The following is a 144,179-nucleotide window of genomic DNA, read 5'->3' on the forward strand; positions in this document are numbered from 1 at the left end:
TTTTAGGTGGTCAAATGCCTTGCCTGTAAAGCTGCATTTTATGGCAATATGGGCTGTCAGGTGGCTACCTGAATGCGCAGGATGCGTCTGCCAAGCGAACTTGGTAACCCTCCTCCGAGAGGAATAATCAGCGCAGCACAGAGATGCTGTGGTGCTGGGTGGAGGTGTTTGTTGTGTTTACCGTTTTTGTTTTTGTTCTGCGTTGTTCAAGTGTGAAGTGGATTTACACTGTGATTTGTCCATTCCATGGTTTCCATCTAGTTTAAGCATAATGTGAAATGTTTACATCGCGATATCTACCTCAGATATTTATGAAGCAATAAGATTTCTAAAAAAACGTTTTTTATTACATTTTGACAAGCACACAAGTCTCATTTATATGCAACCGTTCCTTCACGAGAACACATAACAAGTTGTGGAAATTGGGGAGCTGGGTGGCAGGGACATACCCTTACAGGATGGATAAAATAGCAGAATGGATGGCCTGGTGCCCATGGGCCTGCAGATCGTGACAATCTTGGCTAATGTGTGCAGGACCATCTGCTTCAACCAATGTCCACTCTGACAGGAAGTCTTCCTTGTTAATCTCACATATATTGTGCAGTACACAGCAGGCAAACACAACATCTGGGACTAAGGTGGTAGAGATATCCAGATGCTTGGACAGGCACCACCAGCAGCCATTTACACGGCAAAACGCGTTTTCCACCACTATCCTTGCAGAATTAAGGGCCTTGTTACATCTTAGCTGATCCAGATACAGTACTCAGTGCTGTGTGAACCCCTTCATCAGCCAGGTTCATAGGGGATATGCCAGATCACCCAGAAGATGCGCAGGAACCTCCACTCCATTAACATCCTTGGACACCTACAGGCACAACAATGCAGAATGTCATTAATTCATACATCTGAACATTGACACAATAAGTATTCATAAGATTGACACACGGAGCTTTGTAGGGTGAACACTCACGTCACGTGGGAATACGTATCCGCCCTGGTCCTCTGCCTTTCTATATAGAGGAGAGTTGGCAAGCACTCGGGCATCATGGGTACTGCTCGGCCAACAAACACATCTGAGAAGCTGCAACATGAATGGAAAGCACAGTGAAGTTATAAACATTGAGATGTGATGTGATAAAGACCAATAAGGGATTAGCTCACCAGAATCTGTGGTCGACCACCGCTTGCAGAACCACCGAATGCCACCCTTTGCAATTGTAGTAGGCTACAGCTTGCACGCTGGGGGAAATAATGGGAATATATGATCTATCAATGGCACCAACACACATTGCGTATCCCCTTTGCGCAAAGCTGTCATTGGTCTCCTGGAAACGTGTTCCCATTGGTAGGGAGATGAGACGTTTACCTAGGAACTTCCTCAAGGCGGCCATCACCTCCTGCACCACCATGCACACGGTGCTGATGCCTATTCCAAAGATGGTACTGATGGATCGATACACACAAGGGGTGCCATACCAGCACAGGGCCACAGCTGATCGAAATCCTGGCTCCATGGTCACTGCGCCTGGTCTATGCGACTTCAGGTGAGGTTCTAAGTGTTCCAGCACGAAGTGAAAGGTGCCACGCGACATACGAAAGCATTTCCTCCATTCATCATCATCAAATTTGGTGAGGTCATTACTCCAGAACTCAGCGCCCTGGGATCTGTTCAACCACCAGAGAGACCCATGTGTCACCATGACTGAGAAGCAGCATTCGCCTTCGTCTGTGAACAATGGTGGGCGAAAACTCCGGGCAGAAACAATGTCAAACTGGCACTGGGCTGGTGCTGTTAAGGTTACTGAATGCTTACGATAGTTTTTGACAATTCACATCTCAATCAGCTGTGTTTGGGTGGGAAACCAATTTATGAATGGGCTGCCTTTCGGCAGCTCATTTACTCGATCGGTATCAGTTAGCGCTACTGTGTTAAAAATATCAAGGAAGGCCTCACAGATTTTGGGGCCTGGGACCCTGTTGGGAAGAATTGATCATTGATCCCTGTCTGGAAGATTTGCTAGCCTAAAGACTTGTATTTTCTCTCCCAATCTGTTCTCTGGAAGCCTGTGGGTAAGTCAAACCTCTACTGGTTGCATTTTCATCGAGCTTTATAGCTATCCTATAAACACAAACTTCTCCATGTCCGCCGCAAGAGCGGGGATCTCTCAGTGGCCACCTGCTTCAATTCCCCATCCCATTCTCTTGCTGCCAGCCTGTTCATGGTCTTGTAGTGGCTGAGAATGGTGGTGCTCCTAAAATGAAGCACCTCCACACAGCATGAGCTGAACCAGTAACTGACTTTACGTGAACCTCTCGATTGCTTTTAGGGGACAACCTCATTCCTCTCTGGGGTGCGCTGGTCTAGGGGAGTGATGTCAGTGTGTTGCGGAGTCGCTGCCTACCCAGCGACGTGCAAACAGGATGTGGCGACATCTCCCAGGCAACGTGTGTTGCCAAACGCATGCTTCTCCTGAGAAGGGAAGGGGGGCCTGCGCCATCTTCTACCAACTGACTGGGACAGTGATTCGGCCCGCCTTACCACGTGGTCGCTCGGCATGCTATGAAAAACCTCATCTCTTATCACATCCAATTAACACCTTTTGTTGGGCTGGATTAGTCCCCTAGCCAGAATTCTGATCCTTTCTGAGATTTCCTGCTTCTGTCTTACTCTATTTATTCTTTGAAGAAGGGCTCAGCCTGAATGCTGGAAAGAATAGCTGAGTTCCTTCAGCATGTCAGTGTGTTTTTAACTATAATCACAGCGTCTGCAGACTTCTGTGTTTCACTCATCATTATTTGTGTTACAAAGAACTGATGTTGGCGCTGGTGAGGGGAACCACCTGATGGCATCCTCATTACTACCTGGAGCTACCACTTGGTGTCACCCTATCCAACAACTGGGAGCTACAACCCTGCGACAGTGCCCATAGAATTAGAGGACTGAAAGAGTAGATCTGTGTGGAAAGAAGAACCTTAGCTGCTTCTCGGCCTTTTGTGTAAGACTTTATTTGCAATAAATGATCGACAAGAAAGAACCCCGTTCCAAGTCTCTTTCAGCCCTTCGTATCATGTCCATACATTTCCATCATTGAACATTTTACATGTGTTCTTTGTTTGCACCCTTGTCACCTTGTCGCTCCTCCTCCTCTGTTTTATGTGGGGCTTTCCCTTCGTCTCAGATCATCAATGCATAGTGGACTGCAGTCCTTCCCCATCACCTACTCGCATCGGTTGAAATAAGCCTCAGTGCATCGCTCAGCATGTCCCCCTTCAGCCTGGAATGTGTCAGTCAGCAGCGATCCCTCACTGACATCTTGGGGTGTTAAAAGACGCCAAAAGTTTCGGGCAGACCAAAGACGGAAATGATGGTTTTTCCAGCTGTTCTGGATGTCAGCCTGTGGGTGTATCTCCAGGAAAAGCCCATCGATCAGAGAGACCTCTGTGATTCTGCTGCTGGGGATGAGCATGAAAAGTCAAGTTGATTGGCATCTGATTGTACAAGGGCAACCCATGGAAAGAGCAAAACCCGCAGACACACAACTGGACATAAGGCAATCCATATGCAGGACAAGGATTTCATCCATAAAAATAGATCAGTAAGTCTTGTTTTGTCCCAGTGAGAGCCTCGGATGGTGAGTGGAATCAGTTCCTCTGGTGGTTAAACCTTCTCACGACCCCTGCAGAGAAGCTGTTCCTCATCCTGGTGCTGTTGGCTCTGATCCTCCTTTCTCTTCCCTGAAAGGAGCAGCTGAGAGATGCTGTGGGCAGGGTCAAAGGGCGTCTCCAGGATTTGGCATGTCCTCTTCAGACAAGGATCCTGCTAGATCACACTGATGGGGAAGAGGGAGACTCCAGTGATCCTCTCTGTTGCTCTGATGGTCCTGTGGATTGACTCCAATCCATTACTCTGCAAGGACCCTCTCATCCAGTTTACTTTGTACTAGCGTGAAGTGTTTCAAGGTCCCTCAGCCTGACGGAGATTGCCTATTCTATCGCTTCTGCTGATTCCAAGCGACCTTAGGCCCTCCGTCCTGTTGGGTCAGTCTGATTTAATGTTTCTCATTTTTGGTTTGATTTTTTAGGAGCTCTAAATGGGAATATTTGATTATTCTTCTCAGAGCTGCTCGCAAAGAGTGACTGCTGTAAGGGGCCATCCTGTCTTATTCCTTCATAGGAGATATAATATTGTACTTTCTCGAGTTCCGACCTCTATATTGATTTATAAAACTTTCATCTGACAAATTCTAACTCATCCAGCCCTCTTACAGTATGGGAGGACAGTCAGTATGGGGAAAATTTAACCCACCAATTGCCAGAATTTGCTTTGCTACAGATGCTTCTGTCTCTCTGCAAATTTGCTCCTCCAATTTTCCCTTCCTATCACATTAATGTGGTCATCCCGTTTCTATTCCTTGTCTCCAACCACAAATCCTCAGCAGTGGAGCCCACTAATTTATCCTGACTGAGGAAAGCTGGGATATTTTCCTTGACTTGCAATGTAACCAACCCTCATTCTTCCCTCCTCCCCACTGAAACAATCGAACCCAAAACAATCAGCTGCCAGTCCTGCTCCTCTTGGTAGGACCCAGAACTGACCTCCCTGTCCTGCTCACCTTGGAGGGACCCAGAACATTAAGCTCCCTGTTCTGCTCCTCTTGGTGGGATCCAGAACATTGACCTCCCTGTCCTCCCCACTTGGAGGGACCCGGAACATTGACCTGCCGGTCCTGCCCCTCTTGGAGGGTCCCAGAACATTGAGTTGCCTGTCCTGCCCCTCTTGTAGGGACCCAGAACATTGTGTGGGTGTGTTTGTGGAAGAGTGTGTATGTGTGTGTGTGTGTGTGTGTGTGTGCGTGTGTGTGTGCGTGTGTGTGTATGTGTATGTCTGTGTGTGTGTGTGGGTGTGTGCATGTGGGGGTTTTGTTTACAGTGAAAAAGTATATACAGAATATATACAGAAGAGTGAACAACTATATACAAATATATCATCAACGAAGAAATATATACAGAAATATATACAGTGCGTGGGTGCCAGTGGGTAGGTGTGTGTGTGGGCGTGTGTAAGAAGGGGTGTGAAGGATGGTGTGTGTGTGTGTGTGTGAGGGTGTGGGAGTGTCTGTCGGTATTTAGGTGTGTGTGGTGTGTGTGTATGTGTGAGAGTGTGTGTTTGAGTGTGTGCATGTATGCAGGGGTTTTGTTTACAGTGAAAATGTATATACAGAATATATACAATATATACAGAAGAGTGAACAAATATATACAAATATATCTATGAACAAATATATACAGAACATTTGTACAAAACACAACATCAACGTCAAATGGAAGGAACTCGACAAAATTATCTCACTTATCGAATACGTCCCTTATATAAAAGCACATCTTCCAATTTGCCCCGAATTAGTTGGGGTTGTATGTGGGTGTGGGGGTATGTGTGTGGAGTTGTGTGGGATTGGGGTGTGTGTTTGGGGGCTGCATGTTGGGGTATTGGGGTGTTGGAGGGAATGTGTGAGAGGATGTGTGTGGGGTATATGTGCGTGGTTGCCTCTAGGTGTGTATTTGTGTGGGTGTTTGAAAGAAGGGATGTGAGGGAGGGAATGTGTGTGTGTTTGTGTGAGGGTGTGGGAGTGTCTGTCGGTATTTGGGTGTGTGTGTGTACGTGTGTGTACATGTGTGTATGGGAGAGTGTGTGTGTGTGCATATATGCGGGGCTTTTGTTTACAGTGAAAAAGTATATACAGAATATATACAATATATACAGAATATATACAGAACAGTGAAAAAATATATACAAATATATCATCAACGAATAAATATATACAGAACATTTGTACAAAACACAACATCGACATCAAATGGAAGGAGCTCGACAAAATTATCTGACTTATGGAATACGTGCCTGATATAAAACTCATCATCCAATTTGCCACAAAATAGTTCGGGCTGTGTGTGTGTGTGTTGGGGTGTGTGTGTGGAGTTGTGTAGGATTGGGGTGTGTGCTTGGGGGATGCATGTTGGGGTATTGGGGTGTTGGAGGGAATGTGTGAGGGGATGTGTGTGGTGTGTGTGGGTGGGATTGTGTGGTGGATGTGTGTGGGGTATATGTGCGTGGGTGCTTGGTGGGTATGTGTGTGGGCGTGTGTTTGGGGTGTGAGGGAGGGTGTGTTTTTGTGTGTGTGTGTGTGTGTGTGTGTGTGTGCGTCTGTATGTTTGTGGGTTTGTGTGGGAATGTGTGTGGGTGTGTGTGGTAGTGTGTGTAGGCGTGTTTGTGTGGGAGCGTGTGTGTGTGTGCACGCTTGTGGGGATTTTGTTTACAGTGAAAAGGTATATACAGAATATATACAATATATACAGAAGAGCGAACAAACATGTACAAATATATCACCTATGAACAAATATATACAGAACATTGGTACAAAGCACAACATCGACATCAAATGGAAGGAACTCGACAAAATTATCTCACTGATAGAACATGTCGCTGATATAAAAGCCCATCTTCCAATTTGTGGCAAAATAGTTGGGGGGATCTTTCCTGAATGATTTTCAGAACCTTTCATTCTAAAACCCAACTTCCAGACATATATTATATTCATCCAGGAACAAAGTCTACTTTTAATTCGAGAATCCGGCTCGGAGACGGATTAAGGGGAGAGGGAGGAAATAGATTCTATTGGAGTGTGGATGTGTGTGTGAGGGCAGGGGGTCAGTATGGGAGGTGACTGTGTGTGGATGAGTGCTTGGGGGTGTGTGTGGGGTGTGTGTGTGTGGGAAGTGGGTGTGTGGGGTGTGTGTGTAAGTGGGAGTGTGGGGGTTATGTGTGGGAAGTGTAAGTATAAGTATGTGTGTGGGGGGTGTGTGTATGTTGTATTTGAGGATGAGTGTAGTGGGTTGTGTAGTGGTGTCTGAGTGTGTGGGTGAGAATGTGTGTGGGACGGGTGGTGTGGAGGGGTGTGTGTAGTGGGGTGTGTGTGTGGGTGTGTGTATTAAAGGTGTATGTGGGTTATGTGTGGTGTGAGTTTGTGAGGGGCATGTGTTTGTGGGGTTTGGGTGTGTGTGGAGTGGGGTGAGTGGGGGGTGGGTGTGTGTATGGTATGTTAGTGTGGGGTGTGTGTGAGGGATGGGTGTGTGTAAGTGGGTGTGTTGGTTTGTGTGTGGGGGCGGGCCTGTGTGTGGGTATGTATGAGGGATGTGTATGGGGGTGGGCATGTGTGTGGGTAGGTATGAGGGATGTGTGTGGGGCTTATGTGTATTGTGTGTGTGAGGGGTGTGTGTCTGTGAGGGGTGTGTGTTAGTGCGTGATTGTGCATGGGGGGGTGAGTGTGTGTGTCAGTGTCTGTGTGGGGCACCAACGTATTAGGGCATGGCAGGCATTACGTGCGCCCCCACACCGCTTGTCAGCGCTGCTTCCCTCCCCATCCTTGTCAATGACGATGTCATCTCGCCCCCCTTGACACATCAGCGACGGCACCAATCCCCCCATCCTCAATCAGCGATGACACCAACCCCCCCTCCCTCCATCAGCGATGACACCAACCCCCCTCTCTCCATCAGCGACGGCACTAACCCCCCCATCCTCAATCAGCGATGACACTAACCCCCCCTCCCTCCATAAGCGATGACACCAACCCCCCTCCCTCCATAAGCGATGACACGAACCCCCCTCCCTCCATCAGCGATGACACCAACCCCCCTCTCTCCATCAGCGACGGCACTAACCCCCCCATCCTCAATCAGCGATGACACTAACCCCCCCTCCCTCCATAAGCGATGACACCAACCCCCCTCCCTCCATAAGCGATGACACGAACCCCCCTCCCACCATAAGCGATGACACCAACCCCCCCTCACTCCATCAGCAACGGCTCCAAACCCCCTTCGTGCATCAGCGATGGCATCAACCCCCCCTCCCCCTGGGTCAGCGACTGCACCAACACCCTCACTTCCCCCATGGGCGCTATTTTGGCTTTTGTGCATGGGATTGTGTGTTGGGGCGGTTTGTGCTTGTGTAGTGTTTGTGAGTGGGGTTGTGTGTGTGGGGTGTTTGCATATAGAGGGTGTGTGTGTGGGTTTGGGATATTGGTTTGTGTGGGGTTTGCATATGGAGGGTTGGTGTGTGTGTGGGATGTATGTGGAGGGAATATGTGTATGTCTGTGTGAGCACATGAGTGTGGGGGAATAAGTGTGGGGTGGTGTGGGTGGGTGGATTTGCGGGTTTGTGTGTGTGGGGGTTGTATGAGGGAGTGTGTGTGTGTGTGGGTGTGTTTATGGGGTGTGTGTGTGTAGGGGTATGTGGGTCAGGATGTGTGTGTAGGGCCATGTGAGTGGGAGTGCATGCGTGAGGGACTTGTGTGGGAAGGTGTTTGTGCTGGGTCGCATTAGCGGGTGTGCATGGTGGGATTTTTCTGGCAATGTTTGTGTCAAGGGTGTCTGTGTGGAGAAATAAGTGTGGCAGTGTATGTGAGGGAAGGAGTGTGTAGGGGCATGATTGGGAGTGTGTTGTGAGTGAGGGTGTGTGTGGGGGGTGTGTGCTGGGGTGAGAATGTGGGGGTTGCAAGTGTGGGGGGGGTGCGAGTGTGTGGATGTGAGTGCAGGGGTATGAGTGCGGTGGTGCATATTTGGAGGAGCATCCATGTGCTGGGTGTGTATGTGGGGCTATGTGTGTTGGAGGTTTATCTGTCTAGGGGTTGTATCGGGTGAGTGTGAGTGTGCATGTATGTGTGGTGTGTGTGGCTGGGTGATGATTTTGTGTGAGTTGTGTGTGGGAGGTGGTCATGTTAGAAGGTGTGTGTGAGGGGTGTATGTGGGCGGTTTTTCTGGGTTGTGTGTCGGGGTATATGTGTAGGTGAGCAGTGTGTGGGGGGGGGGACTGTGGGTGCATTGGGTGTTGTTTGTAGAGTGTGTGTGTTGAAGGTGTGTGTGAGTGTGGGAGGGTGTGTGTATATCTGTCAGAGGTTGTGTGTGGGGGAGTATGTGTATGGGGGATGTGTGTGTGTGTGTGTGTGTGTGTGTGTGTGTGTGTGTTGTGTGTGTGTGTGCAGAGTGTATGTGTGGGAGTTTGTGAGTGTGATGGTGTGTTCCTGGATGTGTATGTGTGTGTGGGGTTTGCATGTAGGAGGTGTGTGATTGTGGAGGGTGTGAGTCGGGGCTTGTATATGTGAAGTGATTGTTTGGGGTGTATGTATTGGGGGTTGAGTGTAGGGTGTGTGTATGGGAGGAGTATGATTGTGGGGGGATGCGTTGGGGTATGTGTCTGGAGTGTGTATGGGTGTTGCAGTTTTTTTGGGGGGGTGGTTTAAGTCTTTTTTTATTGTTTGTTGAAGGTTTTTGTTTGTTAATTGTGAAAGATTGGGTGCCATTGTGTAAGTTGTAATAAGTAATTTAAGTTTTGCAATTGTTAATGTTAAGGGTTTAAATCACCCAATAAATAGGAAACGTGTTATAGATTATATTAAGAAGCTAAAAGTAGATATTGTATTTTTGCAAGGAACTCATTTGACCGAAAAAGAACATTTGAAGTTGAAGAGAGATTGGGTAGGACATGTAATTTCGTCTTCATTAAACTCGAAAACTAGAGGGGTGGCGATATTAGTTAATAAAAAAATATCCGTTGCTGTGGATTCTTTTTTTGCTAATGCTGGAAGAGTACTGATAGTTAACTGCAAGATTTTGTTCTGAAAGTTGGACTTTAATGAATGTTTATGCACCAAATGAAGATGATCAGACATTTATTTCAGGGACATTTTAAAATTTGAATCAGGCAGAAGGGAATGTGTTAGTCAGAGGAGATTTTAACTGTTGTTTGGATTCCTTGTTGGACAAATTCTCCAAAAGTTGTTAAAAGAACTAAAATGGTAAAAAGACAGCTTAAGATGATGAAGGATTTAAATTTAGTGGAAATTTGGAGGAAATTAAACCCAACTGAGAAAGATTATTCACTTTGTTCATCTCGGCTAAATTCTTTCTCGAGATAAATGTATTTTTGATTTCTGCGCATTTACAAGGAAGATTTAATTTTGCAGAATATAAAAGTAGGTTATTCTCATATCATTCGTTATTATTGGTTCAATGCTTAGGATCTGAATTAACTGAGACAGTTTATCGATGGAGGTTTAATGAAAAGTTATTCAAAAGACCAGATTTCACTAAGTATATGAGAGATCAAATTATTTTTTATTTACAAATGAAAGAAAATTCAGTTCAAAGTCAATTTATTTTGTGGGATGCTTTAAAAGCATATTTGAGGGGACAAATTATTAGCTATCCAACTAAGATAGAAAAACAGTATTTATTCAAAAGTTTAAATTTAGAAAAGGAAATCGAAGGCTTGGATTAAAAAATTACAAAAAAATTGTACAGACGATGATAAGCTAAAATTATCTAAATTGAAATTACGTAATAATAACATACAAACATATAAATAAGAGAAAATGATTTTGCAGTCTAAACAATGTTATTATCAATTGGGAGAAAGAGTGCATAAGGTTTTGGCATGGCCACTTAAAACTGAGCAAGTATCAAGGACAATTAATGCTATTAGGAAGAATGGAGAAATTATATAAACGAGATATTACTGATGAATTTTAAAAAATTATGAAAATTACTAAATTTAGATGGTCAAATAAAATTAAATATCTAGGAGTAGTTGTAAATAAAAATGATCATGAATTATTTATTTTTTATTATGTCCCTTTATTAAATAAGGTTAAAATTGATTTAGATAAGTGGAAAGATTTACCATTGACCTTAATGGGAAGAGTGAATTGCAGAAAGATGAACATTTATCCTTGAGTCTAATACTTTTATCAATCTATTCCTTGCATAGTTGGGTTATTCTTATGGAAAGGTAAATTATCGAGGGTTTCTTTCCAAAAATTGACTTGGCATTATGAATTGGGTGGTTTGCAATTACATTGTTTTTATAAGTATTATGAGGTGACACCGATGAAGTTTATTAATTGGTTATTTGATATTGAACAATCTCCTAGATTGGCAAAGATAGAGATGGGTCAGATCTTGGAAAATATTAATCATTTGATTTATAAATGGAATTCTTTATTGTTACAAGAATTTAAATTATCCATTTTTTGACATATAATGAACAATTGGTACAATCGCAATTTAATTCTAGATTCTCTCTGAATAGTTTTGATAAGATCACCATTATGTCAGCATAAATTAATTCCCTTTTCATGATAGAATCCTTACTTAAAAGATTGGGAAATTACAGGAAGAGTGAATGTTATAGATTGTTTTGAAGCAGGGAGGTTTTGTTCATTTAAAAGGTTGCAGGAAAGATAAGGTATTGCATCAGATTCTTTGTTTATTACCAACTTTGAGATTTTTTAAAGAGGAATTATGGTAAGGAAATAAATTTATCAGGTCAAAAGAAATTTGAATTTTTAATTGCAGATAAATGTGAAAAAGGCTTTATTTCTGATATGTATAGGTTGTTGCAGGAGAAATTGGTAAAGGAGAAATGAGAAAAGAGTTAAATATTGTTTTCACATGGGAGGAATGGTCAAAAATGTGTGTTGACAGTGTTACCAAGTGAATTAATGTGAGGTATAAAGTATGGTCAATTTGAATTTTTTGCGTCATTTATATTTAACCTCTGAGAAATTGAAGAGATATGGATTCAGTTTAACAGATTTATGTTTTAGATGTAAAAAGCAAAAAGTTACTTTTGTACATTCAGTTTGGTTGTGCAAGAAAATTAAGCATTTTTGGGAGGGAATTATAAAATTTTTGAGGGATTTGTTTAAAAGGGATATTCGATGGATCCAAAAATGTGTTTGTTGGGTTATGTTAATGTTCCATTTGTTGATTCAAAAATGCCTAAACCATATTTGGCTTTTTTAAGATTAGGGTTAGCAGAAGCGAGAAAATGTATAGCTGTCGAATGGAAGAATATAAACTTGCAAAGATGGCAAAATGGATTGAAGTCTTGTCTATATTTAGAAAAATTAACATATAATTTAAGAAGTAATTACTCATTTTTATTGATATGTGGGGTTTATACTTGAAACACATGGCTCTAGAAATTAAATCAATGTTGAAAGGTTGGCACACCAATCTGGGAATATTTGATACATTTCTCTAAGGTTTTGTGGGGGGGTGGTGTTTTTTTTTTCTTTATCTTGGTTATTTTTTTTATTTTTTTGGTATTTATTGTATTAGTAACGGGGAGAGGATACAGTTTATAGTTATTTTATATGTATTTGATTTAATTTATGTAATTTGAAAATATTCAATAAAGTTTTTCAAAGAATAAGTGTGGACGAGTGTGTGTGGGGGGCGTATGTGTGTCGGGGGTTGCGTGTGGGGGTGTGTGGGAGGAGCCGCTGCTGATCCCTGAGTCCTTCCCACTGCCGCTGCTGATCCCCGACCCCTCCCCACTGCTGCCTGACACCGTCGATTCCTCCAGACGCTCGAGATTCCAGCCATCTTCTCTGAGGCGACAGGGTGTCATGGTTGGCTTATTGGTTAGGGCAATGCCTTTACATGGCCAGTGGTCAGGACTGGACCTCAGTTTGAATTCTGCGCTGTCTGTCATAATTTTTTCATCTTCGTTGCTATCAAGTGGATTCTGTGACCAATCTTGCCTTTGAAAGTTCTTCTGCATTCAGGACAGGTTGTTCCAGATGGCAGATCAGGCTTGGGTTGGTATGGCCTCTCCTCTCATCTTCTATTTCTGCACATCTGCTGGCTTCGGTGGTTGTTGTTCCCTCTCAGATGATGGTTTGCCAGACCTGCCTATCCATGGTTCATCCGCCCTTTGACAGGTCTTGTTTTTCATCCTGCAGGGTGTCTAGCCACCCTCCTCACCAGGCAAGCCCGGTGGGGGAGCCGGTTTAGTCGCCGACCACTCGACCATGCAACAGGTCGTACTGGGTTACATGGTACCAGTAGCACTCAGGCGAGTGACCTGACACGGATCCTTGTTTACTCTTCACCATGCAAAAAGGTTCCCACGTACTCTTGTTGAAGATGACTGTGGTCATATGCCTTTGTTGAAGAGTCTCAGGATCCGTACGTACTTTTCAGTTCATCTAATACTAGAAGGGGCGTCCCATAGTAGTTTCCTTCATGCAGAGTTAAAGGCATTGGTGTAGGTGATGAATGACGTGTACAAAGGTTGGATCTGTTCACTACATTTTCCTTGGAGTTGTCGAATTTTTAGGTGTTGGCACAAATCTTGCTTGAACTTTGTTGAGATCCTCCAGGACTGGATGTAGAAATACCTGAACATGTTGATTGTCTTTCCAAGTGTCGCTGCCTTATTGACTGTTGGTCCTGCTTCCAGCTCGACTTCCAGCACAAGTTGTTGTCCTCCCTTCTGCGCTTCACGAATCTACAAGCAAAGGAAACAAAAGTCATTTAAGGGAAGAGATGAATAGAGAGTTGAGGAAGATCACGCAAAGACGACCAATGGTTTTTAGCTCAAAATCATCTTCACGTTTTCCTCTAGATTCAGAGACAATAGAAACCCTTTAATTCCATCTCCCTCTATCCTTCCCCTCTCCTTCTCCCTCCCCTTGCCCTCAATCTCTCCCTATATACCTCCCCCTTCCTTGACAACACTCCCTCCCTCTCCTCTTCACCTCACCCTGCCTATATCCCTCCCCCTTCCTAAACAACCTTCCCTCTCTCTCTCTATCCCCTCTTCCTCTCCTTCTCTTACCCTCACCCTCTCCCTATATCCCACCGACAACTCACCCTCTCTCTCCTTCCCCTCTCCCTCTCCTTCCCCTCTCCTTCCCCTCTCCCTCTCCTTCCCCTCTCCCTCTCCTTCCCCTCTCCCTCTCCTTCCCCTCTCCCTCTCCTTCCCCTCTCCCTCTCCTTCCCCTCTCCCTCTCCTTCCCCTCTCCCTCTCCTTCCCCTCTCCCTCTCCTTCCCCTCACCCTCTCCCTATATCCCTACGCCTTCCTCGACAACTCTCCCTCCCTCTTCATTCTTCCTCTCCTTCCCCTATCCATCTACTTTTCCCCTCACCCTCCTCCTCTATCCCTTCCCCTTCTTCGACAATTCTCCCTCCCTCTCCATTCCTCTCCCTCTCCTTCCCCTCTCCTCTGCCCCTCACCATCTCCCTATATCCCTACCCCTTCCTTTACAATTCACTCCTTATCCATTCCTCTCCTTTCCCAGTCTCCCTGCTCACACAGTCCCTATATACCTCCGCTTTCCTCAAAAACTCTTCCTCCCTCTCTCTTCTTCCCCTCCCAATATTCCTCCCACTTCTTCGACAAATCTCCCTCCCTCTCCATCAATCCTTCTCCTTCCCGTCACCCTCTATCACTCCCCCTTTCTCGACAACTCTCCCTCCCACTCCTTCCCCACTCCCTCTCTTTCTCCACTTCCCCTCACACTCTACATATTTCCCTCCCCCTTCCTTGACAACTCTCCCTCCCTCTCCTTACCTCTCCCTCTCCTATCCCTCTCCCTTACATTCTCCATTTCCCCTCACCCTCTCCCTCTATTCCTCCACTTTCCTCAATAATTCTCCCTCCCTGCTCTTTCCTCTCCCTCCTCTTCCTCTCCTACCCCTCTCCATTTCACTCTCTCCCTCTATCCTTTACCATTCCACGACATTACTCCTTCCCTCTACTTCCCCCTCACAATCTTGCTATAACCCTACAACTTCCTCGACAATTATACCTCCTCCCCTTCTCTTCCCCTCACCCTCTCACTATATCCCTCCCCTTTCTCGACAACTTTACCTCCCTCTCCTTCCCCTCTTCCCCTCACAATCGCCCTATAACCCTCCACCTTCCTCGACAACTATCCCTCATCCTCCTTCCCCGCTCCCTCTTCCCCTGACCCTCCCTTTATCACTCCCCCTTCCTCGACAACTCTCCCTCCCTCTGCTTTCCTCTTCATCTCCTTCCCCTCTCCCTCTCCACCCACTCCTTCTATCCCTCCCCCTTCCTCAACAACTCTCCCTTTCTTTTCCCTCTCATTCTCCTCTTTCCATCACCCTCTCCCTACATCCCATCCCCTTCCTTGACAATCCTCCCTCCCTCTCCCTCCTCTGATCCTCACCCTCTCCATCTTTCCCTCCCCCTTCCTCAACAACTCTCCCTCCCTCTCATTTACTCTCCCTCTCCTTCCCCTTTCTGCTCATTCTACTCTTCCCCTAACCCTCCTCCTATATCCCTCCCCCTTCCTCGCCAACTCTCCCTATCTATCCCCTCTCCCTCTCCTTCTCTACTTCCCCTGACCCTCTCCCTCTAACACTCCACCTTCCTCGACAACTCTCCTTCCCTCTTATTCCCCTCTCCCTCTCCTTCTCCCCTTCCACTCACCTTGTCCCTCTATCCCTCTGCCATCCTCAACAACTCTCCCTCCCTCTCCTTCTCCTCCACTCCTCACCCTCTCCCTCTTTCCCTCCCCATTCTCAACAAGTTTCCCTACCTCCTTTACTCCCCCTTGCCTTCACCTCTCCCTTTCGCCATCACACTCTCCCTCTATCCCTCCCCTTCCTCAACCACTCTCCCTCCCTCTCCTTTCCCTCGCCTTCCCCTCTCCCTTTCGCCATCACCTCTCCCTCTAACCCACCCCTTCTTCGACAACTCTCCCTCCCTCTCCCTTCTCCTTTTCTCACCCTCTCCCTTTTTCCCTTTTCTTCCTCAACTCCCCCTTCCAATCCTTTCCTCTCCCTCTCTGCTCGTTCTCCACATCCCCATCAGCCTCTCCCTCTATCCCTCCCCCTTCCTCAACAACTCACCCTCACTCTCCTTTCCTCTTCTCCTCTCTGCTCATTCTCCTCTTCCCCAACCATTTCCCTATATCCCTCCCACTTCCTCGACAACTCCCCCTCCCACTCCTTCCATCTCCCTCTCTTTCCTTCTCCTTCCCCTCACTCTCTCCCTATATCCCTCCCCCTTCCTCGACAATCCTCCCTCCATCTCCTTCATTCTTCCTCTCCTTCCCCTATCCATCTCCTCTTCCTCACACGCTCTCCCCCTATCCCTTCCCTTCTTTGACAACTCTCCCACCCTCTCCCACTCCTCTTCCCCTCTCCCTTCCCCTCCATCCCTCATCTTTCTTCGACTACACTCCCTCTCCCTCCGGCTCTCCTTACCCTCTCTTCTGCCCCTCACCCTCTTCCTATGTCCCTCACCCTTCCTTTACATCTCCCTCCATAACCCTCTCCTTCCCCACTCCCTCTCCCTCCTCACACACTCCATATATCCCACTGCCTTCCTCAAAAACTCTCCCTTCCCCTCCCAATATCCCTCCCCTTCATCGCCCTCTGCATTACTCTCCCTCTCCTTCCCCTCTCCCTCTCCTTCCCCTTTCCCACTCCTCCTCTTCCACCACTCACACTCTGTCCCTCCTTTTCTCTCAAAAACTCTCCCTCTCCTTTATCTCGCTCTCCTTCCCCTCTGCCTTCCTCAACATCTCTCCCTCCCTCTCCTCTTCCCCTCCCAATATCCCTCCTACTTACGCATCAACTCTCCCTCCCACACCTTCCGTCTCCGTCTCCTTCCCTCTCTTACCTCTCCCTATCTTTCCCTTCACCCTCTATCACTCCCCCTTTCTCAAAAACTCTCCCCCTCCTTCCCCTCACCTGTCCTTCTCCTTAACCTCTATTCCTCCCCCGTCATTGACAATCCTCCCTCCAACTCCTTCCTCACTCCCTCTCTTTCTCCTCTTCCCCACACCCTCACTATATCCCTCCTCTTTCCTCGACAATACTCCCTCCCTATACTTTCCACTCCCTCTCTTCTTCCCCTCACCCTCTCATTATATCCCTCCCCTTTCCTCGACAATACTCCCTCCCTCTCCTTTCCATTCTCTCTATTCTTCCCAACACCCTCTTCCTATATCCGTCCCCTTCCTCGACAACTATCCCTCACCCTCCCTCTCTTTCCCTCACAATCTCCAGATAACCCTCTGCCTTCCTCGACAACTACCCTCATCTTCCCCTCTCCCACTTCCACTCACCCTCCCTTTATCACTCCCCCTTGCTGAACAACCTCCCTCTGCATTCCTCTACCTCTCCTTCCCCTCTCCCACTCCTCCTCTTCCCCTCACACTCTCTCTCTCCCATTTCCTCGACATCTCCCTCCCTCTCCTTTACTCACCCTCTCCCCTTCACCTTCTATTACTCCCCCTTCTTTGACAACACTCCTCTTCTTCTCCTTCCACTCTCCCTCGCCTCTTCCCCTCACCCTCTCCCTATATCGCTCCCTCGACAACTCTCCCTCCCTCTCCTTTATTCGTCCTCTCCTTCCCCTATCCTTCTCCTCTTCCTCACACCCTCTCCCCCTATCCCTTCCCTTCTTTGACAACTCTCTCAGCCTCTCCCATTCCTCTTCCCCTCACCCTCCCCCTCCATCCCTCAGCCTTCTTCGACAACTCTCCCTCTCTCTCCGTTCCTCTGCCTCTTTCCCCACTCTTCTGCCCCTCACCCTCTTCCTATGTCCCTCCCTCTTCCTTTACAACTCCCTCCCAATATCCCTCCCTTCATCGACAACTCTCCCTCCCTCTGCATTCCTCTCCCTCTCCTTTGCCTCTCCCACTCCTCCTATTCCACCCCTCAAACTCTGTCCCTCCTTTTTACTCAAAAACTCTCCCTCTCCTTTACTCTCGCTCTCCTTCCCCTCTGCCTTCCTCAACAACTCTCCCTCCCTCTCCTCTTCCCCGCCCAATATCCCTCCCACCTCTGCTTCAACTCTCCCTCCCACTCCTTCTGTCTCCCTCTCCTTCCCTCTTCCTTACCTCTCCCTATCTTTCCCTTCACCCTCTATCACTCCCCCTTTCTCAACAACTCTCCCCCCTCCTTCTCCTTACCTCTCCTTCTCCTTAACTTATATTCCTCCCCCTTCCTCGACAACCCTCCCTCCCACTCCTTCCCCACTCCCTCTTTCTCCTCTTCCCTTCACTCTCTCACTATATCCTTCCCCTTTCTTCAACAATACTCCCTCTCTCTCCTTTCCACTCCCTCTCCTCTTCCACTCACCCTCTCATTATATCCTTCCTCTTTCCTCGACAATACTCCCTCCCTCTCCTTTCCACTCGCTCTTCTGTTCCCCACACCCTCTTCTTATCTCCGTCCCCCTTCCTTGACAACTTTCCCTACCTCTCTCCTTTTCCCCTCACAATCTCCCTATAACCATCCAACCTCCTCGACAACTATCCCTCCCTCTACCACTTCTTCCACACTCACTCTCCTCTTCCCCTCACCCTCACACTCTCAATCCCTCCCCCTCCTTAACAACTCTCCCTCACTCTCCCTCTCCTTTCCATCTCATTCTCCTCTTCCCCTCACCCTCCCCATACCACTACCCCTTCTTCAACAAACTCCCTCTTCTTTCCTCTACCTCTCCTTCCCCTCTCCCACTCCTCCTCTTCCCCTCACTCCTTCCCTCCCATTTCCTCGACAACTCTCCCTCCCTCTGCTTTACTCACCACCTCCCCTTCACCCTCTATTGCTCCCCCTTCCTTGAAATCTCTCCCTCCCTCTCCTTCATTCTTCATCTCCTTCCCCTATCCATCTCCTCTTCCTCACACCCTCTCCCCTATCCCTTCCCTTCTTTGACAACTCTCCCACCCTCTCCCACTCCTCTTCCCCTCACCATCCCCCTGCATCCCTCAGCTTTCTTCGACAACTCTCCCTCTCTCTCCGTTCCTCTAGCTCACCTTCCCTTCTCTTCTGCCCCTCACCCTCTTCCTATGTCCCTCACCCTTCCTTTACATCTCCCTCCATATCCCTCTCCTTCCCCACAACCTCTCCCTCCTCACACACTCCCTATATCCCTCTGCCTTCCTCAAAAACTCTCCATCCCCCTCCCAATATCCCTCCCCTTCATCGACAACACTCCCTCCCTCTGCATTCCTCTCCCTCTCCCTCTCTCCCTCTCCTTCCCCTCTCCCACTCCTCCTCCTCCACCCCTCACACTCTGTCCCTCCCTTTTTCTCAAAAACACTATCCTTTATCTCGCTCTCCTTCCCCTCTGCCTTCCTCAACAACTGTCCCTCCCTCACCTCTTCCCCTCCCAATATCCCTCCCACTTCCACGTCAACTCTCCCTCTCACTCCTTCCGTCTCCCTCTCCTTCCCTCTCCCCTACCTCTCCCTATCTTTCCCTTCACCCTCTATCACTTCCCCTTTCTCAAAAACTCTTCCCCTCCTTCCCCTCACCTCTCCTTCTCCTTAACCTCTATTCCTCCCCCTTCATCGACAATCCTCCCTCCCACTCCTTCCCCACTCCCTCTCTTTCTCCTCTTCCCCTCACCCTCTCACTATATCCCTCCTCTTTCCTCAACAATACTCCCTCCCTATCCTTTCCACTCCCTCTCCTCTTCCCCTCACCCTCTCACTATATCCCTCCCCTTTCCTCGACAATACTCCCTCCCTCTTCTTCCATTCCCTCTCCTCTTCCCAGCATCCTCTTCCTATATCCCTCCCCCTTCCTCGACAACTTTCCCTCCCCCTCCCTTCCCCTCACAATCTCCAGATAACCCTCCGCCTTCTTCGACAACTACCCTCATCCTCCTTCCCCTCTCCCTCTTCCACTCACCCTCCCTTTATCACTCCCCCTTCCTGAAAAACCTCCCTCTGCTTCCCTCTACCTCTTCTTCCCCTCTCCCATTCCTCCTCTTCCCCTCACACTCTGTCCCTCCCATTTCCTCGACAACTCCTTCCCTCTCCTTAACTCACCCTCTCACCTTCAATTACTCCCCCTTCTTCGACAACTCTCCTCTTCTTCTCCTTACCCTCTAATCGCCTCTTCCCCTCACCCTCTCCCTATATGCTCCCCCTTCCTCAACAACCACCCTCTGCTTTCCTCCATCTCCTTCGCCTGCCCACTCCTCCTCTTCCCCTCACCCTCTCCATCCCTCCCCTTCCTTAACAACTCTCCCTCACTCTCCCTCTCCTTTCCATGTCATTCTCCTCTTCCCCTCACCCTCCCTTTATCAGTACCCCTTCTTCAACAACCTCCCTCTTCTTTCCTCTACCTCTCCTTCCCCTCTCCCACTCCTCCTCTTCCCCTCACACTCCTTCCCTTCCATTTCCTCGACAATTCTCCCTCCCTCTCCTTTACTCACCCCCTCCCCTTCACCCTCTATTGCTCTCCCTTCCTCGACAACTCTCCCTCCCTCTCCCTCCTCCACTCCTCACCCTCCTCCTCTTTCCCTCCCCTTCAACAACTCTCAATACCTCTCCTTTCCTCTCTCTCTCCTTCCCCACTCTGCTTGTTCTCCTCTTCCCCAACCCTCTCCCAATACCCCTCCACTTCCTCATCAACACTCCCTCCCTCTTGCTCTCTTTCTCCACTTCCCCTCACCATCTCCCTCAATCCCTCCCCATTCCTCAACAACTCTCCCACACTCCCCTTTCCTCTCACATTCCTTATTTTTCCTTCCCTCTCCCTCTCTCCCTCTATCCCACACCATTCCATGACATCACTCCTTCCCTCTCCTTCCCCTCACAATCTTCCTATAACCCTCCGTCTTCCTCGTCAACTATCCCTCCCTATCCCTCACCTTCCCCATTCACTCTCCTCTTCCACTCACCCTCTCTCTCCCCCTCTCCCTTCCACAACACTCCCTCCCTCTACCTCTCTTTTCCCTCTTCCTCTCTTTATCCCATCACTCCATATGACCCACCCCCTTCCTCGACAACTCTCCCTCCCTCTCCCTCCTCTGCTCCTCCCCTCTCTCTTTCCCCGCCATTTCCTCAACCACTCGCCCTCCCTTTCCTTTCCTCTCTCTCTCCAACCCCTCTCTGCTCATTCTCCTCTAACCCCTAACCCTCTCCCGATATCCCTCCCACGTCCTCGAACACTCTCCCTCCCTCTGCTTCCCCTCTCCTTTGCCTCTTCCGCTTACCCCCTTCCTATATCCGTCCCCTTCCACAACTCTCCCTGCCTCTCCTTTCCTCTCTCTCCATCACTTCTTCCTTGACTTCTTTTCTTCTCCTCACCCTCTCCCTCTATGCCTCCCTCTTCCTCAACAACGCTCCTCTCCTTTCCCTCTCCCTCTCATTTTCCTCTTCCCCTCACCCTCTCCCTATATCCCGCCCCTTCCAAAACATCTCTCCATCCCTCTGCCTCTCCTTCTCCTCTCCTCCTCACCCTCTTTCCTACCCCATTCCTCAATAACTCTCCCTACCTCATTTCCTCTCCCTCTCCTACCCCTCTCCCTCTCCCAATCCCCCTCCCACTTCCTCAACAAGTCTCCCTACCTCCTTTCCTCTCCTTCCCCTCTCCTTATCCTTCCCCTCACCCTCTATTCCCTCCCCCTATCTTGATAGCTCTCCCTCCACCACACCCTATCCCTCCTCACACACTCCCTATAGCCCTCTTCCTTCCTCAACAACTCTCCCTCCCCCTCCCAATATCCCTCCCCTTCATCGACAACTCTCCCTCCGTCTGCATTCCTCTCCTTCTCCTCTCCCACTCCTCCTCCTCCACCCCTCACACTGTCCCTCCGTTTTTCTCAAAAACTCTCCCTCTTTTATCTAACTCTCCTTCCCCTCTGCCTTCCTCTTCAACTCTCCCTCACCTTCCCCAATCAGTCTCCTCTTCCACTCACGCTCTCTCTCCCTCACCATTTGATAACTCCTCTCCCTCCCTCTCCCTCTCCTTTCCCTCTCACTCTCCTCTTCCCATCACTCCGTATATCTCACCCCATTCCTCGACAACTCTCCCTCCATCTCCCTCCTCTGCTTCTCCCCCACTCTCTTTCCCTCCCCTTCCTCAACCACTCTCCCTCCTCTGCTTCTCCCCCTCTCCCTTTCCCTCCCATTTCCTCAACCACTCGCCCTCCCTCTCCTTTCCTCTCTCACTCCTTACCCTCTCTGCTCATTCTTCTCTTTCCCTAACCCTCTCCCTATATCCCTCCCACTCCTTCCCACTCCCTCTCCCTCCCCTCTCCTTATCCTTCCCCTCACACTCTATCCATGGCCCTTTCTTGACAGCTCTCCCTCCCTCTCCTTCCCACCCCCTCCCCCTGACCTTCTCCTTTTCCCCTCACTCACTCCCTCTATTCCTCCCCCCTTCCTCAACAATTTTCCCTCCCTCCTCTTTCCTCTCCCTCTCCTCTTCCTCTCCTTCCCCTCTCCCTCTCACCCTATATTCCTCACCCTTCCACAACATCACTCCTTCCCTCTCCTTCACCTTCCCCTCAAAATCTTCCTATAACCCTCCACCTTCCTCGACCACTGTCCCTCCCTTTCCTCTCCTCTTCCCCTCACACTCTCACTATAACCCTACTATTTCCTCGACAACTCTCCCACCTTCTCCTTTCCTCTCCCTCTCCTCTTCCCCTCATCCTCTCACTATATCCTTCCTGGACAACCCTCCCTCCCTCTCCTTTCCTCTCCCTTTCCTCCCTCTCCACCTCACCCTCTCGCTATATCCTGCCCTCTTCCTCGACATCTCTCCCTCCCACTCCTCCACTTGTCCTCTGCTCCTCACCCGCTCCCTCTTTTCCTCCCCATTCATCAACAACCTACCTTTCCTCTCCCTCTCCATCCCCTTCCTCTCCCATTCACTCTCTCCCTCTATACCTCCCCCTTCCTCAACAACTCTCCCTCCCTCTCATTCTCCTCTTCCCATCACCCTCTCCCCATATCCCACCTCCTTCCTCGACAACTCTCCCTCCCACTCCCTCAACTTCCCCTCTGCTCTTCACCCTCTCCCTCTTTCCCTCTGCATTCCTCAACAACGCTCCCTACCTTTCCTCTCCCTCCCACTCCCTTTCCCTCCTCTGCCCCTAACCCTTCCTCACTCCCCTTCCTTTACAACTCTCCCTTCCTATCCTTTCCTCTCCCTCTCCTTACACACTCCCTCTCCTTCTCCTCACACTCTTCCAACATCCCTCCCTCTTCCTCAACATTTCTCCCTCCCTCTCCTTCCCCTCACAATCTCGCTATAACCCTCCACCTACCTCGACAACTATTGCTCATCCTCCTTCCCCTCTCCCTCTTCCACTCACCCTCTCCCTTTATCACTTCCCATTCCTCAACAACTCTCCCTCCCTCGCCTATCATCTCCCTCTCCTTTCCTTCTCCCACTCCTCCACCTCTTCCATTCACACTCTGTCCCTCTCTCAACAACTCTCCCTGCCTATCCACTTCCTCTCCTTCTCCTCTCCCTCACATCTTCCACTCACCCTATATCCGTCCCCCTTCCACAACAACTCTCCCTCCCTCTCCTTTCCTCTCTCTCCAACTCTTCTTCCTCTACTTCTCCTTTTCTCCTCACTCTCTCCCTCTATCCCTCCCCTTCCTCAACAACTCTCCCTCTCCTTTCCTTTACCTCAACTTCCCCTATCTCTCTCCTTCTCCTCTTCCCCTCACCTTCTCCATATATCCCCCCTTCATCAACATCCTCCCTCTCCCTCACCTTCTCCTCTTCCTCACCTCCTGCTCTCTCCCTTTACCCTCACCATTCCACGACATCACTCCTTCCGTCTTCTTCCCCTTCCTCTCACAATCTTCCTATAACCCTCCGCCTTCCTCGACAACTATCCCTCCCTCACCCTCGCCTTCCCCACACACTCTCCTCTTCCCATCACTCTCGGATCATCACACCCCCTTCCTTGACAACTCTCCCTCCCTGTCCCTCCTCTGCTCATCCCACTCTCCCTCTTTCCCTGCCTCTTCCTCAACAACTCTCCCTCCATCTCCTTTCTTCTCACTCTTTCTCATCTTCCCTAATTTTCCTCTTCCCCTAACCCTCTCCCTACATCCCTCCCACTTCAACAACTTTCTCTGCCTCTCCTTCCATCTCCCTCCCCTCACCATATCCTTCCCCTCACCCTCTACCCCTCCTCCTTCCTAGACAACTCTCCCTCCCTCTCCATCCCCACTCCCTCTCCTTCCCCTCACACTCTCCTTCTCCAGACCCTCTATCCCTCCCCCTTCCTTGACAACTCTCCCTCCCTCTCCCTCTCTATCCTCTCTCCCTCTCCTTCTCCACTTCCCCTCAACATCTCCCTCTATCCCACCTCCTTCCTCAACAACTCTCCCTCACTCCCCTTTCCTCTCCCTTTCATTCTCCTCTTCCTCCCCTCTCCCTCTCTCCCACTATCCCTGAACATTCCATTACATCACTCCTTCTGTCTCCTTCCCCTTCCCCTCACAATCTTCTTATAACCCTCCGCCTTCAGCGACAACTATCCCCCCCTCCCTCTCCCTCCCCTCTCACTCTCCTCTTCCACTCACCCTCTCCCTTCCTCCCCCTTCCTTAACAACTCTCCATCCCTCTTCCTCCTCTGCTCGTCCCTCTCTCCCTCTTTAACTCCAGTTCCTCAACAACTCTCCCTCCCTCTCCTTTCCACTCTCTCTCCTTCCCCTCTCCGCTCATTCTCCTCTTCCCCTAACCCTCTCCCTATATCCCTCCCACTTCCTCAACAACTCTCCCTCCCACTCCTTCCATCTCCCTCTCCTTCCCTCTCCCTCTCCTCTTCCCCTCATCCGCTCATACCCCGCTCCCTTCCTGGACAACTCTCCCACCCTCTCCCTCCCCTCTCACTCTCCTCTTCCACTCACCCTCTCCCTTCCTCCCCCTTCCTTAACAACTCTCCATCCCTCTCCCTCCTCTGCTCGTCCCTCTCTCCCTCTTTAACTCCAGTTCCTCAACAACTCTCCCTCCCTCTCCTTTCCACTCTCTCTCCTTCCCCTCTCCACTCATTCTCCTCTTCCCCTTACCCTCTCCCTATATCCCTCCCACTTCCTCAACAACTCTCCCTCCCACTCCTTCCATCTCCCTCTCCTTCCCTCTCCATCTCCTCTTCCCCTCATCCTCTCATACCCCTCCCCCTTCCTCGACAACTCTCCCACCCTCTCCCTCTCCTCTTCCCCTCTCCCAATATCCCTCCCAATTCCTCAAAAACTCCCTCTCCTTCCGTCTCCCTCTCCCACCATCCGTCCCAATTCCTCGACAACTCCCTCTCTTTCCATCTCCCTCTCCTGCCCTCTCCCTCCCCTCTCCCTATCCTTCCCCTCACCTTCTATCCCTCCCCCTCCTGGACAACCTTCTCTCCTTCCCCTATCCTTCTCCTTCCCCTCACCCTGTCCTTCTCCTCACCATCTATCCCTCCCCTTCCTTGAATACTCTCCCTCCCACTCCTTCCCCACTCCCTCTCTTTCTCTTCTTCCCCTCACCATCTCCCTATTTCCTTCCCTCTTCCTTGACAACTCTCCCCCTCCCCTTTCCTCTCCCTCTCCTTCTCCTCTTCCCCTCTCCATATATTCCTCCCTCTCCATATATTCCTCCCCTTCCTCGACAACTGTCCCTCCTTCTCCCTCTCCTTCCCCTCACCCTCTATTCCTCCCCTTCCTTGACAATGCTCCCTCCATCTCCTTACCCTTTCCCACTATCCCTCCCCCTTCCTCGACAACTCTCCCTTCCTATCCTTCGCTCTCTCTCTCCTCTTCACCTCCCCCTTCCCTGAATGAGGTGCTGGATTTTGGTGGGGTCAAATACAAGAGGAAATTATACAATACACCTTTTCTAGCATTGATGGAGAGAAGGATTTGGAGCTGAACGTTCATTGCTCCCTGAAAGACACAACGTGGTGGAGAGGATGGTAAAGAAGCATCCAGCCTGCTGGACGTCGAGATTTGTGGCACTGATTGTAAAAGTTGGTGAGTCAAGTCAATTTCGTGTCGGCTGCATTTGGAACATTATGTAGTGTTCCTGTCCCTGAATTCACGGAAGGATGGCGAAGCATTGTTGAGGATTCAGAAGACGTTACCAGGAAGTTGCTGAGATTGAAGAGGTTTGGATTGAATTGTTTTTGCTGAGGGAAGAATATAAGAATGCAAGCAATATCTTTGGATGACTGTCGACATGCATGCTCGAGTGGTGGCTTCAGATAATGGTTTTATGGATGAAAAGATGGGAAATACTGTATTCCTTGAGGATTCAGTGTTGGACTCATTGATTTTTTAAATCTAGATTTGGAAGTAGACGCAACAATATCGAAATTTGCATCAAAGAGTGCGGGTTTTTCCAAAATGGATGAAAGCCTGTTCGTGCTGCTTGAGGGATCAGTAAGTCCTGAGTCACAAAGGGGAAAAGAGTAAATTATGATCAAAAGAAAAGATGTTTCTACTCTGAGGTTCAAAATTTGAATTCACTGCCTGTGAACCAACCTTCAGGAATAAATTTGATAAATATATAATGAGGGAAATATTGACATGAACAGAATGTAGAATTAATGGCTATCCATGTACAGAGCTGGTATGTCCACCCTATTGGTGCCTCTCTTAATCTTGTGGACCTCTACCACGTGTCCTCTAATCCTTCTACACTCCAGCTCTGCGAACCTTGCCTCATAAGAATTGTTTCCCAATCCAGGCAGCATCCTGGTAAATCTCCTCCGTCCCCTCTCCATAGCTTCCACATCCTTCCTATAATGAGGTGACCAGAACTGAACATAATATTCAAAGTGAGTCATACCAAAGATTTGTAGAGTTGCAACATGGCCTCTCTACTCCTGAATTCAAACCCCCTATGAAGGAATCTCAGCATACCATAAGCCTTCTTAACTCTCCTATCAAACTGTGTGGCAACCTTGAGAGATGTGTAGATTTGGAACCCAAGGTTCCTCTGTTCATCCACACTCTTAAATAACCGACCATTGAGTCTGGACTCAGCCTTCTGGTTTGTTCTTCCAAAATGCATCAACTCTCACTTATCCGGATTGAAATCCATCTACCACTTTTCTGCCTAACTCTGCATCCCACCTTCATCATTTTGCAACCTTCAACAGCCTTCATCTCCATCCACAACTCCTCCAATCCAACCTCCGTGTCATCCGCAAACTTACTGACCTATCCATCCGCCTCTTCATCCAAGTCACTTATGAAAATCACAAAGAGCAGGGGTCCCAGAACAGATCCCTGCAGCACTCCACTAGTCACCAACCTCCAGGCAGAATACTTTCTTTCCACTACGATTCTCTGCTTTCTTCTGACATGACAGCTTTTATTTCATGCAGGTAATTTTTCACTCATCCCACGACTCATGATTTTCTGAAGGAGTCTCTTGTGGTCGACATTGTCAGATGCCTTGCTAAAATCCACGTAGACCACATCTATCACCCTACCCTCATTAATTTCTTTTGTAAACTCCTCCAAACACTTCGTTAGATTTGTGAGGCCCATGTTTGCCTTCACAAAGACATGCTGACTATCCTTGAGTAGTGTGTATTTCTCCAGATATTCATAGATCCCATCCTTAAGAATCTCTTCCATTAGTTTACTCACCAATAATGTCAGACTAACCCTAATTCTCAGGATTCTCCCTATTACATTTTTTAAACAAGGGGACTACATTTACCATTCTCCAATCCACCCGAGTTGCGCTGCCGTCAATCTCTCTCCTTGCCCACGTGAGTCGTGCTGCTGTCTCACCCGCCACACATCTGAGTCACACTGCTGCCTCTCCAACCCACCCACCATACTCAATGACCTCGACCTGGTCAGTGAGAGTGAGGCCGTCATAGATAGGAGCTATAGCCAGGTGGTCTCAACAGGGCCACAGGAGGAGGATCAGTGGGTTACAGTTAGGTGGGGGAAAAGGGAAGAGACAGATACAGGAGGGGGCCCCTGTGACTGAAGCACTCAACAATTGGTACTCCTCCTTGAGGAGCATTCAGGCTGGGGAAGGAATCAGTGCTGTGTCTCTGGCACAAGGTCAGCATCTGTTGCCCAAAAGGGTAGGGAAAGGAAGAGGAGGGTAATAGTTATAGGGAATTCGATGGTCAGGAGGACAGATCGGGGATTCTGTGGATACGATTAAGGAAACAGATTGGTAGTTTGCCTCCCTGCTGCCAGGGTCTGGGATGTAACTTTTCATGTCATTTCAGAACAAGTTGGATAGCTGCATGGATGTGAAGGTATTGGAGAGCTACAGACAGGGAGCCGGTAAGTGGGTCGAGAGGAGCTCACTTAAATCGGTGTGGACTAGAGGGGCCGAGATGTCCTGTATCCGGACTGTAATTCTCCAAGCCAAGATTTATCTTGCAATCAACATTATCTGGTCATTCTTGCATTGCTTTTAGGGACCAGTTATGTGTGTAAAATAGCAATGTTTCTCAACTACATCAACGACTCTGCTTCATCAATCCAGAAATAAAATATTTCCGAAATCGCAGTTGTGAGAAGTGACAGGTAAAAGTAAACCTTCGAGATCTTCCTCTTGGACATTTGACCGTTCCAATTTCATCTTCTTTTCTGATGCCTCCTGACGCAAACGCTGGAATCTCTGTTCAATGATAGCTAAAAGGAACACAAGGTTCTGTTACACATACATTTAAAAGTGTCTTCAAAGATTTACCACAAGGTTCCGGTATTTTCAGCTCAACAAACACAGGAGAACTGTGGGTTTAGTAATATTTAAAGCAATGCAGAACAGAAGATGACAAGGGAAAAGTAGGGGCAAAAAGGTGAGCAAGGAATGAAACAAGTTTGGAGGGAATCAGCATGAAATAGCAGATGAGTGATATGAAGAACAGTGAAAAGGAAGGGACATTTGCAAAAGGAAATGGAGAGAGAAAGAGAGGGACAGTTGTGCAACTCTTTGTTGAAAACATGTTGACTTCAAGGCCTTTTCCTCATCGAGAGGAGCAGGTGAAGTGGGGGGACCTGGGGCCGGGGAGGAGCAGGAACAACAAAGAATACTCTGGTGAATAGAGAAGACACTGAGAGCAACCGTGCTCACCAGAACGGCATCCAGCCCTTCGGGTGCTCAGATGCATGGATCTTCAGTGCCGTCGCAGCACAGCACGAGAAATCCCCTCACATTGGGGGTCTTTGAGCCATCACAGCCCTAAACACTTCCTTGGCTGCATGTTTGCCAGATGTTCACACTTGGCAAATTCCCGCTGCTTAACCCTCTACCATTTCCACATACCCTCTATTTCTATTAATAACTGATCAACAAGACAAACGCACTCTTCAGAAAAAATAGAATTTCTGAGATTTAGGAAAGAAAACAAAAATGTAGAAAAATAAAGGAGCTGATAAAGCATCTGGAAAAAAGAAAAGCAACATTAACATTTCGGTGCAACTTGTGACTTCACTGTACTGCTGGAATATTTTAACATTTGTTTCCCATTTCCAGTCTTCTTTCTATGATTGGAAGTTGTCTGGTTTCCAATCAATCAATCTCCTCTTCAGTTGATGAGCCACGAACAAGTCTGGCATGACTGGAGCCTGGCTGCTTAATTAAATTAATGGCAGAGCATCACTTTCAACGAATTCACTGGAAGAATTCCCATTTGCTGCCATTTTAATTTCCAATTCTCCAAATATGGTTCTTAATTCAGTACCACTAATGCAACAATTTTATAAGGCCCAACACTTCTAAGATGCATCACTCGAGCAGAAATTTCATTCAATAAACACACATTTTGCAATACTATTGCGATTCTGGCATACGAGTCTGAATCACTGACCACAATTCAGTAGAGAAAGTTCTATGGAACTTGCTTAAAAACTGCATTTTATTCAAACATTTATTTAAGTGTGCACAATTCTTTAGTAAATGGTCATTCCATTTATTTTAGAGTTTTCAGAGCTGTTTATGAAATGATAGCATATTTATGACGTGCTAGGTAAAGATGATTCAACATCTGAAATCCAATCAATTGCAAGAAATAGTTCAGAATGGTTCAAAGAGGTAGATGGGTCCCCACTGGTAATTTGCAGATATTGAAAATGTCTAATTTACCAGCTGGAAGCATCACTTGTATTCGTTGGAATTACAGAACCACTTTTTGATCTAAGCAGCAAATGTTGAAATGGTACCTGTGGTCTTTCGAAGCTGGAGTACATTTGGAACAACGTCATTGCTCAAGGACAGCAGGCACTTTGCTGCCTCCTGTAACTTTTCGACAGCATCTTCATGTTCAGAAATTTCTCCCTGAAGGACCTGTGATTTCAAAATGACACAATGACTCATTCACAATAAAATTAATATTTATTTCTGTATATCTTAGATTCGCCGATGCCTTGGTTAATTTCGATATTGTCTTGGTGTCAAGGAGATAAACAGCCTGTGAAGACGATTCTATAAATGATCATAAATACCAACAACTCTCTGGCCTGCTTTGGGGTGAGGAGGCGAACATTTTCAAGGACCCAATAACCACAGGATATTGGGATTTTCTCAAACAACCAGATCAAACTTTCTATTGACCATTACTTATTAATGCTTTGAGGTATTTAATATGCCTGATGTTTGAGCATTTTCTGATGCTGTTGAGCTCATCATCTTTATCTTGTCTACATCTCTTGACCAGCCCTGAAGTCCCCTTGCAAACAATCAAGGTCACAAGAAAATGTGTAAAAATGTTCTGATGCAGTAATTGAAGCTTAGATTTGCATCAGTATTGGTAAAATAATGCTGAAGAACTCATTTGGCTTTTCACTACTAATGGACATAGATTTGGCTGCAAAGGGTTATTCTGCATTATAATTTTTCTGCCCGTCTACTTTTACTCCGGATGACCCCTCTCCCCAATCCATCATCCTTCAAAGGTAAATATGTGTTCTCCCTCAGCAATCCAACCCGTTTGCAACTCCTATCCCCACGAGCACTTAATGGCCCACAGCTTTTCTCCATGACCATCAATCCCAGGCCATTTACTGCAATAAATAGTCCGACTTTTCTCTGACTGCATGAGGAGAAATGCCCTCCACCTCAATAAAGCAAAATGGGAACTAGTGGTTTGTCTTTCTGATGCAAATTCCAATACCTCAAACATCAACTCCAGTGAACATGATGCCATTAGTTTCGTCAATGATGGAAAAGGATAGGTCTGGGACTCGGCTTGAGATTCTAAATTGGAGAAAGGCCAATTTTGAGGAAATGAGAAAGGATTGAGAAGGTGTTGACCTGGAAAAGTATGTGCGGTGTCAGTGGAAGACCTACAAAGGTGAAATTTGGAGAGTACAGACTTTGCATATTCCTGTCAAGATTAGCAGGCTCAGAAATCTGGTTTGGAAGAAGAGAGGTCTGCAGCAGGTATAGACATCACAGAGCAAATGAGGTGCTTGAAGAGTATAGAAAATGCAAAAAAAAAACCTCAAGAAAGAAACCAGTAAGGCTATCTGGATGATAATGCGGTAAATTGGATCAGCAAGTTTGCAGGTGACACTAGGATAGGAGATGTTGTGGACAGCAAAGAAGGTTTTCAAAGCTTGCACAGGGATCTGAACCAGCTGGAAACATGGGCTGAAAAATGGAAGATAGAATTTAATGCAGATGAGTGTGAGGTGTGGCATTTTGGAAGGACAAGCCAAGAAAGGACATACATGGTAACCAGTAGGGCACTGAGGAGAACGACAGAACAGAGGGATCTGGGAATACAGATACCTCATTCTCTGAAAGTGGTATCACATGTGGATAGGGTTGAAAAGAGAACTTTTGGCACATTGACCTTGATCAATCAAAGTATAAAGTAGAATTGACATTGGTGAGACCCAATTTGGATTATTGTGTGCAGTTTTGATCACCTAACTGCAGGAAGGATGGCATTTGTGCAGAGATTGACTTGGATGGGGCCTGGACTTCAGGAGCAGAGTTGTAGGAAAAGGTTAAACAGGTTATGATTTTATTCCCTGGATTCTAGAATGAGGGAAGATTTAAGAGAGATATTTAAAGCGATGTGGGGGACAGAGTAAATATAGGTCGGCTTGTTCCACTGAGAGCAGGTGAAGTACAAACCAGAGGACATGGGATAAGGGTGAAGGGGATTAATGTAGGGGTAAGGTGAGGGAGAACGTCTTCACACAGAGTGAAGAGGTGGGAGAGTGGAACAAGCTGTCAGCTGAAGTGGTGACTGTGGGCTCAATTTTAAATTTGAAAAGAATTTGGACGTACATGGTTGGGAGAGGTATGGAGGGCTATGGACTGGGTGTCGGAGGGGCTCGGCAGAAAAAGGGTTCGGAACAGACTAGAAGGACCAAAGGGGCCTGTGTCTGTTCTGTAATATTGTAAGTTTCTATGGTTCGAATACTTTGGAATAAATCAATCTCTGCAACCTTGCAAACAAATCTTCCCTCCAAATGTGCTCTAAATCACCACTTTCCTCCCACCTCCCTTCACCTGTTCCTGAAACCCCCATCTCTGGAGTTATCGTCTCTGTCCTTGATGATCCCATTAATGATTTGCTGACTTTCTTTGCTCTGCTGTTATAATCTTGGAGGTCGTCCAAAATTCTGCCACCATATCCTTAGTCACCAGGCCCCCATTAAACATGGCTACAGGCAACATAAGGTCTGAGGAAACCCATACTGAAAATAGACACACAATGAGAGCAGAACTGTTTGGCTTCTTTGTTACAGTTTCCAATCTCGCCCTCACCATCTGGAAGCAAATTGGCTGTTGGATCTTCATCAGGCTCCCATTAAAACCTGATCAAGGTGGAATGGATGGAGCCCAACTTCCTATTTCAGGTGCCAAACTTACAAACCTCCCATGTGGCCTTAACCACTGTTATTGGATGTGCACATTAACATTATTTCAAAGCATTCATCTTTCTACACGTAAATTAGAATAAGCAACATTATACAGTGATTTGTGAAATAACAACTTTAATTTACCATGATATTTTCAAGTTCTTGCTGCAAGATTTCTGGATTAGAGATGGCCTCCACCTGAACCATTCTTCTCTCTGTTTCTTCACATTCGAGCCACAAACGCAGCTCAACTGCCTTCTCTTGCCATTGTTTAAATAATTTTGTGCCAAGACGGGATCCAAGTCCAATGCACTAGAGAGTGAAAGAAATGAATGAGTATGTGGATTTTTAAAATGTACGATTTTGTGAGGCTATCAAATATCGAGTGTCCAATCGATCCAAAATGGGTCAAGCGATACATTACTTGTCCATTACTTATGCCAACTATCATTTTTTTGTTTCCTGCAACAAGTTTTTTGAGGGTCACAGACAAAAAGGCAATGTTCACTCCTCACCAAAGGTGGAATGCCTGTTACCCTGCCATACTGTTCCATGTTCTTGTTATGTCAATAAATCAAAATTACTATTTTGAGTTTGCTTTAAAATAAACTGATGGTCAGGAATATATCAGAAGCATTGAAAACCTTCACAACTTTAGAGTGTCAGTGAAGATTTGACAGAATTTCTTTGGGCTCGGATTGTTCCAGCCGAACTCTCTGCATTTCTGTTATGCCATTCAAGCTTCACCCTTGGGTTTAGGACATACTGAGCCAGTGAGGTGACCTTGGTGGATTGGACACATTGCACCTTGTTCAGTGACAAATGCACGTGGGAGGGCAGTCTGGAAAATCTTCACCAGTTACGATCTCTTCGACATTTGATTTTATTAAAAGGAAATAAGATCACAACTTATTTTCTGCAATGGTCTCTGTCCAACTCGAGTCAGTTCTGCCACCAAGAGAGCTCCACAATACTGGAAAGATTTGATCATTGTTCCTGTTCTTCATGGGTATTATTAATCACAGCCGCAAACATTTTCCAGAGCCACTCTTATAAGACTAAAACTTACACAAGTTGCTCAGTCTATCAAAATGCTCTCAAGTTACTGATCTTCAGTAAAATTGGAGTTTAAATGCTATTAGCCTAAAAAAAATGGAGATATGTCATACTTCTGATCGAAGTGTGTTGAAGCGAGCATCGGCGCTTTCAACCGTCTCCTCCACACGTTGGCTTATGTCATCAGGATCAATTTGGATCTTGTAGCTTTCAATTGCATTCCTGATTTCAAAGTGAAAGGCAGCATCGAAGACACTTTTCCAAGATCGTCTGAGGTGTCTTAGATCCCCTTTGTGAAATTGAAGATCTTTGAAGAGGAATTGTTGCTTCTTCAGTTTGAATGTCAAAGACTTGGAGTCAAATTCCCCAGCTTTAATCTTTGTTAGTTCCTTCTCGAAATGAATCATGAATGTTTCAAATTCATCGTGATCTGTTCAAAGGAATATAATGGTCAAATATTTAAAAGTTTTCAAGCATTCAAAATGGTCAAAAAATACCAGATTATATAGACTTTGACACATTGACAGGATCCTGTAATAATTACAAGTTGGGGTTATTCCAAACCACATGTAGCTTTCTGTTGTCTTACTTAGAATTCTTTTCAACTCTCAGGAAATAGTATTTTATAGTAATCTGGAAAATAAATGAATACTTTCTCTCACCTTTTCGGAACTTCTGCAATTCTATATGCAGATCCTCAATCACATTTAATTGAGAATCTGCACTTGATAAAGCAGATTCGTACTCCTCCATCAAGACATTCAAGTTCTCCTGCAGTACAACTTCCTCGTCTTGCAAAGGGTCCTGGACATTTTGTTCCAGGAAAGTCTGAGCTGCCTCTGTGGCCAAAACCAACTCTTGCTCTTTCTGGGACAACTTTTGGCGATGTTCCTAGAAAAGAAACAATCCTAGGTTCATTTTTATTGCTCCAAGTTGTGTTGGGGGAGGTAAGGATTCTATTTATTGAATTTGCAATTGAAATAAAATATTCAGGTTTCCCAATTTATTAAAAATCAGTGCACCAAAACACCCTTAAATACACACAGGAAACGTATTTCAAGTCTAGAAACCTAAATGGTTTTATCCTTTCGGAGGTTTAATCAACTACCTTGATCTACAATTATTTGCTTGTGTCAAAGGATGAATGCTGCTGAGATGGAATAGAATATATTCCATATTAAATTTGACTGACAAGAAAATAAATCCTCTCCTACAGTATTTGTACACAGTCCCTTCCCCATCAAACAGACTTGCTTTTATTTAAACTTAAGCACATTAAACTTTTGTCATCTGAATGATCTCATCCTTATCTTTCCATTCAGGGATTTAATATTCTTTCATGATGTAAAAGAGAACACGTGAAATCTAGAAGTGACTGTGATCTAGTCAGGAGAATGTGAACTATTTTGTAACTGTCACGGAGCGGTGTTGTCTTCTGCCCTTCCTACAGGTCCTGGGGGTGGCACTTTTCTGATTGTATTTTTTATAGCATCAACCCTTCCTTCTCTTTGCTGTGGGTGGGTCTGCATTGATAGGGATTTCATTTGTGTCCTCGTGGCTTCGAAGACTCTGGCTGTGTCAGAGTCTTTGGCCAGTTTCAAGCTATCCTTCCCTATAAGAGACTTTTGCACTTCAGGATGGGCCTATTAGTGGATCAGCTAATTTTTCATCTATATCCTTCCATCTGCATTTTGCAGCATTAGTTTTTAGTGTAGTAAGGAAGTTAGTAACAGTCTCATCAGTCTCTTACACAAAACCTTGAAATTCATTGCATTCAAGTCTAGGATTAGAGCTGAGTTCACGGAGAGAAACACACTCTGCAAATATCTGCTCTGGATCATTTTTCTCCACTCCGTAAGCTCTCAGCTATTATATAAGTCACGGCCTCGCTCCCCTGTCCAGACATGTATATGACTAACCTTCTCCTCTGCTGTTACATTTATAAAATAGCTTTTGAATGCTAAATTGCACTTCTGCTCAAACATTTTCTACGATTCAACAATATCTTCAGCCTCCCCGTCCATCACTGGGTGAACTACTGTTGCACCAGTCATTCATTTTCAGGTATACCTTTTCTCTTCTTCCCCTTCACATTTCAGTGACTTCCAATCAATCTACGAGTTACGACAGTGAGAAGGGTGTATTCCTAGGAAGTTACAAAAGTGTTCACATGATCCTGATGAGATAATACACCCTTCTCACTGTCGTAACTGTCGTGCACCGCTGTGGGGTGCATGTCTATGTGAGTATGAACATTTCCTTGCATGGTGGAAAGCATCAATAAGTAAAATCTCTTCTGCTCTTTGAATCTTGCATTTCCAAGTTATTTCAGAAGCCTCCCACACAGAGACATAACAGTGACTTTGTTGTATTTATCTTTACTATTTTGTTCAACATCCTTTGGTCTTTACAAGACTTTATTCAAGTAGCCTTATTCCAAAACAAAACAGACTGTCAAGCACACACAGGGCAATAATTTGCATACATGTTAAAGAATGCTTTACTAAAAGAAGATAACACCAATTGGCAAATGTCTAAAGAACTTTGCTCTTTTTTAACTATGAAAATCTGACTTCAGCACTGCATATTATGGAATGACAAACATGAAAATCTATCCCTATTTTAGTGAAAACATTCCGGGTAATTATCATTTTCACATTAGTGCTTCAAGATGCAGGTGTCCCTGCCAGGGCCCAAACTGATTAGTTCTGCCTCACTGCTGGCAATGTCATCATGGACCACCTTCTTGAATAGCTGTCATGCTACTTGTCAAGGTCCTTCTACAAAGTTGTATGGTTGGGAGTTCTGAATTTAGCCCCTGAGATGGAGAACGAATGGCAATATCTTTCCCAGTTAGAAGGGAGAGGCGTGTGGAGGGGAACAGCAGGTAGTCGTGTTCCTACAGACCTACCGCACGTCCATCTCCATGTCAGATGGCACCTCTTTGGACATATTGTTGGAGTCGAGTACATATCATTCACTCCATTGATAGGGTACAAGACCACCTCAGTGGAGAGAATGAATGTTTCGGATGATGAATGGAAGGCCATTCAAGCCAACTGCTTTGCTCTGCTGTTGAGTTCCTTGGGCCCTTTGGAAATTGTGCTCATCCAGTCAAGTGCGGAGCAATGGTTCGCCACCTACTGCTTGACAGGTAGCCTCTGATCTGCTTTGGTTATCACGGTACTCAAAGTGGCTGGTCCATGTTAGGACCACAGTGAGAAGGAGACCTGGAGTCATGTGACAAAACCCAATTGAAGTACCATTATGCAGGTTATTGGTGAACAATGCCACTTTATGACACATTGTGTGGGCCACACTTTCCATTGGGCAGCTGAGTAAATAAAGTATGGCTTTGTCCTGCTTTTGGTAGATGGACCATATACCTGAAGAATTTGCCACTTTGTCAGAAGGATGTCAGTGGATCGACTGTGACAAGAGGTGCAAGAAAATCTAGACTGAACTTCTTCAGTACTTCGAATGTGATGGAGTCTGGTCCTATTTCTCTACTGCACTTGGTGTTCCTGAGGAAATCAAATGGGGTGAAGGGGATTTCTATGATGGTGTCGGAAGAACCTGATGGAACATGCTAGAAAGTGTCTTAACCCCAACTTTGTTATTCAGAAGCTGAGGCCTTCCTCCACTGAGAATGAGGAGACCCTTGGTCCCTCTTTTCCTGTTTACTGTTCATGACCCAGCCGGAAGGACTACAGAGCTCAAATCTCATCTGCGGTTCATTTTGTCACTGGAATGGTTTTTTTTCTGCTTTGCAGGCCCATTGTCCAGTATTGTAAAATTATCAGTCTGGCACCTCATGTGATGACTTGGCTTGGTTGTAATGGGAGAACTAATGATGGTAAGTAACACTTTCCTGCTGCAAATGTTAAAGGCCCATCGTACCTTATGGCCACTGTGATTCCAGCTGTCAATTTATTCTGAATCTAGCCCATTTGGCACAATGGTGCTACCACACACCAGAATTGAGGGAGCCATTGGAGTAACATGGGACGGATCTTTCTGCTCCTGCTGTCACCAACAGATGCTTCAACAACAGGATCTGGCCTGGTTGAGTGGATGAAAAGTGATGTTGCTACGTCAGAATTCATTCCGTTGGTGTAGGCTTTCTCATCCCCTTTTGGTTCTGAATAGCTTGCATGGCCAATTCAATGGGTTATAAAGAGTTAATCACATGAGTGGGTGCCTGGAGTTATCAAAATAGGAGAGGTGGTTCATCTCTTTACAACATCAATGTGCACATTATATGTGAAAACAGCATTACTGAGGTGAAGAGTTTTGGTTAAGATGCTGCCATGCTGAGATTGTTAGTGCAGGGACTCTGTGACCATCGTCAATCACTGTCCCTTCTCTAGTGAGTTAATCATATTCCCATCATCTCTCATCACGTGCATGACTGGGCCAGAGCAAAGAACAGAAAGTAGGACTGAGTTTGAAAGAGGATTATGTAGACCTTTGCATATGATTTGGAGAAGACCGTTAAAATTCAATTCAACCTTATTTGGAAATTGTGTCAGTCACTATTTAAGTTAAATTAAGTCAGTCACCTTTCATCAAATCTGTACTGATCAGAGGTTCTGATGAAAAGTCCAATCCAAAATATTTCTACAATTGTTCGAACATGCACTTATCCAAAACACCTGGAACTGTTCATACCTTCAGGCCTTGCTGGTGGTCATTCAGTCTTTCGCCCATCTCAGCAAATGACCACATCGCATCGTCCTCTTCTTCCAGCTGGAAACCATCACCTAAAGCATAGAATTCGTCTTCGGTGATGTGAACTCCATAGTGACCCTCGACTGCCAACCATTTCAGAAGATCACCTACTTCCTTCTGATGTTTTTGTAGGTTCTCCTCTGTTGTTGCCTACAAATTGCAAAATCCTGTTAGTTTGAAGACATGTTGTACTTTTCCTGGCAGCAATTCCATATTCCCTCATCTATTTGCAAACACTTGAGATAGAAGAGGATGCGAAACCACTTGAGTGGAAGATGCCTGTTTATAAACAGTGGCCATTCCACACCATTTCATAGGACTATGCAGATGGGCAACACATGGTCTTGCCCAGTCTTGGATCAATAGGAAAAGGATGGGAAATACTAATGACCAGCCTCATATACACTGACAGGCCCACTGACTCTCTTTAACCGAACACACACGGGCATCGACAGAATTCCGCTTCGTCATTTCTCTGCTCATGTCTCCCTAACACTGCCTTCATTTCTCGGGCCCCTTTGTCTGATCCCTCCCCTTTCACTTGACTCTCTCTCCGCTTAGCTCCTTCCTTACCATCGTAATAGGCTGTCTTCCCACTTGCCCAGAATTCTTCTCGTGCGAGACCACTCTCACCACCCTCTTCAGGTTTACTCCCTCATTGCAATCACTCTTACAACGACTCCACTCCTCAAGCCGCTTGTTCCCAACATCTGTGAGATTTGTTCCCAAAATCTGTGAGACATGACTGTCTCCCAGAAAATGATGGAAAAATCTTCAGTCACATATATCCATATGACAATTGACAGCAAGGAAACAGGCCATAACGGCCCTTTATGTCTATGCCGGTTCACTTCAACACCTCCACTAGTTCCCCCCCTCCTATTCTCTGCCCATAACCCTCCAACCCCCTCATATCCATATACACATCAAACCTTTTCTTAAATGACAGAAAGGACCCTGCTGCATCTCCTCTGGAAGATTATTCCATTCTGCCACCACTCTCTGAGTGAAGAAACATCCTCTAACATTTCTCCTAAAGTTTCGCCCCCTTACCCTCAACTTATGCCCTCTTGTTCCAACCTCCGCTGCCCTTAGGGAAAGAGTCTACTTAAGTCTAGTCTATCTATTCCCTTCATAATTTTAAATAGCTCTATCAAATCCCCTCTCAACCGTCTACGCTCCAATGACTAAAATCCCCGCCTCCTGAATCATTCTCTGCACTCGAGATGTTGTAAGCCAGGCAACATTTTTGTAAATCTTCTCTGCACCCTCTCCACCTTATCTATTTCCTTCCTATAATTTGGAGACCAGGACTGAACACAATACTCCAAACCTGGCCTCACCAATTCCTTAAACAGTCACAGCATCACTTCCCAGCTCCTATACACTATGCTATGATTTATGAAGGCCAGCATACCATATGCTTTCTGAACTACCCTTTCTACATGGGAATCCACCTTCAAGGAACTCTGTACCATAACTCCAAGATCCCTCTGTTTCTCTGCATTGCTCAATGCTCTTTCCTTAACATCTAGGTTACAGAGAATGATTAAGGAGACTGGGACTTTATTCATTGGAATGTAGACGGTTGAGAGGGGATTTGGTAGATGTATTTACAATTATGAAGGGAATAGATATGTCCTATTTTGGTTATTTGTTTTCCAAAATGCAGCACCTCACACTTGTCTACATTAAATTCTATCTGTCATCTTTCAGCCCAGTTTTCCAAACAAACCAAATCCTTCTGTAATCTAAGAAAACCATCCTCACTATCCACCACTCCCCTTATTTTCGTATTGTCTGCATATTTGCTTACCCAGTTAACCATCCCCTCATCCAAATCATTAATATAAATGATAAATAACAGGGGACCTAGCACTGATCCCTGAGGCACACCGATTGTCACAGACTTCCATGCTGACAGACAGTTGTCCACCATGACTCTCTGGTGCCTATCTTCCAGCCACCTCTGAACCCATCTCTTTATTAATCCCTAGTGACTGAACCTTCCTTAATAACCTTATCAAAAGCCTTACTAAAATCCAAATAGATCACATCAACCACCCTACCATCATCCACTATTCTTGTTACCTCTTCAAGAAACTCAACAAAATTCATCAAACATGACTTTCCCTTCACAAACCTCTGCCGGGTGTCCTTGATCCATCCATGTCTATCCAGATATTTGTACATACTATCCATAACTTTCATTACCACCCAAGAAAAACTTACTGGCCGATAGTTACTTGGCCTGCACCTTGTGCCATTTTTTAAATCAATTGAACTACATTTGCAACCCTCCAATCCTGCAGCACCACACCCTTCTCCAGTGATCATTTAAAATCAGTGTTAGAGCCCCCACTATTTACTCCCTGACCTCCCTGAACATCCTGGGAAATATCCCACCAGGACCAGGAGCTCCAAAACCCTCTATCCTTTCCATAACTAAGCCATTTGCCTCACTTATCTCACATAGTCCAATGTCCCTTTCCCTCCTGAATGCAGATGAGAAAAATATCATTCAATATCTCCCCCATCTCATACGGTTCCTCACATCGTCCATCGTTCCCATTTTCCAGTGGACCTACTCTATCCTTAACCCTCCTTTTACTATTCATGTACCTTTAAAAACCCTCACCATTCACTTTCACCTTATTAGCTATGGACACCTCATACCTATTTTTCCCTTTCTAATTTCCCACTTAAGGTTCTTTCTGCAATCTAAGTAAGGTTCATACATCTCATCAATCTTTTGTTTCTTATATTTAGCATAGGCCTCCCTCTTATCCCCAACCAACTTCCTAATTCATGCAAGATGGAAAGAAAATTGTTGCATCCTGCAGCCAATTCGAAATCCAGAAACTGTGACTTGTAGAGACAAAAAAGCTTTCACTGCTGTTCTGGACAGGGTTATTTAAACAAAAGTAGTTTTTAATGATATTTGAACAAGAAAACAGAATTAAACTTTAACTTATTAGTTAACTTACTTACTTAACCTACCTAACCCATTTAATCCCCCCTCTAATACAAAGAGAAGGTGTGTATAACATGTATTTAAGATTAGAAAAATTGTTTGGATCAAAATCCAATCTCTCATGTTGCAGGCAACTCTTGTACTGTGCCCAGAAGTTAGCATTAACAAAGTTCACCAGTTTTTGGTGCGGAGAAGACAAATGTTCCAAAAACCATCCAGGTGGGTTCTTGCTGGTTTTCAGAGAGATTCCTTTCCCAGGACATCTGCAACTGATTCCTTCTCAATCAGTCTTGCTGATGAAACCTGCCCCCTTCAGGGTTCTTCAGATGATCCTCTTTCTTTCAGGTCACCTTTCATTCTGTTTTTGCAATAAAACTGCACCTGCTGCTCCCTCACTGGCATCCACTGCTACAGAAAATGGTCTGTCAAAATCAGGAGATTTTAACACAGGGCAATGGCATAGCATCTCCTTTGAATCTTCTAAAGCTGTCTGACAATCTTTAGACCACACCAATTTCTCCCCTTTCTTCAAAAGATTGGTTAAAAGAAGAGCAACCTGAGCCAAATTTCCATTAACATCCTGCCATTCCTCAAAACATTCTCATTGCTTTCTTGCTATTGGGAGTAGGAAACTCCAAAATTGCATTCACCTTAGCTTGAATAGCTGCAACTTTGCCACGACCAACTACATAAACCAAATATGTTACCGTGGCATTTGCAAATGGACTCTTTGCTAAATTAACAGTGAAGTTTGTTTTAGATAATCTTGCAAACAATTTGTCCAATTCTCTTAGATGTTCTTCCCATGTGTCACTTTTTGTGACCAAGTCATCAATATAAGCATCTGTGTGAGTCAACCCTTGGATTACAGGATTAATAATCCTCTGGAATGTGGCAGGGGGCCTTTTTCATGCCAAAAGGTAACACATTTTACTCGTATAAACCATTGGAGTTACAAAAGCTGAAATATTCTTTCCTCTCTCAGTTAAAGGCACACACCAATAAATAACCCTTCAACAAATGCAACTTAGTAAGAAATTTAGCTTTGCCAATTCTATCAATACAGTCATTTATTCTCGAAATAGGTTTAGTATCTGTTTTAGTTACTGAATTGACCTTCCTACAATCTGAACAGAACCTAACAGTTCCATCTCGATTTCATACCAGAATACAAGGACAACTCCAAACTGAGTTCGAAGATCTAATAATGTCATTCATCATCCTATATTCCACCTCCTGATCCATGATTTTATTCTGAATGTTTATTCAATGTGGGGGATGTTTTATGGGATTTGCTTCTCCTACATCTACATCATGGCAAATCACTGATGTCTTTTTTGGAACATCAGGGAACAAATTTGTGTTATTCAAAAGTAATTCTTTCAACTGCAACTGCTCTTGTAACTTTTCCTCCAAATTTTCCAAAATTGCTGAGTTTGACAGGTGCACAGGAACCATGGTTTCTTTAAGGTTACCCTCACAAGATTCTGTTTCCATAATCTTATAATCTTCCACTTCCTCCACTCTGTAAACAGCCAAGACCTCTGAGACAGATTGTTCCCCACGCCCCTTATTCTCGTAAGAAGGTTTCAACATATTTATGTGACAAACCTAAGTTTTATTCCTTCTGCCTGGAGTGTTAACAAAATAGTTAACATCATTCCGGTTAGATTCAGTTGTGTATGGTGCAGAAAATCTAGTTTTCATAGGATTGTCATGTGTTGGAAATAAAATCAAAACTGTATCTCCTGTCTTAAAATTCCTCACCTGAGCTTTCCTGTCAAATAAATGCTTCATTTTACCTTGAGCAATTTCTAAGTTCTCTTGAGCCAAAGTCCACACTTTTTGTATCCTATATCCTTAAATTTAGAAACATAATCCAGCAAATTCAACTGGACATCCTCATTAATATTTCTCGGTGGTATGGCCTCTGGAAATCTCGACACTACACGCATAATTGTTAATGTACTGTTTACCAGACTTAGTTTTCGGCAGGGGACCTACACAATCTACACTAACCCTAGTGAAAGGTCCCCCAGCTACAGGAACAGATTGTAATGGAGCCACTGGAGGACCCTGGTGAGGTTTCCCCACTACCTGACAAACATGACGTGTCCAGCACCAATTTACAACATCCTCTCTCAAACCAGGCAAGAAAAATTGTTTCAAAATGTTATTCATGTTTATTTTTACAACAAGATAACCACCCAAATGTGTACTGTGGGCTAGATCTCATATTGCCTTCCGGTAATTTCTAGGAACAACCACCTGATGGATCACTCCCCACTCCTCACTAGCAGGAATACCAAGAGGTCTTCATTTTCTCATCAACACTTCACCATTTAAGTAATATCCACAAGCCATTTCTTTACTCTCCTGTTCAGTTACTGCTTTCTCCCTTAAGCTAACAAGATCTGCATCTATTTTCTATTGCTGAATTAACTCTTTCCTTCACAAAGAGAAATCCTCACTCTCACAATGACCCTGCTCTTTCAAAAATACTTCAGAACTACTGGGCAAATCTCGAGTTAATGGATCATCTTCAGAAGTCATCATTTTCTTAGTCACAGCCCTAGTTACCGCACATGCAGGATACATCTCACCATCCTCTCTAACCACATCCTTACTAGGCCAATTTGTCAATCTTAAAACTGACCCAACTTTATTCTCTGCCAAATCATTCCGCAACAAAAACAAGACACCTTGAATGGGTAACTCCTACTACAACAGGTCCTTTGACTAATTCTGAACTTAGCACAATCTTGTAAAGCAATATTGACTCTACCTCACCTCCAACACCTTTAATCAAAGTGGTCTCTCCTGTGTCTGTCCTTTGATCCACGGTTAAAACGCTTTCTAACAACAATGACAGAGCATCCTCAGTATCTCTAAGAATGTTAACTGGAACCTGTGGTTTTCCCTCCTTTATTGAGACAAAGCCCTCTGACACAAAAGGCTTGAAAACATTCATGACCTCCTTACCAGGTTATGCACCTCTGCTCTCTTTAAATTCTACTGTTTGTATATACATACTTCTGGTTAAACCTGTTTTACTCTTTTGTTTTTCAAGACTAGATAATTCACAGTCCCATGACCAGCTTTCTTACAAAAATGGCATATAAATGCAGAAGTTCTGTCCTTTCCTATCTTTCCTTCATCTTTTCTCTTAACATTTTCTCCAGACTTTATTTCAGGCCTACTATCCTGCTCCATCCTAACCTTATGAACAGGTTTATTAATCTGGTCCACATCAGTTCTCTGAAAATGCCTATTATTCTGGAATGTATTTTGGTGAATCAAAGCAAATTCTCCTGCTAACTCTAGCCACCTGTTGCCACGTCCCCACGTTTCTCTCACCCAGCTGTAATTTAATCACCTCTGGGATACACCTTTTAATTTCCTCTATTAATATTAATTCTCTCAATCTGACAAAATCATTGTTTATTCCTTTTGGTGTCCACCAATGGTCAAAACACACAGATTGTTTTCAGAGCAAACTCCATAGAAGATTGATTTTGTGATTTCACCAAACTCTTATATTTTTGTCCATAAGCTTCCGGAACCAACAAGCTTTCACTACTGCTTGTTTAACAGTCTCATAATCTGCCACTTGCTCTGCAGTCAAGCTCCAGGATGCAATTTGTGCTTTTCCCTTCAATACACCCTGAAGCATGAGTGGCCACTTTTATTTCAACCTCTTGAGCTCTCAGCAACCTTTTCAAAAGGAGGCCCTCGATTTACATCTCCATTCCCCAAAAACCTCTGCCCAGGAGTTACAGCCTCAATCCTCTTACTTCTCTCCATCTCCATTTTGAACTTCTCTAATTGAAACTGTCTGTCATTTTCAATTTCCTCTCACTCATATTTCCTCTGTTTTTTAGCCTCTTCTCTTTGCTTTTTAGCTTCTTCTCTTTGCTTTCCAGCTTGGACTGCTTCATATTGTGGTCTCTGCAATTCAAAATTAGGTTTATCCTGGTCATCTTACACCCTTGATTTCTCCAATTCTAATTGCAATTCAAAACATCTATTCTCTGGAAAATTTTTGACGTCTTCCTGAACAAATTTTCCTTCACTTATATAATATTTCACTATTTGTGCTTTTCTCATCCAATGTTTAACTTCAACAATTTTTAATGCCTTAGAAATACCCATCAGTTCCTATTTTCTCACCTTGTGCAGTTCTGCAGGTGATGGTTTGAACAAAAATGTATCAACATCCATTGCAGCTGTTTTTCCAGATACAAGCTTTAAGTTAGCTTGCAAAAATTACTTGCAAAAACAACCCAATCAACTAATTAATCATAAAACTGCAATGTTCAAATGCTAAAGGATGAGCCCCCATAAAATGTAACGGAATCCAGACGACCCCAAAAACAGCAGCAAGAGATATGCACCACAACACTGGGTTATTTCAACAAAAGTGGTTTAGAATTATATTTGAACAAGAAAACAGAATTGAACTTTAACTTATTGCTTAACCTACCTAACCCACTTAATCAGCCCTCAAATACTAAGTGCAGGTGTGTGTAATGTGTATTGAAGACTAGAAAAGTTCTTTGGATCACAGTCCAATCTCACTGGTTGCAGGCAATTCTTGTACTGTACACATAAATTAGCATTAACAAAGTTCACCAGGCTTTGGTGTTTTACAGGCAAATGGTTACCACTCAGGAGGGTTCTTGCTGGTTTTCGGAGAGAGAGATTCCATTTCCAGAGCATCTGCAACTGATTCCTTCTCAATCAGTCTTTCTGATAAAACTTGCCCCCTTCAGGGTTCTCCGGATGATCCTCCTTCTTTCAGGTCATCTTTCAGACCGCCAGTCTTCTCCTTTGACCAGGCAGCATTCCAAAGTTTGGCAGCTTGTCCCTCTGCAACTGATTTCTCTGACTCCTTCTCTCTCACTCCCTCCCTCTCTGAGAGCAAAGCTGTTCAGACTCTCCCTGCTCAAGTCACATGCTCTCCTAGGTGAGCTGTATGTGGATACTTTGTTTCTCCTCTGCAAAGAGCAGGATGCAAAACTCCTGCTAAACTTCTGGGTTTTCAAATGTGTGTGTGCAAGGTGCTCTAGTAATTCATTCCAAGCCACCTCGAAAACTCTTGTCACATTGCACATTCAGAAATCTGAGAAGTACCCTTGGCCGAGCCAACTTTCAAAATTCTGCTTGAAAGTGAACAACAATCACAAGCAATCTGTGCTCGACTCAGCCTTCCTTAAGATAGGCTGCAGACACCACCTTATGAATTAGTGCGTTGGATCAGGTTGTGCCGCAAATACGCAGAGAAGCCGCTGAGTGGAGATTTCACAGAAATACAGTTTAGAAGCAGGAAAGGATCAGTTGTTATTGAACAGCAATGAAAAGAACTATTAGCACGTGGTCTACAAAGTAACCTTCTTTTTGTATACTTTATTTAAAATCAAATTCAAAATCCACAATAAAATACATTATATTAACATACAAAAATTTCCCCCATATATACCCCCTCCCACCCCCTCTCTTAGCTCCCCCCCATCCCCTACAACCTCAAACTAAAAAAACAAGCCATCATAGTCGTGTTTGATGTCACCAATTAACCATGACATATTTAGACCCATACATTTCACAGAGGGTCCCCACACATTAACAAAAAAGGTAGAATGATGGCGTAAATTGTAAGTTATCTTTTCCAATGGAGTACATGATTGCAATTCCATATACCATCTCTGAATACTTAATTCAATTTCATCTTTCCAGGTTATAGCTTTACATTTTATCGCTACTGCCAATGCCAACCGAATAAATGCAATTTGAAATTAATCCAATTTCATTTCCAAACTCCATTTTATTTAATATGTCCCAATAAAAATGCTAACGGCTCTAATTAAAGCTTAAATTTAAACAACCCCTGCAAAAATTCCAGAATTCCATTCCAAAAGGGTTTCACCTTCTCACATAACCATATTGAATGTAAAAAAGACCCTATCTCTTCCCCACATTGAAAACACATATCCAAAGAGATAAATCCATATCTCTTCAACTTCTCAGGAGTTAAGTGAAGTTGATGAATAAAATTATCATGAACAAATCTATATATTACGTTTACTGGCTTAGTCACACTGTCCTCACATATTGTCATCCAAACATCCTGAGAAATTGAAACCAACAAATCCTCCTTCCTCTTACTTCTCGCTTTATAAATTTCCGACTTAGACACCTTATTTTGTAATAAAGCATACATTTCTGTAATCAATCCCTTTTTCCCTCCTTCAATAATTAAACATTCAAATTTCATCCTTCTAGGTAATCTCAAACTGTGTCCAAAATTATCCAGTAACAGAGCATGGACCTGATCGTAAGTAAACAATGCATTTGAAGGAATTCCATATTTTTCCTTCAATCATTGATATGAAACAAAATTTCCAACTTCGTAACAATCTTTGACAAATATAATATCTTTCTTTTCCAAAATATTCAGGAATACATGATTTATTGAAAAAGAAAATAAAGCTTATTATAATACAAACGGGTTTTAGCCGAAATTTTACCCTCAGCACCAATAGCAACGTTGGTCCGATACCATAATTCCATCAAATGTTTTAACACTAGTAAAGGATAATTTTGGAAAAGTTGAGCATTCCATTTATAAATAAACTGTTTCATTCTTTGTTCATGAATCAAGCCATTTGGATTTTAGCCCAACGTAAAGATTGTTGTGATCCAACCATTCTATTAATAAACTTGAATTGTGCCGCTTCATAATAATTCTGAAAATGTGGTAATTATAAAACTCCATCAATTTTTGTACAGACACACTTGCCAATTTACCTTTCCATAATAAAGATCATCCCAGTACATGGAAATCCTTATAAAACTTTTTAGGAATCCAACATGGAATCGATTGACAAAAATACTGAATACGGGGGGAAACATTCATTTTAAAACACTGTCGTGCTGGACACAACCAAGAAAGTCTCAACCATCACATTGAAAGCCATTAATGACCTTTTTATTCAAATTCAGCGCGCGCCTTTTTAAGGGCAGCATGAGCTGCCTCTTTTTATCCAACCACTTAAATTTGACAATATCTCTACAGTTTGCATAATCCAATCTTGTCAAAGGCATCATTTCACTCTTATCCCAATTAACCTTATATCCTGGTAACACACCATACTGTTCCACGCATGTAACCTTCCTAACGACTGCGTAGGATTTGTTAAATATATCAAGTTCAGCGCGCGCCCTTTTAATGGCAGCATGAGGTCAGTCACCTCGTGCATTGTGACATCAAAATTGGTGCCCCAGGCGTGCGCTGGGCAGGCGACTTGAGGCAGGGAGAAAACTTTGACAGCACCATCTTCCCATGGCTGCTCCGCCATGCGGCGTTACACGCCATGAGAGACTGTGCCACCACAACACCCTGTTAAAGTTATTGGTAAATCTTTCCACCTATTTAAATCTAATTTAATTTTATGCAATAATTGCATATAATTCAACTCATATAAATGATTATAATTATCATCTTCATTTTTCCAAAATACTTAATTTTATCCAGCCACTTAAATTTGACAATATCTCTACAATATGCATAATCCAATCTTGTCAAAGGCATCATTTCACTCTTATCCCAATTAACTTTATATCCTGGTAACGCACCATACTGTTACAACCTTGCATGTAACCTTCCTAACGACTGCGTAGGATTTGTTAAATATATCAAAACATCATCGGCAAATAAATTCATTTTATACTCTTCTTCATTTGCCTTAATATCTTTAATATCGCCATCTTGTCTAATCATTTGCGCTAACCATTAAATAACCAAAGCAAATAAAGCTGGTGACAAAGGACACCCTGTCAAGTTGATCTAGATAATATAAAGCAAGAAGATACTTTTCCATTTGTCACCAGTCAAGCCAATGGATTTTTATATAAGGCCTTCATCCAACCAATAAAGAGTGGCCCAAATTTAAATTTTTCCAATACCTTAAACAAAGATCCCAATTCCACTCTGTCTACAAGGTAACCTTGATTAGAGAGAGGGGTTAGATTAGGTCTTTTTTAGATTTTATTTTTTGAGTTTTTTTCTTTTTCTTTCTATTCTTTTGTTTTGTACAATTTATTTCATAAATGGGTTAATCATATAGATTATATCTTATTACAATACAACTCCAATTATCTGAAAGGCCTGTGACTGACCGGCTGCTGCCGAGAGGCTGCACTCATGGATGATGGCAGGACAAGGGATTCTTCCAACCACATGCTGGGAGTCAGTGGTGCGGAGTTTGATGGGAAAGTTGGGGAGAAAAGTCAATGGGGGAAAGTAAAGAAGGAATAGAAAAAGAGAGGGGAGGGAGTTACCCGAAACAAGAACAATTGTTCTAATTTCACGTGCAATTAATTTTTTTTCAACCTGAGAAGTCAGTTTGTCTTTGAAAAATATTTCAGATAAATGAGGAATCCTGATTTGTTTCGGATATCCTCATTTATCTGATTTTATTTTTAAATTTTGGATAAATGAGGATTTCAGAGAATCTGATTTTGGATGATTGGAGTTGTAGTGTAATTGTTTTGAAGATTAACAAGTAATCCTCAATGTAGTTTCATGTAATTTGTTTTCTTCGTGTGTCCTCATATAAATGAATGAATTGTTACGTGGTTTTCAGATTTCTGTGTGCATGCTTATATGTTAAATTCAATAAAAACATTTTACAAAGAGCAAGTATGTGGTCTTGCAGGTAAAAAGCACAGTTAAAATTTAATGACTATTTTCAAATCCACTACAAAGCATTATCTTCATCATGTGAACCATGGCAGTCAACAGAACAAAAGTATCTGGAAAAAGCAAGGCAAACACATAACAGGATTGGCCCAATGAACATCGGTTCGAGGGTTGCTGAAGGCATTGCAACTGAACACATGGCACAGGGTCAATCCCCAGAGACATTCAGATTTCACACCTATGGACAATACACTCAAGGCTGAGGCCTTTGACTTGAATTTCATGAAAGGCAAACCACGGATTCTTGGTACACCTAGACGAAGAACACTCTTGATTTGGATTCATCCACAAAACCAGGACTCCCGTCTTTCATCTCATCTCATTCCAGGGCAGAAACCAAAGTAAGGGCACATTCTTCTGGGGGGTCATTGGTTAATATTTACTCTTAAATCACCACGCAGAAACTTAGAACATAGAACACCGCAGCACAGTACAGGCCCTTCAGCTCTTGACGTTGTGCCAACCCATATATTCCTTACTAAAAAAAGCACTAAACTCTCCCTACCCCGAAACAATAAAGAGAATTTTATTCCTGTTTTTGACAGCCAATTGTTCCCAGAAGAAATATTAAAAATAATTATACTTCAAATGTAACAACAGAAAATGTTGGAAATAGTCAGCAGGTTGGACACATACTGACTTGCTGGGAGTTTACAGCCTTTTCAGTTTTTATTGAAATATCCAGTAATTCCAGTTTTATCATTTCCACTTTCAACCTTGAGGTTCCTTTGGGCTGTGAATGTTTTTCATTTTAATTTACAAAAATAAGACTATCTGGACCCATTTATAAAGTAGGAATGTATAAATTCCAAGTAGGATTCACTTGTTGATGACCTTGTTTAAGTTTCAGAATAAATGAGGCACCCAATCTGTACATGCTTTGGGAAAAGACAAGACAAAGCATAAATGATTTACCAACACTGAATTGGAGATAATTAGCTGCGAAACACAAATCTCTCCTTATATGATGAGTGTCTGATGTTTACTTGAGTAATGAACCTTGGACACACAGTACAACTTATGTTCATCTCTACATTGTTTCTTAAAAGGTTTCACACGTGACCGAGAGTACCTGCTGCGTGTTTTCTTCCCTGCGGTCGACATTGAAGTCTGACGATTCCTCCGCAGCAACTCGGGAATGTAACCATCTGCCTCTGATCTTCTTGCAGCAGTTACACGTCATTCTTTTCCGAGGAGTGAGGGATCTCCTACTCTGCTCCTCTTCCCCAGCCACTCGTGACACTCGTAGACAGCCCAAGGCGTTGCCCATTCTCCTGCAAGTCACACGCCAGGTGTTTTCAGTGACGTATGATGTAGTAATTCAAATACGTCACCACCGTGAGCCTCACTTGCCCAAAGAGCCCTGGTATTCGGCAAAGACTGTGCCACGCACTCGCACCACGTGCAACCCTCACAATGAACACGACTGCAGTCTCAGCAACTGGGTTTGCTGGCTGCGTGATGTCACCAATGGGTTCATTGTTACACAATAATACAGAAAGACCAGTGAAACCATGGCAACCTCCTAATATTTACTCTCTCACTCTCATGTCACAATGAGACCCCAACTCCCCCCACATTCTCGGAATGAATGTACTCAAGCGGCAGTTAATATTTGAGCGTCTCCCGCCAACCATTGTTGTCGGGGCAACCAGGTGGACTCCTCTTGTCATTGCCCCTCCCTCCCAGGTAGTCTGCACCCACCTGGATCAGGTTAGGGTTAGGGGAAGTGATTGATACCCTCCTCTATAAGGGGGTATGATAAGACTTCAGTCTACTGTACATCACTGTTAAACCTTAACGCCACTGTAAACCTGGTGTCACAGGATCTGACACAGTTTATCGTACATTACTGTTAGACCTTCTCCTTGCTGTGAACCTAGTGTCACAGTCTCAGTCTATCGTACATCATCATTTAAGCTTCTCCCCCTGTGAACCTGGGGTCACTGTATCTATCTCAATTTACAGTAAATCACTGATAAACCTTCTCCCCAATGCGAACCTGGTGTCACAGTATCTGACATACTTTATTGTCCATTACTTTTCTCACTGCTGTGAACCATGTATCACAGTTTCTGCTTCAGTCTACCGTACACCATCATTAAATCTTCTCCCATCTGTGAACCTGGGGTCACAGTATCTGACACAGTTTATCATACATTACGGTTAAACCTTCTCTCCACTGTGAACTCAGTGTCACAGTATCTGCCACAGTCTACCGTACATCACCCTTAAACATTCTACCCAATGTGAACCTGCTGTCACAGTATCTGAAACAGGTTATCGTACATTATTGTTAAACCTTTTTCCTACTGTGAACCCATTGTCTTAGTATCTATCTCAGACTATCGTACATCACTGTTGAACAATCTACCCACTGTGAAGCTGGTGTCAGAGTATCTACCTCCATCTATTGTATCAGCCATGATCGTATTGAATGGCAGAGCAGGCTCGATGGGCCATTTTTGGCCTACTCCTGTTCTTACTTCCTTTGTTCCTATGTTCCTATGTACCATTAAACATTCTCCCAACAGTGAAACAAATGTCACTTTATCTGCCACAGTTTATTGTACAACACTGTTAAACATTCACCCCACTGTCAACCAGGTGTCACAGTATCTGCTTCCATCTTGCATTAAACCACTCCCTACTGTGAACTTGGTGTCACTTTATCTGCCACAGTTTACCGAACATCATTCTTTATCCTCCACCCGCTGTGTACCTAGTGTCACAGTATCTGCCTGAGTCTACCGTACACCATAGTTAAACCTTCTCCCAACTGTGACCCTGCGGTCACAGTATCTTCCACACTTTATTGTACATCACTGAAAAACCTTCTCCTCATTGTGAATCTGGTTTCACAGTTTCAGTCTCTGTCTCCCGTACATCACCATTAAACCACTCACCACTGTGAACCCGGTGTCAGTTTATCTGCCACAGCTTATTTTTCATCACCCTATAAACTTTTTCCCATTGTGAACCTGATGTGACGGTATGTGACTCAGACTTCCGTAAATCACCGTTGAACCTTCTACCCACTGTGTACCCGGAGTCACAGTATATGCTTCAGTCTACCGAACATCACCATTAAACCTTCTCTCAACTGTGAAACCGTTGTCACTGTATCTACCACCATTTATCCTTCAAACATTCTCCCCACTGTGAACCAGGTGTCACAGTATCTGACACAATTTATCGTACATTATCTTTCTCACTGCTGTGAACCCAGTGTCACAGTATCTGTCTCAGTCTCCTGTACACTATCATTTAACCTTCTCCCACTGTGCACCTGGTGTCACAGTATCTGCCTCAGTCTACCGTACATCATCATTAAACAGTCTCCCCGCCATGAACACGGTGTCACAGTATCTGCTTCAGTCTACCGTACATCACCGTTAAACCTTATCCCCACTGTGGACCTAGTGTCACAGTATCTATCTTAAATTACCATACATCACCGTTAAACCTTCTTCAGATTGTGAACCTTATGTCACAATATCTGACACAGTTTCTCGTACATTACTGTTAAACCTTCTCACTGCTGTGAACCTAGTGTCACAGTCTCAGTCTAACGTACATCATCGTTTAAGCATCTCCCCCTGTGAACCTGGTTTCACAGTATCTGCCTCAGTCAACCGTACATCACCGTTAAACTTTCTCGCCACTTTGAAGCAGGTGTCTGAGTATCTGCATACATCTAATGTACATCACCATCAAACATTCTCCCAATCGTGAAACCACTGTCAATTTGTCTGCCCCAGTTTTTTGTACAGCACTGTTATACATTCTCCCCACTGTGAACCCGGTGTTACAGAATCTGCCTCAGTTTCCCCTACATCACCAGTAAACCTTCTCCCCACTGTGAGGCCGGTGTTATTGTATCTGCCAACGTCTACCGTACATAACCGTTAAGCCTTCTCCCCACTGTCAACCTGGTGTCACAGTACTGCCCCAGTCTAGCGTACATCGCTGTTAAACGACCTTCTCACTACTGTGACCTCGGTGTCACAATATCTGCCAAAGTCACCGTACAGCACGTTAAACATTCTTCCCAATGTGAACCATATGTCACTGTTTCTGCCACCATTTATCGTACATCACCGTTAAACCTTCTCCCCACTGTGAACACGGTGTAACAGTATCTGCCCCAATCTACTGTACATCACTTAAACTTATCCCCACTGTCCAACTGGTCTCACTGTATCTATTTCAATTTAACGTACATCACCGTTAAACCTTCTCCCCACTGTGGACCTGGTGTCACAGTATCTGACATAGTTTATCTTACATCATTGTTAAACCTTCTCATTGCTCTGAACCCAGTGACACAGTTTCTGTCTCAGTGCACGGTACATCACCATCAAGGTTTCTCCCCACTGTGAAACTGATGTGATTCTATCTGCCTCAGACTCCCATACATCACCATTAAACCTTCTCACCACTGTCAACCTGGTGTCACAGTATCTTTCACAGTTGATCGTACATCACTGATAAACCTTCTCCCTATTGTGAACCCGGTCTCAAAGAATCTGAATCAGTCTTAAACATCAGCATTAATCCTCTCTCCACTGTGAATCTGGTGTCACTTTATCTGCCACAGTTTATCGGACATCACTTTTAAAACTTCTCACTACTGTAAACCCAGTCACAGAATCTGCCTCAGTCTACCATACATCACAGTTAAACCTTCTCCCCAATGTGAACCATTTGTCACTGTTTCTGCCACAGTTTATCATACATCACTGTTGAGCCTTATCCCCACTGTGCACTTCGTGTCACTGTATCTGACATAGTTTATCATCCATTAATTTTCTCACTGCTGTGAACCATGTGTCACAGTATCTGGCTCAGTCTACCATTCACCATTGTTAAACCTTCTCCCCAAAGTGAACCATTTGTCAGTGTTTCTGCCACAGTTTATCGTACATCACAGTTAAAACTTCTCCCATCTGTGAACACCGTGTCACAGTGTCTGCCTCAATCTACCGTACATCACTGTTAAGCCTTCTACCCACTGTAAACCCTGTTTAATTGTTTATGGCAGAGTTTATTTTGTATCACTGATAAACCTTCACCCCACTGTGAACACGGTTTCACAGTATCTGACACAGTTTATCGTTCATCACTGATAAAGGGAATTATGATGGTATGAGACGGGAGTAGAGTAAGATTGATTGGGTGATGTTTATGGGGTGGGGGGGGGTTGATGGTGGATAGACAACAGAAAGCATTCAAAGATCTCATGGAAGAATTCCAGAAATCGTTTATACCGGTTTGGCATAAAAATAAACCAAAAAAGGTGACTCAACCGTGGATAACAAGTGAAATTAGAGACAGCATTAGGTCCAAAGGGAGAGCACATGTATTGGCCAAAAAAAGTACCAAATCCGAAGACTGGGAACAGTTCAAGATGCAGCAAAGGAGGACAAAGGGATTAATCAAGAGGGCAAAAATAAATTATGAAAGTAAGCTTGCGGCAAACATAAAAACCGACTGCAAAATCTTTTATAAATATGTCAAGAGGAAAAGATTAATGAAATCCAGAGTAGGTCCTTTGCAGTCAGAATCTTGGGAATATATAATGGGGAATAAGGAAATGGCAGACCAATTAAATTCTTACTTTAGTTCTGATTTCACAAGAGAAGAAACAAATAACCTCCCAAGTAAATTGGGAAACATAAAGACTAATGTCAGGGAGGAGCTGAAAGAAATCAGTATCTCTAAGGACATGGTCTTGTGGAAATTGAAGGGGTTGAAGGCCGATAAATCCCAAGGGCCTGATAATCTACATCCCAGGGTACTTAAAGAAGTGGGCATTCAGATAGCAGATGCTTTAAAAATTATTTTCCAGAACTCGACAGACTCAGGATCAGTACCCATGAATTGGAGGGTAGCTAATGTTACCCCACTATTTAAAAAGGGGGGTAGAGAAAAAGTGGGGAATTATAGGCCGGTGAGCCTTACATCAGTAGTGGGCAAAATGATGGAATCCATTATTTAGGATGTTTCTCTTTGGCTTGGCTTCGTGGATGAATATTTATGGAGTGGTAATATCCACGCCAGCTGCAGGCTCGTTTGTGGCTGACAAGTCCGATTCGGGACAGGCAGACACGGTTGCAGCGGTTGCAAGGGAAAATTGGTTGGTTGGGGTTGGGTGTTGGGTTTTTCCTCCTTTGTCTTTTGTCAGTGAGGTGGGCTCTGCGGTCGTCTTCAAAGGAGGTTGCTGCCCGCCGAACTGTGGGGCGCCAAGATGCACGGTTGGAGGCGATATCAATCCACTGGCGGTGGTCAATGTGGCAGACACCAAGAGATTTCTTTAGGAAGTCCTGGTACCTCTTCTTTGGTGCACCTCTGTCTCGGTGGCCAGTGGAGAGCTCACCAGAGAACACGATCTTGGGAAGGCGATGGCCCTCCATTCTGGAGACGTGACCTACCCAGCGCAGTTGGATCTTCAACAGTGTGGATTCGACGCTGTCAGCCTCTGCCATCTCGAGTACTTCGATGTTGGTGATGAAGTCGCTCCAATGAATGTTGAGGATGGAGTGGAGACAACGCTGGTGGAAGCATTCTAGGAGCCGTAGGTGATGCCGGTATAGGACCCATGATTTGGAGCCGAACAGGAGTGTGGGTATGACAACGGCTCTGTATACGCTAATCTTTGTGAGGTTTTTCAATTGGTTGTTTTTGTGTAGTCTTCCAAAGGCGCTATTTGCCTTGGCGAGTCTGTTGTCTATCTCATTGTCGATCCTTGCATCCGATGAAATGGTGCAGCCGAGATAGGTAAACTGGTTGAGTAGCAGAGCATATGACTAGCAGAGAAGGGATAGGACAGAGTCAACATGGATTTACAAAGGGTAAATTGTGCTTGACAAATCTATTGGAATTCTTTGAGATGGTAACAGGAAAAATAGATGGGGGAGAGCCAGTGGATGTGGTGTAGCTGGATTTCCAAAAGGCCTTCGATAAGGTTACACAGAAATGACTGGCATGCAAAATCAAGGCTCATGGGATTGGGGGCAAGTTATTGATGTGGATTAAGAACTGGCTGGCAGATAAAAGACAGAGAGTTGGGATAAACCGCTCATTTTCTGAGTGGCAGGCGGTAACCAGTGGGGTGCCACAGGGATCTGTACTGGGACCCCAGCTGCTCACAATTTACATTAATGATCTAGATGACGGGGAAGTCACGTGATGGAGTAGTGACCGGTAAGAAAATACTAGCCCTCTCCAAAAATGTTTTAAAAAAAGGTAAGGAAAAGCAAAGTCACAAACACAGAAACCATAACAAATTAAAAATAAAAGTGTGGAGAAAATGGCAGCAAAGAAAGAAAAACCAAAAACAACAGGAAGAAAAGAAGAAGGAAAGACATCAGAAGAAAAGATGGCTCACGGAGCCAAACAAAAGTGCGCAACCGCGCATGCACAAGGATAGAACGACAGCAAGACTCTCAACAGGAAAACAGAGAAAATAGAAAATAACGGGAACAAGAAGGAAGAGAATAAAGAAAGGAAATCAGAAAAACAGCAAATGACCAACCCAGAGGAAGAAGACCAACACCAAGACACCTTTAATAAAAATAATAAAACAAAAATACCCAACAAAATAAAATAAACAACCCAACAAGAAAATCAGGTAAAGGACACAGATCCTGGAGTGGACTCAGAAGAAGAGGAGGGAGAACATCAAACTCTACACAAAGAAATGGAAGATGAAGGGAAGCGAAAGTACATGGATAAAAAAAATTCAAAAATATATAGAAACGTTAAAAGAAAGGCTGACACAAGAATTCAGTGAAATAAAAAGAAGAATAAAAGGTACAGAAGAAAAAGTGAATAGATTAGAGATGGTCATGACAGATATAGGAAAAAGAGTAGACAAGGTGGAAGAATGAGAAACAGCCAGAGAAATGGAGGTAGATGACTTAAAAAAGAAATTAGAAGAATCTGATAAAAATGTTAAAGAAACACAGGAGCTGTTAGCTCAGATGATGGAGATAATGGAAAACTCTAATAGGAGAAACAATATAAAGATAGTGGGCTTTAAGGAAGATGAAGAAAGCAAAAATATGAAAGAATTTATAAAAGAATGGATCCCCAGGGTCCTAGCAATGCCAGTATTACAGGAAGGAATGGAAAGAGAAAGGGCACACAGAACATTAGCCCCTAAACCACAGCCACAACAAAAACCAAGATCCATTCTAGTAAAATTCCTAAGATATATGACAAGAGAAAATGTATTGGAGAAGGCAATGAAAAAAATAAGAGAAGACGAAAAACCACTGGAATACAAAGGTCAAAAATTTTCTTTCTACCCAGACATAAGTTTGAACTCCTGAAGAAGAGGAAGGAGTTTAACGCAGCAAAATCGACCCTATGGAAAAAAGGTTATAAATTTATGTTAAAATATCCAGCGGTGCTTAAAATAGTTATGCTGGGGCAGCAAAGCAAACTGTTCTCGGATCCAGAAAAAGCACGAAAATTTGCAGAACACTTACAACACAGACAGAGAGATGAAGAGATGTAACAAGAACAAAAATGACAACAAACTATATATAAAGAAGAATAAAGTATAAGTAAGAACTAAGAAGGAAGAGAAAGGGAAGAAAGAATATAAGGAGGGAATTAAGAGCTTTGATATATGTGAAGATTAAAATCTTTTCGGGGGTGCTGGGTGGGGAAGAATAACAGTCACTGCGAAATCAGTTGACGTTTGCGGGCGGGTTCGCAATCCAAATGGAGAGGGGAGATGTGGTTGCCCGACAAGGGCCAGGTGCAACTCAGATAGGGGAGGGACTATTGGGGTTAAAGAAATTTTAGATATGAAAATAATGGAAATATTTTATGTTTCAGAAATGTTGTCTTACAATGTGTTCAAAAAAATAAAACAGAAATGGAAAAGAAAGGAAGGTGGTGATGAGGAAACTGAAAGGAAAGATAAACAAAGTATGAAATGGCCATGTTGAACTATATGACTTTAAATATTAATGGAATACATAACCAAATCAAAAGGAAGAAGCTGTTAAATTTACTGAAGAAAGAAAAAAATTGACATAGCATTTGTGCAAGAAACACATCTAACTGAAGTGGATCACAAGAAATTAAAGAGAGATTGGATAGGACATGTAACAGCAGCATCATATAATTCAAAAGCCTTAGGAGTAGCTATATTAATCAATAAAAATGTACCAATCAAAATAGAGGAGGAAATAATAGATCCATCAGGGAGGTATGTAATGATAAAATGTCAGATATATTCAGTATTTTGGAATTTACTGAATCTATATGCACCTAATGAAGAAAATAAAAAATTTATGCAAGGTTTCTTTTTGAAGATCACAGATACGCAAGGGAATATACTAATAGGAAGGGATTTTAACCTTAATTTGGACTCAAACATGGATAAAACTGGAAAACAGACTAACAGAAAGAACAAAGTAACCAAATTTATAATTATATTGATGCAGGAAACGCAACTTTTGGATATATGGAGGAAACTACACCCAAAGGAGAAAGAATACTCATATTATTCGGGTAGACATAAAACATACTCAAGGATAGACCTATTCCTGTTATCAGCCCACATTCAAGGAAGAGTTAAGAAAACAGAATATAAAGCTAGATTGTGATCGGCTCACTCACCCTCGTTATTGGCAATAGAGATGGAGGACATCCCACCGAGAATGTATAAATGGAGATTAGACTCCATGCGACATAAAAGACAGGATTTTAGAGAATTCATTGAATGACAAATTAAAATGTACTTTGAAATAAATACGGAATCAGTGAAAGATAAGTTTATACTATGTGATGCAATGAAAGCATTCATCAGAGGGCAAATAATAAGTTATGTAACTAAGATGAAGAAGGACTACAATCACGAAATAGAACAGTTGAAAAGGGAAATAACAAATACAGAAAAAGAATTAGTAATAAAGGAAGATACAACTAAAAGAAGAGAATTGACAGACAAAAAAATAAAATATGAAACACTACAAACATATAAGGTGGAGAAGAACATAATGAAGACAAAACAGAAGTATTATGAGCTAGGAGAATAAAACACACAAAATACTAGCGTGGCAGCTTAAGACAGAACAAACTAAAAGAAAGGTATTGTCAACAAGAAAAAAGGACAAACAATTACGTATAACCAAACGAAGATCAATAAAAACTTCAGGGAATTCTACGAACAACTATATCAAACTGAAAACGAAGGGAAAGAAGACAAAATAGATGAATTTCTAACTAAAATTGAACTATCGAAATTGCAAACAGAGTAGCAAAATAAATTAATTAAACCATTTGAAATAGAAGAAATACAGGAGATATTAAAAAAAACTACCGAACAATAAAACATCGGGAGAGGATGGACTTCCAATAGAATTCTTTAAAACATTTAAAGACTTATTAATTCCTCCTCTCCTGGAAGTAATGAACCAGATTGAGAAAACACAAAACATACCAGATTCATGCAAAACAGCAATAATTACAGTAATACCAAAGACGGGGAAAGATCCACTTGCACCAGCATCGTATAGACCAATATCTCTACTTAACACAGATTATAAGATAATAGCCAAACTATTAGCAAACAGATTGTCTGACTGTGTACCAAAAATAGAAAAACTAGATCAAATTGGATTTATTAAAAAAAGATGAATTTACAATATCTCTAAATTCATTAACTTAATCCATGCAATACAAGGAAACAAAACTCCAACAGTGGCGGTTGCTTTAGACGCAGAGAAAGCCTTTGACAAAGTAGAATGGAATTATTAATTCAAAGTACAACAAAATTTCAACCTACCAGAAAAATATATTAATTGGATTAAAGCATTATATAAGGGACCATTGGCGAAAGTGACAGTAAATGGATATATATCAAATCAATTTAAATTAAGCAGATCAACAAGGCAGGGATGTCCACTATCTCCCTCACTGTTCGCGTCAGCTATAGAACCACTAGCAGAACTGATAAGAACAGAAAATAAAATAAGAGGGATAAAAATAAAAGAGAAAGAATATAAAATCAGTCTATTTGCAGATGATGTTATAATATACTTAACAGAACCAGAAATATCAATAAAAGAATTGCATGAGAAATTGAAGGAATATGGAGAAGTATCGGGGTACAAGTTCAACGCAAATAAAAGTGAAGCAATGCCAATGAATAATGCGGATTTCACAAAATTTAAGAAAGAATCACCATTAAGATGGCAAACACAAGCAATTCGATACCTAGGTATACAACTAAATAATAAACTTGGCCATCTATACAAACTAAATTATCATACATTAATGAAAAAATTACAAGACGACTTAGAGCACTGGAAAGACTTACCACTAACACTGATAGGAAGGATAAACTGTATTAAAATGAAGATCTTCCCAAGGATACAATACCTATTTCAATCAGTACTAATTCACCTAACAGAGAAATTCTTCAAGGAGCTAAAGAAAATAATAAGGAAATTCTTATGGAAATGGGGGAAACCGAGGATTACACTAGATAAATTGACAGAATGGTACAAACAAGGAGGCTTACAACTACCAAACTTTAAGAATTATTATAGATATTATTAAGATACCTATCAGCTTTTGAACAAAGAAGGGAAAAACCAGTTTGGACCAGATTAGAACTAGATAAAATAAGGGAGAAGATACTTGAACATATACTATATGAGTGGGATGAAAAATTGGTGCAACATAGGAATTCACCAGTATTGCACCATCTGCTCAATATTTGGAAGAAGATTCACGTAGAAAGGAATAAAATAAATTACCAATTACCAAAATTAATATTGACACAAAATCAACTAATCCCTTTCACAAGAGATAACCTTTCCTTCAGAGAAGGGGAGAGAAAAGGGATCAAAAGAATAGAAAATTGTTTTTTGAGAAATAAATTATTATCTTTTGAACAAATGAAGGACAAATATAATATAATTCATGATACAATGTTTGCATACCACCAACTGAAAACCTACTTGAAGGACAAATTGGGAAACAGTCTGAGGTTACCAGAAGGAAGCAATTTTGAATATGTGATTACAGACACAATGATAACTAAAAGATTTATAAAAAACCTGTACATCAAACTGCAAGAAAAGGAGAACAAGGAAACAAGCTGTAATCCTAAACAAAAATGGGAACAAGATCAAAACATAAAGATAAAGGGTGAAACATGGGAAAAGCTATGCACCAGAACTATGAGAAATACAATAAACATGAGGTTACGTGTGATACAATATAATTGGTTACACAGGCTATACTTCACACCCCAAAAGTTAAATAAATGGGACCCATTTATTTTCACTGTAAAAAAAGGAAATGGGAACAACAATACATGCAATTTGGGCATGTGAGAAAGTGAAAAATTTGGGAAGATCTAAACCAGATATGAAATAAAATCACAAAAAGCAATATACCAAAATACCCAAAGATCTTCCTTCTAAGTAGTATAAGAAATAAAGTATTTGGACTCGATTTGGATGGAGCACAAAATAGATTTATTATGATAGCCCTAGCTGTAGCACAAAAATGTATTAAGTCAGCCTGGAAATTAGAAGACAACTCGAGAATACAACAATGGTACCTAGAAATAAATAAATGTACTCCATTAGAAAAAATAACATAAAATTTAAGAAATAACATCACAATATTCGAACAAATATGGGAAGCATACATGAAACACAATAGAGAAATCCTACCACGGACCTCCACCACCTAAAATGACAGAAGAAGAAGACAACGTTATGAACTGACCCAGTATGTAAAAGTAAAAGATACAAATTTCTTGTTTATTTTTATTTCGTGACGACATAGTTTAATGGGTTTAATGTAACATATAGATTGAACTTTGAATAAATGGGGAGGGTGAGGGAGGGAAGGGAGGGGGGGGAAGGGAGAAAATGACACTATATATTCAAGAGAAAAATGTCGGTATGTATTTTGGTCAGTGTGGTTCATAGTGTGAAACATTTAGAAAAATTTAAAAATGATCTAGATGAGGAGATTGGATGTAATATCTCCAAATTTGCAGATGACACTAAGCTAGGAGGGGTTGTGTGCACTGAAGAGGGGGTCAGGAAGCTCCAGTGTGATTTGGATAAATTGGGGACCTGGGCAGATACATGGCAAATGCACTACAATGTGGATAAATGTGAGATTATCCACTTTGGTAATACAAACCGGAGGGCAGATTACTATTTGAATGGCAATAGATTGGGAGATGGGGAAATGCAGAGAGACCTAGGGATTCTTGTGCACCAGTCACTGAAGGCGAGCATGCAGGAACAGCAGGTGGTTTAAAAGGCAAATGGTATGTTGGCCTTCATATCAAGAGGATTTTAGTATAGGAATAAGGATACAGTTGTCCAGAGCCCTGGTGAGACCACATCTGAAGTATTGTGTGCAGTTTTGGTCACCTTATCAGAGGAAGGATGTTCTTGCAATGGAGGGAGTGCAAAGGCGATTCACCAGGCTGATACCTGGAATGGCAGAAATAACTTATGAGGAAAGATTGCGCAAATTGGGATTGTACTCGCTGGAGTTTTGAAGATTGAGAGGGAATCTCATAGAGACATATAAAATTCTGGCAGGACTAGACAGAATGGATGCGGAAGGGATGTTGCCGATGATGGGGGAGTCCAGAACCCGGGGCCATGGTTCGAGGATAATAGGCAAACCATTTAGAACCTAAATGAGGAGGAATTTCTTTACCCAGAGGTTCGCAAATCTGTGGAATTCATTGCCATAGAGAGCAGTAGAGGCAGCTTCATTGAAAATATTTAAGAGGGAATTAGATATATTTCTTCAGTATAAGAGAATTAGGGGTTACAGAGAGAAGGTGGGGACAGGGTACAAATTTAAGATCAGCCATGATCTCATTGAATGGTGGAGCAGGCTCGAAGGGCCGAATTACCTACTCCTGCTCCTATCTTCTATGTTTCTATGATTTTAATGTAGCTGTAGGAGAGGAGTTGGGTGACGAAGGGTTAATGAGCAATTTAAACATGCTGGAGGGGTCCTGATTGATGTCCCACTGTCTCTTACCTGATCAATCATAACCCCCAAACCCCTCTTCACACTGTGCAGAGGCCTCGGGTCATGTTGCCTCTACTAGGTGTCATCACCTCTTCCTGTACCCACACTGCTGAGGGGAACACTAGCACCCTGGTTGATTTCACTGGCTGTGAATATTTTAAACATATCTGCCAGGGCCCCTGTTATTTGTACAGGAGCCTCCCTCAAGATCCAAGGCAATATCTTTTCAGGCCCTGATGATTTGTCCACCATGCCCTCCATCACTTCCACAACTTCCTGTTCCCTGAACTCAACAGCCTCACCTTTACCATAGATATCAATTCACTATCCAGCTTCATCCCCCACACCAGAGGCCCCAAATCCCTTTGTTACTTTTTCGACAACAGACCCAACCAGTCCCCCTCCACCACCACCCCCCTCTGTGTGGCAGAACTCAGAACTTGACCTCACCCTCAACAACTTCTCCTTTCATTCATCCCTCTTTCTCCAAGTCGAAGGGGTAGCCATGAGCATCAGCATGAGCCCCAACTATGCCTGCCTTTTGTTGGACACGTGGACAGAGAAAGGTTTTGCAGAAATGTAATGACACCATACAAAAAGTATTCCACTCAATCCTGCCAAAACTAGGGCAGCACATTTGATGTGGTGCTTAGAATAACGCCTTGACAGCGCCAGTGATCAGTAGCAGAGCAGGGTTCAAGCCTGTCCTGTCTGTCAGGAGCTTGTATGTTCTCCCTGTATCTATATGGGTTTTCTTCAGGGGCTATTCAAAACATACCATAGGTTAATGGGCTGTAAATTGGGCGGAACAGTCTCGTGTTTAAATTTAATTCTTTTTCATGATGTAGGGCTCAGGCCCGAAACGTCGGCGATATATCTTTGTCTCCTGTGGATGCTGAAAAGACCAGTGAGTTCCTACAGCATTTTGCTCTTGACTACAATCACAGTATCTTCAGTCGATCGAGGATCACGTCATTCTTTTTTGCCAAGGACCTTGTGGATAAAATTTTTTCTGAAAGTAGCAAAACTTCACCTCTTCAAAAGCAAAGCACTTCTTACAAGGTTGAGCACAAAGGTTAGCTTAACTTTTCTGGAAACTAATGAACAATACAGACCTTCTTCAATAAAAGCGACCAGAAGGAAGCATATATATTCAGTAGCCAGGAGGTGCTTTTGTTCAGCACCTCAGCTCTTCCGCTGCAACAGGGTTGATCTCCCAATGGCCACGCATTTCAATGCCCTATCCCATTCCCTTGCTTACATGGCTGTCCGTGGACTCAAGCACATTTCGATTCTGATGAAAACAACTCATTAAATCAGTAAAATTTCAACCACAGCAACTGCTGGAATATAAGTTATAGAAAACTGCTCGTAAAACAGGTCTAAAAGCAGAGAAACCAAGAACTGGAAAAGTAAGAAAACCAGTATATTTGAATTGACAGGTTGGAGAAAACACAGAATAAGTGTTGGGAATTTTGCAAAGAAAGAAAGTCCTGGGCAAATAATGTAAGAAACAGCCAAGTGGAACTACAAGATGCCCCTGTTATTCAGTTGCCCCAGGTGGCACATCATAGTGACCTGGTCTCAAGATGTGCATCTGTATGTTGTGGTAAAAACCACCGTTAAGCTGGAGGAGCTCAGCCCGGCTTTTCAGTGTCCATAGGAGATCAAGATATATTCCCATCATTTCAATGCTGAGCCCTTCTTCAAGGAATGAGCCAGAAACAGGAACTCTCAGAAAAAGCACTTTTAGGTGGTCAAATGCCTTGCCTGTAAAGCTGCATTTTATGGCAATATGGGCTGTCGGGTGGCCACCTGAATGCGCAGGATGCGTCTGCCAAGTGAACTTGGTAACCCTCCTCCGAGAGGAATAATCAGCGCAGCACAGAGATGCTGTGGTGCTGGGTGGAGGTGTTTGTTGTGTTTACCGTTTTTGTTTATGTTCTGCATTGTTCAAGTGTGAAGTGGATTTACACTGTGATTTGTCCATTCCATGGTTTCCATCTAGTTTAAGCATAATGTGAAATGTTTACATCGCGATATCTACCTCAGATATTTATGAAGCAATAAGATTTCTAAAAAAACGTTTTTTATTACATTTTGACAAGCACACAAGTCTCATTTATATGCAACCGTTCCTTCACGAGAACACATAACAAGTTGTGGAAATTGGGGAGCTGGGTGGCAGGGACATACCCTTACAGGATGGATAAAATAGCAGAATGGATGGCCTGGTGCCCATGGGCCTGCAGATCGTGACAATCTTGGCTAATGTGTGCAGGACCATCTGCTTCAACCAATGTCCACTCTGACAGGAAGTCTTCCTTGTTAATCTCACATATATTGTGCAGTACACAGCAGGCAAACACAACATCTGGGACTAAGGTGGTAGAGATATCCAGATGCTTGGACAGGCACCACCAGCAGCCATTTACACGGCAAAACGCGTTTTCCACCACTATCCTTGCAGAATTAAGGGCCTTGTTACATCTTAGCTGATCCAGATCCAGTACTCAGTGCTGTGTGAACCCCTTCATCAGCCAGGTTCATAGGGGATATGCCAGATCACCCAGAAGATGCGCAGGAACCTCCACTCCATTAACATCCTTGGACACCTACAGGCACAACAATGCAGAATGTCGTTAATTCATACATCTGAACATTGACACAATAAGTATTCATAAGGTTGACACATGGAGCTTTGTAGGATGAACACTCACGTCAAAGGGAATAGGTATCCGCCCTGGTCCTCTGCCTTTCTATATAGAGGAGAGTTGGCAAGCACTCGGGCATCATGGGTACTGCTCGGCCAACAAACACATCTGAGAAGCTGCAACATGAATGGAAAGCACAGTGAAGTTATAAACATTGAGATGTGATGTGATAAAGACCAATAAGGGATTAGCTCACCAGAATCTGTGGTCGACCACCGCTTGCAGAACCACCGAATGCCACCCTTTGCAATTGTAGTAGGCTACAGCTTGCACGCTGGGGGAAATAATGGGAATATATGATCTATCAATGGCACCAACACACATTGCGTATCCCCTTTGCGCAAAGCTGTCATTGGTCTCCTGGAAACGTGTTCCCATTGGTAGGGAGATGAGACGTTTACCTAGGAACTTCCTCAAGGCGGCCATCACCTCCTGCACCACCATGCACACGGTGCTGATGCCTATTCCAAAGATGGTACTGATGCATCGATACACACAAGGGGTGCCATACCAGCACAGGGCCACAGCTGATCGAAATCCTGGCTCCATGGTCACTGCGCCTGGTCTATGCGACTTCAGGTGAGGTTCTAAGTGTTCCAGCACGAAGTGAAAGGTGCCACGCGACATACGAAAGCATTTCCTCCATTCATCATCATCAAATTTGGTGAGGTCATTACTCCAGAACTCAGCGCCCTGGGATCTGTTCAACCACCAGAGAGACCCATGTGTCACCATGACTGAGAAGCAGCATTCGCCTTCGTCTGTGAACAATGGTGGGCGAAAACTCCGGGCAGAAACAATGTCAAACTGGCACTGGGCTGGTGCTGTTAAGGTTACTGAATGCTTACGATAGTTTTTGACAATTCACATCTCAATCAGCTGTGTTTGGGTGGGAAACCAATTTATGAATGGGCTGCCTTTCGGCAGCTCATTGACTCGATCGGTATCAGTTAGCGCTACTGTGTTAAAAATATCAAGGAAGGCCTCACAGATTTTGGGGCCTGGGACCCTGTTGGGAAGAATTGATCATTGATCCCTGTCTGGAAGATTTGCTAGCCTAAAGACTTGTATTTTCTCTCCCAATCTGTTCTCTGGAAGCCTGTGGGTAAGTCAAACCTCTACTGGTTGCATTTTCATCGAGCTTTATAGCTATCCTATAAACACAAACTTCTCCATGTCCGCCGCAAGAGCGGGGATCTCTCAGTGGCCACCTGCTTCAATTCCCCATCCCATTCTCTTGCTGCCAGCCTGTTCATGGTCTTGTAGTGGCTGAGAATGGTGGTGCTCCTAAAATGAAGCACCTCCACACAGCATGAGCTGAACCAGTAACTGACTTTATGTGAACCTCTCGATTGCTTTTAGGGGACGACCTCATTCCTCTCTGGGGTGCGCTGGTCTAGGGGAGTGATGTCAGTGTGTTGCGGAGTCGCTGCCTACCCAGCGACGTGCAAACAGGATGTGGCGACATCTCCCAGGCAACGTGTGTTGCCAAACGCATGCTTCTCCTGAGAAGGGAAGGGGGGCCTGCGCCATCTTCTACCAACTGACTGGGACAGTGATTCGGCCCGCCTTACCACGTGGTCGCTCGGCATGCTATGAAAAACCTCATCTCTTATTACATCCAATTAACACCTTTTGTTGGGCTGGATTAGTCCCCTAGCCAGAATTCTGAGCCTTTCTGAGATTTCCTGCTTCTGTCTTACTCTATTTATTCTTTGAAGAAGGGCTCAGCCTGAATGCTGGAAAGAATAGCTGAGTTCCTTCAGCATGTCAGTGTGTTTTTAACTATAATCACAGCGTCTGCAGACTTCTGTGTTTCACTCATCATTATTTGTGTTACAAAGAACTGATGTTGGCGCTGGTGAGGGGAACCACCTGATGGCATCCTCATTAGTACCTGGAGCTACCACTTGGTGTCACCCTATCCAACAACTGGGAGCTACAACCCTGCGACAGTGCCCATAGAATTAGAGGACTGAAAGAGTAGATCTGTGTGGAAAGAAAAACCTTAGCTGCTTCTCGGCCTTTTGTGTAAGACTTTATTCGCAATAAATGATCGACAAGAAAGAACCCCGTTCCAAGTCTCTTTCAGCCCTTCGTATCATGTCCATACATTTCCATCATTGAACATTTTACATGTGTTCTTTGTTTGCACCCTTGTCACCTTGTCGCTCCTCCTCCTCTGTTTTATGTGGGGCTTTCCCTTCGTCTCAGATCATCAATGCATAGTGGACTGCAGTCCTTCCCCATCACCTACTCGCATCGGTTGAACTAAGCCTCAGTGCATCGCTCAGCATGTCCCCCTTCAGCCTGGAATGTGTCAGTCAGCAGCGATCCCTCACTGACATCTTGGGGTGTTAAAAGACGCCAAAAGTTTCGGGCAGACCAAAGACGGAAATGATGGTTTTTCCAGCTGTTCTGGATGTCAGCCTGTGGGTGTATCTCCAGGAAAAGCCCATCGATCAGAGAGACCTCTGTGATTCTGCTGCTGGGGATGAGCATGAAAAGTCAAGTTGATTGGCATCTGATTGTACAAGGGCAACCCATGGAAAGAGCAAAACCCGCAGACACACAACTGGACATAAGGCAATCCATATGCAGGACAAGGATTTCATCCATAAAAATAGATCAGTAAGTCTTGTTTTGTCCCAGTGAGAGCCTCGGATGGTGAGTGGGATCAGTTCCTCTGGTGGTTCAACCTTCTCACGACCCCTGCAGAGAAGCTGTTCCTCATCCTGGTGCTGTTGGCTCTGATCCTCCTTTCTCTTCCCTGAAAGGAGCAGCTGAGAGATGCTGTGGGCAGGGTCAAAGGGCGTCTCCAGGATTTGGCATGTCCTCTTCAGACAAGGATCCTGCTAGATCACACTGATGGGGAAGAGGGAGACTCCAGTGATCCTCTCTGTTGCTCTGATGGTCCTGTGGATTGACTCCAATCCATTACTCTGCAAGGACCCTCTCATCCAGTTTACTTTGTACTAGCGTGAAGTGTTTCAAGGTCCCTCAGCCTGACGGAGATTGCCTATTCTATCGCTTCTGCTGATTCCAAGCGACCTTAGGCCCTCCGTCCTGTTGGGTCAGTCTGATTTAATGTTTCTCATTTTTGGTTTGATTTTTTAGGAGCTCTAAATGGGAATATTTGATTATTCTTCTCAGAGCTGCTCGCAAAGAGTGACTGCTGTAAGGGGCCATCCTGTCTTATTCCTTCATAGGAGATATAATATTGTACTTTCTCGAGTTCCGACCTCTATATTGATTTATAAAACTTTCATCTGACAAATTCTAACTCATCCAGCCCTCTTACAGTATGGGAGGACAGTCAGTATGGGGAAAATTTAACCCACCAATTGCCAGAATTTGCTTTGCTACAGATGCTTCTGTCTCTCTGCAAATTTGCTCCTCCAATTTTCCCTTCCTATCACATTAATGTGGTCATCCCGTTTCTATTCCTTGTCTCCAACCACAAATCCTCAGCAGTGGAGCCCACTAATTTATCCTGACTGAGGAAAGCTGGGATATTTTCCTTGACTTGCAATGTAACCAACCCTCATTCTTCCCCCCTCCCCACTGAAACAATCGAACCCAAAACAATCAGCTGCCAGTCCTGCTCCTCTTGGAGGGACACAGAACATTCAGTTGCCAGTCCTACTCCTCTTGGTAGGACCCAGAACTGACCTCCCTGTCCCGCTCACCTTGGAGGGACCCAGAACATTAAGCTCCCTGTTCTGCTCCTCTTGGTGGGATCCAGAACATTGACCTCCCTGTCCTCCCCACTTGGAGGGACCCGAAACATTGACCTGCCGGTCCTGCCCCTCTTGGAGGGTCCCAGAACATTGAGTTGCCTGTCCTGCCCCTCTTGTAGGGACCCAGAACATTGTGTGGGTGTGTTTGTGGAAGAGTGTGTATGTGTGTGTGTGTGTGTGTGTGCGTGTGTGTGTGCGTGTGTGTGTATGTGTATGTCTGTGTGTGTGTGTGGGTGTGTGCATGTGGGAGTTTTGTTTACAGTGAAAAAGTATATACAGAATATATACAGAAGAGTGAACAACTATATACAAATATATCATCAACGAAGAAATATATACAGAAATATATACAGTGCGTGGGTGCCAGTGGGTAGGTGTGTGTGTGGGCGTGTGTAAGAAGGGGTGTGAAGGATGGTGTGTGTGTGTGTGTGTGAGGGTGTGGGAGTGTCTGTCGGTATTTAGGTATGTGTGGTGTGTGTGTATGTGTGAGAGTGTGTGTTTGAGTGTGTGCATGTATGCGGGGGTTTTGTTTACAGTGAAAATGTATATACAGAATATATACAATATATACAGAAGAGTGAACAAATATATACAAATATATCTACGAACAAATATATACAGAACATTTGTACAAAACACAACATCAACGTCAAATGGAAGGAACTCGACAAAATTATCTCACTTATCGAATACGTCCCTTATATAAAAGCACATCTTCCAATTTGCCCCGAATTAGTTGGGGTTGTATGTGGGTGTGGGGGTATGTGTGTGGAGTTGTGTGGGATTGGGGTGTGTGTTTGGGGGCTGCATGTTGGGGTATTGGGGTGTTGGAGGGAATGTGTGAGAGGATGTGTGTGGGGTATATGTGCGTGGTTGCCTCTAGGTGTGTATTTGTGTGGGTGTTTGAAAGAAGGGATGTGAGGGAGGGAATGTGTGTGTGTTTGTGTGAGGGTGTGGGAGTGTCTGTCGGTATTTGGGTGTGTGTGTACGTGTGTGTACATGTGTGTATGGGAGTGTGTGTGTGTGTGCATATATGCGGGGCTTTTGTTTACAGTGAAAAAGTATATACAGAATATATACAATATATACAGAATATATACAGAACAGTGAAAAAATATATACAAATATATCATCAACGAATAAATATATACAGAACATTTGTACAAAACACAACATCGACATCAAATGGAAGGAGCTCGACAAAATTATCTGACTTATGGAATACGTGCCTGATATAAAACTCATCATCCAATTTGCCACAAAATAGTTCGGGCTGTGTGTGTGTGTGTTGGGGTGTGTGTGTGGAGTTGTGTAGGATTGGGGTGTGTGCTTGGGGGATGCATGTTGGGGTATTGGGGTGTTGGAGGGAATGTGTGAGGGGATGTGTGTGGTGTGTGTGGGTGGGATTGTGTGGTGGATGTGTGTGGGGTATATGTGCGTGGGTGCTTGGTGGGTATGTGTGTGGGCGTGTGTTTGGGGTGTGAGGGAGGGTGTGTTTTTGTGTGTGTGTGTGTGTGTGTGTGTGTGTGCGTCTGTATGTTTGTGGGTTTGTGTGGGAATGTGTGTGGGTGTGTGTGGTAGTGTGTGTAGGCGTGTTTGTGTGGGAGCGTGTGTGTGTGTGCACGCTTGTGGGGATTTTGTTTACAGTGAAAAGGTATATACAGAATATATACAATATATACAGAAGAGCGAACAAACATGTACAAATATATCACCTATGAACAAATATATACAGAACATTGGTACAAAGCACAACATCGACATCAAATGGAAGGAACTCGACAAAATTATCTCACTGATAGAACATGTCGCTGATATAAAAGCCCATCTTCCAATTTGTGGCAAAATAGTTGGGGGGATCTTTCCTGAATGATTTTCAGAACCTTTCATTCTAAAACCCAACTTCCAGACATATATTATATTCATCCAGGAACAAAGTCTACTTTTAATTCGAGAATCCGGCTCGGAGACGGATTAAGGGGAGAGGGAGGAAATAGATTCTATTGGAGTGTGGATGTGTGTGTGAGGGCAGGGGGTCAGTATGGGAGGTGACTGTGTGTGGATGAGTGCTTGGGGGTGTGTGTGGGGTGTGTGTGTGTGGGAAGTGGGTGTGTGGGGTGTGTGTGTAAGTGGGAGTGTGGGGGTTATGTGTGGGAAGTGTAAGTATAAGTATGTGTGTGGGGGGTGTGTGTATGTTGTATTTGAGGATGAGTGTAGTGGGTTGTGTAGTGGTGTCTGAGTGTGTGGGTGAGAATGTGTGTGGGACGGGTGGTGTGGAGGGGTGTGTGTAGTGGGGTGTGTGTGTTGGTGTGTGTATTAAAGGTGTATGTGGGTTATGTGTGGTGTGAGTTTGTGAGGGGCATGTGTTTGTGGGGTTTGGGTGTGTGTGGAGTGGGGTGAGTGGGGGGTGGGTGTGTGTATGGTATGTTAGTGTGGGGTGTGTGTGAGGGATGGGTGTGTGTAAGTGGGTGTGTTGGTTTGTGTGTGGGGGCGGGCGTGTGTGTGGGTATGTATGAGGGATGTGTATGGGGCTTATGTGTATTGTGTGTGTGAGGGGTGTGTGTCTGTGAGGGGTGTGTGTTAGTGCGTGATTGTGCATGGGGGGGTGAGTGTGTGTGTCAGTGTCTGTGTGGGGCACCAACGTATTAGGGCATGGCAGGCATTACGTGCGCCCCCACACCGCTTGTCAGCGCTGCTTCCCTCCCCATCCTTGTCAATGACGATGTCATCTCACCCCCCTTGACACATCAGCGACGGCACCAATCCCCCCATCCTCGATCAGCGATGACACCAACCCCCCCTCCCTCCATCAGCGATGACACCAACCCCCCTCTCTCCATCAGCGACGGCACTAACCCCCCCATCCTCAATCACCGATGACACTAACCCCCCCTCCCTCCATAAGCGATGACACCAACCCCCCTCCCTCCATAAGCGATGACACGAACCCCCCACCCACCATAAGCGATGGCATCAACCCCCCCTCCCCCTGGGTCAGCGACTGCACCAACACCCTCACTTCCCCCATGGGCGCTATTTTGGCTTTTGTGCATGGGATTGTGTGTTGGGGCGGTTTGTGCTTGTGTAGTGTTTGTGAGTGGGGTTGTGTGTGTGGGGTGTTTGCATATAGAGGGTGTGTGTGTGGGTTTGGGATATTGGTTTGTGTGGGGTTTGCATATGGAGGGTTGGTGTGTGTGTGGGATGTATGTGGAGGGAATATGTGTATGTCTGTGTGAGCACATGAGTGTGGGGGAATATGTGTGGGGTGGTGTGGGTGGGTGGATTTGCGGGTTTGTGAGTGTGGGGGTTGTATGAGGGAGTGTGTGTGTGTGTGGGTGTGTTTATGGGGTGTGTGTGTGTAGGGGTATGTGGGTCAGGATGTGTGTGTAGGGCCATGTGAGTGGGTGAGCATGCGTGAGGGACTTGTGTGGGAAGGTGTTTGTGCTGGGTCGCATTAGCGGGTGTGCATGGTGAGATTTGTCTGGCAATGTTTGTCTCAAGGGTGTGTGTGGAGAAATAAGTGTGGCAGTGTATGTGAGGGAGGGAGTGTGTAGGGGGCATGATTGGGAGTGTGTTGTGAGTGAAGGTGTGTGTGGGGGGTGTGTGCTGGGGTGAGAATGTGGGGGTTGCAAGTGTGGTGGTGTTGCGAGTGTGTGGATGTGAGTGCAGGGGTATGAGTGCGGTGGTGCATATTTGGAGGGGCATCCATGTGCTGGGTGTGTATGTGGGGCTATGTGTGTGGGAGGTTTATCTGTCTAGGGGTTGTATCGGGTGAGTGTGAGTGTGCATGTATGTGTGGTGTGTGTGGCTGGGTGATGATTTTGTGTGAGTTGTGTGTGGGAGGTGGTCATGTTTGAAGGTGTGTGTGAGGGGTGTATGTGGGCGGTTTTTCTGGGTTGTGTGTCGAGGTATATGTATAGGTGAGCAGTGTGTGGGAGGGGGACTGTGGGTGCATTGGGTGTTGTTTGTGGAGTGTGCGTGTTGAAGGTGTGTGTGAGTGTGGGAGGGTGTGTGTATATCTGTCAGAGGTTGTGTGTGGGGGAGCATGTGTGTTGGGGATGTGTGTGTGTGTGTGTGTGTGTGTGTGTGTGTGTGTGTGTGTGTGTGTGTGTGTGTGTGTGTGTGTGTGCAGAGTGTATGTGTGGGAGTTTGTGAGTGTGATGGTGTGTTCCTGGGATGTGTATGTGTGTGTGGGGTCTGCATGTAGGAGGTGTGTGATTGTGGAGGGTGTGAGTTGGGGCTTGTACATGTGAAGTGATTGTTTGGGGTGTATGTATTGGGGGTTGAATGTAGGGTGTATGTATGGGAGGGGTGTGATTGTGGGGGGATGTGTTGGGGTATGTGTCTGGAGTGTGTATGGGTGTTGCAGTTTTTTTGGGGGAGTGGGTTAAGTCTTTTTTTATTGTTTGTTGAAGGTTTTTGTTTGTTAATTGTGAAAGATTGGGTGCCATTGTGTAAGTTGTAATAAGTAATTTAAGTTTTGCAATTGTTAATGTTAAGGGTTTAAATCACCGAATAAAAAGGAAACATGTTATAGATTATATTAAGAAGCTAAAAGTAGATATTGTATTTTTGCAAGGAACTCATTTGATCGAAAAAGAACATTTTAAGTTGAAGAGAGATTGGGTAGGACATGTAATTTCGTCTTCATTAAAGTCGAAAACTAGAGGGGTGGCGATATTAGTTAATAAAAAAATACCCGTCGCTGTGGATTTTTTTTTGCTAATGCTGGAAGAGTACTGATAGTTAACTGCAAGATTTTGTTCTGAAAGTTGGACTTTAATGAATGTTTATGCACCAAATGAAGATGATCAGACATTTATTTCAGGGACATTTTAAAATTTGAATCAGGCAGATGGGAATGTGTTAGTCAGAGGAGATTTTAACTGTTGTTTGGATTCCTTGTTGGACAAATTCTCCAAAAGTTGTTAAAAGAACTAAAATGGGAAAAAGACTGCTTAAGATGATGAAGGATTTAAATTTAGTGGAAATTTGGAGGAAATTAAACCCAACTGAGAAAGATTATTCACTTTGTTCATCTCGGCTAAATTCTTTCTCAAGATAAATGTATTTTTGATTTCTGCGCATTTACAAGGAAGATTTAATTTTGCAGAATATAAAAGTAGGTTATTCTCATATTATTCGTTATTATTGGTTCAATGCTTAGGGACTGAATTAACTGAGACAGTTTATCGATGGAGGTTGAATGAAAAGTTATTCAAAAGACCAGATTTCACTAAGTATATGAGAGATCAAATTATGTTTTATTTACAAATGAAAGAAAATTCAGTTCAAAGTCAATTTATTTTGTGGGATGCTTTAAAAGCATATTTGAGGGGACAAATTATTAGCTATCCAACTAAGGTAGAAAAACAGTATTTATTCAAAAGTTTAAATTTAGAAAAGGAAATCGAAGGCTTGGATAAAAAAAATTACAAAAAAATTGTACAGACGATAATAAGCTAAAATTATCTAAATTGAAATTATATAATAATAACATACAAACATATAAATATGAGAAAATGATTTTGCAGTCTAAACAATGTTATTATCAATTGGGAGAAAGAGTGCATAAGGTTTTGGCATGGCCACTTAAAACTGAGCAAGTATCAAGGACAATTAATGCTATTAGGAAGAATGGAGAAATTATATAAACGAGATATTACTGATGAATTTTAAAAAAATTATGAAAATTACTAAATTTAGATGGTCAAATAAAATTAAATATCTAGGAGTAGTTGTAAATAAAAATGATCATGAATTATTTATTTTTTATTATGTCCCTTTATTAGATAAGGTTAAAATTGATTTAGATAAGTGGAAAGATTTACCATTGACCTTAATGGGAAGAGTGAATTGCAGAAAGATGAACATTTATCCTTGAGTCTAATACTTTTATCAGTCTATTCCTTGCATAGTTGGGTTATTCTTATGGAAAGGTAAATTATCGAGGGTTTCTTTCCAAAAATTGACTTGGCATTATGAATTGGGTGGTTTGCAATTACATTGTTTTTATAAGTGTTATGAGGTGACACCGATGAAGTTTAATAATTGGTTATTTGATATTGAACAATCTCCTAGGTGGGCAAAGATAGAGATGGGTCAGATTTTGGAAAATATTAATCATTTTATTTATAAATGGAATTCTTTATTGTTACAAGAATTTAAATTATCAATTTTTTGACATATAATGAACATTTGGTACAATCGCAATTTAATTCTAGATTCTCTCTGAATAGTTTTGATAAGATCACCATTATGTCAGAATAAATTAATTCCCTTTTCATGATAGAATCCTTTCGTAAAAGATTGGGAAATTACAGGAAGAGTGAATGTTAAAGATTGTTTTGAAGCAGGGAGGTTTTGTTCATTTAAAAGGTTGCAGGAAAGATAAGATATTGCGTCAGATTCTTTGTTTATTACCAACTTTGAGATTTTTTAAAGAGGAATTATGGTAAGGAAATAAATTTAACAGGTCAAAAGAAATTTGAATTTTTAATTGCAGATAAATGTAAAAAAGGCTTAATTTCTGATATGTATAGGTTGTTGCAGGAGAAATTGGTAAAGGAGAAATAAGAAAAGAGTTAAATATTGTTTTCACATGGGAGGAATGTTCAAAAATGTGTGTTGACAGTGTTACCAAGTGAATTAATGTGAGGTATAAAGTATGGTCAATTTGAATTTTTTGCGTCATTTATATTTAACCTCTGAGAAATTGAAGAGATATGGATTCAGTTTAACAGATTTATGTTTTCGATGTAAAGAGCAAAAAGTTACTTTTGTACATTCAGTTTGGTTGTGCAAGAAAATTAAGCATTTTTGGGAGGGAATTATAAAATTTTTGAGGGATTTGTTTAAAAGGGATATTCGATGGATCCAAAAATGTGTTTGTTGGGTTACGTTAATGTTCCATTTGTTGATTCAAAAATGCCTAAACCATATTTGGCTTTTTTAAGATTAGGGTTAGCAGAAGCGAGAAAATGTATAGCTGTCGAATGGAAGAATATAAACTTGCAAAGATGGCAAAATGGATTGAAGTCTTGTCTATATTTAGAAAAATTAACATATAATTTAAGAAGTAATTACTCATTTTTATTGATATGTGGGGTTTATACTTGAAACACATGGCTATAGAAATTAAATCAATGTTGAAAGGTTGCACACCAATCAGGGAATATTTGATACATTTCTCTAAGGTTTTGTGGGCGGGGAGGTTGTTTTTTTTTCTTTATCTTGGTTATTTTTTTATTTTTTTGGTTTTTATTGTATTAGTAAGGGGGAGAGGATTCAGTTTATAGTTATTTTATGTGTATTTGATTTAATTTATGTAATTTGAAAATATTCAATAAAGTTTTTCAAAGAATAAGTGTGGACGAGTGTGTGTGGGCGAGGTATGTGTGTCGGGGGTTGCGTGTGGGGGTGTGTGGGAGGAGCCGCTGCTGATCCCTGAGTCCTTCCCACTGCCGCTGCTGATCCCCTACCCCTCCCCACTGCTGCCTGACACCGTCGATTCCTCCAGACGCTCGAGATTCCAGCCGGCTTCTCTGAGGCGACAGGGTGTCATGGTTCGCTTATTGGTTAGGGCAATGCCTTTACATGGCCAGTGGTCAGGACTGGACCTCAGTTTGAATTCTGCGCTGTCTGTCATAATTTTTTCATCCTCGTTGCTATCAAGTGGCTTCTGTGACCAATCTTGCCTTTGAAAGTTCTTCTGCATTCAGGACAGGTTGTTCCAGATGGCAGACCAGGCTTGGCTTGGTATGGCCTCTCCTCTCATCTTCTATTTCTGCACATCTGCTGGCTTCGATGGTTGTTGTTCCCTCTCAGATGATGGTTTGCCAGATCTGCCTATCCATGGTTCATCCGCCCTTTGACAGGTCTTGTTTTTCATCCTGCAGGGTGTCTAGCCACCCTCCTCACCAGGCAAGCCCGGTGGGGGAGCCGGTTTAGTCGCCGACCACTCGACCATGCAACAGGTAGTACTGGGTTACATGGTACCAGTAGCACTCAGGCGAGTGACCTGACACGGATCCTTGTTTACTCTTCACCATGCAAAAAGGTTCCCACGTACTCTTGTTGAAGATGACTGTGGTCATATGCCTTTGTTGAAGAGTCTCAGGATCCGGACGTACTTTTCAGTTCATCTAATACTAGAAGGGGCGTCCCATCGTAGTTTCCTTCATGCAGAGTTAAAGGCATTGGTGTAGGTGATGAATGACGTGTACAAAGGTTGGATCTGTTCACTACATTTTCCTTGGAGTTGTCGAATTTTTAGGTGTTGGCACAAATCTTGCTTGAACTTTGTTGAGATCCTCCAGGACTGGATGTAGAAATACCTGAACATGTTGATTGTCTTTCCAAGTGTCGCTGCCTTATTGACTGTTGGTCCTGCTACCAGCTCGACTTCCAGCACAAGTTGTTGTCCTCCCTTCTGCGCTTCACGAATCTACAAGCAAAGGAAACAAAAGTCATTCAAGGGAAGAGATGAATAGAGAGTTGAGGAAGATCACGCAAAGACGACCAATGGTTTTTAGCTCAAAATCATCTTCACTTTTTCCTCTAGATTCAGAGACAATAGAAACCCTTTAATTCCATCTCCCTCTATCCTTCCCCTCTCCCTCTCCCTCCCCTTGCCCTCACTCTCTCCCTATATACCTCCCCCTTCCTTGACAACACTCCCTCCCTCTCCTCTTCACCTCACCCTGCCTATATCCTTACCCCTTCCTCAACAACCCCTCTCTCTCTATCCCCTCTTCCCCTCCTTCTCTTACCCTCACCCTCTCCCTATATCCCTCCAACAACTCACCCTCTCTCTCCTTCCCCTCTCACTCTCCTTCCCCTCACCCTCTCCCTATATCCCTATGCCTTCCTCGACAACTCTCCCTCGCTCTTCATTCTTCCTCTCCTTCCCCTATCTATCTACTTTTCCCCTCATCCTCCTCCTCTATCCCTTCCCCTTCTTCGACAACTCTCCTTCCCTCTCCGTTCCTCTCCCTCTCCTTCCCCTCTCCTCTGCCCCTCACCATCTCCCTATATCCCTACCCCTTCCTTTACAATTCACTCCTTATCCATTCCTCTCCTTTCCCACTCTCCCTGCTCACACACTCCCTGTATACCTCCGCTTTCCTCAAAAACTCTTCCTCCCTCTCTCTTCTTCCCCTCCCAATATTCCTCCCACTTCTTTGACAAATCTCCCTCCCTCTCCTTCATTCTTCCTCTTCTTCCTCTATCCATCTCCTCTTCCTCACACCCTCTCCCCCTATCCCTTCCCTTCTTTGATAACTCTCCCAGCCTCTCCCACTCCTCTTCCTCTCACCCTTCCCCTCCATCCCTCAGCCTTCTTCGACAATTCTACCTCTCTATCCTTTCCTCTGCCTCTCTTTCCCCACTCTTCTGCCCCTCACCCTCTTCCTGTCCCACCCCTTCATTCACAACTCCCTCCCTATCCCTCTCCTTCCACTCTCCCTCTCCCGCTCCTTCCCTTCACCCTCTCCCTATATCCCTCCCCCTTCCTCGACAACTCTCCCTATCCCTCTCCTTCACCCTCTCCTTCCCCTATCATCTACTTCTCCTCTTCCTCACACCCTCTCCTTCCACCCATTTCCTTCTTTGACAACTCTCCCTCCCTGTCCCTCTCCTCTTCCCCTCCCCCTCTATCCCTCTCCCTTCTTCGACAACTCTCCCTCCCTCTCTGTTCCTCTCCCTATCCTTCCCTCTCCCTCCCTTCTCTCTATCCTTCCCTTACCCTCAATCCCTCCCCCTTCCTCGACATATATAACTCCCTCTTCTCTCCTTCTCTTCCCCTCACTATCTCACTATTTTCCTCCACTTTCCTCGATAACTCTCCCTCCCTTTCCTTTACTCTCTCACTCCTTCCCCTCTCTGCTCGATCTCTTCCCCTAACCCTCTCCCTATATGCCTGCCCCTTCTCAAGAACTCTGCCTCCCTCCATCTATCCCCCTTCCTCTCCTTAACTTCTTCCACTCACCCTTTCCATCTATCCCTCCCCCTTCATTTACAACTCTCCCTCCATCTCTCCCTCTCTTCTCACTCTCCGTCCCCTCACCCTCTCCCTATATCCCTCCCCCTTCTTCGACAACTCTCCCTCCCATTTCTTTCACCTCCCTCTCCTTCACCTCCCTCTCCTTCTCCTCAACCTCTATCCCTCACCCTTCCTTGACAACTCACCCTCCCATTCCTTCTCCACTCCTTCTCTTTCTCCTCTTCCACTCACCCACTCCCTATATCCCACTACCTTACTCAACATCTCTCCCTCCCTCTCCCTTTCCTTCTCCTCTGCTCCTCACCCTCTTTCCCTCCCCATTCCACAACAACTCTCCCAACCTCCATTCTTCTCTCTCTCCTACCCCTCTCCCTCTATCCCTCCCCCTTCCTCAACAACTCTCCCTCCCACTCCTTCCCCTATCCATTTACTTCTCCTCTTCCTCACACCCTCTCCTTCTATCCCCTTCCTTCTTTGATAACTCTCCCTCCCTCTCCTTTCCTCTCTCTCTCCATCTCTTCTCCCTCTACTTCCCCTCTTCTCGTCACCCTCTATTCCTCCCCCTTCCTCGACAACTCTCCCTCCCACTCCTTTCCTTTCCCTCTCCTTGCCCACTCCCTCTCCTTTTCCTCTTCCCCTCACCCTCTCCCTATATCGCGACCCCTTCCTCAAGAGCTCACCCTCCCTCTCCTTTTCCTGCACTCCTCACCCTCTCCCTCTTTCCCTCCCCATTCTCAACAAGTTTCCCTACCTCCTTTACTCTCCCTTGCCTTCCCCTCTCCCTTTCGCCATCACCCTCTCCCTCTATCCCTCCCCTTCCTCAACCACTCTCCCTCCCTCTCCTTTCCCTCGCCTTCCCCTCTCCCTTTCGCCATCACCCTCTCCCTCTATCCCACCCCTTCTTCGACAACTCTCCCTCCCTCTCCCTTCTCCTTTTCTCACTCTCTCCCTTTTTCCCATTTCTTCCTCAACTCCCCCTCCCTCTCCTTTCCTCTCCCTCTCTGCTCGTTCTCTACTTCCCCTCAACCTCTCCCTCTAACCCTCCCCTTCCTCAACAACTCACCCTACCTTATTTCCTTTCCCTCCCCTTCCCCTCTCCCCATCAGCCTCTCCCTCTATCCCTCCCCCTCTCCCTCCCACTCCTTCCGTCTCCGTCTCCTTCCCTCTCCCTTACCTCTCCCTATCTTTCCCTTCACCCTCTATCACTCCCCCTTTCTCAAAAACTCTCCCCCTCCTTCCCCTCACCTGTCCTTCTCCTTAACCTCTATTCCTCCCCCCTCATTGACAATCCTCCCTCCCACTCCTTCCCCACTCCCTCTCTTTCTCCTCTTCCCCTCACCCTCACTACATCCCTCCTCTTTCCTCGACAACACTCCCTCTCTATCCTTTCCACTCCCTCTCCTCTTCCCTTCACCCTCTCATTATATCCCTCCCCTTTCCTCGACAATACTCCCTCCCTCTCCTTTCCATTCCCTCTATTCTTCCCAACACCCTCTTCCTATATCCCTCCCCTTCCTTGACAACTTTCCCTCCCCCTCCCTCTCTTCCCCTCACAATATCCAGATAACCCTCCGCCTTCCTCGACAACTACCCTCATCTTCCCCTCTCCCACTTCCACTCACCCTCCCTTTATCACTCCCCCTTCCTGAACAACCTCCCTCTGCATTCTTCTTCCTCTCTCCCACTCCTCCTCTTCCCCTCACACTCTGTCCCTCCCATTTCCTCGACAACTCCCTCCCTCTCCTTTACTCACCCTCTCCCCTTCACCTTCTATTACTCCCCCTTCTTCGACAACTCTCCTCTTCTTCTCCTTACCCTCTAATCGCCTCTTCCCCTCACCTTCTCCCTATATGCTCCCCCTTCCTCAACAACCTCCCTCTGCTTTCCTCCGTCTCCTTCGCCTGCCCACTCCTCCTCTTCCCCTCACCCTCTCCATCCCTCCCCTTCCTTAACAACTCTCCCTCATTCTCCCTCTCCTTTCCATGTCATTCTCCTCTTCCCCTCACCCTCCCTTTATCACTACCCCTTCTTCAACAACCTCCCTCTTCTTTCCTCTACCTCTCCTTCCCCTCTCCCACTCCTCCTCTTCCCCTCAGACTCCTTCCCCCCATTTCCTCGACAATTCTCCCTCCCTCTCCTTTACTCACCCCCTCCCCTTCACCCTCTATTGCTCCCCCCTTCCTCGACAACTCTCCCTCCCTCTCCCTCCTCCAATCCTCACCCTCTCCCTCTTTCCCTCCCCCTTCAACAACTCTCAATACCTCTCCTTTCCTCTCTCTCTCCTTCCCCACTCCGCTTGTTCCCCTCTTCCCCAACCCTCTCCCAATCTCCCTCCACTTCCTCATCAACTCTCTCTCCCTCTTGCTCTCTTTCTCCACTTCACCTCACTATCTCCCTCTATCCCTCCCACTTCCTCAACAACTCTCCTTCACTACCCTTTCCCCTCCCTTTCCTTCTCCCTCTCCATTCCACATCATTCTTTCCCTCTCCTTCCACTCACAAACTTCCTGTAACCCTCTGCCTTCCTCGACAACTATCCCTCCCTCTCCCTCTACTTCCCCATTCACTCTCCTCTTCCACTCACCCTCTCCCTCCCTCTCCTTCCACAACCACTCTCCCTCCCTCTCCTTGCCCTCTCAATCTCCTCTTCCCATCACCCTCTCCGTATATCCCACCCCCTTCCTCGACAACTCTTCCTCCCTCTCCCTCCTCTGCTCCTCCCCTCTCCCTCATTCCCTCCCCCTTCCTCAACCACTCTCTCTCCCCCTAATTTCCTCTCTCTCCTTCCCCTCTCCACTCATTATCCTCTTCCTCTAACCCTCTCCCTACATCCCTCCCACTTCCCTGAAAACTCTCCCTCCCAATCCTTCCGTCTCCCGCTCCTTCCCTTTCCCTCCCTTCTTATCCTTCCCCTCACCCACTATCCCTCCCTCTCCTTACCCTCTTCCTCTCTTTCCCCTCACCCTCTCTTTCTCCTGACTCTCTATCCCTCCCTGTTCCTTGACGACTCTCCCACCCTCTCCTTCCCCACTCACACTCCACTTCCCCTCACCATCTCCCTCAATCCCTCCCCATTCCTCAACAACTCTCTCACACTCTGCTTTCCTCTCACATTCCTTCTATTCTTCCTCCCCTCTCCCTCTCTCCCTCTATCCCACACCATTCCATGACATCACTCCTTCCCTCTCCTTCCCCTTCCCCTCACAATCTTCCTATAACCCTCCGTCTTCCTCGTCAACTATCCCTCCCTATCCCTCACCTTCCCCATTCACTCTCCTCTTCCACTCACCCTCTCTCTCCCCTCTCCCTTCCACAACACTCCCTCCCTCTCCCTCTCTTTTCCCGCTTCCTCTCTTTATCCCATCACTCACTATGACCCACCACCTTCCTCGACAACTCTCCCTCCCTCTCCCTCCTCTGCTCCTCCCCTCTCTCTTTCCCACCCCCCTTCCTCAACCACTCGCCCTCCCTTTCCTTTCCTCTCTCTCCAACCCCTCTCCGCTCATTCTCCTCTAACCCCTAACCCTCTCCCGATATCCCTCCCACGTCCTCGACAACTCTCCCTCCCTCTCCCTCCTCTGCTTCTTCCCCTCTCTCTTTCCCTCCCCTTCCTCAACCACTCTCCCTCCCTCTCCCTCCTCTGCTTCTCCCCCTCTCCCTTTCCCTCCCCTTTCCTCAACCACTCGCCCGCCCTCTCCTTTCCTCTCTCACTCCTTACCCACTCTGCTCATTCTTCTCTTCCCCTAACCCTCTCCCTATATCCCTCCCACTCCTTCCCTCTCCCTCTCCCTCCCCTCTCCTTATCCTTCCCCTCACACTCTTTCCATGCCCCTTTCTTGACAGCTCTCCCTCCCTCTGCTTCCCCACCCCCTCTCCCTGACCTTCTCCTTTTCCCCTCACTCACTCCCTCTATCCTCCCCCCTTCCTCAACAACTTTCCCTCCCTCCTCTTTCCTCTCCCTCTCCTCTTCCTCTCCTTCCCCTCTCCCTCTCACCCTCTATTCCTCACCCTTCCACAACATCACTCCTTCCCTCTCCTTCAACTTCCCCTCAAAATCTTCATATAACCCTCCACCTTCCTCGACCACTATCCCTCCCTTTCCTCTCCTCTTCCCCTCACACTCTCACTATACCCCTCCTATTTCCTCGACAACTCTCCCACCTTCTCCTTTCCTCTCCCTCTCCTCTTCCCCTCATCCTCTCACTATATCCTTCCTGGACAACCCTCCCTCCCTCTCCTTTCCTCTCCCTTTCCTCCCTCTCCGCCTCACCCTCTCGCTATAGCCCGCTCTGTTCCTCGACATCTCTCCCTCCCACTCCTCCACTTCTCCTCTGCTCCTCACCCTCTCCCTCTTTTCCTCCCCATTCATCAACAACCTACCTTTCCTCTCCCTCTCCATCCCCTTCCTCTCCCATTTACTCTCTCCCTCTATACCTCCACCTTCCTCAACAACTTTCCCTCCCTCTCATTCTCCTCTTCCCATCACCCTCTCCCCATATCCCACCTCCTTCCTCGACAACTCTCCCTCCCACTCCCTCAACTTCTCCTCTGCTCCTCACCCTCTCCCTCTTTCCCTCTGCATTCCTCAAAAACTCTCCCTACCTTTCCTCTCCCTCCCACTCCCTTTCCCTCCTCTGCCCCTAACCCTTCCTCACTCCCCTTCCTTTACAACTCTCCCTTCCTATCCTTTCCTCTCCCTCTCCTTACACACTCCCTCTCCTTCTCCTCACACTCTCCCAACATCCCTCCCTCTTCCTCGACATTTCTCCCTCCCTCTCCTTCCGCTCACAATCTCGCTATAACCCTCCACCTACCTCGACAACTATCCCTCATCCTCCTTCCCCTCTCCCTCTTCCACTCACCCTCTCCCTTTATCACTTCCCATTCCTCAACAACTCTCCCTCCCTCGCCTATCATCTCTCTCTCCTTTCCTTCTCCCACTCCTCCACCTCTTCCATTCACACTCTGTCCCTCTCTCGACAACTCTCCCTGCCTATCCACTTCCTCTCCTTCTCCTCTCCCTCACATCTTCCCCTCACCCTATATCCGTCCCCCTTCCACAACAACTCTCCCTCCCTCTCCTTTCCTCTCTCTCCATATCTTCTTCCTCTACTTCTCCTTTTCTCCTCTCTCTCCCTCTATCCCTCCCCCTTCCTCAACAACTCTCCATCTCCTTTCCTTTACCTCAACTTCCCCTCTCTCTCTCCTTCTCCTCTTCCCCTCACCCTCTCCATATATCCCCCCCTTCATCAACATCCTCCCTCTCCCTCTCCTTCCCCTCACACTCTCCTTCTCCAGACCCTCTATCCCTCCCCCTTCCTTGACAACTCTCCCTTCCTTTCCTTTCCTCCCCCTCTCCTTCCCCTCTCCCTGACCTCCTACTTTTCCCCTCACTCACCCTCTTATCCCTCCCCCCTTCCGCAACAACTTTCCTTCCCTCCCCTTTCCTTCCCTCTCATCTTCCTCTCCTTCCCCTCTCCCTCTAACCCTCTATTCTTCACCCTTCCACAACATCATTCCTTCCCTCTCCTTCACCTTCCCCTCACAATCTTCCTATAACTCTCCGCCTTCCTCGACAACTATCCCTCCTTTTCCTCTCCTCTTCCCCTCACTCTCTCACTATACCCCTCCCATTTCCTCAACAATTCTCCCATCTTCTCCTTTCCTCTCCCTCTCCTCTTCGCCTCACCCTCTCGCTATAGCCCGCTCTGTTCCTCGACATCTCTCCATCCCACTCCTCCACTTCTCCTCTGCTCCTCACCCTCTCCCTCTTTTCCTCCCCATTCATCAACAACCTACCTTTCCTCTCCCTCTCCATCCCCTTCCTCTCCCATTCACTCTCTCCCTCTATACCTCCCCCTTCCTCAACAACTCTCCCTCCCTCTCCTTCTCCACTTCCCCTCACCATCTCCCTCTATCCCTCCCCTTCCTCAACAACTCTCCCTCACTCCCCTTTCCTCTCCCTTTCCTTCTCTTCCTCCCCTCCCCCACTCTCCCTCTATCCCTCACCATTCCACGACATCACTCCTTCAGTCTCCTTCCCCTTCCTCTCACAATCTTCTTATAACCCTCCACCTTCCTCGACAACTATCCCTCCCTCTCCCTCGCCTTCCCCACTCACTCTCCTCTTCCCATCACTCTCGGTATATCCCACCCCCTTCCTCGACAACTCTCCCTCCCTCTCCCTCCTCTGCTCATCCCACTCTCCCTCTTTTCCTGCCCCTTCCTCAACAACTCTCCCTCCCTCTCCTTTCCTCTCTCTCTTTCCCATCTCCCCTAATTCTCCTCTTCCCCAACGCTCTCCCTATATCCCTCCCACTTCTTCGACAACTTTCCCTCCCACTCCTTCTGTCTCCCTCTCCTTCCATCTGCCTATCCTTCCCCTCACCCTCTATCCCTCCTCCTTCCTAGACAACTCTCCCTCCCTCTCCATCCCATCTCCTTCTCCTTCCCCTCACCCTCTCCTTCTCCTGACCTTTTACCCCTCCCCCTTCCTTGACAAATCTCCCTCCCACACCTTCCCCACTCCCTCAATATCTCCTCTTCCCCTCACCCTCTCCCTCTATCCCTCCCCCTTCCTCAACAATTCAGCCTCCCTCCATTTCCTCTCCCTCTCCTTCTCTTCCTCTCCTTCCCCTCTCCCTCTCATCCTCTATTCCTCACCCTTCCACGACATCCCTGGCCTTCACCTTCTCTTCACAATCTTCCTATAGCCCTCAGCCTTCCTCGATAACTATCCTCTCCTCTCCTCTTCCCCTCACACTCTCACTGTATCCCTCCCCTAGACAATTCTCCCTCATTCTCCTTTCCTCTCCCTCTCCCCCATCCTCTCCCCATATCCCACCCCTTTCCTCAACAACTCTCCCTCCCTCTCCCCCTCTTTCTCCTCTTCCACTGACCCTCTCCCTCTATCCTTCCGAATTCGAAGACAACACTTCCTCACTCTTCCTCTACTTCTCCTCTTCCCTTCTCCCAATATCCCTCCAACCCTCGACAACTCTACCTACCTCTCCTTCCGTCTCCCTCTCCCATCTCCCTATCCTTCCACTCACCCTCTATTCCTCCCCCTTTCTCAACAACTTTCCATCTCTTTACCTCTCCTCCCAATCTCGCTATAACCCTCCGCCTTCCTCGACAACTATCCCTCATCCTCCATCCCCTCTCCCTCTCACCCTCTCCCTTTATTACTCCCCCTTCCTCAACAACTCTCACTCCCTCGCCTTTCATCTCACTCTCCTTTCCCTCTCCCACTCATCCTCCTCTTCCCTTCACACTCTGTCCCTCCCCTTCCACTACAACTCTCCCTCCCTCTCTTCCTCTCTCTCCACCCCTTTTCCCTCTACTTCTTCTTTTCTCCTCACCCTCTCCCTCTATCCCTCCCCTTTCTCCACAACTCTCCCTTCCGCTCCTTTCCTTTCCCTCTCCTTCCCCTCTCCCTCTCCTCCTTCTCTTCCCCTACTCTCTTCCTATATCCTGGCCCCTTCCTCGAAATCTCTCCCTCCCTCTCCCTCTCCTCTGCTCCTCACCCTCTCCCTCTTTCCCTCCCCATTCCTCCACAACTCTCCCTACCACCTCTCCTCTCCCTCTGCCAATCACCCTCTTCCTCTATCCGTCCCGTTACTCAACACCTCTCCCTCCCTCTCCTTTCCTTTCCACTTCCTTCCCATCTCCCTCTTATACTCCTCTTCTCCTCACCCTATCCCTATATCCCTCTCCCTTCTTTGACAACTCTCCCTCCCTCTCCCTCTCTATCCCCTCTCCCTCTCCTTCTCCACCCCCTCAACATCTCCCTCTATCCCACCTCCTTTCTCAACAACTCTCCCTCACTCCCCTTTCCTCTCCCTTTCCTTCTCCTCTTCCTCCCCTCTCTTGCACTATCCCTGAACATTCCATGACATCACTCCTTCTGTCTCCTTCCCCTTCCCCTCACAATCTTCTTATAACCCTCCGCCTTCCGTGACAACTATCCCTCCCTCTCCCTCCCCTCTCACTCTTCTCTTCCACTCACCCTCTCCCTTCCTCCCCCTTCCTTAACAACTCTCCATCCCTCTCCCTCCTCTACTCATCCCTCTCTCCCTCTTTAACTCCAGTTCCTCAGCAACTCTCCCTCCCTCTCCTTTCCACTCTCTCTCCTTCCCCTCTCCGCTCATTCTCATCTTCCCCTAACCCTCTCCCTATTTTCCTCCCACTTCCTCAACAACTCTCCCTCCCACTCCTTCCATCTCCCTCTCCTTCCCTCTTCCTCTCCTCTTCCCCTCATCCGCTAATACCCCTCCCCCTTCCTCTACAACTCTCCCACCCTCTCCCTCTCCTCTTCCCCTCTCCCAATATCCCTCCCAATTCCTCAAAAACTCCCTCTCCTTCCATCTCCCTCTCCCACCATCCCTCCCACTTCCTCGACAACACCCTCTCCTTCCATCTCCCTCTCCTTCCCTCTCCATCTCCTCTTCCCCTCATCCGCTCATACCCCTCCCCCTTCCTCGACAACTCTCCCATCCTCTCCCTCTCCTCTTCCCCTCTCCCAATATCCCTCCCAATTCCTCAAAAAATCTCTCTCTTTCCATCTCCCTCTCCTTCCCTCTCCCTCCCCTCTCCCTATCCTTCCCCTCACCTTCTATCCCTCCCCCTCCTGGACAACCTTCTCTCCTTCCCTTATCCTTCTCCTTCCCCTCACCCTCTCCTTCTCCTCACCATCTATCCCTCCCCTTCCTTGAATACTCTCCCTCCCACTCCTTCCCCACTCCCTCTCTTTCTCCTCTTCCCCTCACCTTCTCCCTATTTCCTTCCCCCTTCCTTGACAACTCTCCCCCCTCCCCTTCCCTCTCCCTCTCCTTCTCCTCTTCCCCTCTCCATATATTCCTCCCTCTCCATATATTCCTCCCCTTCCTCGACAACTGCCCCTCCCTCTCCCTCTCCTTACCCTCACCCTCTATTCCTCCCCTTCCTTGACAATGCTCCCTCCATCTCCTTACCCTTTCCCACTATCCCTCCCCCTTCCTTGACAACTCTCCCTTCCTATCCTTCGCTCTCTCTCTCCTCTTCACCTCGCCCTTCCCTGAATGAGTTGCTGGATTTTGGTGGGGTCAAATACAAGAAGAAATTATACAATACACCTTTTCTAGCATTGATGGAGAGAAGGATTTGGAGCTGAACGTTCATTGCTCCCTGAAAGACACAACGTGGTGGAGAGGATGGTAAAGAAGCATCCAGCCTGCTGGACGTCGTGATTTGGGGCACTGATTGTAAAAGTTGGTGAGTCAAGTCAATTTTGGGTCGGCTGCATTTGGAACATCATGTAGTGTTCCTGTCCCTGAATTCACGGAAGGATGGCGAAGCATTGTTGAGGATTCAGAAGACGTTACCAGGAAGTTGCCAAGATTGAAGAGGTTTGGATTGAATTGTTTTTGCTGAGGGAAGAATATAAGATTGCAAGCAATATCTTTGGATGACTGTCGACATGCATGCTCGAGTGGTGGCTTCAGATAATGGTTTTATGGATGAAAAGATGGGAAATACGGTATTCCTTGAGGAATCAGTGTTGGACTCATTGATTTTTTAAATCTAGATTTGGAAGTAGACGCAACAATATCGAAATTTGCATCAAAGAGTGCGGGTTTTGCCAAAATGAATGAGAGCCTGTTCGTGCTGCTTGAGGGATCAGTAAGTCCTGAGTCACAAAGGGGAAAAGAGTAAATTATGATCAAAAGAAAAGATGTTTCTACTCTGAGGTTCAAAATTTGAATTCACTGCCTGTGAACCAACCTTCAGGAATAAATTTAATAAATATATAATGAGGGAAATATTGACATGGACAGAATGTAGAATTAATGGCTATCCATGTACTTAGCTGGTATGTCCACCCTATTGGTGCCTCTCTTAATCTTGTCGACCTCTACCACGTCTCCTCTAATCCTTCTACACTCCAGCTCTGCGAACCTTGCCTCATAAGAATTGTTTCCCAATCCAGGCATCATCCTGGTAAATCTCCTCCGTCCCCTCTCCATAGCTTCCACATACTTCCTATAATGAGGTGACCAGAACTGAACATAATATTCAAAGTGAGTCATACCAAAGATGTGTAGAGTTGCAACATGGCCTCTCTACTCCTGAATTCAAACCCCCTATGAAGGAATCTCAGCATACCATAAGCCTTCTTAACTCTCCTATCAAACTGTGTGGCAACCTTGAGAGATGTGTAGATTTGGAACCCAAGGTTCCTCTGTTCATCCACACTCTTAAATAACCGACCATTGAGTCTGGACTCAGCCTTCTGGTTTGTTCTTCCAAAATGCATCAACTCTCACTTATCCGGATTGAAATCCATCTACCACTTTTCTGCCTAACTCTGCATCCCACCTTCATCATTTTGGAACCTTCAACAGCCTTCATCTCCATCCACAACTCCTCCAATCCAACCTCCGTATCATCTGCAAACTTACTGACCTATCCATCCGCCTCTTCATCCAGGTCACTTATGAAAATCACAAAGAGCAGGGGTCCCAGAACAGATCCCTGCGGCACTCCACTAGTCACCAACCTCCAGGCAGAATACTTTCTTTCCACTACGACTCTCTGCTTTCTTCTGACATGACAGCTTTTATTTCATGCAGGTAATTTTTCACTCATCCCACGACTCATGATTTTCTGAAGGAGTCTCTTGTGGTCGACATTGTCAGATGCCTTGCTAAAATCTACGTAGACCACATCTATCACCCTACCCTCATTAATTTCTTTTGTAACCTCCTCCAAACACTTAGTTAGATTTGTGAGGCCCATGTTTGCCTTCACAAAGGCATGCTGACTATCCTTGAGTAGTGTGTATTTCTCCAGATATTCATAGATCCCATCCTTAAGAATCTCTTCCATTAGTTTACTCACCAATAATGTCAGACTAACCCTAATTCTCAGGATTCTCCCTATTACATTTTTTAAACAAGGGGACTACATTTACCATTCTCCAATCCACCCGAGTTGTGCTGCCGTCTATCTCTCTCCTTGCCCACGTGAGTCGTGCTGCTGTCTCACCCCCCACACATCTGAGTCACACTGCTGCCTCTCCAACCCACCCACCATACTCAATGACCTCGACCTGGTCAGTGAGAGTGAGGCCGTCATAGATAGGAGCTATAGCCAGGTGGTCTCAACAGGGCCACAGGAGGAGGATCAGTGGGTTACAGTTAGGTGGGGGAAACGGGAAGAGACAGATACAGGAGGGGGCCCCTGTGACTGAAGCACTCAACAATTGGTACTCCTCCTTGAGGAGCATTCAGGCTGGGGAAGGAATCAGTGCTGTGTCTCTGGCACAAGGTCAGGATCTGTTGCCCAAAAGAGTAGGGAAAGGAAGAGGAGGGTAATAGTTATAGGGAATTCGATGGTCAGGAGGACAGATCGGAGATTCTGTGGATACGATTAAGGAAAGAGATTGGTAGTTTGCCTCCCTGGTGCCAGGGTCTGGGATGTAACTTTTCGTGTCATTTCAGAACAAGTTGGATAGCTGCATGGATGTGAAGGTATTGGAGGGTTACAGACAGGGAGCCGGTAAGTGGGGCGAGAGGAGCTCACTTAAATCGGTGTGGACTAGAGGGCCGAGATGTCCTGTATCCGGACTGTAATTCTCCAAGCCAAGATTTATCTTGCAATCAACATTATCTGGTCATTCTTGCATTGCTTTTGGGACCAGTTATGTGTGTAAAATAGCAATGTTTCTCAACTACATCAATGACCCTGCTTCATCAATCCAAAAATAAAACATTTCCGAAATCGCAGTTGTGAGAAGTGACAGGTAAAAGTAAACCTTCGAGATCTTCCTCTTGGACATTTGACCGTTCCAACTTCCTCTTCTTTTCTGATGCCTCCTGACGCAAACGCTGGAATCTCTGTTCAATGGTAGCTAAAAGGAACACAAGGTTCTGTTACACATACATTTAAAAGTGTCTTCAAAGATTTACAACAAGGTTCAGGTGTTTTCAGCCCAACAAACACAGGAGAACTGTGGGTTTAGTAATATTTAAAGCAATGCAGAACAGAAGATGACAAGGGAAAAGTAGGGGCAAAAAGGTGAGCAAGGAATGAAACAAGTTTGGAGGGAATCAGCATGAAATAGCAGACGAGTGATATGAAGAACAGTGAAAAGGAAGGGACATTTGCAAAAGGAAATGGAGAGAGAAAGAGAGGGACAGTTGTGCAACTCTTTGTTGAAAACATGTTGACTTCAAGGCCTTTTCCTCAACGAGAGGAACAGGTGAAGTGGGGGGTCCTGGGGCCGGGGAGGAGCAGGAACAACAAAGAATACTCTGGTGAATAGAGAAGACACTGAGAGCAACCGTGCTCACCAGAACGGCATCCAGCCCTTCGGGTGCTCAGATGCATGGATCTTCAGTGCCGTCGCAGCACAGCACGAGAAATCCCCTCTCATTGGGGGTCTTTGAGCCATCACAGCCCTAAACACTTCCTTGGCTGCATGTTTGCCATATGTTCACACTTGGCAAATTCCCGCTGCTTAACCCTCTACCATTTCCACATACCCTCTATTTCTATTAATAACAAGACAAACGCACTCTTCAGAAAAAATAGAATTTCTGAGATTTAGGAAAGAAAACAAAAATGTAGAAAAATAAAGGAGCTGATAGAGCATCTGGAAAAAAGAAAAAGCAACATTAACATTTCGGTGCAACTCGTGACTTCACTGTCCTGCTGGAATATTTTAACATTTGTTTCCCATTTCCAGTCTTCTTTCTATGATTGGAAGTTGTCTGGTTTCCAATCAATCAATCTCCTCTTCAATTGATGAGCCACGAACAAGTCTGGCATGACTGGAGCCTGGCTGCTTTATTAAATTAATGGCAGAGCATCACTTTCAACGAATTCACTGCAAGAATTCCCATTTGCTGCCATTTTAATTTCCAGTTCTCCAAATATGGTTCTTAATTCAGTACCATTAATGCAACAATTTTATAAGGCCCAACACTTCTAAGATGCATCACTCGAGCAGAAATTTCATTCAATAAACACACATTTTGCAATACTATTGCGATTCTGGCATACGAGTCTGAATCACTGACCACAATTCAGGAGAGAAAGTTCTATGGAACTTTCTTAAAAACTGCATTTTATTCAAACATTTATTTAAGTGTGCACAATTCTTTAGTCAATGGTCATTCCATTTATTTTAGAGTTTTCAGAGCTGTTTATGAAATGATAGCATATTTATGACGTGCTAGGTAAAGATTATTCAACATTTGAAACCCAATCAATTGCAAGAAATAGTTTAGAATGGTTCAAAGAGGTTGGTGGGTCCCCACTGGTAATTTGCAGATATTGAAAATGTCTAATTTACCAGCTGGAAGCATCACTTGTATTTGTTGGAATTAGAGAACCACTTTTTGATCTAAGCAGCAAATGTTGAAAGGGTACCTGTGGTCTTTCGAAGCTGGAGTACATTTGGAACAACGTCATTGCTCAAGGACAGCAGGCACTTTGCTGCCTCCTGTAACTTTTCGACAGCATCTTCATGTTCAGAAATTTCTCCCTGAATGACCTGTGATTTCAAAATGACACAATGACTCATTCACAATAAAATTAATATTTCTTTCTGTATATCTTAGATTCGCCGATGCCTTGGTTAATTTCGGTATTGTCTTGGTGTCAAGGAGATAAACAGCCTGTGAAGACGATTCTATAAATGATCATAAATACCAACAACTCACTGGCCTGCTTTGGGGTGAGGAGGCGAACATTTTCAAGGACCCAATAACCACAGGATATTGGGATTTTCTCAAACAACCAGATCAAACTTTCTATTCACCATTACTCATTAATGCTTCGAGGTATTTAATATGCCTGATGTTTGAGCATTTTCTGATGCTGTTGAGCTCATCATCTTTATCTTGTCTACATCTCTTGACCAGCCCTGAAGTCCCCTTGCAAACAATCAAGGTCACAAGAAAATGTGTAAAAATGTTCTGATGCAGTAATTGAAGCTTAGATTTGCATCAGTATTGGTAAAATAATGCTGAAGAACTCATTTGGCTTTTCACTACTAATGGACATAGATTTGGCTGCAGAGGGTTATTCTGCATTATCATTTTTCTGCCCGTCTACTTTTACTCCGGATGACCCCTCTCCCCAATCCATCATCCTTCAAAGGTAAATATGTGTTCTCCCTCAGCAATCCAACCCGTTTGCAACTCCTATCCCCACGAGCACTTAATGGACCACAGCTTTTCTCCATGACCATCAATCCCAGGCATTTACTGCAATAAATGGTCCGACTTTTCTCTGACTGCATGAGCAGAAATGCCCTCCACCTCAATAAAGCAAAATAGGAACTTGTGATTTGTCTTTCTGATGCAAATTCCAATACCTCAAACATCAACTCCAGTGAACATGATGCCATTAGTTTCGTCAATGATGGAAAAGGATAGGTCTGGGACTCGGCTTGAGATTCTAAATTGGAGAAAGGCCAATTTTGAGCAAATGAGAAAGGATTGAGAAGGTGTTGACCTGGAAAAGTATGTGCGGTGTCAGTGGAAGACCTACAAAGGTGAAATTTGGAGAGTACAGACTTTGCATATTCCTGTCAAGATTAGCAGGCTCAGGAATCTGGTTTGGAAGAAGAGAGGTGTACAGCAGGTATAGACATCACAGAGCAAATGAGGTGCTTGAAGAGTATAGAAAATGCAAAAAAAAACCTCAAGAAAGAAACCAGTAAGGCTATCTGGATGATAATGCGGTAAATTGGATCAGCAAGTTTGCAGGTGACACTAGGATAGGAGATGTTGTGGACAGCAAAGAAGGTTTTCAAAGCTTGCAGAGGGATCTGGACCAGCTGGAAACATGGGCTGAAAAATGGAAGATAGAATTTAATGCAGATGAGTGTGAGGTGTGGCATTTTGGAAGGACATGCCAAGAAAGGACATACATGGTAACCAGTAGGGCACTGAGGAGAATGACAGAACAGAGGGATCTGGGAATACAGATACCTCATTCTCTGAAAGTGGTATCACATGTGGATAGGGTTGAAAAGAGAACTTTTGGCACATTGACCTTGATCAATCAAAGTATAAAGTAGAATTGACATTGGTGAGACCCAATTTGGATTATTGTGTGCAGTTTTGATCACCTAACTGCAGGAAGGATGGCAATTGTGCAGAGATTGACTTGGATGGGGCCTGGACTTCAGGAGCAGAGTTGTAGGAAAAGGTTAAACAGGTTATGATTTTATTCCCTGGAGTCTAGAATGAGGGAAGATTTGAGCGAGATATTTAAAGCGATGTGGGGGACAGAGTAAATATAGGTAGGCTTGTTCCACTGAGAGCAGGTGAAGTACAAACCAGACGACATGGGATAAGGGTGAAGGGGATAAATGTAGGGGTAAGGTGAGGGAGAACGTCTTCACACAGAGTGAAGAGGTGGGAGAGTGGAACAAGCTGTCAGCTGAAGTGGTGATTGTGGGCTCAATTTTAAATTTGAAAGGAATTTGGACTGGTACATGGATGGGAGAGGTATGGAGGGCTATGGACTGGGTGTCGGAGGGGCTCGGCAGAAAAAGGGTTCGGAACGGACTAGAAGGACCAAAGGGGCCTGTGTCTGTTCTGTAATATTGTAAGGTTCTATGGTTCGAATACTTCTTTGGAATAAATCAATCTCTGCAACCTTGCAAACAAATCTTCCCTCCAAATGTGCTCCAAATCACCACTTTCCTCCCACCTCCCTTCACCTGTTCCTGAAACCCCCATCTATGGAGTTATCGTCTCTGTCCTTGATGATCCCATTAATGATTTGCTGACTTTCTTTGCTCTGCTGTTATAATCTTGGAGGTCGTCCAAAATTCTGCCACCATATCCTTAGTCACCAGGCCCCCATTAAACATGGATACTGGCAACATAAGGTCTGAGGAAACCCATACTGAAAACAGACACACAATGAGAGCAGAACTGTTTGTCTTCTTTGTTACAGTTTCCAATCTCGCCCTCACCATCTGGAAGCAAATTGGCTGTTGGATCTTCATCAGGCTCCCATTAAAACCTGATCAAGGTGGAATGGATGGAGCCCAACTTCCTATTTCAGGTGCCAAACTTACAAACCTCCCATGTGGCCTTAACCACTGTTATTGGATGTGCACATTAACATTATTTCAAAGCATTCATCTTTCTAATCGTAAATTAGAATAAGCAACATTATACAGTGATTTATGAAATAACAACTTTAATTTACCATGATATTTTCAAGTTCTTGCTGCAAGATTTCTGGATTAGAGATGGCCTCCACCTGAACCATTCTTCTCTCTGTTTCTTCACATTCGAGCCACAAACGCAGCTCAACTGCCTTCTCTTGCCATTGTTTAAATAATTTTGTGCCTAGACGGGATCCAAGTCCAATGCACTAGAGAGTGAAAGAAATGAATGAGTATGTGGATTTTTAAAATGTACAATTTTGTGATGCTATCAAATATCGAGTGTCCAATCGATCCAAAATGGGTCAAGCGATACATTACTTGTCCATTACTTATGCCAACTATCATTTTTTTGTTTCCTGCAACAAGTTTTTTGAGGGTCACAGACAAAAAGGCAATGTTCACTCCTCACCAAAGGTGGAATGCCTGTTACCCTGCCATACTGTTCCATGTTCTTGTTATGTCAATAAATCAAAATTACTATTTTGAGTTTGCTTTAAAATAAACTGATGGTCAGGGATATATCAGAAGCATTGAAAACCTTCACAACTTTAGAGTGTCAATGAAGATTTGACAGAATTTCTTTGGGCTGGGATTGTTCCAGCCGAACTCTCTGCATTTCTGTTATGCCATTCAAGCTTCACCCTTGGGTTTAGGACATACTGAGCCAGCGAGGTGACCTTGGTGGATTGGACACATTGCACCTTGTTCAGTGACAAATGCACGTGGGAGGGCAGTCTGGAAAATCTTCACCAGTTATGATCTGTTCGACATTTGATTTTATGAAAAGGAAATGAGATCACAACTTATTTTCTGCAATGGTCTCTGTCCAACTCGAGTCAGTTCGGCCACCAAGAGAGCTCCACAATACTGGAAAGATTTGATCATTGTTCCTGTTCTTCATGGGTATTATTAATCACAGCCGCAAACATTTTCCAGAGCCACTCTTATAAGACTAAAACTTACACAAGTTGCTCAGTCTATCAAAATGCTCTCAAGTTACTGATCTTCAGTAAAATTGGAGTTTAAATGCTATTAGTCTAAAAAAAATGGAGATATGTCATACTTCTGATCGAAGTGTGTTGAAGCGAGCATCGGCGCTTTCAACCGTCTCCTCCACACGTTGGCTTATGTCATCAGGATCAATTTGGATCTTGTAGCTTTCAATTGCATTCCTGATTTCAAAGTGAAAGGCAGCATCGAAGACACTTTTCCAAGATCGTCTGAGGTGTCTTAGATCCCCTTTGTGAAATTGAAGATCTTTGAAGAGGAATTGTTGCTTCTTCAGTTTGAATGTCAATGACTTGGAGTCAAATTCCCCAGCTTTAATCTTTGTTAGTTCCTTCTCGAAATGAATCATGAATGTTTCAAATTCATCGTGATCTGTTTAAAGGAATATAATGGTCAAATATTTAAATGTTTTCAAGCATTCAAAATGGTCAAAAAATACCAGATTATATAGACTTTGACACATTGACAGGATCCTGTAATAATTACAAGTTGGGGTTATTCCAAACCACATGTAGCTTTTTGTTGTCTTACTTAGAATTCTTTTCAACTCTCAGGAAATAGTATTTTATAGTAATCTGGAAAATAAATGAATACTTTCTCTCACCTTTTCGGAACTTCTGCAATTCTATATGCAGATCCTCAATCACATTTAATTGAGAATCTGCACTTGATAAAGCGGATTCGTACTCCTCCATCAAGACATTCAAGTTCTCCTGCAGTACAACTTCCTCGTCTTGCAAAGGGTCCTGGACATTTTGTTCCAGGAAAGTCTGAGCTGCCTCTGTGGCCAAAACCAACTCTTGCTCTTTCTGGGACAACTTTTGGCGATGTTCCTAGAAAAGAAACAATCCTAGGTTCATTTTTATTGCTCCAAGTTGTGTTGGGGGAGGTAAGGATTCTATTTATTGAATTTGCAATTGAAATAAAATATTCAGGTTTCCCAATTTATTAAAAATCAGTGCACCAAAACATCCTTAAATACACACAGGAAACGTATTTCAAGTCTAGAAACCTAAATGGTTTTATCCTTTCGGAGGTTTAATCAACTACCTTGATCTACAATTATTTGCTTGTGTCAAAGGATGAATGCTGCTGAGATGGAATAGAATATATTCCATATTTAATTTGACTGACAAGAAAATAAATCCTCTCCTACAGTATTTGTACACAGTCCCTTCCCCGTCAAACAGACTTGCTTTTATTTAAACTTAAGCACATTAAACTTTTGTCATCTGAATGATCTCATCCTTATCTTTCCATTCAGGGATTTAATATTCTTTCATGATGTAAAAGAGAACACGTGAAATCTAGAAGTGACTGTGATCTAGTCAGGAGAATGTGAACTATTTTGTAACTGTCACGGAGCGGTGTTGTCTTCTGCCCTTCCTACAGGTCCTGGGGGTGGCACTTTTCTGATTGTATTTTTTATATCATCAACCCTTCCTTCTCTTTGCTGTGGGTGGGTCTGCATTGATAGGGATTTCATTTGTGTCCTCGTGGCTTCGAAGACTCTGGCTGTGTCAGTGTCTTTGGCCAGTTTCAAGCTATCCTTCCCTATAAGAGACTTTTGCACTTCAGGATGGGCCTATTAGTGGATCAGCTAATTTTTCATCTATATCCTTCCATCTGCATTTTGCAGCATTAGTTTTTAGTGTAGTAAGGAAGTTAGTAACAGTCTCATCAGTCTCTTACACAAAACCTTGAAATTCATTGCATTCAAGTCTAGGATTAGAGCTGAGTTCACGGAGAGAAACAAACTCTGCAAATATCTGCTCTGGATCATTTTTCTCCACTCCGTAAGCTCTCAGCTATTATATAAGTCACGGCCTCGCTCCCCTGTCCAGACATGTATATAACTAACCTTCTCCTCTGCTGTTGCATTTATAAAATAGCTTTTGAATGCTAAATTGCACTTCTGCTCAAACATTTTCTACGATTCAACAATGTCTTCAGCCTCCCCGTCCATCACTGGGTGAACTGCTGTTGCACCAGTCATTCATTTTCAGGTATACCTTTTCTCTTCTTCCCCTTCACATTTCAGTGACTTCCAATCAATCTACGAGTTACGACAGTGAGAAGGGTGTATTCCTAGGAAGTTACAAAAGAGTTCACATGATCCTGATGAGATAATACACCCTTCTCACTGTCGTAACTGTCGTGCACCACTGTGGGGTGCATGTCTATGTGAGTATGAACATTTCCTTGCATGGTGGAAAGCATCAATAAGTAAAATCTCTTCTGCTCTTTGAATCTTGCATTTCCAAGTTATTTCATAAGCCTCCCACGCAGAGACATAACAGTGACTTTGTTGTATTTATCTATACTATTTTGTTCAACATCCTTTGGTCTTTACAAGACTTTATTCAAGTAGCCTTGTTCCAAAACTAAACAGACTGTCAAGCACACACAGGGCAATAATTTGCATACATGTTAAAGAATGCTTTACTAAAAGAAGATAACACCAATTGGCAAATGTTTAAAGAACTTTGCTCTTTTTTAACTATGAAAATCTGACTTCAGCACTGCATATTATGGAATGACAAACATGAAAATCTATCCCTATTTTAGTGAAATCATTCCGGGTAATTAATATTTTCACATTAGTGCTTCAAGATCCAGGTGTCCCTGCCAGGGCCCAAACTGATTAGTTCTGCCTCACTGCTGGCAATGTCATCATGGACCACCTTCTTGAATAGCTGTCATGCTACTTGTCAAGGTCCTTCTACAAAGTTGTATGGTTGGGAGTTCTGAATTTAGCCCCTGAAATGGAGAACGAATGGCAATATCTTTCCCAGTTAGAAGGGAGAGGCGTGTGGAGGGGAACAGCAGGTAGTCGTGTTCCTACAGACCTACCGCACGTCCATCTCCATGTCAGATGGCACCTCTTTGGACATATAGTTGGAGTCGAGTACATGTCGTTAACTCCATTGATAGGATACGGGACCACCTCAGTGGAGAGAATGAATGTTTCGGATGATGAATGGAAGGCCATTCAAGCCATCTGCTTTGCTCTGCTGTTGAGTTCCTTGGGCCCTTTGGAAATTGTGCTCATCCAGTCAAGTGCGGAGCAATGGTTCGCCACCTACTGCTTGACAGGTAGCCTCTGATCTGCTTTGGTTATCACGGTACTCAAAGTGGCTGGTCCATGTTAGGACCACAGTGAGAAGGAGACCTGGAGTCATGTGACAAAACCCAATTGAAGTACCATTATGCAGGTTATTGGTGAACAATGCCACTTTATGACACATGTGTGGGCAGGGAATCTGTGACCATCGTCAATCACTGTCCCTTCACTAGTGAGTTAATCATATTCCCATCATCTCTCATCACGTGCATGACTGGGCCAGAGCAAAGAACAGAAAGTAGGACTGAGTTTGAAAGAGGATTACGTACATCTTTGCATAGGATTTGGAGAAGACCGTTAAAATTCAATTCAACCTTATTTGGAAATTATGTCAGTCACTATTTAAGGTAAATTAAGTCAGTCACCTTTCATCAAATCTGTACTGATCAGAGGTTCTGATGAAAAGTCCAATCCAAAATATTTCTACAATTGTTCGAACATGCACTTATCCAAAACACCTGGAACTGTTCATACCTTCAGGCCTTGCTGGTGGTCATTCAGTCTTTCGCCCATCTCAGCAAATGACCACATCGCATCGTCCTCTTCTTCCAGCTGGAAACCATCACCTAAAGCATAGAATTCGTCTTCGGTGATGTGAACTCCATAGTGACCCTCGACTGCCAACCATTTCAGAAGATCACCTACTTCCTTCTGATGTTTTTGTAGGTTCTCCTCTGTTGTTGCCTACAAATTGCAAAATCCTGTTAGTTTGAAGACATGTTGTACTTTTCCTGGCAGCAATTCCATATTCCCTCATCTATTTGCAAACCCTTGAGATAGAGGAGGATGCGAAACCACTTGAGTGGAAGATGCCTGTTTATAAAGAGTGGCCATTCCACACCATTTCATAGGACTATGCAGATGGGCAACACATGGTCTTGCCCAGTCTTGGATCAATAGGAAAAGGATGGAAAATACTAAAGACCAGCCTCATGTACACTGACAGGCCCACCGACTCTCTTTAACCGAACACACACGGGCATCGACAGAATTCCGCTTCGTCATTTCTCTGCTCATGTCTCCCTAACACTGCCTTCATTTCTCGGGCCCCTTTGTCTAATCCCTCCCCTTTCACTTGACTCTCTCTCCGCTTAGCTCCTTCCTTACCATCGTAATAGGCTGTCTTCCCACTTGCCCAGAATTCTTCTCGTGCGAGACCACTCTCACCACCCTCTTCAGGTTTGCTCCCTCATTGCCAATCACTCTTACAACGACTCCACTCCTCAAGCCGCTTGTTCCCAACATCTGTGAGATTTGTTCCCAAAATCTGTGAGACATGACTGTCTCCCAGAAAATGTTGGAAAAATCTTCAATCACATATATCCATATGACAATAGACAGCAAGGAAACTGGCCATAACGGCCCTTTGTGTCTATGCCGGTTCACTTCAACACCTCCACTAGTTCCCCCCCTCCTATTCTCTGCCCATAACCCTCCAACCCCCTCATATCCATATACACATCAAACCTTTTCTTAAATGACAGAAAGGACCCTGCTGCATCTCCTCTGGAAGATTATTCCATTCTGCCACCACTCTCTGAGTGAAGAAGCATCCTCTAACATTTCTCCTAAAGTTTCACCCCCTTACCCTCAACTTATGCCCTCTTGTTCCAACCTCCCCTGCCCTTAGGGAAAGAGTCTACTTAAGTCTAGTCTATCTATTCCCTTCATAATTTTAAATAGCTCTATCAAATCCCCTCTCAACCGTCTACGCTCCAATGACTAAAATCCCCGCCTCCTGAATCATTCTCTGCACTCGAGATTTTGTAAGCCAGGCAACATTTTTGTAAATCTTCTCTGCACCCTCTCCACCTTATCTATTTCCTTCCTATAATTTGAAGACCAGGACTGAACACAATACTCCAAACCTGGCCTCACCAATGCCTTAAACAGTCACAGCATCACTTCCCAGCTCCTATATACTATGCTATGATTTATGAAGGCCAGCATACCATATGCTTTCTGAACTACCCCTTCTACATGGGAATCCACCTTCAAGGAACTCTGTACCATCACTCCAAGATCCCTCTGTTTCTCTGCATTGCTCAATGCTCTTTCCTTAACATCTAGGTTACAGAGAATGATTAAGGAGACTGGGACTTTATTCATTGGAATGTAGACGGTTGAGAGGGGATTTGGTAGATGTATTTACAATTATGAAGGGAATAGATATGTCCTATTTTGGTTATTTGTTTTCCAAAATGCAGCACCTCACACTTGTCTGCATTAAATTCTATCTCTCATCTTTCAGCCCAGTTTTCCAAACAAACCAAATCCTTCTGTAATCTAAGAAAACCATCCTCACTATCCACCACTCCCCTTATTTTCGTATTGTCTGCATATTTGCTTACCCAGTAAACCATCCCCTCATCCAAATCATTAATATAAATGATAAACAACAGGGGACCTAGCACTGATCCCTGAGGCACACCGATTGTCACAGACTTCCATGCTGACAGACAGTTGTCCACTATGACTCTCTGGTGCCTATCTTCCAGCCACCTCTGAACCCATCTCTTTATTAATCCCTAGTGACTGAACCTTCCTTAATAACCTTATCAAAAGCCTTACTAAAATCCAAATAGATCACATCAACCACCCTACCATCATCCACTTTCCTTGTTACCTCTTCAAGAAACTCAACAAAATTCGTCAAACATGACTTTCCCTTCACAAACCTCTGCCGGGTGTCCTTGATCCATCCATGTCTATCCAGATATTTGTACACACTATCCATAACTTTCATTACCACCGAAGCCAAACTTACTGGCTGATAGTTACTTGGCCTGCACCTTGTGCCATTTTTTTAATCAATTGAACTACATTTGCAACCCTCCAATCCTGCAGCACCACACCCTTCTCCAGTGATCATTTAAAATCACTGTCAGAGCCCCCACTATTTACTCCCTGACCTCCCTGAACATCCTGGGAAAAATCCCACCAGGACCAGGAGCTCCAAAACCCTCTATCCTTTCCATAACTAAGCCATTTGCCTCACTTATCTCACATAGTCCAATGTCCCTTTCCCTCCTGAATACAGATGAGAAAAAAATCATTCAATATCTCCCCCATCTCATACGGTTCCTCACATCGTCCACCGTTCCCATTTTCCAGTGGACCTACTCTATCCTTAATCCTCCTTTTACTATTCATGTACCTTTAAAAACTCTCACCGTTCACTTTCACCTTATTAGCTATGGACACCTCATACCTTATTTTTCCCTTTCTAATTTCCCACTTAAGGTTCTTTCTGCAATCTAAGTAAGGATCATACATCTCATCAATCTTTTGTTTCTTATATTTAGCATAGGCCTCCCTCTTATCCCCAACCAACTTCCTAATTCATGCAAGATGGAAAGAAAATTGTTGCATCCTGCAGCCAATTCGAAATCCAGAAACTGTGACTTGTAGAGACAAAAAAGCTTTGACTGCTGTTCTGGACAGGGTTATTTAAACAAAAGTAGTTTTTAATGATATTTGAACAAGAAAACAGAATTAAACTTTAACTTATTAGTTAACTTACTTACTTAACCTACCTAACCCATTTAATTCCCCCCTCTAATACAAAGAGAAGGTGTGTATAACATGTATTTAAGATTAGAAAAATTGTTTGGATCAAAATCCAATCTCTCATGTTGCAGTACTGTGCCCAGAAGTTAGCATTAACAAAGTTCACCAGTTTTTGGTGCGGAGAAGACAAATGTTCCAAAAACCACCCAGGAGGGTTCTTGATGGTTTTCAGAGAGATTCCTTTCCCAGGACATCTGCAACTGATTCCTTCTCAATCAGTCTTGCTGATGAAACCTGCCCCCTTCAGGGTTCTTCAGATGATCCTCTTTCTTTCAGGTCACCTTTCATTCTGTTTTTGTAATAAAACTGCACCTGCTGCTCCCTCACTGGCATCCACTGCTACAGAAAATGGTCTGTCAAAATCAGGAGATTTTAACACAGGGCAATGGCATAGCATCTCCTTTGAATTTTCTAAAGCTGTCTGACAATCTTTAGTCCACACCAATTTCTCCCCTTTCTTCAAAAGATTGGTTAAAGGAAGAGCAACCTGAGCCAAATTTCCATTAACATCCTGCCATTCCTCAAAACCTTCTCACTGCTTTCCTGCCATTGGGAGTAGGAAACCAAAATTGCATTCACCTTAGCTTGAATAGGTGTAACTTTGCCACGACCAACTACATAAACCAAATATGTTACCGTGGCATTTGCAAATGGACTCTTTGCTAAATCAACAGTTAAGTTTGTTTTAGATAATCTTGCAAACAATTTGTCCAATTCTCTTAGATGTTCTTCCCATGTGTCACTTTTTGTGACCAAGTCATCAATATAAGCATCTGTGTGAGTCAACCCTTGGATTACAGGATTAATAATCCTCTGGAATGCGGCAGGGGGCCTTTTTCATGCCAAAAGGTAACACATTTTACTCGTATAAACCATTGGAGTTACAAAAGCTGAAATATTCTTTCCTCTCTCAGTTAAAGGCACACACCAATAAATAACCCTTCAACAAATGCAACTTAGTAAGAAATTTAGCTTTGCCAATTTTATCAATACAGTAATTTATTCTCGGAATAGGATTAGTATCTGTTTTAGTTACTGAATTGACCTTCCTACAATCTGAACAGAACCTAACAGTTCCATCTGGATTTCATACCAGAATACAAGGACAATTCCAAACTGAGTTCGAAGGTCTAATAATGTCATTCATCATCCTATATTCCACCTCCTGATCCATGTTTTTATTCTGAATGTTTATTCAAAGTGGGGGATGTTTTATGGGATTTGCTTCTCCTACATCTACATCATGGTAAATCACTGATGTCTTTTTTTGGAACATCAGGGAACAAATTTGTGTTATTGAAAAGTAATTCTTTCAACTGCAACTGCTCTTGTAACTTTTCCTCCAAATTTTCCAAAATTGCTGAGTTTGACAGGTGCACAGGAACCATGGTTTCTTTAAGGTTACCCTCACAAGATTCTGTTTCCATAATCTTATAATCTTCCACTTCCTCCACTCTGTAAACAGCCAAGACCTCTGAGAAAGATTGTTCTCCACTACCCTTATTCTCGTAAGAAGGTTTCAACATATTTATGTGACAAACCTAAGTTTTATTCCTTCTGCCTGGAGTGTTAACAACATAGTTAACATCATTCAGGTTAGATTCAGTTGTGCATGGTGCAGAAAATCTAGTTTTCATAGGATTGTCATTTGTTGGAAATAAAATCAAAACTTTATCTCCTGTCTTAAAATTTCTCACCTGAGCTTTCCTGTCAAATAAACGCTTCATTTTACCTTGAGCAATTTCTAAGTTCTCTTGAGCCAAAGTCCACACTTTTTGTATCCTATCCTTCAATTTAGAAACATAATCTACCAAATTCAACTGCACATCCTCATTAATATTTCTCAGTGTTATGGCCTCTGGAAATCTCGACACTACACGCATAATTGTTAATGTACTGATTACCATACTTAGTTTTCGGCAGGGGACCTACACAATCTACAATAACCCTAGTGAAAGGTCCCCAACTACAGGAACAGATTGTAATGGAGCCACTGGAGGACCCTGGTTAGGTTTCCCCACTACCTGACAAACATGACGTGTCCAGCACCAATTTACAACATCCTTCCTCAAACCAGGCAAGAAAAAATGTTTCAAAATGTTATTCATGTTTATTTTTACAACAAGATAACCACCCAAAGGTGTACTGTGGGCTAGATCTCATATTGCCTTCCGGTAATTTCTAGGAACAACCACCTGATGGATCACTCCCCACTCCTCACTAGCAGGAATATCAAGAGGTCTTCATTTTCTCATCAACACTTCACCACTTAAGTAATATCCACAAGCCATTACTTTACTCTCCTATTCAGTTATTGCTTTCTCCCTTAAGCTAACAAGATCTGCATCTATTTTCTTTTGCTGAATTAACTCTTTCCTTGACAAAGAGAAATCCTCACTCTCACAATGACCCTGCTCTTTCAAAAATACTTCAGAACTACTGGGCAAATCTCTAGTAACTGGATCATCTTCAGCTGTCATCATTTTCTTAGTCACAGCCCTAGTTACCGCACATGCAGGATACATCTCACCATCCTCTCTAACCACATCCTTACTAGGCCAATTTGTCAATCTTAAAACTGACCCAACTTTATTCTCTGCCAAATCATTCCCCTACAAAAACAAGACACCTTGAATGGGTAACTCCTACTACAACAGGTCCTTTGACTAGTTCTGAATTTAGCACAATCTTGTAAAGCTATATTGACTCTACCTCACCTCCAACACCTTTAATCAAAGTGGTCTCTCCTGTGTCTGTCCTTTGATCCACGGTTAAAACGCTTTCTAACAACAATGACAGAGCATCCTCAGTATCTCTAAGAATTTTAACTGGAACCTCTGGTTCTCCCTCCTTTATTGAGACAAAGCCCTCTGACACAAAAGGCTTGAAAACATCCATGACCTCCTTACCAGGTTATGCACCTCTGCTCTCTTTAAATACTACTGTTTGTATATACATACTTCTGGTTAAACCTGTTTTTCTCTTTTCTTTTTCAAGACTAGATAATTCACAGTCCCATGACCAGCTTTCTTACAAAAATGGCATATAAATGCAGAAATTCTGTCCTTTCCTACCTTTCCTTCATCTTTTCTCTTAACATTTTCTCCAGACTTTATTTCAGGCCTACTATCCTGCTCCATCCTAACCTTATGAACAGGTTTATTAATCTGGTCCACATCAGCTCTCTGAAAATGACTATTATTCTGCAATGTATTTTGGTGAATCAAAGCAAATTCTCCTGCTAACTCTAGCCACCTGTTGCCACGTCCCCACGTTTCTCTCACCCAGGTGTAATTTAATCACCTCTGGGATACACCTTTTAATTTCCTCTATTAATATTAATTCTCTCAATCTGACAAAATCATCGTTTATTCCTTTTGGTGTCCACCAATGGTCAAAACACACAGATTGTTTTCAGAGCAAACTCCATAGAAGATTGATTTCGTGATTTCACCAAACTCCTAAATTTTTGTCTATAAGCTTCCGGAACCAACAAGCTTTCACTCTGCTTGTTTAACAGTATCATAATCTGCCACTTGCTCTGCAGTCAAGCTCCAGGATGCAATTTGTGCTTTTCCCTTCAATACACCCTGAAGCATGAGTGGCCACTTTTATTTCAACCTCTTGAGCTCTCAGCAACCTTTTCAAAAGGAGGCCCTCGATTTACATCTCCATTCACCAAAAACCTCTCCCCAGGAGTTACAGCCTCAATCCTCTTACTTCTCTCCATCTCCATTTTGAACTTCTCTAATTAAAACTGTCTGTCATTTTCAATTTCCTCTCACTCATATTTCCTCTGTTTTTTAGCCTCTTCTCTTTACTTTTTAGCCTCTTCTCTTTGCTTTCCAGCTTGGACTGCCTCATATTGTTGTCTCTGCAACTCAAAATTAGGTTTCTCCTGGTCATCTTGCACCCTTGATTTCTCCAATTCCAATTGCAATTCAAAAGATGTATTCTCTGGAAATTTTTTGAGGTCTTCCTGAACAAATTTTCCTTCACTTATATAATATTTCACTATTATAATACTCTACGTTTGTACTTTTCTTATCCAATGTTTAACTTCAACAATTTTCAATGCCTTAGAAATACCCATCAGTTCCTATTTTTTCACCTGCTGCAGTTCTGCAGGTGATGGTTTTAACAAAAATGTATCAACATCCATTGCAGCTGTTTTTCCAGATACAAGCTTTAAATTAGCTTGCAAAAATCACCTGCAAAAACAACCCAATGAACTAATAAATCAGGGGGGAGTCACGTGATGGAGTAGTGGCCGTTCATGGAATTCCAGCCCTCTCCTGAAAAGTTGAAAAAAAACGCACAAAACAGAAAGGTACAAGAGTAAAAATTAAAACAAAGTAAAAATAAAGGTGATAAGAAAATGGCAGCGAAGAGAGAAAAGTCGAAAACAATGGGAAGAAGAGAAGATGAAAGAACGTCGGAAGAAGAAGGTGAAGGCTTTACCTGTCCGAGGAGGCCCGCCGCGGAGAGAGAAGCCCGCTCCCTCAGGTCAGTGGAAGTCCCGGGCTCGGGACTACAAAAATGGCTCGCAGAGTCGAGTAAAAGTGCCCAACCGTGCATGAAAAAAACCACACTGACTGGAGGGGGGAACAGCTGCGGAGTCGATCTCCACAGCTGAGAGAGACACCTGCAACACAACAACAGGTGCAGAACATGGAAAATAATGACAACAAGAAATAAGAAGGTAAAAAGAAAACAAGGAAACAACAGATGGTCAACCCAGAGGAAGAAGAAGAAGAAGAACAGAAAGAAATGGAAGAAGAAGAGAAAGGCAAGACAATGGATATATCTTTTTTTAAAGAATATATGGAATCAATGAAAGAATGGAAATTACAAAAATTTAATGAGATAAAAAGAAGAATTAAGAATGCAGAAGCAAAAATGAATAAAATAGAAATGGTTATATCAGAGATAGGAAAAAGAATGGAAAATGTGGAAGAACGAGAAATAATCGTAGAAATGGAAGTAGAGGACTTAAAAGAGAAATTAGAAGAATCTAATAAAAAAGTTTAAGAGGCACATGAGCTGTTAGCTCAGAAGATAGATATAATGGAAAACTATAATAGAAGAAATAATATAAAGATAGTGGGCCTTAAGGAAGATGAAGAAGGCAAGAATATGAGAGAATGTATAAAAGATTGGATCCCCAGGGTCCTAGGAAGACCAGAATTACAGGAAGAAATGGAAATAGAGAGGGCACATAGAACATTAGCCCCGAAACCACAACAGCAGCAAAAACCAATATCCATTTTAATAAAATTTTTAAGATATACAACAAGAGAAAATATATTGGAGAAAGCAATGAAGAAAATAAGAGAAGACAAAAAGCCACTGGAATACAAAAATACAAAGGTCAAAAATTTTTTTTCTATCCAGACATAAGTTTTGAACTCCTGAAGAAGAGGAAGGAGTTCAATACAGCAAAAACGATCTTGTGGAAAAAAGGATATAAATTTATGTTAAAGTACCCAGCGGTACTTAAAATAGTTATTCCAGGGTAACAAAACAGACTATTCTCGGAATCAGAGGAAGCACGAAAATTCACAGAATAACTACAAAACAAGCAGAGAGATGAAGACATGTAATGAGAGTAAAAATGACCACGAACTATATGTATGTGTGCATATGGGTATATATTTATATATATATATATATATATAAATTGGTGTTTATGTATATATGTGTATACATGAGTGTATCTGTATTTAGAGGAAAATATATAAGAATTAATAAGGGAATGGAAAGGAATAGAGGGAATAAGGAGGGAATTAAAAGAGTGACCTTTGTTATATATGAAAATTGAAATCTTTTCCGGGGGGGGCTGGGTGGGGAGGAGTTACGGTCACTGCAAAATCAGTTGACGCTTGCGAGTGAATTCGCAAATCCAAATGGAGAGGGGAGATTTGGTTGCCCGGCAAGGGATAAAGGGCAATTCAAGAGGGGGAGGGGAGAATGGGGTTAAAGAAGTTTTAAGTAGGAAAATAAGGAAAATGTTTGATGTTTTAGAAATGTTGTCTTATAAAGTGTTCAAAACAAGAAAGCAGAAATGGATAAGAAGGAAAGGTGATGATGGAGAAACGGAAAGGGAAGATAAACAAAGTATGAAATGGCTACGTTGAACTATATACTTTAAATATTAACGGAATACATAACCAAATCAAAAGGAAGAAACTGCTAAATTTACTGAAAAAAGAAAAAATGGATATGGCATTTGTGCAAGAAACACATTTAACTGAATTGGAGCACAAGAAATTAAAGAGAGATTGGATAGGACATGTAACAGCAGCGTCGTATAATTCAAAAGCAAGAGGAGTAGCTATATTAATCAGTAAAAATATACCAATTAAAATAGAAGAGGAAATAATAGATCCAGCAGGGAGATATGTAATGATAAAATGTAAGATATATTCGGAGTTTTGGAATCTACTCAATGTATATTCACCTAACGAAGAAGATCAAAAGTTTATGCAAGATATTTTTTTGAAGATAGCAGATACGCAAGGGAACATATTAATAGGAGGGGATTTCAACCTTAATTTGGATTCAAATATGGACAAAACTGGAAAAAAAATTAACAGAAAGAACAAAGTAACCAAATTTATAATTAAATCGATGCAAGAAATGCAACTTTTGGATATATGGAGGAAACAACACCCAAAGGAAAAGAAATATTCATATTATTTGGGTAGACATAAAACATACTCAAGAATAGACCTATTTCTGTTATCAGCTCGTATGCAAGATAGAGTAAGAAAAACAGAATATAAAGCTAGAATATTATCGGACCATTCATCCTTGATATTGACAATAGAGTTAGAGGACATCCCTCCAAGAATGTATAGATGGAGATTAAACTCCATGCTACTTAAAAGGCAGGATTTTAGAGAATTCATTGAAAGACAACTTAAAATGTACTTTGAAATAAATACAGAATCAGTGAAAGATAAGTTTATACTATGGGATGCAATGAAAGCATTCATTCGAGGGCAAATAATAAGTTATGTAACCAAGATGAAGAAGGACTACAATCAGGAAACAGAGCAGTTGGAAAGGGAAATAGTAAATATAGAAAAAGAATTAGCAATGAAGGAAGATACAACTAAAAGAAGAGAATTGGCAGACAAAAAAATAAAATATGAAACACTACAAACATATAAGGTGGAGAAGAACATAATGAAGACAAAACAGAAATATTATGAACTAGGGGAAAAAACGCACAAAATTCTAGCATGGCAGCTTAAGACAGAACAAGCTAAGAAAATGGTATTGGCATCAAGGAAAAAAGACAAACAAATCACATATAATCCAACGGAGATTAATGAAAACTTTAGAGAATTCTATGAACAATTATACCAAACTGAAAACGAAGGGAAAGAAGGCAAAATAGATGAATTTTTAACTAAAATTGAACTACCAAAATTACAAATAGAGGAACAAAATAAATTAAGAGAACCATTTGAAATAGTAGAAATACAAGAGATAATAAAAAAACTACCAAATAATAAAACACCAGGAGAGGATGGATTCCCAATAGAATTCTATAAAACATTTAAAGATTTATTAATTCCTCCCCTCCTGGAAGTAATCAACCAGATTGACAAAACACAAAGCTTACCAGATTCATGTAAAACAGCAATAATTACAGTAATGCAAAAGCAAGGGAAAGATCCACTCGCACCAGCGTCATATAGACCAATATCATTACTTAACACAGATTATAAGATAATAGCTAAACTATTAGCAAACAGATTAGCAGATTATGTACCTAAAATGGTAAATCTAGACCAAACTGGATTTATTAAAAAAAGACGGACAACAGACAATATTTGTAAATTTATTAACTTAATTCATGCAGTAGAAGGGAGTAAAGCGCCAACAGTAGCAGTTGCTTTAGACGCAGAGAAGGCCTTTGACAGAGTAGAATGGAATTATTTATTCAAAGTACTACAAAAATTCAGCCTACCAGAGAAATATATTAATTGGATTAAAGCATTATATAAGGGGCCATTGGCGAAAGTGACAGTAAATGGATATATATCAAAGCAATTTAATTTAAGCAGATCAACAAGGCAGGGATGCCCACTATCATCCTTATTGTTCGCGTTAGCTATAGAACCACTAGCAGAATTGATAAGAACAGAAAATAATATAAAAGGGATAAAAATAAAATATAAGGAATATAAAATCAGTCTATTTGCGGACGATGTTATAGTATACTTAACAGAACCAGAACTATCAATAAAAGAATTATATAAGAAATTGAAGGAATATGGAGAAGTGTCGGGTTACAAGATCAACGTAAATAAAAGTGAAGCAATGCCAATGAATAATGCGGATTTCTCAAAATTTAAGAAGGAATCACCATTCAGATGGCAAATGCAAGCAATAAGATACCTAGGTATACAAATAAATAAAAATCTCAGCCATCTATATAAACTCAATTATTATCCACTAATGAAAAAATTACAGGGCGATTTAGAGCATTGGAAAGATTTACCACTAACTCTAATAGGAAGGATAAACTGTATTAAAATGAACATTTTCCCAAGGATACTATACCTATTTCAGGCATTGCCAATACACTTGATAGAGAAATTCTTCAAGGAGTTAAAGAAAATAATAAGGAAATTTTTATGGAAAGGGGGAAACCGAGAATAGCATTAGATAAATTAACAGAATGGTATAAACAAGGAGGCTTACAATTGCCAAACTTTAAAAATTATTATAGAGCCGCACAATTAAGATACCTATCAGATTTTTATCAAACAAGGGAAAAGCCAGATTGGACTAGATTAGAACTAGATAAAATAGGGGAAAAGATACCTGAACACATATTATATAAATGGGATGAAAAATTGGTACAACGTAGGAGTTCTCCAGTATTACATCATCTGCTCAATATTTGGAAGAAGATTCATGTAGAAAGGAATAAAACAAATTACCAATTACCAAAACTAATAATGACGCAAAATCAGTTACTCCCTTTTACAATAGATAACCTTTCCTTTAGAGAATGGGAGAAAAAAGGGATCAAAAGAATAGAAAATTGTTTTTCAGGAAATAGATTATCATCCTTTGAACAAATGAAGGATAAATATAATATAACTCAAGATACAGTGTTGGCATATTACCAATTGAAATCCTACTTGAAGGACAAATTAGGAAGTAGTGTGAGGTTATCAGAGAGAAGTAACTTTGACTGGGCGGCGGCCCAGTCCAAGCACAGGGAGAGCGGCGGCGGCCCCGGCCCCGGTCCGGGCGATGGGTAGGCGGCGGAGGCCCCGATCCGGGCAGAGAGTGGGAGGCGGCGGCCCTAGTCCGGGCACAGAGAGAGCAGCGGCGGCCCCGGCCCCGGTCCGGGCGAAGGGTAGGCGGCGGCGGCCCCAATCCGGGCAGGAGCAAGGGGGAGACGGCGGCCCCAGCCCCAGTCGAGTGAGGCAGGCGGAGGCCCCGGTCCGGGCAGAGAGTTGGAGGCGGCGGCCCCAGTCCAGGCACAGGGAGAGCTGCGACGGCCTCGGCCCCGGTCCGGGCAGTATGGACCGACCTAGGAGGGGAGGCAGACCCCTCCAGCCCGGGTAAGAAACCTGCATAGGAGAAGGCCACTCCGATATAAAACCCAAGGACCTCGCTGCCGCGTCCCAGCTCGCTTGGCCACGGCACACGAACCATGGGTGTAAAGGGTGGGGCCAGTACTGCGCGCACTGCACTCCACCTAAAAGGTCCTTTGCGCAGGCCCGAGGACAGGTCCATGTCCTCCCACTCCACGTCCCCCCCCTCCACGTTCTCCCCCTCAAAAGATGCTCATAAACTCAAGCTAGCATGCTGGAACATCAGAACCATGCTAGACAAGGCTGACAGCCTCCGACCTGAACGTCGGTCTGCCCTCATTGCACAAGAACTCCTCAGACTTGACATCGACATAGCCGCTCTCAGTGAAGTCCACCTGGCAGATGTAGGCAGCCTCCAAGAATGCGGTGCGGGCTACACACTCTACTGGTCTGGCAAGCCTTCGGATGAACGACGCCTATCTGGTGTAGGCTTCATGGTCAAGAACTTCATTGCCTCCAAACTCGAAAACCTTCCGACAGGACACTCGGACCGAATCATGTCCATGTGACTCCCCCTTCAAAACAAGCGTTGCATCACCCTCATCAGTGTCTATGCTCCAACCCTCCAGGCGGAACCAGCAGAAAAGGACAAGTTCTACACTGACCTGCGCAACCTCATCCAATGCACCCCTACAGCCGACAAGGTTGTCATCCTTGGCGACTTCAACGCTCGCGTCGGCAAAGACTCAGAAACCTGGCCAGGAATCCTGGGCAAACATGGCGTCGGCAAGTGCAACGACAATGGGCGCCTCCTGTTGGAGCTCTGCGCAGAACAGCGGCTTGTCATTACAAACACGCTTTTTCAGCAGAGGGACAGCCTTAAGACTACCTGGATGCATCCCCGATCCAAACACTGGCACCTCCTGGACTACATCCTGGTGCGAGAAAGTGACAAACGAGATGTGCTCCACACCAGGGTCATGCCCAGCGCGGAATGCCACACTGACCACCGGCTGGTTCGCTGCAAGCTCAACCTTCACTTCAAGCCAAAGCCCAGAAACAGTAAAGCCCCCAGAAAGAGGTTCAATGTTGGAAACCTGCAGTCAGACGAAGCGAGAGGAAACTTCCAGGCAAACCTCAAAGCAAAGCTCGACGATGCAACCCGCCTCACGGACCCGTCCCCTGAAACCATCAGGGATCAGTTGAAGACTACCATACTGCAATCCACTGAAGAGGTACAGGGCTTCTCCTCCAGGAAAAACAAGGACTGGTTCGACGAAAACAGCCAGGAAATCCAGGAGCTGCTGGCAAAGAAGCGAGCTGCCCACCAGGCTCACCTTACAAAGCCTTCCTGTCCAGAGAAGAAACAAGCCTTCCGTCACGCATGCAGCCATCTTCAGCGCAAACTCCGGGTGATCCAAAATGAGTGGTGGACTAGCCTCGCCAAACGAACCCAGCTCAGCGCGGGCATTGGCGACTTCAGGGGTTTCTACGAAGCTCTAAAGGCTGTGTACGGCCCCTCACCCCAAGTCCAAAGCCCGCTGTGCAGCTCAGACGGCAAAGTCCTCCTCAGCGACAAGATCTCCATCCTCAACCGATGGTCAGAACACTTCCAATCTCTTTTCAGTGCCAACCGCTCAGTCCAAGATTCCGCCCTGCTCCAGCTCCCTCAACAGCCCCTAAGGCAAGAGCTGGATAAGGTCCTCACCCAGGATGAGACATATAAGGAAATCGAACAACTGAAAAGTGGCAAAGCAGCAGGTATAGATGGAATCCCACCAGAGGTCTGGAAGGCTGGCGGCAAAACTCTGCATGCCAAATTGCATGAGTTTTTCAAGCTTTGTTGGGACCAAGGAAAACTGCCTCAGGACCTTCGTGATGCCACCATCATCACCCTGTACAAAAACAAATGCGAGAAATCAGACTGCTCAAACTACAGGGGAATCACGCTGCTCTCCATTGCAGGCAAAATCTTCGTTAGGATTCTACTAAATAGAATAATACCTAGCGTCGCCGAGAATATTCTCCCAGAATCACAGTGCGGCTTTCGCGCAAACAGAGGAACTACTGACATGGTCTTTGCCCTCAGACAGCTCCAAGAACAGTGCAGAGAACAAAACAAAGGACTCTACATCACCTTTGTTGACCTCACCAAAGCCTTCGACACCGTGAGCAGGAAAGGGCTTTGGCAAATACTAGAGCGCATCGGATGTCCCCCAAACTTCCTCAACATGATTATCCAACTGCACGAAAACCAACAAGGTCGGGTCAGATACAGCAATGAGCTCTCTGAACCCTTCTCCATTAACAATGGCGTGAAGAAAGGCTGTGTTCTCGCACCAACCCTCTTTTCAATCTTCTTCAGCATGATGCTGAACCAAGCCATGAAAGACCTCAAAAATGAAGACGCTGTTTACATCCGGTACCGCACGGATGGCAGTCTCTTCAATCTGAGGCGCCTGCAAGCTCACACCAAGACACAAGGGAAACTTGTCCGTGAACTACTCTTTGCAGACAATGCCGCTTTAGTTGCCCATTCAGAGCCAGCTCTTCAGCGCTTGACGTCCTGCTTTGCGGAAACTGCCAAAATGTTTGGCCTGGAAGTCAGCCTGAAGAAAACTGTGGTCCTCCATCAGCCAGCTCCCCACCATGACTACCAGCCCCCCCACATCTCCATCGGGCACACAAAACTCAAAACGGTCAACCAGTTTACCTATCTCGGCTGCACCATTTCATCAGATGCAAGGATCGACAATGAGATAGACAACAGACTCGCCAAGGCAAATAGCGCCTTTGGAAGACTACACAAAAGAGTCTGGAAAAACAACCAACTGAAAAACCTCACAAAGATAAGCGTATACAGAGCCGTTGTCATACCCACACTCCTGTTCGGCTCCGAATCATGGGAGAAGAGGTGGTGTTTATGGTGGACACGGGAGCGGAACGAAGTAGTGTAATAACTGTGCCGATCTATTATTCCTAGAACGCTTCCACCAGCGTTGTCTCCGCTCCATCCTCAACATCCATTGGAGCGCTTTCATCCCTAACGTCGAAGTACTCAAGATGGCAGAGGTCGACAGCATCGAGTCCACGCTGCTGAAGATCCAGCTGCCTTCCCAAGATCGTGTTATATGGCGAGCTCTCCACTGGCCACCGTGACAGAGGTGCACCAAAGAAAAGGTACAAGGACTGCCTAAAGAAATCTCTTGGTGCCTGCCACATTGACCACCGCCAGTGGGCTGATATCGCCTCAAACCGTGCATCTTGGCGCCTCACAGTTTGGCGGGCAGCAACCTCCTTTGAAAAGACCGCAGAGCCCACCTCACTGACAAAAGGCAAAGGAGCAAAAACCCAACACCCAACCCCAACCAACCAATTTTCCCCTGCAGCCGCTGCAACCGTGTCTGCCTGTCCCGCATCGGACTTGTCAGCCACAAACGAGCCTGCAGCTGACGTGGACTTTTACCCCCTCCATAAATCTTCGTCCGCGAAGCCAAGCCAAAGAAAGAACTTTGAATATGTGATTACAGATACAATGACAATCAAAAGATTTATAACAAATATGTATATTAAACTGCAAGAAAAGGAGAATGAGGAAACAAATGGTAAAACTAAACAAAAATGGGAACAAAATTTAAATATAAAGATAAAGAAGGAAACATGGGAGAAGTTATGCTCTGGAACGATGAGAAATACAATAAATACGAGGTTACGTCTGATACAATATAACTGGATACACAGGCTATACATTACACCTCAAAAGTTAAATAAATGGGACCCACCAGTATCTGACAGATGTTTTCGTTGTAAAAAAGAAATGGGAACAACAATTCATGCAATCTGGACATATGAGAAAGTAGAAAAATTTTGGGAAGATCTAAACCAGATATTAAATAAAATTACAGAAAACAATATACCAAAAAACCCAGAGATCTTCCTCCTAAGTAACATAAAAAATAATGAATTTGGACTTGATTTGGATGGTGCACAAAAAAGATTTGTTAAGATAGCTCTAGCCGAAGGAAAAAAATGTATTATGTCAACCTGGAAATTGGAAGATAATTTGAGAATACAACAATGGTATGTAGAAATGAATAACTGTATTCCATTAGAAAAAAAACATATAATTTAAGAAATAATATTGAAATATTTGAACAAATATGGGAGCCATACATGAAACACAATAGAGAAAACCTACCGGGGACATCTACCACCTAAACTAACGAAAGGAGAAGAAAATGAAAAGAATTGACTCAGTGGAATTATTTGTTTATTTTTAATGACAACATTGTTTGACTGGTTTAATGTGTATTAGATTTTGTACTTTAAATGAATGGGGGCGGAGGTAGGGAGGGTGGGATGGGAGGAGGGGTGGGGGGAGAAAATGACACTATATATTTGAAAAGGAAAATGTATGTATCTTGGTCAGTGTGGTTTATGCTGTGAAAAATAAAAATTAAAAAAAAACTAATAAATCATAAAACTGCAATGTTCAAATGCTAAAGGATGAGCCCCCATAAAATGTAACGGAATCCAGACGACCCCAAAAACAGCAGCAAGAGATATGCACCACAACACTGGGTTATTTCAACAAAAGTGGTTTAGAATTATATTTGAACAAGAAAATAGAATTGAACTTTAACTTATTGCTTAACCTACCTAACCCACTTAATCCACCCTCAAATACTAAGTGCAGGTGTGTGTAATGTGTATTGAAGATTAGAAAAGTTCTTTGGATCACAGTCCAATCTCACTGGTTGCAGGCAATTCTTGCACTGTGCACATAAATTAGCATTAACAAAGATCACCAGGCTTTGGTGTTTTACAGGCAAATGGTTACCACTCAGGAGGGTTCTTGCTGGTTTTCAGAGAGAGAGATTCCATGTCCAGAGCATGTGCAACTGATTCCTTCTCAATCAGTCTTTCTGACAAAACTTGCCCCCTTCAGGGTTCTCCGGATGATCCTCCTTCTTTCAGGTCATCTTTCAGACCGCCAGTCTTCTCCTTTGACCAGGCAGCCTTCCAAAGTTTGGCAGCTTGTCCCTCTGCAACTGATTTCTCTGACTCCTTCTCTCTCACTCCCTCCCTCTCTGAGAGCAAAGCTGTTCTGACTCTCCCTGCCAAAGTTACATGCTCTCCTAGGTGAGCTGTATGTGGATACTTTGTTTCTCCTCTGCAAAGAGCAGGATGCAAAAGTCCTGCTAAACTTCTGGGTTGTCAAATGTGTGTGTGCAAGTTGCTCTAGTAATTCATTCCAAGCCACCTCGAAAACTCTTGTCACACTGCACATTCAGAGATCTGAGAAGAACCCTTGGCCGAGCCAACTTTCAAAATTCTGCTTGAAAGTAAACAACAATCACAAGCAATCTGTGCTCGACTCAGCCTTCCTTAAGACAGGCTGCAGACACCACCTTATGAATTAGTGCATTGGATCAGGTTGTGCCGCAAATACACAGAGAAGCCGCTGTGTGGAAATTTCACAGAAATACAGTTTAGAAGCAGGAAAGGATCAGTTGTTATTGAACAACAATGAAAAGAACTATTAGCACGTGGTCTACAAAGTAACCTTCTTTTTGTATACTTTATTTAAAATCAAATTCAAAATCCACAATAAAATACATTATATTAACATACAAAAATTTCCCCCATATATACCCCCTCCCACCCCCTCTCTTAGCTCCCTCCCATCCCCTACAACTTCAAACTAAATAAACAAGCCATCATAGTCGTGTTTGATGTCACCAATCAACCATGACATATTTAGACCCATACATTTCACAGAGGGTCCCCACATATTAACAAAAAAGGTAGAATGATGGCGTAAATTGTAAGTTATCTTTTCCAATGGAGTACATAATTGCAATTCCATATGCCATCTCTGAATACTTAATTCAATTTCATCTTTCCAGGTTATAGCTTTACATTTTCTCACTACTGCCAATGCCAACCGAATAAATGCAATTTGAAATTTATCCAATTTCATTTCCAAACTCCATTTTATTTAATATGTCCCAATAAAAATACTAACGGCTCTAATGAAAGCTTAAATTTAAACAACCCCTGCAAAAATTCCAGAATTACATTCCAAAATGGTTTCACCTTCTCACATAACTATATTGAATGTAAAACAGACCCTATCTCTTCCCCACATTGAAAATACATATTCGAAGAGATAAATCCATATCTCTTCAACTTGTCAGGAGTTAAGTAAAGTTGATGAATAAAATTATCATGAACGAATCTATATATTACGTTTACTGGCTTAGTCACACTGTCCTCACATATTGTCATCCAAACATCCTGAGAAATTGAAACTGACAAATCCTCCTTCCTCTTACTTCTCGCTTTATAAATATTCGACTTAGACACCTTATTTTGTAATAAAGCATACATTTCAGTAACCAATCCATTTATCCCTCCTTCAATAATTAAACATTCAAATCTCGTCCTTCTAGGTATTCTCAAACTGTGTCCAAAATTATCCAGTAACAAAGCATGGACCTGATCGTAAGTAAACAATGCATTTGAAGGAATTCCATATTTTTCCTTCAATCATTGATATGAAACAAAATTTCCAGCTTCATAACAATCTTCGACCAATATAATACCTTTCTTTTCCCAAATATTCAGGAATACATGATTTATTGAAAAAGAAAATGAAGCTTATTATAATACAAACGGGTTTTAGCCGAAATTTTACCCTCAGCACCAATAGCAACATTGGTCCGATACCATAATTCCATCAAATGTTTTAACACCAGTAAAGAATAATTTTGGAAAAGTTGAGCATTCCATTTATAAATAAACTGTTTCATTCTTTGTTCATGAATCTGAGCCATTTGGATTTTAGCCCAACGTAAAGATTGTTGTGATCCAACCATTCTATTCATAAACTTGAATTGTGCCGCTTCATAATAATTCGGAAAATGTGGTAATTATAAAACTCCAAGTCAAATTTTGTATAGACACTCTTGCCAATTTACCTTTCCATAATAAAGATCTTCCCAGCACATGGATATCCTTATAAAACTTTTTAGGAATCCTACATGGAATCGATTGACAAAAATACTGAAAACGGGGGAAAACATTCATTTTAAAACACTGTTGTGCTGGACACAACCAAGAAAGACTCAGCCATCACATTGAAAGCCATTAATGATGTTTTTATTCAAATTCAGCGCGCGCCTTTTTAATGGCAGCATGAGCTCAGTCACCTCGTGCGTTGTGACATCAGAATTGGTGCCCCAGGCGTGCGCTGGGCACGCGTCGAGGCAGGGAGAAAACATTGACAGCACCATCTTCCTATGCCTGCTCCGCCATGCGGCGTTACACGCCATGAGAGACTGTGCCACCACAACGCCCTATTAAAGTTATCAGTAAATCTTTCCACCTATTTAAATCTAATTTAATTTTATGCAATAATTGTATATAATTCAACTCATATAAATGATTATAATTATCATCTTCATTTTTCCAAAATACATAATTTTATCCAGCCACTTAAATTTGACAATATCTGTACAATATGCATAATCCAATCTTGTCAAAGGCATCATTTCACTCTTATCCCAATTAACTTTATATCCTGGTAACGCACCATACTGTTACAACCTTGCATGTAACCTTCCTAACGACTGCGTAGGATTTGTTAAATATATCAAAACATCATCGGCAAATAAATTCATTTTATACTCTTCTTCATTTGCCTTAATATCTTTAATATCACCATCTTGTCTAATCATTTGCGCCAACCGTTAAATAACCAAAGCAAATAAAGCTGGTGACAAAGGACACCCTGTCGAGTTGATCTAGATAATATAAAGCAAGAAGATACTTTTCCATTTGTCACCAGTCAAGCCAATGGATTTTTATATAAGGCCTTCACCCAACCAATAAAGAGTGGCCCAAATTTAAATTTTTCCAATACCTTAAACAAAGATCCCAATTCCACTCTGTCTACAAGGTAACCTTGATTAGAGAGAGGGTTAGATTAGATGTCTTTTTTAGATTTTATTTTTTGAGTTTTTTTCTTTTTCTATTTATTCTTTTGTTTTGTATAATTTATTTCAATAAATGGGTTTACCATATAGATTATATCTTATTATAATATAACTCCGATTATCTGAAGGGCCTGTGACCAACCGGCTGCTGCCGAGAGGCCGCACTCCTGGATGATGGCAGGACAAGGGATTCTTCCAACCACATGCTGGGAGTCAGTGGTGCGCAGTTTGATGGGAGAGTTGGAGAGAAAAGTCAATAGGGGAAGGTAAAGAAGGAATAGAAAAAGAGAGGGGTGGGAGTTACCTGAAACAAGAACAATCGTTCTAATTTCACGTGCAATGAATTTTTTCTCAACCTGAGAGGTTAGTTTGTCTCTGAAAATATTTCAGATAAATGAGGATTTCTGATTTGTTTCGGATATCCTCATTTATCTGATTTAAAAAAAAATTTTGGATAAATGAGGATTTCAGAGAATCTGATTTTGGATGATTTGAGTTGGAGTGTAATTGTTTTGAAGATTAACAAGTAATCCTCAATGTAGTTTCATGTAATTTGTTTTCTTCGCGTGTCCTCACTCGTAAATGAATGAATTGTTACGTGGTTTTCAGATTTCTGTATGCATGCTTATATGTTAAACTCAATAAAAACATTTTACAAAGAACAAGCATGTGGTCTTGCAGGTAAAAAGCACAGTTAAAATTTAATGACTATTTTCAAATCCACTGCAAAGCATTATCTTCATCATGTGAACCATGGCAGTCAACAGAACAAAAGTATCTGGAAAAAGCAAGGCAAACACCTTACAGGATTGGCCCAATGAACATTGGTTCAAGGGTTGCTGAAGGCATTGCAACTGAACACATGGCACAGGGTCAATCCCCAGAGACATTCAGATTTCACACCTATGGACAATACACTCAAGGCTGAGGCCGCTGACTTGAATTTGATTCTTGGTGCATCTTGGTGCATCTTTACGAAGAACACTCTTGATTTGGATTCAGCCACAAAAACAGGACTCCCATCTTTCATCTCATCTCATTCCAGGGCAGAAACCAAAGTAAGGGCACATTCTTCTGGGGGTCCTTGGTTAATATTTACTCTTAAATCACCACGGCAGAAACTTAGAACATAGAACACTGCAGCACAGTACAGGCCCTTCAGCCCTTGATGTTGTGCCAACCCATATATTCCTTACTAAAAAAAGCACTAAACTCTCCCTACCCCGAAACAATAAAGAGAATTTTATTCCTGTTTTAGACAGCCAATTGTTCCCAGAAGAAATATTAAAAATAATTATACTTCAAATGTAACAACAGAAGATGTTGGAAATCGTCAGCAGGTTGGACACATACTGACTTGCTGGGAGTTTACAGCCTTTTCAGTTTTTATTGAAATATCCAGTAATTCCAGTTTTATCCTTTACACTTTCAACCTTGGGGTTCCTTTGGGCTGTGAAAGGAAAGAGAATGTTTTTCATTTTAATTTACAAAAATAAGACTATCTGGACCCATTTATAAAGTAGGAATGTATAAATTCCAAGTAGGATTCACTTGTTGATGACATTGTTTAAGTTTCAGAATAAATGAAGCACCCAATCTGTACATGCTTTGGGAAAAGACAAGACAAAGCATAAATGATTTACCAACACTGAATTGGAGATAATTAGCTGCGAAACACAAATCTCTCCTTATATGATGAGTGTCTGATGTTTACGTGAGTAATGAACCTTGGACACACAGTACAACTTATGTTCATCTCTACATTGTTTCTTAAAAGGTTTCACACGTGACCGAGAGTACCTGCTGCGTGTTTTCTTCCCTGCGGTCGACATTGAAGTCTGACGATTCCTCCGCAGCAACTCGGGAATGTAACCATCTGCCTCTGATCTTCTTGCAGCAGTTACACGTCATTCTTTTCCGAGGAGTGAGGGATCTCCTACTCTGCTCCTCTTCCCCAGCCACTCGTGACACTCGTAGACAGCCCAAGGCGTTGCCCATTCTCCTGCAAGTCACACGCCAGGTGTTTTCAGTGACGTATGATGTAGTAATTCAAATACGTCACCACCGTGAGCCTCACTTGCCCAAAGAGCCCTGGTTTTCGGCAAAGACTGTGCCACGCACTCGCACCACGTGCAACCCTCACAATGAACACGACTGCAGTCTCAGCAACTGGGTTTGCTGGCTGCGTGATGTCACCAATGGGTTCATTGTTACACAATAATACAGAAAGACCAGTGAAACCATGGCAACCTCCTAATATTTACTCTCTCACTCTGATGTCACAATGAGACCCCAACTCCCCCCATATTCTCGGAATGAATGTACTCAAGGGGCAGTTAATATTTGAGCGTCTCCCGCCAACCATTGTTGTCGGGGCAACCAGGTGGACTCCTCTTGTCATTGCCCCTCCCTCCCAGGTAGTCTGCACCCACCTGGATCGGGTTAGGGTTAGGGGAAGTGATTGATACCCTCCTCTATAAGGGGGTGTGATAAGACCCGCCGTGTCCCCCGAAAACAGCCATATCTGGCCTGTCTGTAAGATAAACGGTGAATGATATCGCAAATTGGATAAATTCACTCCCACTCCCCAACTCACTCTTGCTGTGGTTGTTTCCGATGTGGTTGAACCACTTCATTGGATTCCAGATGATGGAATGTATATTTGACACCATTACATCTCCCAAATCATTAAACTGCTCTTGGAGGGGAAAAAAAGTTTGTTATCAGAGGTGATTTCCTCTGGGAGAACATGGCACCGTAAGAGTGACCCAACTTATCTAAGGCTTATTTCATGGAGCTAGGATCCCAGATGTTTAATTCACATTACTTGGACCGACTATCAACAGGGGTTAGGAAATGGCCTTGTCTTTGTCACATTATGAAGGCTCCAAACCCCAGAAGATTCCCTAACTAAAGTCACTTTTGGCAACAGTGCATTGAAAAGGTTTCTTTTGCCATGTCCAGACTTGTAAAACATCTGACATTTCAGATTTCGATTTCAGATTTTTTTTCAGAGTTCATACATGACGTCACATCGATCCCTGAGATACTTTTTGCTGCGGGCCATACAGAATTAACCTTTCTTGGCAATCGCATATAAAACTGACTCAACGTTGAGATGTAAACAAATAAAGAAATTTAAACAAACCGACTGTACGATACAGAGAAAAACATCGATAAAGTGTAAAAGTAAGGCTCCTTACATAAGTCCCTGATTGAGTTTGTTGTTGAGGAGTCTGATGGTAGCAGCTGTTCCTGAACCTTATGGTGCGTGTCTTGTGGCACCGATACCTCTTTCCTGAGCATGTGCTGATTCTTGAAGATTGCTGCTACCTTCCAATGGCAGAGTTCCAGATGTTCTCGTTGGTGAGGAGGGTTTTGCCTGTGATGTCTTGGGCTGTGTCCACTTCCTTTCAGAGGGTTTTACAGTCAAGGGTATTGATGTGCCCATACCCAACTGGGATGGAGCCGATCAGCACACTTTCTATCACACCTCTGTAGAAATTTGCCAGGGTTTCCGATGTCATACGAAACCTCTGCAAATCCTTGAGGAAGTACAGGTGCCGACATGTTTTCTTCACAATGGCATTTGTGTGTTGGGTCCGAGATAATGACTCTCAAGATCTGAAATTTGCTCACCCTCTCCACCACTAATCCCCTGATGATCACTGAACCATACAACTCTGGATTTCCCTTCCTGACATCAACAATCAGCTCCTTGGTTTTGGTGGCATTGAGTTGGAGTTGGTTGTTCGTGCACCATTCAGTCAAGTTTTCATTCTCCCTCCTGTATGCTGTCTCATCGCCCCATTATATACAATCCACTACCACTACCTCAGTTGCATTGGCTTTGTTGTACTGAGCCACGCAGTCATACGTTTATAGCGAGCAGAGCACGGACTAAGAACTCAGCCCTCTGGTACTGGTGGAGATTGTAGAGGAAATGTTCTTACGATCCTCACTGATTGTGGACAGGAGGAGAGGAAATTCAGCATCCAATTACACAGTGGGGTTTTGAGTCTCAAGGTCTTGGAGTTTGCTGATCAATTTTGAGAGAATGATGGTGTTAAATGGCGAACTGTAGTCAATAAAAAGTATCCTAATGTATGCATCTTTGCTGTCCAGGTGTTCCAGGGCTTTGTGTAGAGCCAGTGAGATGGCATCCACCATAGACCTACTGCTACGATTGCAAATTGGAACGGATCCATATCACCGCTCAGACAGGAGCTGATAGGCTTCAGCACCCAGCCTTTCAAAACAGCTCCTCACTTCTGACTGAGGTTCAAGGTTCAAGACTCCTTTTATTTTCTTGTAATAATGCTATAACAATATTAAATATTTAAATATAAAAACATGATTAATGTAACTTTTGTCTGCCATAAGGCAAATGAAGAGTCAGTCGCAATGAGCCCAGCTGCCCAACTATAAGGTAAAGGTTGCATTATTGCCACATAATACTACATTTAGAATGCAACGTATATGAAATTCTTTAACTTTATCTCCCGTAAGGAAGACAAAGAGTCGCCACTTTGTCCAGCTCCCCTCGCAGAAATGAGGCCCCAGCAAGGAATGATTTACAAGGCCAGTGCTCTAAGCACTGAGCTATTGGAGTAGAAAGGAAATCAAAACAACCTTTGTTCAGAGCCACGGTCTGTGGATTCACCTCCTGTGCTCCCTCAGCCTCTGTGGCTGCACAGTCTCCTGTTCAATTCATTGGCAACATCATGGCCCATCCCTTCGCGAGTGAAGATGAACACGGTGTCTTGTTGCTCTTCTGCCTTCACAGAACTTTTTGTAGTCGTTGGCACATTGTGATGTTCCACTACGAATTGCAGAACGCCATGCAGTGCGATTTTTTTGCGAGGTCCTCCCAGTCAGTGTGGTTGACATGGAATGACTGGAGATTGCACTTGATTACGTCTTTGTAGTGAAAATGTGAGCGGCCAACATTGTGGGGAGCATCTGGTAACCCACCGTAGAGGACATCTTTGGGCAATCAGCCATCCTCCATATGGACAATGTGGCTAGCCCACCGCAGGCGGTGAGCACGAATGATTGAGTAGAGGTCCATACTTCCAGTCTTCTCCAGGATTTGGACGTTTGTGACTCTGTCGTGCCATGAGTAGCCTAGGATGGATCTGAGGCAGTAGAAATGGAATGTGTTAGGCGGTGTTGTATGTATGTAAACCAGGGTTCAAAGCTGCAGAGAAGCATACTCAGCACGCAGGCCTCGTAGACTCGGATTTTCAATTTGGTGGAGAGGTGGCAATTTTCCCACATGTGGGCACGGAGACGTTCAAAGGCAGTGGATGCTTTTCCCAGGCGTGTGTCTAGTTCTGCATCAAGTGAGTTCGTTGTTGTCTAAGTGGAGCCTAAGTAGCAGAATTTGTCTATGATGGCAAGCACTGACCCATTGATGGTAACTGATGGAGTGTCGTGGGTTTGTTGGCTAAAGATGACTGTCTTGCCCAGGCTCATTTTCAGACCAAATTCAGTGCAGTCAGATGCAAATGCATCACACAACGTTTGCAGCTCTGGCTGGGAGTGAACCACGAAGGAAGCATCATCTGCATAGAGCAGTTCTCAAATCCTAACTCTTCTAATTTTGGTCCTGGCCTGGAGCCGTGACAGATTAAAAAGTTTTCTGGACCTCCTTGTGTGCAGGGCTGTGCCTGAAGCTTCTAGAAAGGCACGGTGCAGAAGAGCAGAGAAGAAAATGCCAAACAGAAATGGAGTGAGTACGCCAAGCCATCGAATTGGGCAGTGGCCTGTCTGATGTTGTGAAACTGGACGATGATGGGCAGTAGTGTGTCAGGGCAGCCAAGACGTTTTAAGACATGGAATAGACCTGAGTGACTAACATACTCAAAGGCCTTGGTCAGGTCAATGAAGCACACATAGAGAGGTTTGTGTTGTTCAATGGATCTCTCTTGCAGTTGGTGGAAGGCGAAGACCAAATCAATAGTTGATGGAGATGATTGAAAGCCACATTGGCTTTCAGGCAGTATTCTGTTGGCGATGGTTTGCAGGTGTGGGGTGGGGGGGTGGTGAGGGTAATGGGATTGCACGACAGAGTATCTTGTCTACAAGGCTGAGCAGTGAGATGCCATGGTAGTTGCTGCAGTCTTGGTGGTCACCTTTGTTTGTGGAAAGGGTCACAATATTTGCATCCCGCAGATCTTTGGGAATGTAACAGTGGAGCCAGCATGTTTTGAATAGTATTGTGAGCTAAGTAACCTTGAATATGTGATTACAGATACAATGTTAATCAAAAGATTTATAACAAATATGTATATCAAACTGCAAGAAAAGGAGAATGAGGAAACAAATGGTAAAACTAAACAAAAATGGGAACAAGATTTAAATATAAAGATAAAAAAGGAAACATGGGAGAAATTATGTTCTGGAACGATGAGAAATACAATAAATACGAGGCTGCGTATGATACAATATAATTGGTTACACAGACTATACATTACACCGCAAAAGTTAAATAAATGGGACCCAACAGTATTTGATAGATGTTTTCGATGTAAAAAAGAAAGGGGAACAACAATTCATGCAATCTGGACATGTGAGAGAGTAGAAAAATTTTGGGATGATCTCAATCAAATATTAAATAAAATAACAGAAAACAATATACCAAAGAATCCAGAGATCTTTCTCCTAAGTAACATAAAAAATAAAGAATTTGGAATTGACTTGGAAGATGCACAAAAAAGATTTGTCAAGATAGCCCTAGCCGTAGCAAAAAAATGTATTATGTCAACCTGGAAATTGGAAGATAATTTGAAAATACAACAATGGTATATAGAAATGAATAAATGTATTCCATTAGAAAAAATAACATATAGTTTAAGAAATAATATTGAAAAATTCGAACAAGTATGGGAGCCTTACATTAAATACAATAGCGAAAACCTACCGGGAACAAACATTACCTAAGTTGATGGAAGGAGAAGAAAAGAAAAGAATGGACTCAGTAGAATTTCTGGTGTATTTTTGTTGAATGACAACATTGTCTGACTGAATTAATGCAACCTAAATTGTATACCTAAAATGGATGAGGGGGGGGGGGGGGTGGGGGGGTGGCTTGGGAGGAGGGAGGGAGGGGTGGGGGAGAAAAAGACACTGTAAATGTGTGGAAAAGAAAAAGTGTATATCATGGCTATTGTGATTTATGGTGTGAAAAATAAAAAATTTAAAAAAAAAAAGAATAGTATTGTGAGCTCAGAGGTGAGCGCTTCGCCGCCAAGCTTCAAGATCTCAGAAGAGATACCATTGATTCCAGGTGATTTGTTATTTTTCATGCAATGGACTGCTTTTCTGACATCGGTGATGGTAAGTTCAGCATCTAGCTCTGCTAGGACAGGTAGTTGCGGCAGGGTGGTGTTGATGATGTCAAGGTCCACAATGATTGGTGTTGTGTAACACAAGCTCCAGATCCAAACCTCTGTCATGATCAGGAAGCCTTCAGCATCCGAGAACCTTCAGAAGCCCTTCTTGCCCTCAGTACCATCTCGGATTCGACGGGGATTTCCAACGGGGATTCCAATGAGGCAGTCACCAGCAGCCTGCAGCCCGAGCGGTTCCCATGAACATAACTCATGTGCAGCCTGTGTGGCTCCTTCAGCTGCTGAACTCCTTTCTTATCCTCTGTTATGGTCACTGGCCGGTGGAGTCATCTCCCAAGCTTCACCTTCTGAACAGGGGTGTTCTCTCCATTTCTGGTGCCCTGATCCCTGGAGTATGCTGAGGGGGTGTAGGGCTTCCCGTCAGTTGCAGAAAGGTAGTATGCTGAGGGGGTGTAAGGATTCCCATCAGTTGCAGGGTGGGAGCATACTGAGGGGGTGTAGGGCTTCCCGTTGGTTGCAGGGTGGGAGTATGCTGAGGGGGTATAGGGCTTCACATCAGTTGCAGGGTGGCAGTATGCTGAGGGGATGTAGGGCTTCCTGTCGGTTGCAAGGTGGGAGTATACCGAGGGGGTGTAGGGCTTCCTGTCGGTTGCAGGGTGGGAGTATGCTGAGGGGGTGTAGGGCTTTCCGTACAAGTACTAGTTGTTGGGAGTGTATTGGTTTGGCGGGGCCCTTTGGGGTGATGTGATGGTCGGCTGTCCTAGTGTCTGTTGCCTTCATGCTGATCCACAGGGGACTGTGATTCTCCCGCATTGTCCACGATTCCAACTGGTGCGAGGTCCCTGGTGGCCACCGAGTCTTCCCGTCTGTTCCTGAATGTGACAAATGCATAGTGGAGGTTTGCCTGCCTCAACTCCACTGGCTCCACCCGTAGGTCCGTTTTGTGGGGCCTGCAGTGCTTCCAGAGGAGTGCTGGTACCAGTGTCATCAACTATCTAGGCAGCACTGTGCCTGTCGCAGCTTTCCCTCTAAAGGAAAACATACAGTCATGTGGTGTTGTGTTAGTGGCGGTACACAACAACGAGCGTATAGAATGTAAAGCCTCTGGTAACACATCATGCCATCTTGTCATGGGTAGGTCTTTTGCCTTTCAGGTCAACAGGATGGTTTTCCAGAGAGTGGCATTTTCCCTTTCTACTTGCCCTTTTCCCCTGGAACTGTAGCATGTGGTCCGGCTGGTGGCAAAACTTCTATCCCGTAGGTACTGGGCGGCTTCAGCATTCATAAAGCGGAACCCCTGTCTTTCTGTATATAGCTGGGGTACTCACACATGCTGAAAATGGATTCCAGGCACTTTATTACTGTGGCTGCCGATTCGTGGGGACATGGGATTCCAAAAGGGAAGCGGGAGTATTCGTCTATGGCAGGGGTGTCAAACTCAAATTCACGGAGGGCCAAAATTAAAAACTTGGACTAAGTTGAGGGCCGAACTAAATATTTATTGAAAATTTTCAACAACATCTGCATGTTTTTTCTTCTTTCAACATATGTAATGTTAAACTTTTTCTTATTAAAAATAAATGTTTAATAATAGTTTTGGATAAACTCTTTCCAGAAGCATTTACAAATGAGAAATAAAATATTCAATAAATAATATTTCTCTATAGAGGATTTGTCAAATGTTGCTAGTGTGCTGTTGAATAGTAAAATCTGAGGGCTATTGAGAATGTGGGAGAATAACATGATTCCTGAAACAATCAAATGGGTGTCTGATTGTGGGCATGAACTCTAGCAGAGTTATTTGCCATGCCCTTTTTCCATTGGTACAGATATCCTTTGATTTACACACTTTTCAAGTTTTATGCCTAATGAGCTTGTATCCTGGTGCAGGACCATTTTTAACCAGGAATATATTTATTACTGTGACATGAAACTATTGGAAGATTGTTTTATCCTGAGATTAAAGTTCATAATACTTACTCAGGCCTGTGTGCGGGAGGGCGGGGTTTGCGGGCGATCGGGTTGGACAACGACAGTGCGGGGGCATCAGCTCTCGCTTCAGGGCGGCATCTCGGGGGATCAGCGGCCCCATCACCGTGAGTCGCGGGTTGGCCTGCAGCAGGGAGGGGGAGTGGGCAACGGTCCTGGCGAGGTCAAACCCGAGGCCTCCGGTTCCGGGCGCTGGGAAGCGGCCTTGGCTTCCCCTGACACCGGCCAGGCCCCAAAACCAGAGTCCACGGTGAGACCCTGCAACGTAAACAGAGGAGGTGGGGGCGATTAGCGGGCTGACGCCAATGCATTCTGGGATTTGTTGTATTACTGTGCATGCGCTATACTGGCGCGGCGGCCAGCGGGCCACCTCTAATACATTTTTGAAATGATCTTGCGGGCCAAATATAATTATATCGCGGGCCAAATTTGGCCCGTGGGCCAGAATTTGACATGTGTGTTGTAGGGGATGGGAGGGAGCTAAGAGATTGGGTGGGAGGGGGTATATATGGGGGAAATTTTGGTATGTTAACATAATGTATTTTATTGTGGATTTTGAATTTGATTTTAAATAAAGTATACAAAAAGAAGGTTACTTTGTAGACCACGTGCTAATAGTTCTTTTCATTGTTGTTCAATAACAACTGATCCTTTCCTGCTTCTAAACTGTATTTCTGTGAAATCTCCACTCAGCGGCTTCTCTGTGTATTTGCGGCACAACCTGATCCAATGCACTAATTCATAAGGTGGTGTCTGCAGCCTATCTTAAGGAAGGCTGAGTCGAGCACAGATCGCTTGTGATTGTTGTTTATTTTCAAGCAGAATTTTGAAAGTTGGCTCGGCCAAAGGTTCTTCTCAGATCTCTGAATGTGCAGTGTGACAAGAGTTTTCGAGGTGGCTTGGAATGAATTACTAGAGCACCTTGCACACACACATTAGACAACCCAGAAGTTTAGCAGGACTTTTGCATCCTGCTCTTTGCAGAGGAGAAACAAAGTATCCACATACAGCTCACCTAGGAGAGCATGTAACTTTGGCAGGGAGAGTCAGAACAGCTTTGCTCTCAGAGAGGGAGGGAGTGAGAGAGAAGGAGTCAGAGAAATCAGTTGCAGAGGGACAAGCTGCCAAACTTTGGAAGGCTGCCTGGTCAAAGGAGAAGACTGGCGGTCTGAAAGATGACCTGAAAGAAGGAGGATCATCCGGAGAACCCTGAAGGGGGCAAGTTTTGTCAGAAAGACTGATTGAGAAGGAATCAGTTGCACATGCTCTGGACATGGAATCTCTCTCTCTGAAAACCAGCAAGAACCCTCCTGAGTGGTAACCATTTGCCTGTAAAACACCAAAGCCTGGTGAACTTTGTTAATGCTAATTTATGTGCCCAGTGCAAGAATTGCCTGCAACCAGTGAGATTGGACTGTGATCCAAAGAACTTTTCTAATCTTCAATACACATTACACACACCTGCACTTAGTATTTGAGGGTGGATTAAGTGGGTTAGGTAGGTTAAGTAATGAGTTAAAGTTCAATTCTGTTTTCTTGTTCAAATATAATTCTAAACCACTTTTGTTGAAATAACCCAGTGTTGTGGTGCATATCTCTTGCTGCTGTTTTTGGGGTCGTCTGGATTCCGTTACATTTTATGGGGGCTTATCCTTTAGCATTTGAACATTGCAGTTTTATGATTTATTAGTTGATTGGGTTGTTTTAACAAGTGATTTTTGCAAGCTAACTTAAAGCATGTATCTGGAAAAACAGCTGCAATGGATGTTGATACATTTTTGTTCAAACCATCCCCTGCAGAACTGCAGAAGGTGAGAAAATAGGAACTGATGGGTATTTCTAAGGCATTAAAAATTGTTGAAGTTAAACATTGGATGAGAAAAGTACAAACATAGCGGATTATAATAGTGAAATATTATATAAGTGATGGAAAATTTGTTCAGGAAGACCTCAAAAATTTTCCAGAGAATAGATCTTTTGAATTGCAATTAGAATTGGAGAAATCAAGGGTGCAAGATGACCAGGATAAACCTAATTTTGAATTGCAGAGACAACAATATGAAGCAGTCCAAGCTGGAAAGCAAAGAGAAGAAGCTAAAAAGCAAAGAGAAGAGGCTAAAAAACAGAGGAAATATGAGTGAGAGGAAATTGAAAATGACAGACAGTTTCAATTAGAGAAGTTCAAAATGGAGATGGAGAGAAGTAAGAGGATTGAGGCTGTAACTCCTGGGGAGAGGTTTTTGGCGAATGGAGAGGTAAATCGAGGGCCTCCTTTTGAAAAGGTTGCTGAGAGCTCAAGAGGTTGAAATAAAAGTGGCCACTCATGCTTCAGGGTGTATTGAAGGGAAAAGCACAAATTGCATCCTGGAGCTTGACTGCAGAGCAAGTGGCAGATTATGATACTGTTAAACAAGCAGTAGTGAAAGCTTGTTGGTTCCGGAAGCTTATAGACAAAAATTTAGGAGTTTGGTGAAATCACGAAATCAATCTTCAATGGAGTTTGCTCTGAAAACAATCTGTGTGTTTTGACCATTGGTGGACACCAAAAGGAATAAATAATGATTTTGTCAGATTGAGAGAATTAATATTAATAGAGGAAATTAAAAGGTGTATCCCAGAGGTGATTAAATTACACCTTGGTGAGAGAAACGTGGGGACGTGGCAACAGGTGGCTAGAGTTAGCAGGAGAATTTGCTTTGATTCACCCAAATACATTCCAGAAAAATAGGCATTTTCAGAGAGCTGATGTGGACCAGATTAATAAACCGGTTCATAAGGTTAGGATGGAGCAGGATAGTAGGCCTGAATTAAAGTCTGGAGAAAATGTTAAGAGAAAAGATGAAGGAAAGGTAGGAAAGGACAGAACTTCTGCATTTATATGCCATTTTTGTAAGAAAGCTGGTCATGTGACTGTGAATTATCTAGTCTTGAAAAAGAAAAGAGAAAAACAGGTTTAACCAGAAGTATGTATATACAAACAGTAGTATTTAAAGAGAGCAGAGGTGCATAACCTGGTAAGGAGGTCATGGATGTTTTCAAGCCTTTTGTGTCAGAGGGCATTATCTCAATAAAGGAGGGAGAACCACAGGTTCCAGTTAAAATTCTTAGAGATACTGAGGATGCTCAGTCATTGTTATAAGAGAGCGTTTTAACCATGGATCAAAGGACAGACACAGGAGAGACCACTTTGATTAAAGGTGTTGGAGGTGAGGTAGAGTCAATATTGCTTTACAAGGTTGTGCTAAATTCAGAATTAGTCAAAGGACCTGTTGTAGTAGGAGTTACCCATTCAAGGTGTCTTGTTTTTGTTGCGGAATGATTTGGCAGAGAATAAAGTTGGGTCAGTTTTAAGATTGACAAATTGGCCTAGTAAGGATGTGGTTAGAGAGGATGGTGAGATGTATCCTGCATGTGCGGTAACTAGGGCTGTGACTAAGAAAATGATGACAGCTGAAGATGATCCAGTTACTAGAGATTTGCCCAGTAGTTCTGAAGTACTTTTGAAAGAGCAGGGTCATTGTGAGAGTGAGGATTTCTCTTTGTCAAGGAAAGAGTTAATTCAGCAATAGAAAATAGATGCAGATCTTGTTAGCTTAAGGGAGAAAACAGTAACTGAATAGGAGAGAAAAGAAATGGCTTGTGGATGTTACTTAAGTGGTGAAGTGTTGATGAGAAAATGAAGACCTCTTGATATTCCTGCTAGTGAGGAGTGGGGAGTGATCCATCAGGTGGTTTTTCCTCGAAATTACCAGAAGGCAATATGAGATCTAGCCCACAGTACACCCCTGGGTGGTTATCTAGTTGTAAAAATAAACATGAATAACATTTTGAAACAATTTTTCTGGCCTGGTTTGAGGAAGGATGTTGTAAATTGGTGCTGGACACGTCATGTTTGTCAGGTAGTGGGGAAACCTCACCAGGGTCCTCCAGTGGCTCCATTACAATCTATTCCTGTAGTTGGGGGACCTTTCACTAGGGTTATTGTAGATTGTGTAGGTCCCCTGCCGAAAAATAAGTCTGGTACTCAGTACATTAACAATTATGCGTGTAGTGTCGAGATTTCCAGAGGCCATACCACTGAGAAATATTAATGAGGATGTCCAGTTGAATTTGCTAGATTATGTTTCTAAATTTAAGGATAGCATACGAAAAGTGTGGACTTTGGCTCAAGAGAACGTAGAAATTGCTCAAGGTAAAAGGAAGCATTTATTTGACAGGAAAGCTCAGGTGAGAAATTTTAAGACAGGAGATAAAGTTTTGATTTTATTTCCAACACATGACAATCCTATGAAAACTAGATTTTCTGCACCATACACAATTGAATCAAACCTGAATGATGTTAACTATGTTGTTAACACTCCAGGCAGAAGGAATAAAACTTAGGTTTGTCACATAAATATGTTGAAACCTTCTTACGAAAATAAGGGTAGTGGAGAACAATCTGTCTCAGAGGTCTTGGCTGTTTACAGGGTGGAGGAGGTGGAAGTTTATAAGATTATGAAAACAGAATCTTGTGAGGGTAACCTTAAAGAAACCATGGTTCCTGTGCACCTGTCAAACTCAGCAATTTTGGAAAATTTGGAGGAAAAGTTACAAGAGCAGTTGCAGTTGAAAGAATTACTTTTCAATAACACAAATTTGTTCCCTGATGTTCCAAAAAAAGACATCAGTGATTTACCATGATGTAGATGTAGGAGAAGCAAATCCCATAAAACAGCCCCCATAGTGAATAAACATTCAGAAGAATAAAATCATGGATCAGGAGGTGGAATATAGGATGATGAATGACATTATTAGACCTTTGAACTCAGTTTGGAATTGTCCTTGTATTTTGGCATGAAATCGAGATGGAACTGTTAGGTTCTGTTCAGATTGTAGGAAGGTCAATTCAGTAACTAAAACAGAAACTATTCCGAGAATAAATTACTGTATTGATAAAATTGGCAAAGCTAAATTTCTTACTAAGTTGCATTTGTTGAAGGGTTATTTATTGGTGTGTGCCTTTAACTGAGAGAGGAAAGAATATTTCAGCTTTTGTAACTCCAATGGTTTATACGAGTAAAATGTGTTACCTTTTGGCATGAAAAAGGCCCCCTGCCACATTCCAGAGGATTATTAATCCTGTAATCCAAGGGTTGACTCACACAGATGCTTATATTGATGACTTGGTCACAAAAAGTGACACATGGGAAGAACATCTAAGAGAATTGGACAAATTGTTTGCAAGATTATCTAAAACAAACTTAACTGTTAATTTAGCAAAGAGTCCATTTGCAAATGCCACGGTAACATATTTGGTTTATGTAGTTGGTCGTGGCAAAGTTACACCTATTCAAGCTAAGGTGAATGCAATTTTGGAGTTTCCTACTCCCAATGGCAAGAAAGCAGTGAGAAGGTTTTGAGGAATGGCAGGATGTTAATGGAAATTTGGCTCAGGTTGCTCTTCCTTTAACCAATCTTTTGAAGAAAGGGGAGAAATTGGTGTGGACTAAAGATTGTCAGACAGCTTTAGAAAATTCAAAGGAGATGCTATGCCATTGCCCTGTGTTAAAATCTCCTGATTTTGACAGACCATTTTCTGTAGCAGTGGATGCCAGTGAGGGAGCAGCAGGTGCAGTTTTATTGCAAAAACAGAATGAAAGGTGACCTGAAAGAAAGAGGATCATCTGAAGAACCCTGAAGGGGGCAGGTTTCATCAGCAAGACTGATTGAGAAGGAATCAGTTGCAGATGTCCTGGGAAAGGAATCTCTCTGAAAACCAGCAAGAACCCTCCTGGGTGGTTTTTGGAACGTTTGTCTTCTCCGCACCAAAAACTGGTGAACTTTGTTAATGCTGGGCACAGTACAAGAGTTGCCTGCAACATGAGAGATTGGATTTTGATCCAAACAATTTTTATAATCTTAAATACATGTTATATACACCTTCTCTTTGTATTAGAGGGAGGATTAAATGGGTTAGGTAGGTTATGTAAGTAGGTTAACTAATAAGTTAAAGTTTAATTCTGTTTTCTTGTTCAAATATCATTAAAAACTACTTTTGTTTAAATAACCCTGTCCAGAACAGCAGTCAAAGCTTTTTTGTCTCTACAAGTCACAGTTTCTGGATTTCTAATTGGCTGCAGGATGCAACAATTTTCTTTCCATCTTGCATGAATTAGGAAGTTGGTTGGGGATAAGAGGGAGGCCTATGCTCAATATAAGAAACAAAAGATTGATGAGATGTATGATCCTTACTTAGATTGCAGAAAGAACCTTAAGTGGGAAATTAGAAAGGGAAAAATAAGGTATGAGGTGTCCATAGCTAATAAGGTGAAAGTGAACGGTGAGGGTTTTTAAAGGTACATGAATCGTAATAGGAGGATTAAGGATAGAGTAGGTCCACTGGAAAATGGGAACGGTGGACGATGTGAGGAACCGTATGAGATGGGGGAGATATTGAATGATTTTTTTCTCATCTGTATTCAGGAGGGAAAGGGACATTGGACTATGTGAGATAAGTGAGGCAAATGGCTTAGTTATGGAAAGGATAGAGGGTTTTGGAGCTCCTGGTCCTGGTGGGATTTTTCCCAGGATGTTCAGGGAGGTCAGGGAGTAAATAGTGGGGGCTCTGACAGTGATTTTAAATGATCACTGGAGAAGGGTGTGGTGCTGCAGGATTGGAGGGTTGCAAATGTAGTTCAATTGATTAAAAAAATGGCACAAGGTGCAGGCCAAGTAACTATCGGCCAGTAAGTTTGACTTCGGTGGTAATGAAAGTTATGGATAGTATGTACAAATATCTGGATAGACATGGATGGATCAAGGACACCCGGCAGAGTTTTGTGAAGGGCAAGTCATGTTTGACGAATTTTGTTGAGTTTCTTGAAGAGGTAACAAGAAAAGTGGATGATGGTAGGGTGGTTGATGTGATCTATTTGGATTTTAGTAAGGCTTTTGATAAGGTTATTAAGGAAGGTTCAGTCACTAGGGATTAATAAAGAGATGGGTTCAGAGGTGGCTGGAAGATAGGCACCAGAGAGTCATGGTGGACAACTGTCTGTCAGCATGGAAGTCTGTGACAATTGGTGTGCCTCAGGGATCAGTGCTAGGTCCCCTGTTGTTTATCATTTATATTAATGATTTGGATGAGGGGATGGTTAACTGGGTAAGCAAATATGCAGACAATATGAAAATAAGGGGAGTGGTGGATAGTGAGGATGGTTTTCTTAGATTACAGAAGGATTTGGTTTGTTTGGAAAACTGGGCTGAAAGATGACAGATAGAATTTAATGCAGACAAGTGTGAGGTGCTGCATTTTGGAAAACAAATAACCAAAATAGGACATATCTATTCCCTTCATAACTGTAAATACATCTACCAAATCCCCTCTCAACCGTCTACATTCCAATGAATAAAGTCCCAGTCTCCTTAATCATTCTCTGTACCCTAGATGTTAAGGAAAGAGCATTGAGCAATGCAGAGAAACAGAGGGATCTTGGAGTGATGGTACAGAGTTCCTTGGAGTGGATTCCCATGTAGAAAGGGTAGTTCAGAAAGCATATGGTATGCTGGCCTTCATAAATCATAGCCTAGTGTATAGGAGCTGGGAAGTGATGCTGTGACTGTTTAAGGCGTTGGTGAGGCCAGGTTTGGAGTATTGTGTTCAGTCCTGGTCTCCAAATTATAGGAAGGAAATAGATAAGGTGGAGAGGGTGCAGAGAAGATTTACAAAAATGTTGCCTGGCTTACAACATCTCGAGTGCAGAGAATGATTCAGGAGGCGGGGATTTTATTCATTGGAGCGTAGACGGTTGAGAGGGGATTTGATAGAGCTATTTAAAATTATGAAGGGAATAGATAGACTAGACTTAAGTAGACTCTTTCCCTAAGGGCAGGGGAGGTTGGAACAAGAGGGCATAAGTTGAGGGTAAGGGGGTGAAACTTTAGGAGAAATGTTAGAGGATGCTTCTTCACTCAGAGAGTGGTGGCAGAATGGAATAATCTTCCAGAGGAGATGCAGCAGGGTCCTTTCTGTCATTTAAGAAAAGGTTTGATGTGTATATGGATATGAGGGGGTTGGAGGGTTATGGGCAGAGAATAGGAGGGGGGGAACTAGTGGAGGTGTTGAAGTGAACCGGCATAGACACAATGGGCCGTTATGGCCTGTTTCCTTGCTGTCAATTGTCATATAGATATATGTGACTGAAGATTTTTCCAACATTTTCTGGGAGACAGTCATGTCTCCCAGATTTTGGGAACAAATCTCACAGATTTTGAGAACAAGCGGCTTGAGGAGTGGAGTCGTTGTAAGAGTGATTGGCAATGAGGGAGCAAACCTGAAGAGGTTGGAGAGAGTGGTCTCGCACTAGAAGAATTCTGGGCAAGTGGGAAGACATCCTATTACGATGGTAAGGAAGGAGCTAAGCGGAGAGAGAGTCAAGTGAAAGGGGAAGGATTAGACAAAGGGGCCCGAGAAATGAAGGCAGTGTTAGGGAGACATGAGCAGAGAAATGACGAAGCGGAATTCTGTCGATGCCCATGTGTGTTCAGTTAAAGAGAGTCGGTGGGCCTGTCAGTGTATATGAGGCTGGTCTTTAGTATTTTCCATCCTTTTCCTATTGATCCAAGACTGGGCAAGACCATGCATGTGTTGCCCATCTGCATAGTCCTATGAAATGGTGTGGAATGGCCACTGTTTATGAACAGGCATCTTCCACTCAAGTGGTTTCGCATCCTCCTCTATCTCAAGGGTTTGCAGATAGATGAGGGAATATGGAATTGCTGCCAGGAAGAGTACAACATTTCTTCAAACTAACAGGATTTTGCAATTTGTAGGCAACAACAGAGGAGAACCTACAAAAACATCAGAAGGAAGTAGGTGATCTTCTGAAATGGTTGGCAGTCGAGGGTCACTATGGAGTTCACATCACCGAAGACGAATTCTATGCTTTAGGTGATGGTTTCCAGCTGGAAGAAGAGGACGATGCGATGTGGTCATTTGCTGAGATGGGCGAAAGACTGAATGACCACCAGCAAGGCCTGAAGGTATGAACAGTTCCAGGTGTTTTGGATAAGTGCATGTTCGAACAATTGTAGAAATATTTTGGATTGGACTTTTCATCAGAACCTCTGATCAGTACAGATTTGATGAAAGGTGACTGACTTAATTTACCTTAAATAGTGACTGACACAATTTCCAAATAAGGTTGAATTGAATTTTAACGGTCTTCTCCAAATCATATGCAAAGGTCTACATAATCCTCTTTCAAACTCAGTCCTACTTTCTGTTCTTTGCTCTGGCCCAGTCATGCACGTGATGAGAGATGATGGGAATATGATTAACTCACTAGTGAAGGGACAGTGATTGACGATGGTCACAGAGTCCCTGCACTAACAATCTCACCACGGCTGCTTCTTAACTAAAATTCTTCACATCAGTAGCGGCGTTTTCTCATATAATGTGGAAATTGATGTTGTAAAGGAAAGAACCTCCTCTCCTATTTTGATAACTCTAGGCACCCACTCATGTGATTAACTCTTTATAACCCATTGAATTGGCCATGCAAGCTATTCAGAACCAAAAAGGGATGAGAAAGCATACACCAACGGAATGAATTCTGACGTAGCAACATCACTTTTCATCCACTCAACCAGGCCAGATCCTTGTGCCGATCTGGGGATTGGTTTGGAAAAGAGAGTGAGTAAGGCTACACCCACTCTCTACCACAATTTACCTGTTGTTGAAGCATCTGTTGGTGACAGCAGGAGCAGAAAGATCCATCCCATGTTACTCCAAGGGCTCCCTCAATTCTGGTGTGTGGTAGCACCATTGTGCCAAATGGGCTAGATTCAGAATAAATTGACAGCTGGAATCACAATGGCCATAAGGTACAATGGGCCTTTAACATTTGCAGCAGGAAAGTGTTACTTACCATCATTAGTTCTCCCATTACAACCAAGCCAAGTCATCACATGAGATGCCAGACTGATAATTTTACAACACTCGACAATGGGCATGCAAAGCAGAAAAAAAACCATTCCAGTGACAAAATGAACCGCAGATGAGATTTGAGCTCTGTAGTCCTTCCGGCTGGGTCCTGAACAGTAAACAGGAAAAGAGGGACCAAGGGTCTCCTCATTCTCATTGGAGGTAGGCCTCAGCTTCTGAATAACAAAGTTGGGTTAATACACTTTCTAGCATGTTCCATCAGGTCCTTCCAACACCATCACAGAAATCACCTTCACCCCATTTGATTGACTCAGGAACACCAAGTGCAGTAGAGAAATAGGACCATACTCCATCACATTCGAAGTACTGACGAAGTTCATTCTAGATTTTCTTGCACCTCTTGTCACAGTCGATCCACTGACATCCTTCTGACAAAGTGGGAATTTCTTCAGGTATATGGTCCATCTACCAAAAGCAGGACAAAGCCATACTTCATTTACTCAGCTGCCCAATGGAAAGTGTGGCGCACAAAAAGTGTCATAAAGTGGATTTGTTCACCAATAATCTGCATAATGGTACTTCAATTGGGTTTTGTCATATGACTCCAGGTCTCCTTCTCACTGTGGTCCTAACATGGACCAGTCACTTTGAGTACTGTGATAACCAAAGCAGATCAGAGGCTACCTGTCAAGCAGTAGGTGGCGAACCATTGCTCCGCATTTGACTGGATGAGCACAATTCCCAAAGGGCCCATGGAACTCAACAGCAGAGCAAAGCAGTTGGTTTGAATGGCCTTCCATTCATCATCCGAAACATTCATTCTCTCCACTGAGGTGGTCCTGTATCCTATCAACGGAATGAATGACATGTACTCGACTCCAACAATATGCCAAAGAGGTGCCATCTGACATGGAGAGGGACGTGCGGTCGGTCTGTAGGAACACTACTACCTGCTGTTCCCCTCCACACGCCTCTCCCTTCTAACTGGGAAAGATATTGCCATTCGTTCTCCATCTCAGGGACTAAATTCAGAACTCCCAACCTTACAACTTTGTAGAAGGACCTTGACAAGTAGCATTACATGAAGTGCTCAAGTCAGATTTTCATGGTTAAAAAAGAGCAAAAATCTTTAAACATTTCCCAATTGGTGTTATCTTCTTTTAGTAAAACATTGCTTAACATGTATGCAAATTATTGCCCTGTGTGTGCTTGACAGTGTGTTTTGTTTTGGAATAAGGCTACTTGAACAAAGTCTTGTAAAGACCAAAGGATGTTGAACAAAATAGTAAAGATAAATACAACAAAGTCACTGTTATGTCTCTGTGTGGGAGGCTTCTGAAATAACTTGGAAATGCAAGATTCAAAGAGCAGAAGAGATTTTACTTATTGATGCTTTCCACCATGCAAGGAAATGTTCATACTCACATAGACATGCACCCCACAGTGGTGCTCGACAGTTACTACAGTGAGAAGGGTGTATTCTTACACAGTTACAAAATAGTTCACATTCTCCTGACTAGATCACAGTCAACTCTAGTTAGATTTCACGTGTTCTCTTTTGCATCATGAAAGAATATTAAATCCCCGAATGGAAAGATAAGGATGAGATCAGTCAAATGACAAAAGTTTAATGTGCTTAAGTTTAAATAAAAGTAAGTCTGTTTGACAGGGAAGGGACTGTGTACAAATACTGTAGGAGAGGATTTATTTTCTTGTCAGTCAAATTAAATATGGAATATATTCTATTCCATCTCAGCAGCATTCATCCTTTGACACAAGCAAAGAATTGTAGATCAAGGTAGTTGATTAAACCTTCGAAAGGATAAAACCATTTAGGTTTCTAGACTTGAAGTATGTTTCCTGTGTGTATTTAAGGGTGTGTTGATACACTGGTTTTTAATAAATTGGGAAACCTGAATATTTTATTTCAATTCAAATGCAATAAATAGAAACCTTACCTACCCCAAGACAACTTGGAGCATTAAAAATGAACCTAGAATAGTTTCTTTTCTAGGAACATCGCCAAAAGTTGTCATGGAAAGAGCAAGACTTGGTTTTGGCCACAGAGCAGCTCAGACTTTCCTGGAACAAAATGTCCAGGACCCTTTGCGAAACGAGGAAGTTGTACTGCAGGAGAACTTGAATGTCTTGATAGAGGAGTACGAATCCGCTTTATCAAGTGCAGATTCTCAATTAAACGTGATTGAGGATCTGCATATAGAATTGCAGAAGTTCCGAAAAGGTGAGAGAAAGTTTTCATTTATTTTCCAGATTACTATAAAATACTATTTACTGAGAGCTGAAAAGAATTCTAAGTAAGACAACAGAAAGCTACATGTGGTTTGGAATAACCCCAACTTGTAATTATTACAGGATCCTGTCAATGTGTCAAAGTCTATATAATCTGGTATTTTTTGACCATTTTGAATGCTTGAAAACTTTTAAATATTTGACCATTATATTCCTTTAAACAGATCATGATGAATTTGAAACATTCATGATTCATTTCGAGAAGGAACTAACAAAGATTAAAGCTGAGGAATTTGACTCCAAGTCATTGACATTCAAACAGAAGAAGCAACAATTCCTCTTCAAAGATCTTCAATTTCACAAAGGGGATCTAAGACACCTCAGACGATCTTGGAAAAGTGTCTTCGATGCTGCCTTTCACTTTGCAATTGAAAGCTACAAGATCCAAATTGATCCTGATGACATAAGCCAACGTGTGGAGGAGACGGTTGAAAGTGCCGATGCTTGCTTCAACACACTTCGATCAGAAGTATGACATATCTCCATTTTTTTTAGACTAATAGCATTTAAACTCCAATTTTACTGAAGATCAGTAACTTGAGAGCATTTTGATAGACTGAGCAACTTGTGTAAGTTTTAGTCTTATAAGAGTGGCTCTGGAAAATGTTTGCGGCTGTGGTTAATAATACCCATGAAGAACAGGAACAATGATCAAATCTTTCCAGTATTGTGGAGCTCTCTTGGTGGCCGAACTCAC

The 144,179-nt window shown here is 43.6% G+C and overlaps 4 protein-coding genes across 4 annotated transcripts; all 4 read right to left on the reverse strand.

Moving 5' to 3' along the window:
- Positions 1-359: 359 nt before the first annotated feature.
- LOC138754641 (uncharacterized) lies at positions 360-7,469 on the reverse strand. Its single transcript, XM_069919190.1, has 2 exons — positions 974-7,469; positions 360-868 (listed from the first exon to the last, which is right to left on the reverse strand). Exon 1 carries the CDS (start codon positions 1,701-1,703, stop codon positions 1,161-1,163), a length of 543 nt encoding a protein of 180 aa, XP_069775291.1. The 5' UTR covers positions 1,704-7,469; the 3' UTR covers positions 360-868; positions 974-1,160.
- A 1,525-nt stretch (positions 7,470-8,994) lies between these two features.
- On the reverse strand, positions 8,995-51,392 carry LOC138754642 (microtubule-actin cross-linking factor 1-like). Its single transcript, XM_069919191.1, has 8 exons — positions 51,025-51,392; positions 38,161-38,370; positions 34,152-34,380; positions 33,603-33,919; positions 32,578-32,745; positions 29,779-29,902; positions 28,153-28,248; positions 8,995-13,357 (listed from the first exon to the last, which is right to left on the reverse strand). The coding sequence occupies exons 1-8, from the start codon at positions 51,220-51,222 to the stop codon at positions 13,350-13,352; spliced, it is 1,350 nt and encodes a 449-aa protein (XP_069775292.1). The 5' UTR covers positions 51,223-51,392; the 3' UTR covers positions 8,995-13,349.
- A 14,712-nt stretch (positions 51,393-66,104) lies between these two features.
- On the reverse strand, positions 66,105-73,193 carry LOC138754643 (uncharacterized). The gene is made up of 2 exons (XM_069919192.1): positions 66,719-73,193; positions 66,105-66,613 (listed from the first exon to the last, which is right to left on the reverse strand). The coding sequence occupies exon 1, from the start codon at positions 67,445-67,447 to the stop codon at positions 66,905-66,907; it is 543 nt and encodes a 180-aa protein (XP_069775293.1). The 5' UTR covers positions 67,448-73,193; the 3' UTR covers positions 66,105-66,613; positions 66,719-66,904.
- A 2,783-nt stretch (positions 73,194-75,976) lies between these two features.
- Positions 75,977-108,070, reverse strand: LOC138752980 (microtubule-actin cross-linking factor 1, isoforms 1/2/3/4/5-like). The gene is made up of 12 exons (XM_069915578.1): positions 107,956-108,070; positions 106,032-106,207; positions 104,871-105,147; positions 102,717-102,830; positions 101,872-102,071; positions 101,239-101,448; positions 98,245-98,473; positions 97,696-98,012; positions 96,671-96,838; positions 93,869-93,992; positions 92,250-92,345; positions 75,977-78,898 (listed from the first exon to the last, which is right to left on the reverse strand). The coding sequence occupies exons 1-12, from the start codon at positions 108,068-108,070 to the stop codon at positions 78,891-78,893; spliced, it is 2,034 nt and encodes a 677-aa protein (XP_069771679.1). The 3' UTR covers positions 75,977-78,890.
- Positions 108,071-144,179: the final 36,109 nt, after the last annotated feature.

This window comes from Narcine bancroftii, chromosome 2 (assembly GCF_036971445.1).
Source record: "Narcine bancroftii isolate sNarBan1 chromosome 2, sNarBan1.hap1, whole genome shotgun sequence".
Taxonomy (NCBI): Eukaryota; Metazoa; Chordata; class Chondrichthyes; order Torpediniformes; family Narcinidae; genus Narcine; species Narcine bancroftii.

Excerpts from the sequence above, each read along its gene's own strand:
- LOC138754641 (XM_069919190.1), bottom strand. The coding sequence starts at position 1,703 with ATGGTGACACATGGGTCTCTCTGGTGGTTGAACAGATCCCAGGGCGCT.
- LOC138754642 (XM_069919191.1), bottom strand. The coding sequence starts at position 51,222 with ATGGGCAACGCCTTGGGCTGTCTACGAGTGTCACGAGTGGCTGGGGAA. Across the intron at positions 34,381-38,160 it reads ACCACCAGCAAGGCCTGAAG|GAACATCGCCAAAAGTTGTC; the intron begins GTATGAACAGTT and ends TTTCTTTTCTAG. Across the intron at positions 33,920-34,151 it reads ATTGCAGAAGTTCCGAAAAG|ATCACGATGAATTTGAAACA; the intron begins GTGAGAGAAAGT and ends TCCTTTGAACAG.
- LOC138754643 (XM_069919192.1), bottom strand. The coding sequence starts at position 67,447 with ATGGTGACACATGGGTCTCTCTGGTGGTTGAACAGATCCCAGGGCGCT.
- LOC138752980 (XM_069915578.1), bottom strand. The coding sequence starts at position 108,070 with ATGGAGATGGAGAGAAGTAAGAGGATTGAGGCTGTAACTCCTGGGGAG. Across the intron at positions 106,208-107,955 it reads GGTTGCTGAGAGCTCAAGAG|TGTCGAGATTTCCAGAGGCC; the intron begins GTTGAAATAAAA and ends TTATGCGTGTAG. Across the intron at positions 98,013-98,244 it reads ATTGCAGAAGTTCCGAAAAG|ATCACGATGAATTTGAAACA; the intron begins GTGAGAGAAAGT and ends TCCTTTAAACAG.